This window comes from Amblyomma mixtum, chromosome 10, assembly GCF_055824585.1.
Source record: "Amblyomma mixtum isolate Tamu chromosome 10, ASM5582458v1, whole genome shotgun sequence".
In the NCBI taxonomy this organism is placed as follows: Eukaryota; Metazoa; Arthropoda; class Arachnida; order Ixodida; family Ixodidae; genus Amblyomma; species Amblyomma mixtum.
This window is the reverse complement of record NC_143021.1, coordinates 112,351,126-112,495,304: the sequence shown is the minus strand read 5'-3', so window position 1 is coordinate 112,495,304 and position 144,179 is coordinate 112,351,126. Positions and strand designations below refer to the sequence as shown.

General features: G+C 47.7%; 2 protein-coding genes and 2 pseudogenes across 6 annotated transcripts in view; 3 read left to right on the top strand and 1 right to left on the bottom strand.

Moving 5' to 3' along the window:
- The first annotated feature begins 35,487 nt into the window (after window positions 1-35,487).
- On the top strand, window positions 35,488-80,982 carry LOC149326696 (neprilysin-1-like). The gene is made up of 8 exons (XM_089562506.1): window positions 35,488-35,720; window positions 38,315-38,449; window positions 39,915-40,155; window positions 44,749-45,003; window positions 64,557-64,676; window positions 74,871-75,041; window positions 79,805-80,189; window positions 80,564-80,982. Exons 1-8 carry the CDS (start codon window positions 35,488-35,490, stop codon window positions 80,980-80,982), a joined length of 1,959 nt encoding a protein of 652 aa, XP_089418632.1.
- Window positions 80,983-87,281: 6,299 nt separating this feature from the next.
- LOC149326695 (uncharacterized) lies at window positions 87,282-90,200 on the top strand (annotated as a pseudogene).
- A 3,012-nt stretch (window positions 90,201-93,212) lies between these two features.
- LOC149326694 (uncharacterized) lies at window positions 93,213-94,655 on the bottom strand (annotated as a pseudogene).
- A 22,535-nt stretch (window positions 94,656-117,190) lies between these two features.
- Window positions 117,191-144,179, top strand: part of LOC149326691 (ryanodine receptor-like) — a 539,764-nt gene continuing 512,775 nt past the window's right edge. For all 5 annotated transcript variants that reach the window (XM_089562900.1, XM_089562898.1, XM_089562899.1 and 2 more), the window contains exon 1: window positions 117,191-117,572. In XM_089562900.1, coding sequence (XP_089419026.1) covers window positions 117,519-117,572 — 54 coding nt within the window. In that variant the 5' untranslated portion in view covers window positions 117,191-117,518. The remainder of the gene's footprint in view (window positions 117,573-144,179) is intronic.

Genomic DNA, 144,179 nt, shown 5'->3' with positions numbered 1-144,179 from the left:
CCGGTCGTGAACTCGGGTCCTCATCTCCAACGCAAGGGGTGGGTTGACTCGCAGCCCTTCCGAAAATTATGCCTAACCCTCTTCACTCTCCTGGAAAGCATTTTTCTGCAGCGAAGAACAGAAGCGCGGTGCCGATGCGCGCCGCGATAGTTGACTCGTACGTTCATATCGAGTTCATGTAAACAGAAAGTCGTCGAGATGGGCTGACCTTGCTCAGGTCGATTCTCTGACTCAAACCACCGCTTTCAGGAAATATCACTTAAATAGGTTGACGTAAGAAAGCCTATATCGAGCCGCTGATACTGAAGCCACCGAGGATGGAGAGCAGAACCGAAACCGAAACTGGTCCGAGGTCGGTGATTGATGTATTACCACGCACCGCAGCTTAACGAAGTACAATTGACGATATGCGAAATTGCTTGGCGATCTGGCAACACCGCGCCCACAACTTCCGGTTTCCATCTTGGCTCGGTCGAGCTCGTCGAGCTGGTGCATCGTTTGCTGTGCGTACTTTCTCCTTGCGAGTGGAATTTCAACAGGCAAGCTTCACCTCCTGCGTTTTTTTCACAGCTGATCTTTGACCAGATGTAGGTGCTTTCAATAAGCGCCAGCTTGCTCCTACCGCGTCCTCAGCTTCGCTTGAAGTCTGGCACTGATGATCGCAATAATCGGCACTCGAAAGTGGGTTGGAAAGTCGAACTGTGACCGTGTACTGTTGTCGTTTTAATGCTCGAATTAAAGCACCAGTTCAAACATCACGCATTATCATGACTATTTTATTCCCAAGTAAACGCGAATTCATCTAGTAGGGTAGCGAGCGGTTATTTTGCGGTGAGCGCGCACGTGTGTTGGCAAACTTCTGTGACAGTGCGAACTTTCGTTCCCGCCGACGCCAGGAGCTTCGTGCATTGCAGTATAATCACACAAGACCCTCGACCAGCTGCGTAATTCGATTCCTTTACTGTAATGTGCAATGCGCATTCGCGGTTTTCAACGTCGCAGTTTCAGAGCCCGGTGCCGGTTGACTTTCGGCACAATTCGTTGAAACCGCGTCCTGCTTAAGACGCAGTCAGTCAGTCGACATCAACAAGAGGAAAGTAGGCATGCACATATAATTCAAAATATTGTAAGCAAAGACGCAGATCTTTTTTTTTCAGATAAGCACTGAGCCACCGCGGCGGCTTGATTAGAGAAAGATGCTACAGCTGTAGGTGCATGCACGGACTTGATACGCTGGTCAAGCTGTATGTGCAGGGGCGAAATTAGCATGTTCGGTTGCTTCCGAAACTTAATTAGCTTACTCCCAAACTTGAACAAATGGCTTTGTTGCGAAGCAAGCTTTTGGAGCTTGAGCTTGCCACAACGATAATAAAATCTGATGGCCTGAAGCGTTTTCAGAACAATGTTGCACGTACTTTCTAGCTTAGAAATGCGTCCCTCCTTCATAATAAAGTAGCTATATTGTTCGCTTCTTTTTTTTTAGATTTTCGTCGCCACAGATATCGAAAGTATAGGAATCCTCAAGAAATAAAGCATTCGCACCTCAGTTTTTATACGTAGGGTGTATTGCTTCACAAAGACTCCTTAACGCGCATAACATATGCGTATGGTCCAGAGAGTTTCATCGCCCTTCTAAAACTAATTGAACACGGGAAAAACTTAACTGAACACGTAGCAAACTAAGCAGTACTTGGCATATGGTTCTTCGAGTGAACTTATTTCGCCACGGCACGAGCGATTGGCCCGCTCAAAAAAATTACCTTCTCTATTACGTTGTTCAAGTATGCGTCTATATATATTCACGCCCGACCGGAGAGTGGATAAATGCACGAAATCGGCTTCTAATTTTGAACAGAGACAACAAACGCTGTGGTCCCTATCCTAATTTAAACGAAAATCACCTCGAGAGATTTGTCAAAAATCAGCGCAGAAAGCGAAAGATGCGCACTGATCCGCCTGCTGACACCTCGCATGGCGTTTTAATAATAATAATAATAATAATAATAATAATAATAATAATAATAATAATAAATGCTTTATTCAAATCAAAGAAACAATACAAGACGCGGACGCGCCAAAGCCTCAGTTGGGCTTGTAGGGCGCCGTCCGGCAGCAGCAACAACCTCTGTTACCAAATCAATTCTTTGTTTTGTGTACATTAAAACATATGCACTAGAGCTGTTCAAGCTCGGCAATAGCATCACGTAACTGTCTGCGAGTGTTCAAGTTGAAAACATTATCAGGCATCTCATTGAATATACATGGGATATAATATGACCTCATAGACATACCAAAATGAGTTCGCACTGCAGGGACAATATATCGAGAAACTTTTCTTAATGGGATTGGTTTAACGTTGTGGAACCGAAATTCAGGGTTCCAGAAATATCTGAGTACAGTGATTTGTTTGAACACAATGTCAAAGGAAGGCAGACCTGAAGAAAGGAATACACTTTGCTGTTTATGGGGTATTGAATAGATGACACTCTTAGCCATATTCTTGAGAATACGGTTTATCCTATTTTTCCATGTTGCAGAACATTTCAAGAAACAGCACATGCCATATCTCAGCAGAGAATACCCCAAAGACTTCAATTAAACGTCTTATGGCAAATGGCAGGTAGGCCCTTAGAGCATAGAGCAAGCATGCGACGCTTCTAAGCTTCTAACTGAGGTGTGCCATGTGCGTGTTCCAGGATAAATCACTGTCAAAGTAAATGCCAAGGTATTTCACGGACGGAACACATGTAATGGGGTAGCAAGAGCATGCAGTGCAACTGGAGCTGTGCAAAAAAACCGCAGCGTTTTTCGGGATTGGCTTGTGTGCATTTCTAAAGCACAATAGATGAGTTTTTTGGGGGTTTATAACAATCAGGTTACATTGAAACCAATCATATAGATTTGTGTCACTAAAACGTTTGGACGGAGTAAAAAAATAGAAAAGCGAAAAGCTGGAACGCACCTAGTTCTGGCACTCATCGTAGAGTCTTTTTACAGTGGAGAGGGTAGCGCAACACTGCATCGGCATTTTACTTTTCAAACGAAGCGCAGCCCTTTGAAGCGCAGCCGAAGGCGCTCGTCCTGTTGTATTCCTTCCTTGTCTCCGTTCTGTCTGCGCCCCCTTTTTCATCATAATTGGTTGCTTGGTTGGTTGGTTGGTTGGTCGGTCGGTCGCGGTCGGTCGGTCGGTCGGTCGGTTAAGGCTATGAGAGACGTCGTAGTGGAGGGCTCCGGAAATTGCGACCACCTGGAGCTCTTCAACGTGCACTGACATCGCACAGTACACGGGCCTCTAGAATTTCTCCTCCAAAGAAATTCAACTGCCGCGGCCGGGATCGAACCCGCGTCTTTCGGGTCAGCAGCCGAGCACCATAACCACTGAGCCACCGCGGCATAATTGCTTTTTGCAGACGTGTTCCTGTTTATGAGTGACAGAGGTTGTATAAATCATATTTTCTTGTACCTGCTCAACGAGTGTCGACACCTAATTTGGTGGCATGTTTTCTTCTCTACAACGATGTGGAAGAGATTTCTCTGCTTGAATCACCAAGTGGTATTCACCTACGACAGCTAAATAAATTATTATCAGATTTTTCTGTCATCCTGTTTCCGTCTCGGCATCAACAGCCGAACGATGGCTAAGACGTCAAAGCGTGGTTTTGTGACACATGAGGCATGGAAAAACGACGATATAATCGATTCAGCGGGATGCGATGTTGGGCAAGTGTGTTCATATTGCATTAGAAAGATGGAATGCGCACACGGAACAATCACAAGAAAGAAGACGGGATGGGCGTAACATAGTCCCGTCCCGTCTTCTTTCCGGTGATTGTTCCGTGTGCGCATCCCATCTTTCCAATGATATAATCGATGCTTCATCGTTTTAATTGACCCCGGTACTGAAGCTAGCCTTGCTCAGGAACCGGAATGACAACGAATCTAGAATCAGCGATTATATTGCAGTTTTTTCATGCCTCACAAGACATATAACCACACTTTGACGGCACAATTATTGTTCGGCTGTTGAAACCCAAATAGCGCGATAAGGTTATTCGATTATAAAATATTTAGCTATCGTAGGTGAATACCACGTACTCATTCATCTATAATAATGGGTCACGAATTATTACAAACCAGAAAAGACGAACCCAAAAGTTAGGTGTATATACTTTTTTTAACTAAGCGCGCGGATGCCGACAGAGGAGGCCAAAAGTAGTCTTCGCAATGCAGTACGTGCACAAAGCTGCTGCGCTTAAAGTGTGTGCCTGTTGTTGGCAACGCTTCTAATTTGGTGATGCACGCTGCCAAATATACCATGAACAACAACTGAAGTTTGCTACGCGATGAAGCGTACCAACGTGGGACTGTTATGGGCCTCATTAACATAAACACTTGAGTGCAGTGGGGTCGTGCGGGGACCCTGGGGCGTGTCCCGAATTCCTGCGTAAATAAAGTTTTTTCTCTCTCTCCTTTGTATACTAGAACGCAGAATGGAAGGATACTATGTCATCGTTGTTGCTGTAGTCACCATATTCGGCCTAGTTACGCGCAATGAAGGAAACAGTTTCTCCTGCGGAGCTTCAATTATCACTTTCCTGTACCAGCCGCGCCCACAGTGCTGCCTGCAAGTTCCTAAAGTCTTCGGCCCACCCGACTCTTTTGCCTGCAGCAACGTCCTCGTTTCAGTGGAGCCGAGCAGTGTTGGACGCCCGTGTGCTTCCTGGTGTAAAAACAACTGAAAAAAAAAGTTAATTCGGACCCTTCACGCGTTCGTCAAGACCAAGTGCAGAAGCATTCCCATTGATTGCGGTCACATTTGAGTTTTGAAGCGAAAAGCTTCACTAGGCTCGTCAACACCGGGTCTGGCGTGCGCCGTGATCAATTTTAGCCACAGCTGCGCATGCGCGAAACCGAGTGACGTCACGCGGAGCGCAGGTGTCTGCTTCTGCCGCAGCCGTCGTCGCCGCCGCGCGCTGACTCCGTCGTCGGAGCGTCGCCGCTTCTCCTCCTCGCCACCGTTTTACCCTTCACCGCTGCCGCGTGGTCGCCGCCGCCGTCCCAAGAGGAGAAGGTTCTTTCGCAAGGCGTTGCGAGAACGCGTGAGCGGCGGCGGCCATATGAGAGGCGGCCATCCTCGCCACCATTTGACCTTTCGCCGCACCCGTGCGCAGAGCACATTTGAAAGGAGGGGTATATAAGGCGCGCTTGCCCAGAGAACAGGCACAGACACTCGATCGCCGTGGAAGGAGAAGGAAAAGCAACAGTCGGACGGCGCAGAAACACCGATCCAGAGGTGGTAGCTTGGGAGTTGGCTGAAGCACTGCCGCTCATGTTTTTCCTGTTGCTTTTGCAGACACAAGGGGTCTCAGCTTTGAAGGAATGTTGCGGTTGTGCCGTTTCGTGTTCATCGCCTACGAGTTCACCCTTTTCGTCTGGGATATGCGCCGACGGATCAAGGAACGCAACTTCGTCTGCTGCTGCCAGGGACGATTCGACGTGCGTCGCCGCTGACTTCGACAGATGTGCCGTACCGGTCTATGAACACTGGTGCAGTGATTCCCTTATCGACAGCCTACAAATACCGAGATCTGGCAGCCAACCAGGGGGGCGTGGAGCCGGCATGGCTGAAGCACTGCCGCTCACGTTTTTCCTGTTGCTTTTGCAGGTTAGTAACACAAACTTGCACTGTTTTCGCGCGCATTTCGTTTTGCCGGTTCCACCCCATGTGTTATTTGCTTGTCTCAAAACTCACTCGCAACCGAAAGGTTACTCGCGTCGTCGTTTTCGGTTATTGCGTCGTATTTCCTTTTATCTGTTGCTGCTACTTCTATGTGGTGATGTTGAGCCTAACCCAGGTCCGTCTACCGAAGAAACTCTGCAGATGCTCCTAGATGGCCAAGATACGATTAAGGCCAAGTTGAGTGCAATAGAACTGACCCAAGTTGAAAGTAAGAGAGCCATGCATGATCTCGGCAGCCGTATTGCATCGATAGAGTCAAGAATAGCGAGCCTTGATGAAATGAACTGTGCAGTTGATGAATGGAAAAAACGATTTGAAGATCAGCAGCGGATGTTGAGTTCAGTAATGGCAAAGGTTGAGCATCTGGAGAACCAGAGGAGGCGTTGCAATTTGCTTTTCTTTGGTGTCGAGGATACAAAACCAAACGAGTCAAATGAGGACTCAGTAGAATGCGTAATTGACGTCTGTAATTCGAAATTAGGAGTTCAATCCGTAAAACTAGAAATTGCCCACAGGTTAGGCAGATTCAAGTCTGGTAGCAACCGTCCTTTAAAAGCAATTTTCGCCTCATCCGCTGACAAGCAGAAGGTTTTAAAGAGGGCTTATAAATTAAAAGGAAGTGATGTCAGTATTTCAGAGGACTTTTCTGAGGAAGTACGTAGAAAGAGAAAGTTTCTATGGCAGTTCGCAAAATCACGTGAACAAAGTGGCGACAAGATCAGCCTCAGGTATGACACTCTTATTATAAACGGCGAGAAGTGCTTGTTTGATGATAATACAAATGAGGTCGTACCGATAGTAGGTGATAAGGCCAGTGCTACAAAGGAGGTAGGACCGGTTGAGTGACGGTGTCGGCGTAATGCAACGCTTATTTCCTGTCTCGTAATTAACTGCCGTAGCATTAAAAACAAGGTTGATGAATTTGCAGCTCTAATTGATATGGTGAAGCCGTCCGTTATTCTCGGCACTGAATCATGGTTAGCAAATGAAATTGCAGATGGTGAAGTATTCCCAGATCGTTTTAAATGTTATAGAAAGGACAGACACTTGCATGGAGGAGGTGTATTTATTCTTCTGGATGCTTCAATTTCTTCTTACCAAATAAATGTTGCCGATGAATGTGAAGCTGTATGGTGTAAACTGATGCTTAATAACAACAAAGTTATAACTGTGTGTTCGTTCTACCGCCCGCCTGATTCATCAGTTGATGTGTTTGCGCAGCTGGCGGGGACAGTTGACGCAATTCAAACAGATTTTATGGTAATCGGAGGTGATTTCAATCTGCCTAGCATTAACTGGACTCATCAACCTCACTTCCAGTCCTTTACGAGTCGCTCCTGCCAAGAACTGATCAACTTGGTTGAACTTTATGCATTGCGTCAAACGGTTCTGGAACCGACACGTAGGGATCACATCCTAGGTTTGTTGTTCACAAATCAACCTGAATTCGTCAATTCCACTAAGGTGCTACCTGGAATAAGCGATCACAGTGCTGTGCTTTGTGAAATGAAAGTTGAACATGTAAGGAGCGCTGGTACAGCACATAGGCGAGTATATAACTATGAAAAAGCAAACGTAAGGGAGATAAACGAATAGTTGAATAAGTACCGAACGATCTTTGAAACGCATGCCGATAACTCTGGAGTGGTTGAACTATGGTCTAGATTTAAGGATAAGATGTTTGAACTCAGGCAGTGCTTTGTTCCGGCATGGATATTAACGAAGAGGAGGAGTAAAAGCAAACCATGGTTTACTCGGGAGCTACGCAGTATTACGCGCAAAAGGCAACGTGTTTACGTTAAATTTAAAGGAAATCCGACGCGTGAGAATTGGTTCAAGCTTCAGGAAATTGCCGGAAGAATGAAAGTTGCTGTGGCAGCTGCAAAGAATTCGTTTGGCATTTCAATGCAGACGAAATTAAAAGAAAATCCAAAGGAATTTTGGAAACATGTAAAGAGAAATGGAAAAGACTCTGTAACTATACCACCTCTTGTTTCTGGTGACACCTTTGTTGATGATGATGCACAAAAAGCTGAGTTCTTTAATAAATATTTCAGCTCTGTTTTCAGCTCTGAAATCGAACATGCTGATATGAATACCCCGAGTTTCCAGCCAGTGGCGAGTGTTATGGATGATGTTGTGATCAGCATCAACGGTATACAGTCTCTGTTGCAGAATCTGAAGATTGCTAAGGCTGGTTTTCCTGATGACTTGCCAAACAAATTCTACAAACTGTGTGCTGAGTCGGTTGCACCCTACTTAAAGATAATTTTTGAAAAATCGCTTGAAGAATCCTGCCTTCCAGATGACTGGAAAATTGCAAGTGTTGTGCCAATCTACAAATCTGGCCCTCGCAACACTGTATCAAATTATAGACCGGTATCTCTAACTTCAGTTGCGTGCAAGACACTCGAACATATTTTGTTCACCAGTATAGCAGCACATATGGACGCACATTCATTATTTAATCCTCGTCAGCATGGTTTTCGAAGGGGCCTATCGTGTACTACGCAGCTGACTGAATTTGCGCACGATTTGGCTGAGGCACTGGACAGGCGACTTAGAGTGGACTGCGTGTTTTTGGACTTTAAAAAGGCCTTTGATACCGTGACGCATTCTTTACTAATTCAAAAAATGTCTTTTTACAATATTAGCCCTCAAGTGATATCATGGGTAAAAGTTTACCTATGTTTACGGCAGCAGTTTGTGGTTATGAATGGCGCCGAGTCTCAAAGAGTGCAGGTTGTGTCTTGTGTTCCCCAGGGCTCCGTGTTAGGACCACTATTGTTCCTGCTCTACGTGAATGACATTGGTGACGGAATAGTATCTCAAATGTGGTTATTTGCGGATGACTGCGTTCTATATAGTGTTGTCACTAGTGATCAAGATGCGGAAATATTCCAAGATTTGAACAGAATCTCAGAGTGGTGCGTTAAATGGAATATGAATTTGAATTTCTCCAAGACTGTCCATATGAAGTTTACAAGAAAGAAAAACCCTGATGTGTATTCATATGTTATTAGGAACACAATGTTAGAACAGGTATTCGAATTTAAATATCTAGGGGTTTATTTTACTCCTGATTTGAGCTGGCGCCGTCACGTCGATTGTATCTCTGCTAAAGCACGCAGAAACTTGGGATTTCTTCGCCGAAATGCAAGCACTTTTCCACTGTCATGTCGTGACATTTTATTCAAGACTTATGTCAGGTCGGTTCTGGACTACGCGTGCACTGTCTGGGACCCGCCTACTGCTAGAGATAAAGATAAGTTGGAGAGGGTGCAGAACATTGCCTCTCGTTTCGTGTCTGGCACACGCGGGGCTCGTTACAGTGCATCGCGTACGAAGGATGCACTCAACTGGGAATTGCTTGACACGCGCCGAAAGAAGTTGCGTCTGAAGCTGTTTCATGCTGTTTATTATTCAACTGTTCGGGTTGAACGCGAAAGGTATGTGCAGGAGCCTTTTTATAGATCCAACCGTGTTGACCATGTTTTTAAAGTCCGCGAATTCGCGGCAAAAACTGAATTATTTAAAATGTCTTTCTTTCCGAAAACCATTAGAGAATGGAACAGACTACCGAGCGATGTTGTGAGTGTGACATCAAATGATGCGTTCTTTCGTTCTTTAATGATGTGATGCGATTGTGATGTGTTCTTTTGAAGTGAGATGTACATGGTGAAAGTTTTATGCTTGTAACTCTGCCTGCGAGCGGAGGTGTCATGTGTGCTTCTTTGTTGTACATTGCCCCCCCCCCCCCCCCACTGTAATGCCAGGGCGCTGTGGGTTCCTTACTAAATAAATAAATAAATAAAAGCAGCGAGAGCTTTTCGCTTATCCAGGCTTAACCTTACCCTTACAAAAATTGCTTATGCGATTCTTTAGAAAGTCTTTCAAATTGACTTATTAAAATGTAATGTATTTCTTTTAGATCTGTATGAAATTTTTGTCCAGAGTTTCAATAACTAATTGGCCACCGCATTGTTATAGGAACACGGCTAACGTCCTTTAAAAGAAAAACTGCAATGAGTTCCTTGAGGAGTCTCTTTAGAAACCCTCTTGTGCGCACTGATTTCATTGTAATATGCTGTTTTTGAATCTGTATAGAATTTGGGTACAGTGTTTCAATAACTTATTGGCCACCGCAATGCTATAGAAATGTGGCTAATGTCCTTTAAAAGAAATACTGTAATGACTTGCTTTAGAAACTCCTTGAGAAATTGTTTTGAAATTATTTTGATTGTACTCATTTCATTGTAATGTGCTGCTTTTGAATTTGTATAGAATTTGGGTACAGTGTTTCAATAACTAATTGGCAACCACATTCCTATAGAAGCCCAGCATGCACAATGTAACATATATGATGTAACCACTGATTGCTGTAAGCATGCAAGAAATCATACAGAGCAACAGCACATGACATACAATCAACTAACTTTATTTCACTTAGCAACTTTTACAGCAGCTTATGGAATTGAATGTTTGCAGCTCCTGGCGAGCCTTAGTAATTAGCAGCATTTATGATGAAGCTGATAGGAGACATGGCACACGAACAGTACGAGCACATTTTATTTTGAGACAATCAAGTAATTTAGATTCATTTTCTGCGCCACATGTGCAACAAAGATCAGACCTCAAAGAGAGTATGTTTTCACGAGAAAACAGTGGAGTAGCGACTCAAACAAATACTGCCAAGCCTTCTGTCTTCAATAGCTCTGAGTATATGCCTGCCTTCATTTTATTCACTTATGCCCTACATAAGGTACACAATTCTAGTCAGAGCCACAGCAAAAGGCTAGCTGCATGTTCCTTCTGTGAGAATTAAAAGTTAGAAAGCACTGTATACCTTTATGTAGTATTCTGAAAGGATATCATTTACAGCTGTCCCAAGGATTGCGTGCAGAATAGAGTGAACATGATGAAGGAGACACAATTGTTTTGGAGAGGACACGTGAGATCTACTCTCCAGAATTAAACTGCCTTTTGTTAAAACAGTACACGCACCTAATTTTGGTGGCATGTTTTCTTCTCCACAGTAATGTGGAAGACACTACTACGCATGGATCACCAGGTGGTATTCATCTGCACACTATAAATAATTTATAATTGTATCTTTCTCTCATGCTGTTTCGGTTTCAACAGCCGAACAACGAATGTAAAGTTAATGTGCCCTTATAGGTCACATGAGGCATGAAAAAACAGCAAATTGCTGCTTCTTCATTTGTTGTCATTCCGGCTGTTGAGGCTGCTTGGCTTTAGCAATGTAGCAAATTACAAGGAAAAAGCAGTGATTATATCACAGTTTCTTCATGTCTCACGAGACCTGTACGCACACTTTGATGTCACAGTCATCGTTCGGCTGTTGAAACCGAAACAGCATGAGAAAGAAATTCAACTGTAAATTATTTAGCGGGCATACTAGAATACCACATAATAATCCATGCCTTGCGAATCATTACAAAGCAGAAAACACGCAGCCAAAAGTTAGGTGTCTGTACTCCTTTGAGCAGGAATAAATTCTTAATTCAAGCAAGACACAAAGTACAAGAATGACAAAACAAAGAGTACATTATTCATTTCTACTCTACATGACTAAAAATCGTCCCATGAGGATGCAAATTTCAAGGAGTACTTTGTCTGATACGGAGCAATAATGAGCCAGATAGCCATCCTGCATATTACCGTTTGCTACAAGGGCGCGCCTTTGTTGGCATTTTAATTCAGACTGGTTTGCACTACCCGCTATTAACCACAAAAAAGCTGTACATCAAATCTCTGACTGTGCCAACAAAAGAGCCGGTTTCTTTCATTACATATATGTAACTTGTGTTTTCCTACATTGCTTCACATGTACAAATTGATCCAACCATAGGGAATAGAGGGCGCCCAAAATAGGATGCTTGACAGTTGGCTGCTCAATAATCCTTGTTAGGTGACAACATAAGCTGTGAATGTCATCTGTTACAGCCCCCTTTCTTCACTCAACTGCTGCTGTCCACAGGCAACTAATATTATACCTATGCATATGCTTTCCTGAGCTGAGTTTAAGTGTTGCCTGGATTCACAATGGTCAGCTTGCCCAACAATTTAAGAGACCATCATAAGCAGGCTGCAAATTTCACTGCTAAAGAAAGCTATGATATGCTGCAGTAATCAAGTGAACAAAAAGAAAAATGAGAAGAAAAGCTATATTCGGTTTAGAGGAGAAACAAAACTAATATTTCGAAAACCAATCTATTTCATTCCTTTGTAGTAAATAGTAAGGAGGATAAATCTGCTGGGATATTAACAACCAACTCAAAAAACACATTTAAGATATGCAAATGCTTGATACAAGATCTGACTTTCTAACTATGCTCGTATAGACATATTTAGTTTAGAATTCATATCATCATCATCATCATTTATTCTCCCTTAAGGGCCCTGGTTTGGGCATTACATAAGGGGGGGGGGGGGCAAGAAAGTATGGCCATGGTCATATTTATACAGACAAGAAAAACACAACGAGGCATGGTGATGATCTTTTAATTGAGTGCATTATTCTGAAAATAAAAATTGGTCAAAAGGAGGCAGCTGTTGGTTCATATCGGCACTTCCATCTATTCTTTGGACGTGATCTTCATTGTGCATATCCCACAGTATAATAATTCAGTTGCATAGATACCAGCATTTCCATTCATAAACTGTGACCACTTGCAGTAAGCCAATGATGTGACATGGCCGGTAGATTATTAGGTGCATCATTCTTGTCTGTGCAGAGACGAGGAGGTGTCAGGTAGGCACCACCCATGCTTGCCAGTCTGAAGTACCCAGATGTCTGCGTATATGCCAAAGAAAAAAAATCAGTCAGTGAGACCTAGCACACAACTGCTTTCACACTAATGCAAACAAAAGCATCAATTAGATCAGAATCTACAAGCAGTAGTACTCTAGTGATCTAGCTTTGAAGAGTACTAACAGCACAATACAGAAAGTATGATTTCAAAATAAATGACATGTACACTTCGAAACGAACTATAAACACCACCCAGCTGTGACTGATACTGCTGCCTGACTACAACATTTCATAAGAATGAATAACTATTACATTAGCCTGTAACAGTATTCATCTAATACATAATATTTATTGCCACTATAATGCAGTGACAATCACAATCACTTCTTTTTAGAGAACTAATTCACCTGTCTTCTGTGTTTTACAAGTGACTGATTAATTGCAGTAAGTAAATTAGGTGCAGTGAAAACTGAGAACAGCTGTCACTCAACCTCAGTAGCTCACAGGCAGCACAAAGCGTCTAATCCGAGTCTCTCGGACTGGCGACTCAAACACAGTAATTGCACTCACTAAACATCTGACAAGATGGTGATGCCGACGACCCCCTCGTTAAGCAAAGGGATGGATTCTGATCCTGCTGCATTTAAAAAACATTTCACTTTCTTGCTCCACTAATGCTGGATTGACACTGCTGAAATAGTTGTAGAAAGATAGTAAGTGCATTAACAATGTCACATAACCATTTTAAACTGCTAGCCAGTAAAATCCATTGCATCCATATAAAGATTCAGTTACATAAATTAAAAACTCACGATATCTCTAGCACTCTGGTAGCGAGATCTATAAAGCTATACTCCAGTTGCTGCAGAAAAGCAGTTAGATTACAGCCAGGCAAACGAATCAGCACCAATACCACAGACATAACAAAACACAATATAAAATAATAAGCTTTTTGCGGCATGACACTACAGTGCAAGTGGGAACATCTCGGCGAAATCCAAGTATCAGTACTTCTCTCTTTGATAAACTCTGGAGAAACCGCATGCGTCACCATAAAGTCGTTCGATATAAAATTATTTCAAAGCATAGTCGAAAACATTATGCGCAGTTTGCGATGGTGCAGCCGAAAGTGTTCAATTCATTTTTGCACCAGTTCGAAGTATGCTTAAAATGCCAAAAAAAAAACCAAAGCCAGTGCCCACAAACACTCTCTATGAGCGAATAACGCCGGAAAGGGATTACCAAAAGGTTTTTTCGCGGCGAAACTCATCGGCAACATTCCTCTTGCATTTGACGTGCGCAAACTCTAGGCAGTTGTAGCTACATCGTCATTCCACTTCTAGGCACTGAACGGCCTGAGTACTGTGAGCATTTGTAACGTGGACTCAGCAGACCATGTTTTGTTCAGCTTGGAATTATACCCTGTACACACGCACACATACAAGCACGAAAAACTAAACGCCGGGAACCACTGCCACTGAGAAGCATACGTCGTTCCAACACAGTGCTTTCCGCTCGTTGGTCCCAATCATCGCAATAATGAGAACAACGATATCATGAGAGTAAAAACATGCAACTGTACTCCATGTCACAACTTCGTCGCAGCGGAGAGGAAGTTATAGGCGCGAAGCGACGGTTTCCGTGGCTGTGTGACAGGTTCGCGGTCACGTGCAAACAGCGCACTTGCGGATGCCGTTGCATCGAACTCAAACTTCTACTGCACTCCGAAGAAGTTGTTAGACAACACCCAGCAGTTACAGCACTTCACGCACCCCAGTACAACATTTTGGAAGATAATTTCAAGAACTGTACTCACATTCGTAAGCAATCACACAAGGTCGTTCGTTCTTCCACGTTGATGCCGGCATTGTCACGGCGTGGTGCAGGGCGCAATACGACGTCCAATATCTTCAGAACAACTTCAGGTGCTTCAGAAGGTCTTTCGAAGCGCGCAGGTAACGCACCAATTTTATAGCACATTCGAAGAACCACAGCACGAAAGCACAATTCAAGGCGCAACAGCAACAAAAAAAAAAACCGGCCGGCAACAAAAAGAACATGGCGCCGCTGCTGACGACTTTTGGATTGGACTGGATTGGCTTTGGTGTGACTTTTTTTTATTTTTTGCCGCTGCTTCTGGAGGGAGTTTCGGTTTCCTTGGGAGAGCCGGTAACTCTGGAGTGCGAAATTCATTCTGTGCGGCAGGACTCATAATTAGAAGTGTTGGCATTTCTACCAACGTGGTTCTAGACGCATCTCCCTCCCTTGAGAAGGCAACGCCTGGTTCAGCGTCCTTGATCGAGGATCGACTATCAGACTGCGCGGTAGGCGTCCGCATGAAGCGCGCGCACATCTGCTCGGACTAGAAAAGCCAGCATTGCACCTAACATAGAGTTAATATGCACCTAACATAGAGTTAATATGCACTCAAGGTGGGGCCATGCCAGCATGGTAAAGGAATTGTCGTCACACAGTGAAGTTGACTTGTAGGCCTTATAGCTGGTCTGTTGTAAAATGTGGAAGCGCTTAAAACAAACAATATTTATTAATTTATGTCTACAGATACTAGCGAAGATAAAAAACAACACGTTAGGAACATAATCTTAATAATGGGCCTGTTTACTGTAGCGGCTGCCCGTCTCAACTACAGGTTTACTCTTTTGCAAAACTCACGATGTCAGCTTCTCTTTACAGCGGAAGGGGTCTTTACCATTGAGGTCATTTTTTTTAAGGGTGGGGGGGGGGGGGAAATCGGGTGCAGCGCTGGAGAAATATATTGTCCGAAAAATGTCGCGCTCCTCTTGTGCACGCTTCTGCCTTGTGTTGTTGCGGCGATAAAAGAATTAGGCGCAACTCTGTCAAGCCATTTCTTCGCTGGTGAAATGAACCGTCACCTTGCTGCAGTCGTGACGGAACGGTGAAACGCAGCTTTTCCAGACCTTAGTGCTGCACCCAATTCCCGACCCTCGCGAGCCGCAACGCCATGGTAAAAGTGTTTTTGCGATGCTGGAAAGGTGACTTACGAAGTTTTGGAAAGGTTCTGCTAATACTGCACCGAATTACTTCCCCACAGTGCGTCGTGTGCTTGGTCGGCAAACATTGCTCGTGGTAGAGCACGTGCGCAGCGTTTATGCTATAGACAGGACGTTACGGGAAGAAAGCCCATTTTTTCGCCAAAGAAAAAAAATAGGAAACGACTGGTGCAGACACAAATCAACAAGAACTCCAAAAAAGGCGAATGCAATGACAACGATGTACAAGGCTACCCCTATTCATGCTCATTAGTCAGTAGTGAGAGCTGATCATCAGTGAGGAAAAAAATATTCGTTACAGATATTTGTATGCTTTGTTGATCCAGTTTCCGGAGATTTCAAGTGATCGTAACGGCGGTGAGGTTGTTTTTTACTCAAGAAAGCAAACGAATACATTGCCACTGTGTTCTGCCAAATTTTCCTTGAGATCGGTCGTCGATTCAGAGGTGCCTTTCAAAAATTTAATGTTATGTGCTTGCGTTTAATTATTTCTAGCTTGCTGATGTACAGTTTGATTTAAAATTTTACCGCCTTTTAGAGCGAATTGATATAGTGAAAACTGCGAACAATATCTATAAAATTTGGCTCAAGACGTCTTACCGAGAGAATGCGACAGATTCTGTTTGACTGCGAAAGGAGCGAATTCATTTAGCGAAGGCACGAAACAAGCTCTATAAAATTTGACTCATTTTGAAGCGATACCGAGCCATTTCTATAGAAGTTGTTTTGACTGCCAATGAAGCGAGTTCATATAGCGAAGGCACAAAACAAGCTCTGTAAAATTCGACTCATTATGAAGTCTTACGGAGTAAATTCTATTTAATTTGTTTTGACTTAGAAAGGAGCGAGTTCATATAGCGAAGGCACAAAACAAGATCTAAAAAATTCAACTCATTATAAAGTCTTACGGAGGAAATTCTATTGAATTTGTTTTGAACGCGAACGGTGCGACTTCATATAGACAAGGCACGAAAGAAGTTCTATAAAATTTGGCTCATTACGAAGTCTTACGGAGGAAATTCTATTGAATTTGTTTTGACTGTGAACGGAGCGAGTTCATATAGCGCAGGCACAAAACAAGATCTATAAAATTCGACTCATTATAAAGTCTTACGTAGGAAATTCTATTGAATTTGTTTTGACTGCGAACGGAGCGATTTCATATAGTGAAGGCACGAAAGAAATTCTATAAAATTTGGCTTATTATGAACTCTTATAGAACCCATTCTAAAGAATCTCTGTTGACTGCGTACAGAGAAAAATTTTATAGTTAGGTCTCGTTAAAGAGTAAATAGACTACTTCATAAGCTGACTCGATAGGCAGCGAGTTTCTATAGAGATCCTTTAGAATCATTAGGCTCCCCATACATGTTCAAAAGAAACTCGACATCCATTTTTGTAAGGGTAGCTAAGCCACAGCCAATTTTTTGGTTGCTACACGCGCTGCCGAGTGCAGCTGCTGATGTGAAAATAGGCCTAGCGACAAAAATTGGCTCTGAATCGCAGAGCGCTTTCCCCGTTTTGAGAGCTAGGTACGAAGGAGGGTAAAAGCCGAAAACAATAGCACACGTGATAGATTAAGATCTTTGCAGGGTATTTGGGTGTACCAGATTAAGCTTTGCAAACCACTTGGTGTCGACGTGTTATTCGCTGCGCAATACAGGCTTAATAAGCCAGCTGGAGACATTTACTATTTTTAGAACTGTCAGTACACTGGACTATCAGAGTAACCAGATTTTTAGGCTCTCTGGAGAACGCAGGAGAGCTTAGTCCTTAACGTTTTCTACTGCTATGACCACGGCTGTGCGGCCAATATGGCGGCGCACTTCGTAAAATGTTTGCATCGTGAATCCAGCTGCCGGAACGCCGGACGGATTGGAATCCTGGCTTCGTCTTCTTCCTGTACGAGTGAACGGTCGTACGTGCTGGTGTCGACGTGTTATTCGCTGCGCAATACAGGCTTAATACGCCAGCTGTAGACATTTACTATTTTTAGAACTGTCAGGACACTGGACTAACAGAGTAACCAGACTTTTAGGCTCTCTGCAAAAAGCAGGAGAGCTTAGTCCTTAACGTTTTCTACTGCTATGACCACGGCTGTGCGGCCAATATGGCGGCGCACTTCGTAAAATGTTTGCATCGTGAATCCAGCTGCCGGAACGACGGACGGATTGCAATCCTGGCTTCGTCTTCTTCCTGTACGAGTGAACGGTCGTACGTGCTGGTGTCGACGTTTTATTCGCTGCGCAATACAGCCTTAATACGCCAGCTGTAGACATTTACTATTTTTAGAACTGTCAGGACACTGGACTATCAGAGTAACCAGATTCTTAGGCTCTCTGGAGAACGCAGGAGAGCTTAGTCCTTAACGTTTTCTACTGCTATGACCACGGCTGTGCGGCCAATATGGCGGCGCACTTCGTAAAATGTTTGCATCGTGAATCCAGCTGCCGGAACGACGGACGGATTGCAATCCTGGCTTCGTCTTCTTCCTTTACGAGTGAACGGTCGTACGTGCTGGTGTCGACGTGTTATTCGCTGCGCAATACAGGCTTAATACGCCAGCTGTAGACATTTACTATATTTAGAACTGTCAGGACACTGGACTAACAGAGTAACCAGATTTTTAGGCTCTCTGGAGAACGCAGGAGAGCTTAGTCCTTAACGTTTTCTACTGCTATGACCACGGCTGTGCGGCCAATATGGCGGCGCACTTCGTAAAATGTTTGCATCGTGAATCCAGCTGCCGGAACGACGGACGGATTGCAATCGTGGCTTCGTCTTCTTCCTGTACGAGTGAACGGTCGTACGTGCTGGTGTCGACGTTTTATTCGCTGCGCAATACAGCCTTAATACGCCAGCTGTAGACATTTACTATTTTTAGAACTGTCAGGACACTGGACTATCAGAGTAACCAGATTCTTAGGCTCTCTGGAGAACGCAGGAGAGCTTAGTCCTTAACGTTTTCTACTGCTATGACCACGGCTGTGCGGCCAATATGGCGGCGCACTTCGTAAAATGTTTGCATCGTGAATCCAGCTGCCGGAACGACGGACGGATTGCAATCCTGGCTTCGTCTTCTTCCTGTACGAGTGAACGGTCGTACGTGCTGGTGTCGACGTGTTATTCGCTGCGCAATACAGGCTTAATACGCCAGCTGTAGACATTTACTATTTTTAGAACTGTCAGGACACTGGACTAACAGAGTAACCAGATTTTTAGGCTCTCTGGAGAACGCAGGAGAGCTTAGTCCTTAACGTTTTCTACTGCTATGACCACGGCTGTGCGGCCAATATGGCGGCGCACTTCGTAAAATGTTTGCATCGTGAATCCAGCTGCCGGAACGACGGACGGATTGCAATCCTGGCTTCGTCTTCTTCCTGTACGAGTGAACGGTCGTACGTGCTGGTGTCGACGTTTTATTCGCTGCGCAATACAGCCTTAATACGCCAGCTGTAGACATTTACTATTTTTAGAACTGTCAGGACACTGGACTATCAGAGTAACCAGATTCTTAGGCTCTCTGGAGAACGCAGGAGAGCTTAGTCCTTAACGTTTTCTACTGCTATGACCACGGCTGTGCGGCCAATATGGCGGCGCACTTCGTAAAATGTTTGCATCGTGAATCCAGCTGCCGGAACGACGGACGGATTGCAATCCTGGCTTCGTCTTCTTCCTGTACGAGTGAACGGTCGTACGTGCTGGTGTCGACGTTTTATTCGCTGCGCAATACAGCCTTAATACGCCAGCTGTAGACATTTACTATTTTTAGAACTGTCAGGACACTGGACTCTCAGAGTAACCAGATTCTTAGGCTCTCTGGAGAACGCAGGAGAGCTTAGTCCTTAACGTTTTCTACTGCTATGACCACGGCTGTGCGGCCAATATGGCGGCGCACTTCGTAAAATGTTTGCATCATGAATCCAGCTGCCGGAACGACGGACGGATTGCAATCCTGGCTTCGTCTTCTTCCTGTACGAGTGAACGGTCGTACGTGCTGGTGTCGACGTTTTATTCGCTGCGCAATACAGCCTTAATACGCCAGCTGTAGACATTTACTATTTTTAGAACTGTCAGGACACTGGACTATCAGAGTAACCAGATTCTTAGGCTCTCTGGAGAACGCAGGAGAGCTTAGTCCTTAACGTTTTCTACTGCTATGACCACGGCTGTGCGGCCAATATGGCGGCGCACTTCGTAAAATGTTTGCATCGTGAATCCAGCTGCCGTAACGACGGACGGATTGCAATCCTGGCTTCGTCTTCTTCCTGTACGAGAGAACGGTCGTACGTGCTGGTGTCGACGTTTTATTCGCTGCGCAATACAGCCTTAATACGCCAGCTGTAGACATTTACTATTTTTAGAACTGTCAGGACACTGGACTATCAGAGTAACCAGATTCTTAGGCTCTCTGGAGAACGCAGGAGAGCTTAGTCCTTAACGTTTTCTACTGCTATGACCACGGCTGTGCGGCCCATATGGCGGCGCACTTCGTCCTCTTTTTGAAAACGTTTATAGCAGGATGAAATACTGAAGGAGACAACAAAAAGAAAAGCCCTGCCTGTGAAAGAGAAAACCAGAGAAGTCTCCACGAATTTATATTCAAAGCGCAAAAAAAAACCAACAAAGACGCATATCATCAGCAGTGGACAGTGCAATGCGCTGCATGCTTACGGGGATCACATGCGCCGGCTTCTCCGGCACCACATGCAACAATGTACTCAGGTGATGATGGAAAAAAATTTTTCTCGTTGAAGAGCTTTGTGAACCCAAAACAGGGAGGGGCCTTAAGTCAAATCAAATCAAATCAGTTTATTCTGCCACCTACAAATTTCCAGATGGAGGGGAGCTGCAAGAAAAAGCTGCCCATTTACAGCTTGACTGGCCCGCAGCACCATTTTGGCACAGCGGCAGCATTCGTTACCAGGACACACACATCCGTTACCAGGACGTGTACAGTACAGCATACAAAATAATGTCAGTCATCATTGGTAACTGGAAGCGAGAACAATCATATTTAAATAATATTGCAAACAGAGTAAAACACCAAAAAAAAGCAAATAAACGCAGAAATACACGCTGACCAGGAAAACATTCAAGTATAACAAATGAAATAAAACAAAACATTTTATGTATTCATGGATATGTTACAGCACTCATGGAGTTCTCAGGTAGGTAGCAATGCTCAAAATATTATGTTACAATGTGTTCGTACAAAGCCCGAAGCTACGTGCACGTGAAATACAGGCAGCTACGTGCATACGTGCACGAAAATAAATCCATGTCATTCAATTCGTACTCGTTTAGTAAAGATGGAAGCAGATAACAGAGCCCTTTTTTTAACAATTTTAGGCAAGGAGTGGGCACAAGCCAGCTTTGTTTTATAAGCGCCGTCTCTTGCTTGCATTTTGGCGATCCTATGCAAGTTGTCGATATTGTTTCTTGTTTCTTTTTTAACTCTGAAGATGAACCGATATTTACAAAGGTTGAAGATTTTAATTATTTTTGAAGCAGGGAAAAGGTTCACACTGGGAGCTGCAGAAGGGGCATTGTATATATGACGTGTGTATTTCTTTTGCAGTAGGTGAATCGTCTGTAGGGTAGAACGTGGGGCCGTTCCCCAGGCCAAATGGCAGTAGTTAAGATGAGAGCAAAACAGTGCGTTGTATAATAACAGTTTCACCTGTACAGGTAGTAGGGATCGCATGCGACCTATAACTCCAGTAAACTGAGCTAGCTTTTGTGATAATGGATTTATATGACCATCCTTCGACATATTGAATGAAAATATCGCCCCAAGACATTTAAACTGTTCGACAATTTGAATTGTATGATTATTGAGCAGAATATTTAGGTTTGGAGGCACATACTTATTTTTCGCTCGAAAGATTACTGCTTTTGTTTTCTCTTCATTAACCCGAATGGAGTTAACAGTGGCCCAGTCATGTAATGATTTCAATGTAATATCGCATAACTTAACTATTTCTTGCAAATCGGAACCTGAAAAGAGGAGGCTTATATTACATATTTTGGAGTCGTGGATATATTAACAACATCGTTGAGATATATATTGAACAGCAACGGCCCTAAAATGCTCCCCTGTAGCACTCCGCGATCTAGAGACTTAATTTCAGAAGTTTCGTTGCCTATCCGAACAACTTGTTGTCGATGGGAGAGGTATGGGCGAAGTAGTTGCAGTGGCAGTCCATGTACACCATATTGTTGAAGCTTTTGGAGCAAGATATTGTGGCTGACAAGATCAAAAGCCTTCGAGAAATCTACAAACAAACCAACCACAAATGCCTTATTCTGAAATTGAGGCAGAATGTATTATTGTTGCTCAAGAAGTGCCAGTTCTGTTTATTTATTTTACGAAAGCCATATTCGAATGGCGTCAGCAAGTTACAAGCATCAAAGAATGCTGATAGCCTCAAATGTAAGATTTTCCGAACGCCTTTGAAAAAATCGGCAGAATGGACACAGGCCTGTAATTGCCAAAGTCGTTCCTGTCACCTTTTTTTATACAAGACACTAACTTTCGCTATCTGCATTTTATCTGAAAAGACTCCGGCAATCAAAAACATGTTAAAAAGATCCGCAAGAATCGGTGCAGTGACATCGGCTGCGTACTTGACAGGCCGTATCTGGATGCCATCGATATCACAGCTGGCAGAATTGTTCATATTTTTTAATAGGTCTGTCACTTCCTCTGCGCTAGTAGGATGCAAGAAAAGCGACCGGTCGTTCATAGTATGCACATATTTGACCCCTTACAAAAATGCTTCTTGAGACAGCGTTGAAGTTCTCATGAGCAGACTCAACACTCCATGTTGAATTTTTGTTGTGACAAGGATGGGCTAGTGTTGGTGAATTATTGAGGCCGAGTTGAAACTCATTGGAAAAGTGGCCACTGTGCTAGAGTTGAGTGAGTGAGTGAAAAACATTTATTGTCCAACAGAATGAGACTACCTCATCCAGACCTCCCCTGTCCTGTACACTCAGTTGAGGGAGGAGGATCAGGAGAGATCCGGCCGCATGGGGTAGTCGCGTCAGATGCTGGCCAGGATCTCTTGTATCCCGGCGGTCTCTTCAGCCAGTCGGACGGCGGTGAGCTGGAGCTCAGGGTCCGAGCTCCGGAGCTAGGTCTCCCAGGCGTCTCTACTATTAATGTTGTTTGCCCGGCCTGGGGATCGGCTACACTCCCATATTATGTGGTCGAGGGACCCTCTCGCTCCGCACTTCTTGCATTTATCGTCATCTATTTCTGGAATTATATTACCACGCGCCTAACGTGCCGCGCGGCCTCCGCGCTGAATCGAGGACGACGACGTGAAACACGCACCAAACTCCCGCAAGAGGTCCTGGAGTTGCCTCTTTTCAGTGGGTGGAAGGCCTGGATTTATGTCTACGTTGGTGACCGCTTCGGCGTCAGCTCCAGGTGTGTCCTCCGCACAAGCAAAGCATTCGGCCACTTCCTGAACATGGTCGACGTAAGCGATGGCTGTGCCACGGAACAGATGTCGATGCTCATTGCAGAAGTTGGTGACAAGGACCTCTGTACAACCGTCATGAAGGGATCGAAGGCCCCGTGCCACCGCAACACCCTTAGTGAGTACGAGGGAGACATTAGGCTCGACAACCCGGAGTCCCCTATGTGGCTCGTCGCAGGTAACTCTAGCGAGAATGCTGGCACGTGGTGGCACCGTAACGTTATCGTCGGTGACTCGCAGGGCGGACCGAGAACCCTGGTGCGCAGGTTTTTCTGTAGCCATTGCGGTAGAAAACGTCACCAAGCGATTTGGGAGGTCTATTATAGCAGCGTGCTCGCGAAGAAAGTCGATGCCAAGGATGACATCGCGAGAACATTCGCGGAGAACGAGAAAAGTGGCAACGAATGTGCAGCCTCGAACCGTAACCCGGGCCGCACACATGCCGAGTGGTGCGACAAGATGTCCGCCTGCCGTGCGTATGTCGGGGCCGTCCCTGGGTGTCATCACTTTTTTCAGGGCCGCCGCAAGCCGTCCGCTAAGGATAGAGTAATCTGCGCCCGTATCGACCAACGCGCTGACCTCCTTTGTGTCGACGAGAACAGGGATATCCAAGGACACCCTGCCTTCAGCACGGCCCGTCGATGGCTGCTGTGGAGGACTCAGTCGGTGCGGCGGCGGAACCTGGTCGGCGACTGGGGTTGCGCTGTCGGAGCGATTCAAGCGGCGCGTTGGGGGAAACTCTTCGGCGATGCGGCGTTCGGCGTCGGGGCGATTCAGTTGCTGCGGCGGTGGAAGCTTTGCGTCGGAACGGCGTTCGGCGGCCTCGCCTCCAAAGGCCGCCGGAGCTTGTTTTCCCGACGAGGGCTCGAGGAACCACGTTGTCCTGAGGCGAAACGGGACCCAGAGGGCGAAGACCGGCGTGGAGAGGGCGATCGCGACTCGCGGCGCGGAGGAGACGGTGAACTACGCTGGCGGGTGACATACTCAGCGATGTCTTGAGGGCGCTCTCCAGGGCGTGGACGGGGGCTGTCAATAGAAAACCGCGTAGTCCCATTTCGCGATAGGGGCACCGCCGGTAGAGATGGCCGGCCTCACCACAGTGGTAGCAGAGCGGGCGTTGATCCGGAGTCCGCCAGAGGTCAGTCTTCCGCGGTGCCTGGCGCCGATCCGCCCAGTAAGGAGTCGGCCGGGCAGAGTGCACCGCGACCAATGGTGCGGTGTAAGGCGAAGGCCCAGGAGGTGGGGCCGCGCGGCGCACGACGTCCGCGTACGTGACTGGCTAGACAGGACTCGGGTACGGCGCGGGATCGTGTGGGGTCGGTTGCGGCGCCGACACAGCTGCAGCGTCTTGTGCCCTGAGTGCCTGCCGGACTTCCTCGCGGATGACGCTGGTGACGGAATCGACGCGAGGGGCAAAGGCGGCTTGAAGGTGCTGCAGCTCCTCGCGGACCACCGAACGGATAAGTTCGCGAAGGGAGTCCGGATTCGTCCTGGGTTCATGGTCGAACCGGTCCAACGTTGATAGAGTCAAAGTTTGACGCAGTTGCCGGTCGTACTGATGGGTCGTACTGATGGGACCCGCTACGCTGAAACAAAGGCCCTTGCTCGAGGTACTGCCGCCGAAGTTGCCCACTTCTTTATACACGACATCGTGCTTAGACACGGCGCCCCATCGCCCATCATTACTGACCGAGGCAAGGCGTTTACAGCCCGACTCCTACGAGACGTCTTAACGCTTAGCCATACTGCGCATCGACCAACAACCGCGTATCATCCCCAAACCAATGGTCTAACGGAACGGCTCAACAAAACATTGGCGGACATGATCTCTATGTACGTCCACGTTGAACACAAAACCTGGGATGAGGTCTTGCCGTACGTCACCTTCGCATATAATACCGCGACGAAGGAAACCACCCAGTTCACCCCGTTCCGTCTCGTGTATGGCAGAGAGGTCCGCATGATGCTAGACGCCATGCTGCCGTATGGCGACGCAGAGCTCCCCCCTGAAGCAGGCCACTTCGTGGAACAAGCAGAGCAGGCCCGTCAGCTGGCCCGCTTACACATCAAGGACCAACAATCCGCCGAGGCCCGACACTATAACCTTCAGCACAGGGACGTGCACTACGAGCCCGGGGACCACGTGTGGGTGTGGGCACCCGTGCGCCGCAAGGGATTATGCGAAAAGTTTATAAATAGGTATTTTGGCCCGTACAGAGTCCTGCGCCGCCTGAACAGCGTCAACTACGAAGTTGTCCCCCATGGAACTGTGATCTTCGGCCCTCAGCGTCAACGGCCTGAAATTGTGCATGTAGTGCGCTTAAAGCCGTACTTTTCGCGTGACTGAGCGCTGTGTTCACGCTGTGTTTCTTATCTTTATCCCCTTACCCCACGTGTGACCTTGACTCTCGCCGCATCTCATCTAGCTCACATTGTATACTTCACCTCACCCCTATTCTTCTTGTTTTTGCTCCTCCTCCTCTCACTGTACATACCCCATTCCACATCGAGACGATGTTTGCTTTCGCGGGGGGGAATAATGCCACGCGCCTAACGCGCCGCGCGGCCTCCGCGCTGAATTGAAGACGACGACGAAGCGGCGGTTCACTCTCGCGGCGCGCTTGTTCTGTTTGGTGTCGTGGAACCTGGCTCTATAATTAAAAGAAGGCTCCCAGTCTTGGGTTCTTCCCGGCGTCTACCTTCACGGCTCCTCTGGTCGTGACAATATGTTTGCATAGAATTGGGTGTGGGTAGACATCTGTTTGTAGACGCCTCCACGCCACCGCCTGTTGATTGTTCAGTGTTATGCTAGGCGGGGGAAAGTACCTGCGATGTTGTCTGTAATATTCTGTAACTTCCTGAGGAAATTAGTCGCCCTTCTCTCCCGTGATCTGCGAGCGGTGGACCGTCGTGTGCAGCTCGGTGGTAGAGATATCGAGCCACCTCGTGGGCCGCCTCGTTGCCACGGACAGATTCGTGTGCGGGGGTCAAGATTATATTGATTGTTCTATTCAATGTCGCTTGTCTTAAAATTTTGGCAGCGAGGGGAGAGACTCTCCCTCTACTAAAATTTTGGACTGCAGCTTTGCTGTCGCTTGTGACGTATTTAGCTTTGGAACCGACGAAATCTAGTGCTACTGCGACCTCCTCCGCCGTCTCATTGTTTGTCCCTAGGAAAGTTGCGGCCGTAATGAGGCTACCCGCTCCGTTCACTACCGCGACGGTCGTGTACTGACTATGTATATCACCCGCTGCGTCTACGTAGGCGACCTCCTCCTGAGGCTTGTCACCGTAGATGCGGTCTATCACCTGTGCCCGTTTTTGTCTTCTTTCCTTGTTTATTTCTGTGTGCATGTTCTTGGTGGAGGGGGGAATCCTGAGATTGCTGAGCGCAAAGGCCTCCCCCATGTCTCTCCAATTAACCCTGTCCTTTGTCAGTTGCCACCACTGTATCCCCGCAAACTTCTTGATCTCATCCGCCCAACTAACGTTCTGCCGTCCCCTACTACATTTGCTTTCTCTTGGAATCCACTCCGTTACCCTTAAGGACCAGTGGTTATCTTGCCTTCGCATTACATGCCCTGCCCAGGCCCATTTCTTCCTCTTCATTTCAACTAGGATGTCATTAACCCGCATTTGTTCCCTCACCCACTCCGCCCGCTTCCTATCTCTTAATGTTACACCTATCATTTTCCTTTCCATAGCTCGCTGCGTTGTCCTTAACTTAAGCTGTACCCTCTTTGTTAGCCTCCACGTTTATGCCCCATAGGTGAGTACCGGTAAGATACAGCTGTTGTATACTTTTCTCTTCAGGGATATTGGTAAGCTACCATTCATGATCTGAGAGAATCTGCCATATGCGCTTCACCCCATTCTTATTCTTCTAGTTATTTCCCTCTCATGATCCTGATCTGCGGTCACTACCTGCCGTAAGTAGACATATTTTCCTACTACTTCCAGCACCTCGCTACCAATGGCGAACTGCTGTTCCCTTGCTAGGCTGTTGAACATTACTTTGGTTTTCTGCATGTTAATTCTTAGCCCAACCGTTCTGCTCTGCCTGTCTAACTGATTGATCATGCTTTGCAGTTCTTGTCCTGAGTGGCTTAGCAAGGCAATGTTATCAGCGAATTGCAAATTACTCAGGTATTCTCCAATAACTCTTATCTCCAACTGCTCCCAACCATGACAACCATCAAAAAGCTTGAGAGCCACGTGATGCAGACCCTCATTCACATCAAACGTTTCTCGAGGAAAAGAGGCGGTCTTAAAGAAAAAAACCTACTTAGGCTCATGCAAGCTTTCATAATGAGTAGAGTCAGCTACGCCATGCCGTACCTAAATCGCAAAGCAGAAGAGAGGAACAAGATCGACGCACTCATAAGGAAGTGCGTCAAGAAAGCTCTAGGCCTGCCCATGTGCACATCCTCGGAAAAACTACTATCACTGGGCATACATAACACGCTTACAGAGCTCGCAGAAGCAGTCCATACATCACAGCTAGAGAGACTCAGCATAACACATGCGGGAAGAGCCACACTAGCCAAAGTCGGACTCAAAACAGATAGGGGAGCTAGACAGAGGGAGGATATCGACATGGAGATTAGGAGCAATCTCAGGATTCCCCCCTTCACCAAGAACATGCACACAGAAAAAAACAAGGAAAGAAGACATAAACGGGCACAGTTGATAGACCGCATCTACGGAGACAAGCCTCAGGAGGAGGTCGCCTACGTAGACGCAGCGGGTGATATACATAGTCATTACACGACCGTCGCGGTAGTGAACGGAGCGGGTAGCCTCATTACGGCCGCAACTTTCCTAGGGACAAACACTGAGACGGCGGAGGAGGTCGCAGTAGCACTAGATTTCGTCGGTTCCAAAGCTAAATACGTCACAAGCGACAGCAAAGCTGCAGTCCAAAATTTTAGTAGAGGGAGAGTATCTCCCCTCGCTGCCAAAATTTTAAGACAAGCGACATTGAATAGAACAATCAATATAATCTGGACCTCCGCGCACGAATCTGTCCGTGACAACGAGGCGGCCCACGAGGTGGCTCGAGATCTCTACCACCGAGCTGCACACGACGGTCCACCGCTCGCAGATCACGGGAGAGAAGGGCGACTAATTTCCTCAGGAAGTTACAGAATATTACAGACAACATCGCAGGTACTTTCCCCCGCCTAGCATAACGCTGAACAATCAAAAGGCGATGGCGTGAAGGCGTCTACAAACAGATGTCTACCCACACCCAATTCTATGCAAACATAAATTCCAGAAATAGAGGACGATAAATGCAAGAAGTGCGGAGCGAGAGGGTCCCTCGACCACATAATATGGGAGTGTAGCCAATCCCCAGGCAGGGCAAACAACATTAATAGTAGAGACGCCTGGGAGACCTTGCTCCGGAGCTCGGACCCTGAGCTTCAGCTCACCGCCGTCCGACTGGCTGAAGAGGCCGCCGGGATACAAGAGATCCTGGCCAGCATCTGACGCGACTACCCCATGCGGCCGTATCTCTCCTGATCCTCCTCCCTCAACTGAGGTTATAGGACAGGGGAGGTCTGGATGAGGTAGTCTCATTCTGTTGGACAATAAATGTTTTTCACTCACTCACTCAACTCGAGCACAGTGGCCACTTTTCCAATGAGTTTCAACTCGGCCTCAATAATTCACCAACACTAGCCCATCCTTGTCACAACAAAAATTCAACATGGCGTGTTGAGTCTGCTCATGAGAACTTCAACACTGTCTCAAGAAGCATTTTTGTAAGGGGTCAAATATGTGCATACTATGAACGACCGGTCGCTTTTCTTGCATCCTACTAGCGCAGAGGAAGTGACAGACCTATTAAAAAATATGAACAATTCTGCCAGCTGTGATATCGATGGCATCCAGATACGGCCCGTCAAGTACGCAGCCGATGTCACTGCACCGATTCTTGCGGATCTTTTTAACATGTTTTTGATTGCCGGAGTCTTTTCAGATAAAATGCAGATAGCGAAAGTTAGTGTCTTGTATAAAAAAAGGTGACAGGAACGACTTTGGCATTTACAGGCCTGTGTCCATTCTGCCGATTTTTTCAAAGGCGTTCGGAAAATCTTACATTTGAGGCTATCAGTATTCTTTGATGCTTGTAACTTGCTGACGCCATTCGAATATGGCTTTCGTAAAATAAATAAACAGAACTGGCACTCCTTGAGCAACAATAATACATTCTGCCTCAATTTGAGAATAAGGCATTTGTGGTTGGTGTGTTTGTAGATTTCTCGAAGGCTTTTGATCTTGTCAGCCCCAATATCTTGCTCCAAAAGCTTCAACAATATGGTGTACATGGACTTCCACTTCAACTACTTCGCCCATACCTCTCCCATCGACAACAAGTTGTTCGGATAGGCAACGAAACTTCTGAAATGAAGTCTCTAGATCGCGGAGTGCCACAGGGGAGCATTTTAGGGCCGTTGCTGTTCAATATATATCTCAACGATGTTGTTAATATATCCACGACTCCAAAATATGTAATATAAGCCTCCTCTTTTCAGGTTCCGATTTGCAAGAAATAGGTAAGTTATCCGATATTACATTGAAATCATTACATGACTGGGCCACTGTTAACTCCATTCGGGTTAATGAAAAGAAAACAAAAGCAGTAATCTTTCGAGCGAAAAATAAGTATGTGCCTCCAAACCTAAATATTCTGCTCAATAATCATACAATTCATATTGTCGAACAGTTTCAATGTCTTGGGGCGGTATTTTCATTCAATATGTCGAAGGATGGTCATATAAATCCATTATCACAAAAGCTAGCTCAGTTTACTGGAATTATAGGTCGCATGCGATCCCTACTACCTGTACAGGTGAAACTGTTATTATACAACGCACTGTTTTGCTCTCATCTTAACTACTGCCATTTGGTCTGGGGAACGGCCCCACGTTCTACCCTACAGACGATTCACCTACTGCAAAAGAAATACACACGTCATATACACAATGCCCCTTCTGCAGCTCCCAGTGCGGACCTTTTCCCTGCTTCAAAAATAATTAAAATCTTCAACCTTTGTAAATATCGGTTCATCTTCAGAGTTAAAAGAGAAACAAGAAACAATATCGACTACTTGCATAGGATCGCCAAAATGCAGGCAAGAGACTGCGCTTATAAAACAAGGCATAAAGAAACCTGGCTTGTGCCCACTCCTCGCCTAAAATTGTTCATCATCATCATCATTTATTTTACCCTTAAAGGCCTCTGTTGAGGCATTACATAAGGGGGAGGGGGGGACAAAGCAAATGCAACTTAGAATAATACGTTAATACAACAAAACAATGCAATACAATAAAATGAAAAACGATACATCACAATACAACGTTGGTCAATAATGAAGGGCGCAAGGCTGAATTAGGCGGTAACAACAACAACAACAACAAGAAAAAGAATAAGTGTAACTGGGTGAAGTTTGAGCAGTGTCTTTTATTCAGTACAGTGATTAATTAATGCTTGTCGAAATTTAGTAGCGTCGCGCTCGTTAACAAAGTAGTCGGGTAGCAGGTTCCAATTTTCTATTGCAGTTGGAAGAAAAGATTTATTAAATGCCAAGGTCGATCCATGTATACGTTGAATGCTCAGGAGGTTAAACAGGCGGCGCGATGTTCTGATGGGAGCTAGTAATAATGTGTCACGAGGATCAGGAAAATTGTAATATAACTTATGAAAGAGGCAGAGTCGTGCGATTTTCCGTCGGAGCTCTAGTGGCGGGATGTTAAGTGAAGATTTAATACTGGTGATACTGCTGTGTCTATTGTAATTTGAGGATATAAAACGGGCTGCTCGGTTTTGAACGGCTTCTAAGGTGTTAATTAAGTATGCTTGGTGAGGATTCCATATAGCCGCTGCATAATCAAGTATGGTACGGGTGAATGTTTCGTATGCTAATTTTCGAACAGAAGGAGGGGCTAGGTACAGGGATCTTCGGATGAGGCCAAGTGAATTTGATGCTCTAGATGCTAGATATAAGATGTGTTCCGACCAGGTTAATTTGCTGGATATAGTGATTCCAAGGTACCGATATGATTGGACTTGGGTTACCGTGTTTGACAGGAGTGAATATGCAGATCTGATGTTGGAACGTTTTCGCGATACTTGCATGAATTGGCACTTTGAGACATTCAGCTGCATAAGCCAGTCGGAAAATAAGGGCTCTGTTATCTGCTTCCATCTTTACTAAAGGAGTATGAATTGAATGACATGGATTTATTTTCGTGCACGTATGCACGTAGCTGCGTTTATTTCACGTTTTGCGTTTATTTCACAGCTTCGGGCGCTGTACGAACACATTGTAACATAATATTTTGAGCATTGCTACCTACCTCAGAACTCCATGAATGCTGTAACATATCCATGAATACATAAAATGTTTTGTTTTATTTCATTTGTTATACTTGAATGTTTTCCTGATCAGCGTGTATTTCTGCGTTTATTTGCTTTTTTTGGTGTTTTACTCTGTTTGCAATATTATTTAAATATGATTGTTCTCGCTTCCAGTTACCATTGATGACTGACATTATTTTGTATGCTGTACTGTACACGTCCTGGTAACGGATTTGTGTGTCCTGGTAACGGATGCTGCCGCTGTGCCAAAATGGTGCTGCGGGCCAGTCAAGCTGTCAATGGGCAGCTTTTTCTTGCAGCTCCCCTCCATCTGGAAATTTCTAGGTGGCAAAATAAACTGATTTGATTTGATTTGACTTAGGGCCCGTCCCTGTTTTGCGTTCACAATGCTCTTCAACGAGAAAAATGTTTTTCCATCATCACCTGAGTACACTGTTGCATGTGGTGCCGGAGAAGCCGGCGCATGTGATCCCCGTAAGCATGCAGCGCGTTGCACTGTCCACTGCTGATGATATGCGTCTTTTTTGTTGTTTTTTTTGCGCTGTGAATATAAATTCGTGGAGACTTCTCTGGTTTTCTGTTTTACAGGCAGGGCTTTCCTTTTGTTGTCTGCTTCAGTATTTCATCCTGCTATAAACCTTTTCAAAAAGAGGACGAAGTGCGCCGCCATATTGGCCGCACAGCCGTAGTCATAGCAGTAGAAAACGTTAAGGACTAAGCTCTCCTGCGCTCTCCAGAGAGCCTAAAAATCTGGTTACTCTGGTAGTCCAGTGACCTGACAGTTCTAAAAATAGTAAATGTCTACAGCTGGCGTATTAAGCCTGTATTGCTCAGCGAATAAGACGTCGACACCAGCACGTACGACCGTTCACTCGTACAGGAAGAAGAGGAAGCCAGGATTGCCATCGGTCCGGCGTTCCGGCAGCTGGATTCACGATGCAAACATTTTACGTAAGTCGTTTGTCCAGTGGTTTGCAAAGCTTAATCTGGTACACCTAAATACCCTGCAAAGATCTTAATCTATCACGTGTGCTATTGTTTTTGTGCTTTTACCCTCCTTCGTACCAAGCTCTCAAAACGGGGAAAGCGCTCTGCGATTCAGAGCCAACTTTTGTCGCTAGGCCTATTTTCACATCAGCAGCTGCACGCGGCAGCGCGTGTAGGAACCAAAAAATTGGCTGTGGCTTAGCTAAGGTTAAGCCTGGATAAGCGAAAAGCTCTGGCTGCTTTTCAGCCAACTCCCAAGCTACCACTTCTGGATCGGTGTTTCTGCGCCGTCCGACTGTTGCTTTTTCTTCTCCTTCCACGGCGATCGAGTGTCCGCGCCTGTTCTATGGGCAAGCGCGCCTTATATACCCCTCCTTTCAAATGTGCTTTGCGCACGGCTGCGGCGAAACGTCAAATGGTGGTGAGGATGGCCTCCTCTCCTATGGCTGCCGCCGCTCACGCGTTCTCGCAACGCCTTGCGAAAGAACGTTCTCCTCTTGGGACGGCGGCGGCGACCGCGCGGCAGCGGCGAAGGGTAAAACGGTGGCGAGGAGGAGAAGCGGCGACGCTCCGACGACGGAGCAGCGCGCGGCGGCGACGACGGCTGCGGCAGAAGCAGACACCTGCGCTCCGCGTGACGTCACTCGGTTTCGCGCATGCGCAGCTGTGGCTAAAATTGATCACGGCGCACGCCAGACCCGGTGTTGACGAGCCTAGTGAAGCTTTTCGCTTCAAAACTCAAATGTGCCCGCAATCAATGGGAATGCTTCTGCTCTTGGTCATGACAAACGCGTGAAGGGGTCCGAGTTAACTTTTTTTTCAGTTGTTTTTGCTCCAGAAAGCACACGGGCGTCCAACACTGCTCGGCTGCACTGAAACGAGGACGTTGCTGCAGGCAAAAGAGTCGGGTGGGCCGAAGACTTTAGGAACTTGCAGGCAGCACTGTGGGCGCGGCTGGTTCAGGAAAGTGATAATTGAAGTTCCGCCAGAGAAACTGTTTCCTTCATTGCGCGTAATTAGGCCGAAGATGATGACTACAGCAACAACGATGCCATAGTATCCTTGCATTCTGCGTCCTAGTATACAAAGGAGAGAGAGAAAAAACTTTATTTACGCAGGAATTCGGGACACGCCCCAGGGTCCCCGCACAACCCCACTGCACTCAAGTGTTTATGTTCCTGAGGTCCATAACAGTCCCACGTTGGTACGCTTCATCGCGTAGCAAACTTCAGTTGTTGTTCATGGTATATTTGGCAGCGTGCATCACTAAATTAGAAGCGTTGCCAACAACAGGCACACACTTTAAGCGCCGCAGCTTTGTGCACGTACTGCATTGCGAGGACTACTTTTGGCCTCCTCTGTCGGCATCCGCGCGCTTAGTTAAAAAAAGTATATACACCTAACTTTTGGGTTCGTCTTTTCTCGTTTGTAATAATTCGTGACCCATTATTATAGATGAATGAGTACGTGGTATTCACCTACGATAGCTAAATATTTTATAATCGAATAACTTTATCGCGCTCTTTGGGTTTCAACAGCCGAACAATTATTGTGCCGTCAAAGTGTGGTTATATGTCTTGTGAGGCATGAAAAAACTGCAATATAATCGCTGATTCTAGATTCGTTGTCATTCCGGTTCCTGAGCAAGGCTAGCTTCAGTACCGGGGTCAATTAAAACGATGAAGCATCGATTATATCATTGGAAAGATGGGATGCGCACACGGAACAATCACCGGAAAGAAGACGGACGGGACGATGTTGCGCCCATCCCGTCTTCTTTCTTGTGATTTTTCCGTGTGCGCATTCCATCTTTCTAATGCAATATGAACCAACTTGCCCAACATCGCATCCCGCTGAATCGATTATATCGTCGTTTTTCCATGCCTCATGTATCACAAAACCACGCTTTGACGTCTTAGCCATCGTTCGGCTGTTGATGCCGAGACGGAAACAGGATGACAGAAAAATCTGATAATAATTTATTTAGCTGTCGTAGGTGAATACCACTTGGTGATTCAAGCAGAGAAATCTCTTCCACATCGTTGTAGAGAAGAAAACATGCCACCAAATTAGGTGTCTACACTCGTTGAGCAGGTACAAGAAAATATGATTTATACAACCTGTCACCCATAAAGAGCAACACGTCTGCAAAAAGCAATTATGCCGCGATTGCTCAGTGGTTATGGTGCTCGGCTGCTGACCCGAAAGACGCGGGTTCGATCCCGGCCGCGGCGGTTGAATTTCTTTGGAGGAGAAATTCTAGAGACCCGTGTACTGTGCGATGTCAGTGCACGTTAAAGAACTCCAGGGGGTCGAAATTTCCGCAGCCCTCCACTACGGCGTCTCTCATAGCCTTAGTCGCTTTGGGACAGTAAACCCCATAAACCAGCCAACCAACGAATTATGATGAAAAAGGGGGCGCAGACAGAACGGAGACAAGGAAGGAATACAACAGGACGAGCGCCTTGTCTCCGTTCTGTTTGCGCCCCCTTTTTCAACATGAACAGCTTCCAACTCGCCCAACTTTCCATTCTGCAAAATGCAAGTACTACCCAAGATAGCAACATCTTTGGCGCTCACTTAACCTCCTGACTACTACTTCACCGTGTGACCGCAGCAGACGTGCGCTTCCAGCACGATTTATTTCTTCCACGTTCACTCAAACGACGATGACCCCAACTGCACATTTCTGAATTCTCTGAAAAGGGTTGTTAAGCTGGGCACATTCCATCTCTGCAATGACTGCACAAAGCTACGGCTTGAGCCAAGGTAACGTCGTCAGTCAGTATTTTTCGCTAGGCTATACAGCTCAATGTAACATTAAGTTGCAGGCGACAGAGCGCCATAAGACACGATTCATGAGTGTAGGCGTGCATCATGTTTTAGTAGAAGCGAAGCTAAGGAAACTACCTCAAGCGAGCCTTCTCCCTAATTGACCGGCAGGCGGGCCTCCAGCTGAACAACGATCTGCGCAACCTTTCCAAGGAGTCAGGCTCAGAGTCGTTCCTGGCGCGCTTCCGGTTCCGGGCGGTGGCCTGCTTCCTGGTGTGCGCCGTGGTCGCCGGCGTGGCCGCCATGACGCTGGTGCTAGTGGTGCTGCCGCGGAGCCGGCGCGACGGCCTCAGGGCACGCGCTCTGCTCTGCGTACGCGACGAGTGCTTCCTGGGCGCCAGCGTCATGAGCCGCGCGCTGGACCGCAGCCGGGACCCCTGCGACGACTTCTACGCTTACACGTGCGGACGCTGGAGATCCACCGCGCCCGGGGCGCGCTCCACCGTCGACGACGTGCGCCTCAGGACGCTCTCCAGGTTAGCTTTCCAGACTGGTAATCAACCGGTAGTCGCGAAGGCATTTTTCTTTTTTATTTAATATGATGCGAAGATAGCAGTAAATACCAATTGTGATGAGGATTCGTCTGCGCCCGGGTAATTTATTTCTACTCACGTGCAGCTCCGCTTTTGGCATCAACAGCCGAAAGGTGGTTACGAAGGCGCAAGTCTGTTTCCTACATGAAACCTGCTAATTAACTGTCTCTCATTCATACTTAAAGGGCAGGCTACAGTAAGAGTCCAAGCGAATTACGTAGCAGCAATTATGTCTCAGTTCTTGTGTGCCTCAAGTCATGTCAAACTGACTTGTGCTGGCACAGTTAATGTTTATCTCCTCATACCCAAACTGAAACTTCAAAGGCGAGTTCCACGTGATGATTCATGTTAACTAGCGTCTTAGTTATCACTACAAAGCCAAATAACACTGCACAACACAAAATGCGCAACACAATCCTGCGTACACAAAATGCGCACACATTCCGACAGTGACGACCAAGCATTCACAGGTACTGCTCACCGTAAACAATTTAATTGGTTAACAAATTATGGTATCCTATCTAGTCATCTAGGACGTGGCAGCATACGCATAAAATGAAAAACGAGCGCACGCGTAACGCCAAATAAATACAAAGTTATAGACGTGTGCTTGTTCCTTTCCGATTTATACACATATATTTTCTGTAATTAAATGCATATTCATACACAGGGGGTCTATAACCGGCTCCTCGTCGCTCCGAGCACCTCATTACACTGGAGCGGAAAAAGGCGGTTACCTCGTTAATGATTTCTAAGTTAACAAAAGATCAGTAAAACAGCGAGTTGAGCGAGCTGGCACATGAAGAAAACAGCGCAGCAACAGGGACACGAGAGAAGAAGACGGGACAGGCGCTGTCCCGTCTTCTTCCCTCTTGTCCCTCTGGCTGCGCTGCTTTCTTCAAATAACGAAACATGGAGCGCTCTGATTGCAGCTAGGAACACTTTATAGGAGGAGCGTCCTAAAATTTGGTTCCTAACATTCCTTGATGCTTTCAAGAGGTCTCGAGATCACTTGCAAATACCCATACCGCTGCGATAAAGCAGCGTACACTGGCAAGGCAAGAAATTTCAAGAATCGTGTAATACAACATGAAAATGGCGTCACTAAAACAGCGCACCAATGTTTTGGCAGAACTTCACGAAAATGAGGGCCCCATCGAATGGAACGCCGTTGCAATCATAGCCAACGCGAAAGCATCATCTTCAGGCTTACTCTTGACTGGTTTCACACGGAAGCAAGAAAGCATTTTCTTTGCCGCACACGTCGCACATGTAAATGCGTTCGTTCTGTCATTTGTTGCAAATATGAACAAGGGTTTCGTATTGATTCTGGAATATCACCTGGAGCCGTACTTTGTAACGATTCACTTCGTTTTAATTTCACGCGGTCGTGACCTCTATCGTTACGAAAGCGGGAAGCCAAACAATCCCAGACGCACCTCGTCTGGCCGCACCTCTGCCGCTATACAGCCCGCCGCATTCAGTTATCCAGCCCGTCCGAGTCACAAGTGCTTGCTTCGACACTTCGTCGCACAACCACAGGCCACTTGTTTTCCACCGGTGGGATTAGCGCCGATAAATTCAGTGAGCCAAGTCAAACGCTCCCGTCCTCCTCCGTCGTTCGTCGGCGCGCGCCTGCAAATGCGACACGGGCTCCGTGTATGTGAGGGGCATCACGGGAATGTTTCTCCCACTACAGGTAGCGTCAAATGCTTCAGAATCTTCATGAAATGCTGTCCCATGCTTGCACCCCACACTTCCTGTATGTGTGGCCTCTTTTTGCTTAACCATAACATCTGGCGATAAGTGTCAGTGAAGTATATATTCGGTCGCGCGTCAGAAATTACTGTAACAAAGGTGATCCTCTGTGTCTAAAAATAGAATAGACAATATTGTTTATTGCACTCCACTGCATAGCCCTATTCTCTACGTAGCAGGAGTGGCGTGCATGAATACTACGTACACGCAAGAAAATGAAGATAGCTTATCATCCGGGAAACTAACAAACTGAGGAAATGCAATGTTACGAATTAACTTTGTGTTATCAGTACACCAAATAACCACTACATATATAAAAAATAGTGCAAACACAAAAAAATCAATTCGTCATGCTGGCAACAAAATAGATAATCTTTCAGTGGGTGATCGAAGTGCCAGGATTCAACAGCGCATTCAGGAAGAGAATTGAAGTCATGCTGTCCATGGGTATGAACGGCGCATAAATTATTTTGTTTTTGCGAACGTTGGCTCTTGCGAGGCGTTTCGGTAATGAAATATTTACGTCGTGTTTAGAACTTTCAGGCGCGGCTGAGAACTGAAGTTTAGTGAGTAGCCTAAATTTTTATATAAAAAGTAAGCTGGTCATCGTCCTTCGAATTCTGGGGGCTGTATTGTTGGCAATCATGAGGTTACATCATAATCATGAGGTTAGCAGGAAAGTTTGTTTTTATATATTTGCAAAAGGTGAACATCATCGCTTTTCTCTGCATCTGCTCGAGCCCGCAGTATCTCTGTAGAATCTGAAGCCTCCCCTGCAGAGCGGCACTCCTCCTGGACCAGCAGTACGGCAAGGACTTCATCGGTCGAGCTGCGACGCTCTACAGGAGCTGCCTGGAAGCCATACGTGGACACCAGGACCACACGGCCAAACTGAGAGCGTTCTTGCAAGGAAGGTAGGCAGAGTCCACACTTAACCGCGGTCTCACGACGTCTGTTTCTGGGCGGCGACGTGTAGGACTCTCCAGATCGGTAGATTACTGTCTTCAGAAAACAGCGGGCAGTTGAGTGTTAGACATAACTTCACCAGCGAAAGAACGAGACACGAGGAGAAGAAGAGCACAGGACAACGCTGGTTGTCCTGTGCAAGATTGATAGACACATTATCTGTATTTTGTTGTTTGCCAGTGTTGGAGCGTGTATCCACTCCTCGGTGATCTGCCACTTATGTATTTGTCTGTTTTGTTTAGTGTGTCTGATACGCATGCGTCTTCTGGTGACCTAGGTTGGCAGTTTCTCGATTAAACTTCAGTCGTTTTCCAGCGTTGTCCTGTGTTCTTCTTCTCATCGTGTCTCGTTCCTTCGCTGGTGAAGTTATGTCTGATGTACACCAACTAGCCCACATGGGTAGCTTGTTACAGTTGAGGGTTACATTGGATGTAGCACCGCAAACCACTTCTCAGTCCCTGTGCGCATCCCTTGATGCAGGGGGTGTGAAGAGCGCATCGACACGCAAGATATCCGCACGCCGGAGAGGAAATCATTTGTGTTTTTCCGATAAAATTCAACACCTCTCTATATATATCCCACATCTCCGAAGCTGCGTAATGGCGGAGCTACCATCACCAATTCCACGACTGTCGTGCGAAGAATAAAGATGTTTGATGTGAATAGACGCCCTGATTGCGCTGACAAACGCATCGGGACATTACAGCTGGCTGGGGCATGAAACACACCCTAGTATGAGTGAGGGATATTTTCATGACACCTGATTTTTGACATTTACTGCAATCTCAGTGCCCGAACCTGGCCAGCGCGTTTTGCCTTCGCCTCTTTGCTTTAAGCGCAACCTTACGTGGGGTCCGGCGATACTAACGCCACATTTTGGCCTTCAAGATTGTGTATATCAAGCCCTGTTGTAAGAGACTTGGGCAGAATGTAGCATTTAGGCAGCGGTGTGAAAATAATTTTTCTACTACAATGACCGAAGCAGCTCTAAAATCTGAAAGTGTGATGCTTTAGGAGGCCTACACAAGTGCTACAAAGCCCGGGCCGAACTATAATATGCATTTGTGCTTGTGTGGGCTTCTGCGGGCTTCTCCGGGCTACATCATGTTCTAAGAAATGACAGCGTTAAATCCTATGACATGGAAAGCGAACAGCGTTGGTTAGGTTACTCACAAGAATTATTGGTATCCCAAATGAAGTCAGGAAGAGGCAGTGAACAAGAAATATATTCAAATAGAGCGTAAAGACGTAAAGGTTCATTAAGTTTGCAGAGTGTATGACTGAGTCATTTGTGAGGATAGGATGGCCGAATCTTAAGCAGGGAGCGGCCACATTGCATATCAGTAATACAAGACTTGGTACTGGACTGAAACTAGCTGATGGTGAGGATAAAGCCCATCTCCACCGTGCCAGGGGCTTGTTCTGGCCTCGCCCCACGCCGGCCAACACTACCATGGACCCGCTTCAAATCCTTGTCGACCTGTCCCTCAACTGGCGCCTGGACCTCTGGTTTCATCTGGCCATAGTGGCACAGACATCCGGTGGAAAATCACTGCACGTGCGGCTCCAACCGGGCATGGTGAACCAGGACTGGGCGCGCTTCCTCTGGCTGGTGCACCACGACGGTCAGATGACGCACCTGGCGTACCAGCAGGTGAGCGGTGGCCCTCGGTCTCTTTTTGAGGAAGGGTTAAATTGGGCGGTGCTCTGGATATCTGATCATGAGACACGTCAAACTAAAGCACGAATCAGCCACTCCGCGATGCTAAAACGCCACTGTACTGACATTTAGATCCACTGTAAGAAGTAACAGTGTTTCAAATTTATCCAGGCTCCATGGCCTACCTATTAGCCTACAGGGTTGGTGTCGTTCATAACAATCGATTTCTGGTTCTTTGCAGAAAAAAAAAAACAAGGCCAATTGTGAATATGACAAACGCGGTGGTGGCTCACGATGGCGTTTTGACTCGGCTGCTGAGCCCAAAGTCGCGCGATTGATTCCCGGCCGTGGCAGCCGCATTTGGATGCAGGTGAAATGCAAACACTTTGGGGACGCTTAAGCTTCGCATTTAAGATTGGAACACGACAACTTTACCGGACCGCCACCAGTAGTCGGTAGCCGCAGACGAACGGGATTGCAGCGTCCCTCAGCAGACTCCGCGACGGATGGAAACTTTCTGTCAGTCCTTATGTCAGTGTGGTATAGCATCGCCACGTTGCGGTGGCCCAGAGGACCTCTCTCTTTCCACGATTAGTGACGCCCCAACCACACCTTACACATCGATACATCACACATACACATACGAGGTCTGTTAGAAAAGTATCCGACTTTATTTTTTTTTTGCGAATACCTGATGGATATGAGACAAGCGCGCTTTCATCAGGCGACCTTGAACCTTCATGCGCATGCATGAATTTTTTCCCGCCTGCCGACAGCGTCAGTCGTTGGGAAGCAGCGTTTGAGTGAGGCAGTGTGCAGTGCTCTCGTCGGTTTTTTATTGCAAGGAAAATGGCGGAGTGAAAGGAGCAGCGCTACTGCAACAAATTTTGCCATAAACTTGGCGACAGCCGAGTGGAAACCATTCGAAATATTCAGACGCTTTCGGTGAAGATGCTATGAGCAGCACACAGTTTAAGCAATGTTACAATTGTTTTAAAGATGGCCGCACATCGGTGGAGAACGAGCCACGCTCCAATCGGCCATCAACATGCCAAAATGACCATGTCATTGCCGAACTGAACGCTATGGTGATGCGGGACTGTCGCGTGACTATCCGAGAAATTGAGGAAGAGGTGGACATGAGCAATTTCTCCGCATATTCCCTTATCACCGAAGATTTGGCCATGGAGAGAGTTGCGGCGAAATTCGTGCCGAAGCTGCTCACGGTGGAGCAAAAGCAGCTTCGTGTTGAAGTCTCACAAGACATGCTGGATTCCGCAAACAGTGACCCCGACTTCATAAACATCATAATCACTAGTGACGAGTCTTGGGTGTACAGGTACGACCCGGAAACCAGATCCCAGTCGTCAGAGTGGAAGCATTCCACGTCACCAAGACTTAAGAAGGCCCGCCAATTGCGCAGCAATGTGAAAGTGATGCTGACTGCTTTCTTTGACACCCTCTGTGTGGCATACCACGAGTACGCACTCTACAGGGTCAAACAATGACCAAAGAGTACTACAGGGATGTCCTCCGTTCCCTACGTGATGCTGTGAGGCGCAAGAACCCGGATCTGAGGTCAACAGGAAATTGGCGCACCCATCGCGCCAATGCTCCTGCACATTCCTCGCACTCGAATCAGATTTTTTTGGTGAAAAACCAGACTCCTGTAGTTAAACAGACTCCTTACTGTCCTGATATGGCCCCTGCAATTTCTGGCTGGTTCCTTTTCGGAACACTTCCCACAATGGCAGCACCGCTGGGAGAAGTGTATGGAGTCCCAAGTAGACAACTTTAAAGATGACTAGGTTTTCAACGCTCCAGTTATGCAAGTTTTTTTCAACGGCCAAAGGTCGGATACTTTTCTAACAGACCTCGTACATCAAACCATTCAAGTACAATAATAAAAATCGATTTAATCAAAAAGGGTTGAAATGCGGGCCAGTTGGTACATTGTAAAAGGAAAAAAACCAGTCACACAAGACGAGGGACAAGAGGAGCGTACACACCACAACTCAGTTGATAGTCCAGTCGTTGTGGCGTGTACACGCCTCTTGTCCCTCGTCTTGTGTGACCGTATTTGTTTTCCTTCTGCGATTTAATCTGGTTGAATTGCCTAATCACTGATCCCGCTGATGACACTAACGCCTTTTTTTCTGGTGCGAATATTGTAGATATTGAGAGGCAGGCGAATGTCTGGCTGTGTAACCTATCGGTGTGGCTTGACGTAAATAAACTAGCCCTAAACACGAACAAAACAAAATATATTGTATTTCGACCAAAAAATAAATGTATGTCAGACATTCTTCTGCGCTTCGGCAATGAGCAAATTGAACGCGTTGCATCACATAAATTTCTAGGTGTAATCTTTCAGGAACACCTAAACTGGTCTACACATATCTCAAAAGTTCGAACAGATATATCAAGAACGATTGGGCTCACCCATAAACTAAAGGATTTGCTACCACCATGGTTAAAAAAGCAATTGTATTATGCTCTAATACACTCCCGTCTGCACTACTGTCTTCTTGTATGGGGTACGACCACAAAAACAAATTTAGAGAACCTACATGTACTACAAAAACATTTTCTGCGCCAAATAGAAAATGTCCCACGCCGAACTCATTCAGCACCGTTATTCCAAAAACACCGAATCCTGACTATCACAAACATCCTATGTAAAAAACTAGCACTAGCTATATACACTCAAATCAAACAGAATGCATCATCGTTCACTGAGAAATGTCTTCATAAAGAACACATGTACAATCTCCGGCATACCATTTATAACAGAGACAGGATTCGTACAAACTACGGAACACAAAAGTTAACATATCAGATTCCTGACTTATTGAATAAGCACGCCATGGTTATGAATATCATTACTGACAGTTCTTCAGCTCTAGCCTTTAAAAGAAACATTAACACATTTTTTTTGAGCACACAATTTTGACTATTTCCTTTTTTTTTCTGGGTTCCAAGTAGACACCAGATGGTTTTTGTTGTGAATGTTTTATTGTTCCCGCTTGTTTATTTTCTCTGCCTATTACTACATGCGATTTATTTTGGCTGTTTGTTTCCTCGCAGTATGAATTAGCCCTGTATGCTATGCTGTATTAATGTGTTCCTTTTATGTTGATCGAAACTTTGTTTAACGATCTGATTGTACCTGCTGTTGAGTGATGTGTTTGGGAAGGGGGGAAGGGGGCCGACACTGAGTCAGGCATTAATTTGCCTTTATGTCTGCCTCCTAGGCACCTATTACTGCTGCCTGAATAAAATGACTTTGACTTTGACTTTGACTCAGTAGCAAAGTCATAATTAACTGTACACGCATCGGTACATGTCCTTAAGACACCATGCAAAGACCGCAACGCATTCACCACGTCTACATCTATCCCGCTTAAGCCGAGTGGTTGTGGCCTATGGGTGTAGTGCCCGTCTCAGGTTCCAATGGCTCTTAAGTACGAATCCCCCCTATGCTCCGCAATTTGCTTTACATTGCTCATATAAACGTTTGCTACCCGAGCTCGCTAACACAAGAGTGTGATTGCACGGGTATTTTTGAATCACCCGCGCGACGTCATGTGGTTGTCACGTCACGAACCAGTCGGTAGGGCTTAATTTTTTGGCCACGCCGGTCAACGCCGACACCGGTTTTTCTCCGACACGGGACCTTTAACGCTAGCGCATTAGAAAGGCACCCGTGCTGCGCCATTTAAGCAAGTGAAAAACCAGTGGGAAGGACGCGTGCACAAGCAGAAGTACACAGAACAACGTTCATGTGGTCCAGCGTTGTCCTCTGTACTTCTCCTGCTTGTGAACGCGTCCTTCCCGCTGGTTTTCCACTTACCATTCACCAACTGAACCAACAAGCTACGCGCCGCCGCGGTGGCTCAGTGGTTATGGTGCTCGGCTGCTGACCCGAAAGACGCGGGTTCGACCCCGGCCGCGGCGGATGAATTTCTTTGGAGGAGAAATTCTAGAGGCCCGTGTACTGTGCGAAGTCAGTGCGCGTTAAAGAACCCCAGGTGGTCGAAATTTCCGGAGCCCTTCACTACGGCGTCTCTCATAGCCTAAGTCGCTTTGGGGCGTTAAACCCCATAAATCAAACCAAACCAACAAGCTACGCTTCTTCAATACTGCTCCATTTAAGCACACTTTAAAGAACATTAGGTAGTTTAGGTTAGACCGCAGCCATTCACTATTGGCATGCTCATAGGCCGTGTGCCGTTCCGGCACGTTAAACCCTCTATACCATACCATACCATACCATGTCATGCCGTACCTTACCACGTGGCTATGCAAGTACCGCAATAAGCGCAAGATGGTGGAAGGATACAGAGCACTTCAGTCTGTATTGTCATCTATAACGCTGCTTCACAATGTAATTACCTCTACGCTGTTTCCTTTTACTGCTAAGCACTGAGCTAGTCTGAGATCGCAGAAATGTGGCGGCTGGCATCAAGACGATCAAGACAGCATTACTTTGAGCCTCTCAGCAGAACAGATTGGCAAAGATCATCCATGGCACACGGCCTGAGCTTCAACTGCGTCTGTAACCGTGCTCACATGCGCCGCTCGCAGGAAACCGCCAAACTATTCGTCATCGACGGCTCCGAGACTATGGCAGCGGACGTGATGGAACAGCTGTCGTCGCTTGAGCTCCGGGTCGCCCAAGAGCTCTCCACCGGCAACCTGACGGCGCACTGGTCGGCGGCTCGGAGCCGCAGCGGCAATCGGCCGTGCGACTCGGTCACGTGGCAGAACGTCGACTGCCTGACGCCTGGTGTGCAGCCTACGCGGTGGCTGTTGGCTCTCTCGCGACACGTCGACCCAGCGGTACGTGCCGCTCTCGCATTGAAGCTTGCCTGCACCGGTACCGTAACGCATTGTAATCAAGATGTCGCTATCCTCAGGAAAACAGACCTTTTGTAAGCTAAAAAAGGTAAAAAAGAATAATCGCAAGTATCGACACCACCAGCACCGTTCACTTCCGAGCTGTGATCCCCGAGTCCATTTCAATCGACGCTACGAACCTGAACGGAATTTTGGAAAAGATGTAAGATTATAGGAAAACTTTTCCGCAATGAATGAGTTACTGAAACAATATCCCCTTTAACGCGATACTCACCGTTACGCAGAAAATCCGGTGGCGGCGGCGTTGTAAGCGCAAAATAGTGTGGCGTAGGGTGGCCATTCTCTGGGGAAGCAACCCAGGTGGGGCGCCTGGGTCGCATGAACTTGTTGCCTCACCACATCGGGTTGTGAGCAAACTGACCACCGTGGCAGATGCACGCGACCTTCTGTCAAGCCTCTTCCTGGTTGGCGGAAAGACTCTCGGGAAAGCTGGAGAAAACGGCTGCACGTTCCCCTCAGGGGCACCAGGAAGAGACACGAAAGAAGGTGACGTGCATTCCTTACCTGCATGGTGTCTCCCATTGTCTAAAAAGTTGAATTGGCCTTTGTTTATTAAATATATAAATTTCAACCGGGCCATTTGTCGTCGCTGTGATAGTTGTGATAAATTTAGTTTAGCAAGAAGTTCTGTGACCGAGCTTGTTGATCTGTACTTTGACAGTATAAACCTTGCTGCGCGTCTCTGTACCTTATCAATTTTATCTATTTGGTTTTTCCTGAATGGATTCCATACTGCGCTTCCGTACAGTACAACAATAACTGATGGGCACGTTCGTCGCACATGATTTCTTGTGCAACAGGGCAACGGCACAAGGCCAGAGGGATTGTTTGAACGATAGGCTGAGGGAGCACAAAAACGATGTCAAGAATGCTGCCCGCCGCATCGGCGCTCACTGCTGTGATTGTTCCTGCCAGCCTTTATATGGCAAAAGCAGGATTGTTGATAAACACAAAGATCAGCTGACTAGAGAAGTTATCGAAGCGTCTGAGATCATGAAGCTGGGTCAGAGGTGTGTAAGCACCCCTTCTGTCGCTATCTTGCAGAAATAACATGAATTTTTGCACACGTGTTAACCTTGTGGTTTCAGAAACGTGCTTGTGTGGAGGGATATCTGTCACGGTTCTTTGTGTATTTCTGTTTTTCAGTGTCGCTGGTGCCTTTATAAGCATGGCTTACTGAACAAACTACTGTTGTTAGTCAGCGCTGTGTATCGTCCCTTTGCATCCTCTGGCCTTGTGCCATTGCACAAGAAATCGCTTCCGTACTCTTGCTTAGGGCGCACTAGGATCATATAGGCAGTAAGCCTGACATTCGCGGGTGCAAGTCTAAGTTTGCGTTTCAAATACTAAAGTTTTCGGCTGATACGCATATAATATTTACGTGAAGTTTTCAATTCAAATCGTCACATATGGTTACGCCTACATATCTGAAGTGCCTGACACGTGCTATAGGCTTCCCGCCGAACTCTTAGTCAAAAGGTAAAATACCTTTAGTTTTCCTAGTAATCTTCGCAAAAACTGTTTTCACACGATTTATTTTCATTTTCCATGTGGAACACCGTTCATAGATAGTGTTTAAGGCTGCATTAAACAAGACCTGATCTTCACGACTTGAAACTATTGAATAAATGAGACAATCATCCGCAAATAGGCAAAAAGTAATTTCAGTGTCGAGTCTTTCAGCGATGTCATTAATGTAACTTAAAAATGAAACTGGGCCCATTACGGAGCCCTGGGGAACTCCTGAGGTTACTGGGAGCATTTCAGATTTTGCGCCGCGCACTTCGATGAACTGCATTCTATCTTTTAGGTATGACTAAATCCATAAGACAATTTTTTTGTTAAAACCAAGATAAGCAAGTTTTGTGATAGCTCAGAATGCGCAACCCGCTAGAACGCTTTCGACAAGTCTGGACTCAAACATCATAATTATTCAATCTAAAAATACGAGGTCCAACAATGACTGTGTACTTGATCCACACTGGGTGGCTTCATGTACTACTTGCTTGAGGTCACGACTGGATGCAATGTCCACCAATACCTCGGCATGTTTAACGCCTGTAAAACCCACATCATGATCATCCGAACGTATATTTCGGAGATTAAAATCCCCCGCGATAATCATATGCGTGTTCGATGAGACTCTATTGCAGTGAAAATCTTTAATCGATTGCAGAAACTGTAATGTGGAACGGGGGGCCCTGTACACTGCACCAAGAATACAAGGCACCTCACAAAGCGTTAATCTGCACCAGGTGCTTTCATCACCGGGGCTCCCTTCTATCACTACGAGTTCAATTTCTTCCCTGAAAATAACAGCGACGCCCCCGCCGCGTGCGTCACGGTCTTTGCGGACTATTTTGTTACAGGGTGGTATTATCTCGCAGTCTTGGATTTCCGGCCGCAACCAGGTTTCTGTCACGGCAGCTATGTTAGGTCTGTATTGGATCAACGAAAGTTCAAGCTCACCGGTTTCATTTAGGAGGCTTCGCGCATTGACTGTAATCAAAGTAAAGTCAGCAGTTTTATTTTTCGTTTGTCATTCAGGCTTCCGGTTTCCCTGCTGTTGCTTCTTTCCCAGTGTAATTCGGCATGCTCTAATCCATCCCCTTTAACTCTACAGTTTTACTTCATATGCAAAGCCAGGAACCTAACCCCGCGATCCCTCCGCTTGATTCGATCGGTCGATACGTCCTTCGGTCATAACGTGGTGTCAAGAGCAGAACGACAGTTGGTTCAAGCCAGAATCCTGGAGTGCAAGGTATCAATCAGGCACCTTCAGAACCAAACCTTTTTTGCCCGTCGCCATCTCGAACATCAGTGTCCGAAAGGGTTCGCCAGCATCCAGTTGCACGCGAACTTCGTAGCTAGCCTACAGTCCCGCCAGCGTGAGCGCACACACAGAGAAGCTAACCAGACTGCGGCCGAGCCGTCTATCTATGTCTATGAAAAACATGATTTGCTACGTTTTGTTGTTGTAGCAGTACGCCGATGCACATCCTCATCAATTTCAAATGCCATTTTGTGTACCGATGCAGATCGGGAACGTCAGATCGCAATGACATTCCGTGTGATTGTCGTTGTCTGCGAATGACATGCAACGGTCCATGTGATAGAAGTATAAGTGCATCTTCTTGTGAAGTATACCACCTTTCTGTAACCATGATTATGTCATATCTGACAGTGAAACAGTTAAAAAAAGGTTGTGTGTTCGTCATTATTATTTTTTGTAGACTGGGAATTGCAGTGTAAGAAACAGAGTTAACCATTTTTCTTCGGTAATGAGTCATCACTTGTGGCGGTCATCACGAAAAGCGGTAAGACGAGTTATCGTTTCATTGGCAGACCTTCAAGATATTTTTGCTAGGTCACCTTCCCGTGTGATTGAAAGGACAGTGGAAGTTTCAGTTTTCCGCGCAAAAATCTTTCCGCCCTTCGTCCAAACAAATTTCCAGCCCATTTTCTTCTTTCTTATAGTTCCTCCGAGATGTTTTTTTCAGTTGCGGCCACAAGTGCTGTCACAAACATTGACTGAGATGGGGGAAAATCCCAGGTCTTCCTTGGTGAACCATGCCCTTTTGCCTTCTCGATAACCGCATCCCGTTTTGCTCTGCAGTTGAAACCCAAACAATTTTCTGGCCCTCAGAAGGACTACATGCGCGTACGCGATGGCAGATCTCAACATCCTCCTGTGGTATTGGCTCACCTAGAGTGTAGCCAACTTTGCCGCGACTGCCAAGTGAAAGACGCGGTGCTGCACTTGCAGCTTGCGCGCCTTGAAACGCCTCGAAGCAGGCGCAGATGAAGCAACTGGTAGCAGGCGCAGACGTCGATTACGCCTCCTCTGGTGCCTGTGCGTGCGTATGACCAGATGAATTCTAGTTACAGCTTCGTAGTAGCTACCCTGCGGGGAAGCAGAAGACTTTAGCGAGAAGCTTACGTGCTTCGCCGTTTCAGTTAATTCTTAAGAGCGACTTTTAAGAAAAAATAAATGCACTAGCAACATTATATTGCATTCAATTTTTTACACATCCTTGTCATCCTTTGTCACAATGAGCATCGGGAACAGCGATATCAGTGCTAAATGCCCGGCAGCAATGTTTTGGAATCATTAGTAACATCGCACTACACGTCGAGGTACTCACGCATGATCTTGTCCTAAACAAATCCCACTTACTCTTCGGAACCCTTAGAAGAAATGTAGTCCGACGCGGCTCATTGGCGAAGTTTCATTTGTGGTCAGAAAAAAAAAGCTGTATGAGAAGAAAACAAAATATAGCTGAAATCTAAGCTTAGGTACCTCAGTTATGCGGTTATCGTGCCTCTATAAATGTCAAGAGCCGCCGCGGTGGCTTAGTGCTGATGGTGCTCGGATGCTGACCCGAAACACGCGGGCACGATCCCGATCACGGCGGTCGCATTTCTATGGAGGCGAAATGCTGAAGGCCCGTGTGCGGTGTGAGAGAACGTTAAAGAACCGCATGTCATTGAAATAATCCGGAGCCCTCCACTACGGCGTCCCTCATAGCCTGAGTCGCTTTGGGACATTAAACCCCATAAACCAAACCAAACCTATAGATGAGAAGAGTGGCAAGATGGTTTCTTGAGTAATGACTGTGTTAGCGTGTAAAAAATTAAAACTTCACCATCGTTGACAAAATAGAGCGCTGCCGTCATTCTTTATGCGCTTTCCATTAATTGTTGTTTCCCTGCGGTGCATTTACTATATACGATTGGTTTCGAGAGATTTTAATGAGACTATTTGTTTTGCAAAGTGCACATAGTTGAGTGAGATATTCAAAAAAACTTTGCGCAGAATAACACAAGACGGAGGGAGAAACACGTACACACACAAACGAGCGCAAACTTGCAACTGTGTTTTCGGAAACGATGCATCGCCTTAAAAAGCAGAAAGGGCGCAAGCGTACAATAGCCAGTGCAACACCTGTGGGAGCACATTGGTACAGCAAATATAGCATCAGTGATAGGCACAAGACAATTAAAACTCAGCAGAAATGCGAAGAAAGCAGGGACACGAAAGCGGGTTATCGGTCGAGATGAAATTCAAGTTCTTTTTTGAGAAGGGCTACCGATACCTTACTCACGCAGCCTTCCGTAGTAGATACCTCGAGGGCCTCCACAATTTTCCGGGCCACCCTATCGGAAGCTCTCCCGATAACCACCGTAGAACGGAGGAGAGGGCGGCGCTGCTGTTTCTTCTTCTTATTTCTGTCTATGTAGTGTTTGCAGTTAAGGCAATGCAGTGACAGGTTGGAGCCTCCATTTGAGCCCAGGTAATTGACATGCTCTCTGAGCCTGTCATTTATCCAGCGCCCTGTCTGGCCTATGTACACAGACCCACAGCTGAGTGGAACCTAGCTTATACACCACTCCAACAGTGCAGGGCACAAACTGAGTTTGGTGTTTCGTGACACATTTGTTCTTCATTGCTCTCTTACCCTGGCACCTGCTGGTCATGGCGCACAGGCGGTACAATTTCTAAGGAGCTGTAAAAACAACATCAACTCCGAACTTGTTGGCCACCCTTTTGACATTGTGCGATAGCTTGTGCACATATGAAAGGACTTGAAAAGTCCTTTTTCTTTTGCCAGCGTGAGGTGAGGAACATCGACAGCCCTCTGAAGCCTTCTCAATTGTGTAAGCAATTGAAACTAATACTACAGAAACTAATAGAAACTATACTGAACTCGGGAATCCAGCTCACTCCAAACGTTCAACCTGGTGGTCAAAACTGGATTTGACCCTGCGCGTGCCTGACTTCGAAAGGGCTGATCTTAGACAAGAAGATACAATGCCACGTTTTACGAGCTTAGAATGAGATGAGTCAAACGGTAACAAAGCTTTTTCGAACGCGGCATGTAAGCCCAACAAAGGTGTTTGTCATTAGTAAAAAACACTAGGGGTGTGCGAATATTCGAAATTTTCGAATATCGAATCGAATATCCTCATGTTCTATTTGTTAAACGAACCAAATAGTGGAAACTGAAAATTATTCGAAACTGCTCGAATATCTTCGCAAATTTTCGAATAATTTTCGAATACTTTTCGAATAACTGGCACGAAACAGCGCCTAGGTTACTGCCGACCATTCTCTCGAAAGCAGCGTCAGCTCTGAGCACGAACAGCTTGCTGCCGCAATAAACCTACGCGAGAAGCAGAGATCACAGTTTTAGGGAGCCTACAGGCTTCAGCGTGGCTGCGACGCGGTACATTCGTATGGAAACATTCATAATGCCAGCCATAAAGATTGGATGTCTCCAATCGCGGAGGCAACTTCTCACAGTCGTGTCATAGCTCACACGTCTCTAATCTGCCGAGAAGTGGCGATACATGTTTATTCCCTGAAATTTTGATTCACTTTCATCATCAGTAGTTGAGGTTAAGTTTATTATGCGAGCAGCGCATGTCAAGGGAGCTACATGGATGTTGTCAGCTCATGCTCAGACATCTTTCCACTATACATCTCCAGTCGCCTAGCGCCAGCTAGCGCGGAACACGCGAGCTGAGTGAGAAAGAACGAAAGCAATGAAAGTCACTGAAACGAAGAGGACGATGAGAAAATCGCGCGCTCGGCGTTAACTGGTGCGATGAGTCATCAGCAAGACAAGCTCCTCGGGTTATGCGGACGCAAGTCGGACGGAAGCGTTGCTGAGCCATTCGTAATATCTGATATATTGCACCATGAAACCTAGTTCACTAAATAAACTCGTTGAAACGTAATTGTTGTAGATAAAAAAAAAGTTGGCTGTCGCTTAGCTAAGGTTAAGCCTGGATAAGCGAAAAACTCTCGCTGCTTCTCAGCCAACTCCCAAGCTACCACTTCTTGATCGGTGTTTCTGCGCCGTCCGGCTGTTGCTTCTTTTCCTTCCATGGCGAGTGTCTGCGCCTGTTCTATGGGCCAGCGCGCCTTATATACTCCTCCTTTCGAATGTGCACTGCGCACGGCTGCGGCGAACGGTCAAACGGTGGCGAGGATGGCCGCCTCTTCTATGGCCGCCGCCGCCGCTCACGCGTTCTCGCAACGCCTTGCGAAAGAACCTTCTCCTCTTGGGACGGCGGCGGCGACCGCGCGGGAGGGGAGAAGAGCAAAACGGTGGCGAGGAGAAGCGGCGACGCCCAGACGACGGAGCACGGTGTAAAAATAGACGGAGTCAGCGCGCGGGGGCGACGACGGCTGCGGCAGCAGTGGCCACCTGTGACGTCGCTAGGTTTCGCGCATGCGCAGCTGTGGCTAAAATTGATCACGGCGCACGCCAGACCCGATGTTGACGAGCCTAGTGAAGCTTTTCGCTTCAAAACAACCAGCAACTGACAATGTGCGTAGAGATCAGTGGTTCCGCCCCCTGGAGGAGATCAGCGTTTCACCTTGTCCCGTCACGTCTATTACTCCACGAGTTATAGCGCCCTACCGCAGCGCCGCCGCTACCGCTCCGCTGCTCCTGCCCGCACGCCGCACTTGTAAAACGGAACTATACGGGTCTTTCCCCTTGCTGCTTTCTGCGCGCCGATCGACGCTGCTACTCCGACGCCTTTTGCTGCCTCGTCATGAATGAAGATGAAACAGCGACTGCGACATGCCCAAAGAAACGCAGTCGTGTTTGGGCGTTTTACGAACGTGTAGAGACAGGCTCGTCCAAGAGCGTCTTGTGAGGAGCGGTTCTCAAAACGCCAGCTAACACAACGACCGCTTTTATCAACCACCTAAGAGGGCATCCAGGAGCCCGCAAACAGTATGAGAGCGGAGTATCTGCTGCTTAGCAGCGTTCTACATCGAAGACAAGACAGGCAAGTGCTACTTCGTTTTTCAAGCCACAGCTGAGCTTCAGAGCCCCCGCGCCAAGGCCCGTACAGATAAAATTGAGTCTTTCATTATAAGTGGCCTGCATAGCTACTCTATTGTCGAAGAGCCAGGGTTTCAAGACCTGATGCGGTATACGGCGCCCGAATACAAGGTCCCCTGTCGCACGACATTGTCGAGGACCGTTGTGCCTGAAATGTACAACGCTGTCAAACGCTCCGTCCATGAGAAGCTGCACAGCGTCATCACCACGGATGTAGGCTCTGTCGTCATCACAACTGACGGCTGGACGTCGCGAGCTGGGGACAGTTTACTTGTCTGTGACTTGCCACGTGTTGAGTGATGACTTCGTGCCTCAAAGTTTTGTTCTTGCGTGCCGTAACCTGTGTGCAAACCGTACTGCAGAGAACCTGCGTTGTTTACTTATGGACGTTTTGAAAGAGTGGGACATACCTGAGGACCTTCCCTGCTATGCAGTCACTGACAATGCTCGGAACTTGTTGTCCGTGACTGGGCCAACGCCCTGGGCGCACGTTGCTTTTTCGCGCGCACTCTACAACTTTGTGTCCAGGACGCGAAGAAATAAAACAACGGATTCGCCAGCGCGTGTGGGAAGGCACGGGCTATCGTTGTGCTCTACAAACGAATCTATTAAGAGAACTTCTTGCTGGGCTAGTTTGTAATTCATTGTAAAAGTAAAGGCGCCAAAAAACCACACACACACACAAGACAAGAGAACGGGACAGAGCGCTCTGTCCCGTTCTCTTGTTTAGTGTGTGTGTGTGGTTTTTTGGCGCCTTTACTTTTACAATCTACAAACGAAGCAGCAGCGCGAGAACAAAACTGCAAGAAATACTAAGGAGAATGGGCATAGAGGAACCACTGGAGGTGATACAAGATGAGCCGACAAGATGGAATAGTGAATATGCCATGCTAGCGCACTTGCAGAAGCTGAAGTCGGCTGTGACAGTAGACTTGGCAGGAATAGATTCTGTTGACAACCTGAACAATCTTGAATGGCGTCAAGTAGCAGCGTTCGTGTCAGTGCTGCAACCGATTGAAGAAGCCACTACTGCTGCTTGTTCAGAGTCCCACCCAACATTGTCTCTTGTTATTCCCCTTGTTCACTGCATTCAGGTGCTGCTTTCTAAAGAGGCCAGTGGAGCTGATGAGGTAGAGTTTTCAATGAACCTCCTGAGGTCTGTGAAAGCAAGATTTCAAGATATAAGCACACAGATGACCCATGCTGTTGCCACTCTGCTTGACCCTCATTTCAAGGATGTCTGCGGTGGCCAACAAGAAAAGGGGCACATGCGGTCCCTCTTGTATTCAGTACTCCAGGAACAGGAAGTGTCAAGGCTGTTACAGTTCGGCTCACAGGAAACTTCTGCATAGGAGCAGACGGATTGAAGAGAACTGTCATCCGTATGGGGAGTGTTTAATACCTTGTTTAATAAAGGCTTAAGTAATAACTGCAGGTTGATCTAGCCTTGTATCTACATTTTCTGGGAGATTTCCCAGCAGTGTTAGTGCCTTAAACTAGTCAAGCATTTTTAAAATTTTTGATGGCTAGTCTGAGAAAGCCTTGTCTTAGTTTATGTGATGTTGCTCGACTGATGCCATGTTGACAGTCCTGAATTTCTAGTTGTGAGTTCTAGTAGTGCCAGGCTAGCCAAGATGCATATAGTAACTTTATTAACCCCTGCCAACTTCACTTGACTGTACTGAGCGCTATTTTCTTTTGCTTATGGCTCTGTGCAATCTTTTTGTTTTTAAAGATTTAGACTTGATCTCGCCTGCACTCAAGGTTCACATATCTATGCATTGTTCTGAACTATATATCAAACAGCATTTTCAATAAAATTGACTTTCAGGCACTTTTTCATGTTTTGTAATCAACGTACAAATTATATGAACATAACTTGCACAGTATTCGATTCGCTGCTTTCACTATTCGATTCATATTCGATTCGATTTTTAGCTGCATTATTCGCATCCGATTCGATAGCAAGAGTGTACTTTTCGTTTTCGATTCGGTTTGGAAAAGTACTATTCGCACACCCCTAAAAAACACTTTTAGGTCTAAAAATTGTGGACAGTTGTCCTGTGGCAGTTCAAAGGTAAAATTCAGTCTTGGAGCAAATAAAAAACTTCCACAAGACTAAGTCAGCAATCGTAGAAATATCATTCTTCAAATATCTCTTGGTCGTCCGTGATTACATAATAGTAGCTGGTGCAGTGGCTTTTCAAAACTCATGTGGTGTTTCAGTGGCTGGTTTTTTAGAGTTATTAAGCATCTATTTGAATTCCATGGTAGTTAGTTTTGAGAATGGGTGCTATGATCACAAACTCGGGATATGTATTGGGTCTTGTGTCACCCCTGCTTTATGCGAGATATTTTTAGCTACATTTGCCCAAGACTTGAAGGCTGATCTTGACAACCGTAGCATTGTGTGTATATTGAGATACTTTGACGAATTTCTAGTCCTTCTACAACTGGATTTGAAGAATGATGTTTCTACGGTTGCTGACTCAGTCTTGGGGAAGTTTATTGCTTGCTCCAAGGCTCTGAATTTTACCTTTAAACTACCACAGGAAAACTGTCTACAATTTTTAGACCTAAAATTGTTTTTTACTAATGACAAATACCTTTGTTGGGCTTACATGCCGCGTTCGAAAAAAGATTTGTTACCATTTGACTCATCTCATTCTAAGCTCGTAAAACGTGGCATGTCATCTTCTTGTCTAAGATCAGCCCTTTCGAAGTCATGCAAGCACTGGGTCAAATCCAGGTTTGCCCACCAGGTAGAACGTTTGTTTAGCGAGCTGGATTCCCGAGTTGAGCATTAGTTTCTGTAGCGGAGTCATTGCTTCTACAATTGAGATGGCTTCAGAGGGCTGTCGATGTTGCTCACCTCACGCTGGCGAAAGAAAAAAGGCCTTTTCAAGTCCTTTCATATGTGCACAAGCTATCGCACAGTGTCAAAAGGGTGGCCAACAAGTTCGAAGTTGGTGTTGTTTTTACAGCTCCTTTGAAATTGTCCCGCCTGTGCGCCATGACCAGCAGGTGCCAGGGTAAGAGAGCAATGAAGAACAAATGTGTCACGAAACACCAAACTCAATTTGTGTCGTGCACTGTTAGAGTGGTGTATAAGGTTCCACTCAGCTGTGGGTCTGCGTACATAGGCCAGACAGGGCGCTGTCTAAATGACAGGCTCAGAGAGCATGCCAATTCCTTGAGCTCAAATGGAGGCTCAAACCTGTCATTACATTGCCTTAAATGCAAACACTACATAAAAAGAAATAAGAAGAAGAAACAGCAGTGCTGCCCTCTCCTGCGTTCTACGGTGGTTATTAGGAGACTTTCCGATTGGGTGGCCCTGGAAATTGTGGAGGCCCTCGAGGTATCTACTAGTGAAGGCTGCGTAAGTAAGATATCGGTATCCCTTCTCAAAAAAGAACTTGAATTTGTTCGCGACCGATAACCCGCTTTCGTGTTCCTGCTTTCTGGGCATTTCTTCTTAGTTGGAATTGTCTTGTGCCTATCACTGATGCTATATTTGCTTTACCAATGTGTTCCTACACGTGTTGAACTGGCTATTGCACGCTTGCACCCTTTATGCTTTTTAAGGTGATGTATCGTTCCCGAAAATGGAGTTGGAAGTTTGCGCTCGTGTGTGTGTACCTGTTTCTGCCTCCGTCTTGTGTTATTCTGCCCAAAGCTTTCTTTAATATGTCGCTACAATAACAGGCCCAACGTTCTGCTCTACTAAAATGAGTGAGTGTTACACCAACCGCTGTTAAGCTCACCAAACAAGCTGTTTCAACGTTAGTCTGTTCAAAGCAAAAGTGCGAACAATAAGCGCAGGACATACAGTTTTACCAGCTGTCAACAAACTCGCGCACTTTTAAGCGTGAAGTTCCCAGACACCCTTAGAATGTGGGGGGGTAGCGGTCTCGGACTCAAAGGAGATGCCCTCGACTGAACGTTTCAAGCTCAGGAGAGACTAGCTACCAAGTGACAAGAGATTTTTGGTCATTTGGTGCCCAGCTTTCGCTGGTTGCAAGCCAGAGAATGGGTCGGAGCCAAAGGTTCACAAACAAAACAAAGTTTATACAGTAATGAGACGGTAGAGAGGATTTCACAATCACTAGTACAAGCGCATACAAAGTGATTAACAAAACAATGCAACTCGCCCAAAGTTACATTTGAGAGGGATTACAGTACAAAAGAATTATCGCACCTAAAGTGAACTAACACAAGAGAGAGGCAAACAAACAAAACACAGTTTGTTCACCGGGCACTGCGAGAGTCCGACGAAGTTTTCCCCTTATCTTCACTACACAATATACCGGCACGATAGGAAAAACAGAATAGATGGTGGCGTCCTCATAGCTATTAAGAAGATATTATCATCGCCTCACATCAGCACCGACGACACCCTCGAACTCATGTGGGTATGCTTGAACGACAACGCAAAGAACATTGTTCTCGGCATTTGCTACAGGCCACCGGATAGCGACTCATTCTATTTGACACTCTTGGCCGTGCCTTAAACAACATCAAAAATAAATTTGCTAACTCCCCTATTTTTTTATTTGGCGATTTCAACTTCTCGAACATTAGCTGGCCCTTACTCTCAGTGCTCAATAGGTCATCTTCCAACGATTCAAAACAATTCCGTGATTTAACAATTAACCTCAACCTACACCAAGTCATTACATGCACAACAAGAGAAAACAACATTCTTGACCTACTCCTGGCAACTTCCCCTGACGACGCAAAAGTTATAACCGTTCTACCAGGCATTAGCGATCACAACCTACTTCACATCCGTCTTTCTTTACCCGTTATGAAACGGTCCTCATCAAAAAAAGTGATCACCGACTACAAAAGAGCTAATTTCGATGCCATCAATCATGCTTTATAGGAATTTTACAGCTCTTTCCAAACTGCTTATCAAACTCGCTCGGTTTATACCAACTGGGAACTTTTTAAGACCACGGTCCTTTTGTTGAAAAATGAGCACATTCCGTCGTTTTGCGTAAAATCTGATTCTAACAACGAATGGTTTAACAGAGAACTGAAATGTCTTGTTAATAGGAAAATACGGCTTTATAGAACTGCTAACTTGCATAACCGGCCAGGAGCGTGGGAACGGTACCACCAATGCCCGAAAGAATATAACGAAAAATTAGCCTCCGCCATAAAGTTTTTTTCTTACCGACCTACATTCTATACTCATTTCATTTTATTCCATATGTTTGTGCCAGTTTTTCGAGCAAAAAGCTCAGGATGGCGAGAAAAAAGCAGTGCTCCACCACTGCTTGACAAGCCTCGCCGCCGCTGAATGTTGGCAGCAGCACATGATGCACGAAAAAAAAAGTACATAAACATTGACTGACGTATGAGCATTAAAGGGTAAAAAATTGAAACAACACTCGGTACAAAATAACTCGGCATGACAGCAACATATAGACGAACACGTCATATATTGATAATACCAGTTACTGTAGAAATAGAGACTATATTTTTATACTATGACAAACAGCATTTCGAGCATGGTGCTTTCCAGCAAAAAAATAAAGCTTTAGTTAGCAGTGTTGTTAGATATACAGGTTGCGAATAGAAGACAGGGACATGGTACTAAGTTCATTAGACAAAGGTGTGTTTAGAAACCGAGGCAAGATAGACCCCAGCATCATAAAACCATAGTTGGTTCTGATTTCTGGGGTTGCATACGAGCCACAGCTTCTAATGTCATAAGAAGAGTGGCGAGGTGTAAGTGCGACAAGATTAGAGAATCCAACCCTAATAAATTCTGGCGCATTCTTTCCCATAAATTACGATCGAATCGAATTGAACTTTTAGACTCTGATCGTGATCCAATAGACAGTAAAAGTGCGCAACATTTCTAAATAAATATTTTTGTTCAGTCTTCTCCTCAGCTGCTTGCAGTCCAAATATTTCCCCAACCACTTCAACAATGCCCATGCCTCAAATCACAGTCACCGCGACGGGAATAGAAAATCTATTCAGTTCTCACAAGACTTCCTCATCATCTGGCTGTGACCACATAAACAGTAAACTCCTGAAAAACACTAGTCTAGCCTCAAGCCAGATACTGCACCGAAAATTTACACAATCATTAGAATCCGGAAAAATCTCCTACGATTGGAAGATAGCCGAAATCATATCTATCTTTAAAAAGATGACCGCACAAATCCTTCTAACTATCGCCCTATTTCTTTAACGAGCATTCCTTTAAAAATTCTTGAACATGTTATATCGTCCAATCTAGTGAACCGCCTGGATTCAGTTAACTTCTTTTAGCCTCACCAACACGGTTTCCGTGAAAACTACTCGTGTGAAACGCAATTGGCTGAATTCACACATGCCATCCTTCCCTTAATGGACGACAACCTTCAAATAGACGCCAACTTTTTAGATTTTTAGAGGCCTTCAACCGTGTTCTGCAATCACACCTCCTCAGAAAACTCTCTTCCCTAGGCATTCCTGACAACCCTATCACCTGGATTGATACATTTCTTAATGGACGCATGCAGTTTACCTTAAAGGTGCACTGAGGAGGAATCTGAACTTGTCTTTTTGCCGCGGGAACTCGATCTACACGTTCCTAGCATTCTTAGAAACTGCGACTTATTGCCCTGTATGGCCGATTTCCCAAATTAAATCGAATCGTACGGTGGGCAAAGTCGACCAACGCGTGGAGTGCCTTTCACCCAGTCCCGTGGCGGCTTGCCGCTCTGCCATCAGCGGAGTAATACGTAGTAGTCCGTAGTAGCAAATAGTCCGCGCGTATTTTTATTTCTGCGGACTTATTTTGCGGCTATATTATCTGCGAATGAAACTATTTATTCATGGAAACCTAAAAAACAAAATAAAGCGAAAGCAAAGCCTCCACGGAGCTGGCTGAAAGGAACTTCACGCGTTGGTCGACTCCGCCCATCGTACGAGGGAGAATTAAAAAAAAAGGGGCGGGAGCCGGGCGTTAAGTCGATTTAATTAGGGAAATCGGCCATACAGGGCAATAAGTCGCAATTTCTAAGAATGCTAGGAACGTGTAGATCGAGTTCCCGCGGCAAAAAGACAAGTTCAGAATCCTCTTCAGTGCACCTTTAAGCAATGGTTACCGCTCCCCTCTCACTAATGTTACATCAGGTGTCCCCCAGGGCGCAGGCTTATCACCACTGCTATTCCTAATTTACAACAGCGATCTTCCAGCTAACATAAACGCCAAGCTGAGACTATTTGCAGACGACTGCGTCACATACAGCCCCATTCGTTATCCCACCGACAGTCACCTCCTGCAAAAAGACATTGATGCAATTGCTACATGGTGCGACCGATGGCTCATGCCTTTAAACTTTGAAAAATGCCAACACTTGTCATTCTCTCGCAAGCGCGCTGTAATCCAGCAGACTTACAGCATTAACCCGGTTCCGATTGCTCCAACAACATCCTCCAAGTACCTTGGTTTACGTCTGACATCGTCACTGGGTAACTCACGCCCAAACGATATGTTCCGATGCCTCACGTGTCTTAGGTTATCTCCGGCGAAACCTGAAATCAGCATCTCCAGATGTTAAAAACTGGCTTATCAAACATTCATCCACCCTAAACTTGAAATCGCATCATCTATCTGGCATCCACCTCAAGCATACCTTTCCGCCGAAATCGAGGCCATCCAAAATCGCGCCGCCAGGTATATCACCTCAAAATATTCCAGGAAGTTAGCATCACTGCACTCAAACGCTATCTTTCCCTCCCATCGCTTGAATCACGCCGCATAATCTCGCGTCTTTGCCTGCTTCACCACTTCTTCCACCATCTAGCTTCAAGACACCAACTTCTAAAATCCCCTATAAGAACTTCAAGTCGCCTTAGCCATAGCCACCCCATAGCCGGTATCATGACCCGTACATTAGCAATGAATAGTTCATTTTTCCCCAATGCTCTGGAATGCCCTACCTAACGACATAGTTTTATGCAACGATTCAAAGTCCTTTCATGCAGAACCTTCAGAATACGTAAATACTTTGTCATTTTTACCATCTTTGCTCAAAGACGTTCATCTGTGCTCGCTGCCGCAAGCGAATTTTTTTCTTTGTATGCTTTCACTGCACATGTAAATCCTTTATCCTTTTCCTTTAATTTTTTTCTCTTTAGGTTTTGAAGTGTGTAGTGTATGTTCATTTTGCGTGCGTTTTTTATGCTTATTTTATATCAGTTGCAGCCCCTCCTTAAGTAATGCCCTAGGGCCTTTAAGGATAAAATAAATGAAATTAAATCAGAGGTTCACGACGATGCTGTCCCGCTGACTGGCGCACGTTGCCTCGTTGGGCCTTGGCTGGGCGAGTGGTGTTGTCCCGGGAGTCGAGCGGGTGCGCTTCTCAAAAGCTTAAACGGTGGCTCGAACTAGTCGACAGCGGTCAATACCCTTCTTATATAAGCTTGTCCATGTCTGTCTGTAGACAGACGTGTCTGTCTGCTTCATAGACAGACACAGTATCGGCTGTGCAGTCTCCTTCTTATCGAGCCGGGTGCGCATCCTCATTGGTCAAAAGCCAGGTGTGGCTTCGAGGAGCATCGAGAAATTTCGGTTGTGGCGCCGCCGCCGACACGCGAGTGAAGAGGTGGAGGGCATGTCATAGCACACGCAAGGCTACGCCCTCTCCGCCCGTTTCGAGTAGAAGCATCTCCGACATTCTAGAACAATCGACGGTGATCCCCCCGCGCGGCGCGTCGGCGAGCTGTGGTGGAGGGGGCAGCCACGCACACAGGGCTAGTCGCTCAGCAGGGTTTCCTTCTCCCCTGTTTTACTACGCTCGCCGGCGAGGGCCTTCTGCGCGGCGCTGTTCTTTTTGTTTCTTTCTTTAAGCTTGCGCCGAATTTTGTGACACCAGCAGTTCATGGACGACTTGCATTGAAAAAATTCAGGGGGCACTTTGACTGTCTAAAGTGGGTAGAGGCGGAAGCGTTTTCCGCACCACCTTCGCTGTTTCTGTGGCACCGGTGGCGTCACATATAATTGAGTACTAATTACTAAGTGATGGCAAATCACTAATTAATGGTTAATTACTGATTAATGCCTGACTACTAATTAACTGCTAATTAATGACGCTTAAGCTTCGCCTTTAGGAGTGGAACGCGACAGCGCGTTGTAGCGCTGCCAGGAAGTCCACGGAACACCACCCGTTCAGCGCGATGCCTTGCCCTTTGAACGCAACGCTTTTTGAGGAAAGGTTTGGTTTATTGGGGTTTAACGTCCCAAAGCGACTGAGGCTATGAGAGACGCCGTAGTGAAGGCCTCCGGAAATTTCGACCACCTGGGGTTCTTTAACGTGCACTGACATCGCACAGCACACGGGCCTCTAGAATTTCGCCTTCAAGAAATTCAGCCGCCGCGGCCTTTTAGGAAAGGAAATCTCGGTGGACACCTGAACCGCACCGTAGAGGAAGGGAGGAAGTGGGAGTGAAAGAGGATAGATAAAGAGGAGCCGTAATGAAGAAAATGAAAATTGTATTTGAGGAAAGGAAATTACGCAGTAACTGTCTCACAAAATTCAGAGGGGCACTTTTTTGACCTAAAGTGTGGTCACTGATTCCCCTCAGAGTGGAACGCGACAGCGTCTTGCAACGCTGCCAAGGAGTCCATAGAACGCCATCGCCCATTCGGTTCTACGCCTCGCTCGTCAGTAAAGTAAATTGGTTTTTGAGGAAAGGAAATGTATCTGTCTCTCATTTGTCGGTGGACACCTAAATCTCGCGGGAAGGGAATGGAGGAGGATGAGAGTGCGTGAAGACACCGTATTCACTAGACGCGCCTTTGTTCATTCCAAACCATCGAGCTGGCATGGCGGAGTGGATAGCATGCTCGTCTCTCACGCCGAAGACCGAGGTTCGATTCCTGAGCTCGACCAATTTCTTAATCGGTTTTATTTATTTATATGGCCTGACTAGTAAAGCTAATTAGGCTAATTGGGTAATTACGCAATTAACTAAGCTCAGTCCCACTTAATTGGAGGATCACTATACGATCCCTTCAATTGGTTGCATGGTTACTAGCCAAAGTGCAATTGGCTCGTTTGAAATTCGCGCACTGTGACGTCACGACCGTTTCCACCAATTGAAAAGCGTGACATTTTCTGTCGACAACTGCTGCTTACAACGATGAGACATTAAAGGCTTCCGCCTTAAAAATTTGTTTTCAGTCCCTGGAATATCAGCCGGAAATCCATGCTAGATTTCCGAGAACACCTAGGCAGGTGATTTCTAACCGAACTTTGTAGCTCCTGTGCTCCTTGCGAATGACTGCATTTGGCTAAAATATAAACCGGAAGAGAAGCTTGTCGAGCGAGAAAAGGGCGTGGTATATACGGGAAATGCGGCAATGTTATGCGAAACCGTAGTTTTGGTGCAGACCTCCTTGTCCACTGCAATTCTATCCGGTCGCCCTTGAAAAGCAAGGCGATGCTCGCGAAGGCCCAAGTCGAAGGTTAAATTCCAGTTTAGGGCAAGAGAAAGGGCTCAATAGAACGCACTTATTTATACTTCAGTCCTGTTTACTATGCTCTCTTAAAATGCATGTATCCTTCCAAAATTTGCAAACGATGAAACACGATTGACTTGACTGTACTCCACATGAACGTTCTTGTTTGAAGGTCTTCGAGCTAAGTTCTAGTTTTGGTTCATTTAGTGGAGCACTTACGGCACGTCTGAAGAACAAAAGGTTTTGAAAACGAAGGCCAAGAGTTCGCTTTCCGGCACAAAAACATATATCCTTGAGGATGGCACGAGCGCCCTGCGACATGGCTGAAAAGCAAACAATGGTGCCAGTCTTGAATAAAGCAGTATTCGTGGTCTGTATTCTTTCATTTTCTCTTGTCTTTGTCACTCAAGATACGCACAATGCACTCAACTTCTCAGCGAGCCCAGGGGAATTCGTTTCGCGAAAAATTCACTCGGGAGGCACTCTGCAACATGAAATCTGCTTCTCGCAAACGCCGAAAGTCACGTTCACGGCCTATTTAAGGGTTATTTCTCTCATTTTCATTGTGTAGTTGTAGTTTGGTTCACAGTTATTGTGAATTTTATAATGTGTACTTTTTTTTCGAGTGACTTTTCTGTAATGACTGCTTTTGAGTGGAATGGACTAGATTTGATTTATGTTCGTCATACTTATTTTTTGTACCTTATTGATTACAAGTTTTTCTCCTGATGGGTTCTGCATTTTTCTGGTGGATTCTTCACAGGGTTCTGTTGAAACAGATTTCATTTTGCTCAAATATTGGCACGAGTGTTGTGCACAAGTTCAAACGTCATGTTGAATTGTTTTCGTTCTAAGTGGTTTGTATGTATTTCTTCCTTAGCTCATGATTTGGCTATTCAGAGTGCATCGCTATCAACTTTGTTATGGGGTCAGGGGACCCAGCCAGGTACCGGTTTTCTACCTTTTGTTCCTGGCCCTTAGTTTCTCAGTACACTGTACTGAGAACTAAATTGTTAATAAACTCAAACTCATTTGCATTCGCGAACAGAGGAGGATCGAAAATTGAGACCGGCAGTGCCTCCCAGCAGCTCACAAAAGTGAATTCCCGTAGTTATACATTTCTTTATGACGCCTGTTTCCAGGACTACGAAAACACAACGGCGTCGGTGTGGAATTCGCGGTTTGGCGAGTCGCTGGGCAAGATTCTCTCCGGCAACCCGAGCAACCAGCTGCTGGACGTCATTGGGTGGACAGTAGTCCAGGTGCGTATTCATTATTCATTCTTTGTCACTAAGAGTGGCACGGGTGCTACTCTATAATTCCAGTTACATAAAGCATGGGTTTGGATGCCCAGGTGAGCTTCACTCACAGTTTCAATTCTGGAAAAATATAATTTTTGCACTCTGAGTGAGTTTATTGCCTCCGCCTTGGTATACGGCCACTGCGAACTAGAGGCCTCCTCGTGCTTCTTAACTCCGAATATCTGTAATAATCGAATACGTTAAGCAACCAGTACTGATGAAGTGGAAGAAAAGTAAAAATTGAATTAAGCTCTCGATGCCATCAGGCTATTTTAGTACGCATGGAGCATAGTGGAAGCGTAGGTTCAGAAATTCGCGTTCGAATTTTCTCTTGTGCCGTTCTCCTGTCTACTCTATTAATACTCTAGTCCTTTCCTGAGCTTCAGCTCATATCGTTGCCCTGCACAGACAATGAATGAGCAATTTCGCTATTTGACAAAGCGACTGACACTATTTGGCGCCAAAGTGCCACTGCCGTCCCGCCTTTCTCCTGCTATGACAAAGCAACGATGTGCGCGGAATATTTAGTGGAACACTGAGAAGAATTTGAATTTACCTCTATCTGCAGTCTACCACATTCTAATCGCGAAGAACTCAAAGAAAACTTAAGATTCTAAATCTACAAAAGACCAAACGCGAAATATATGCGCATCCACAACCTTTTCTGAGTGCGCATCCGGAGGGCTACGCTACCCCAACATTTGTTACAAAACTCCGGCAACCCGTTCTTTTCGGTCATGACGTCATGAGTTTTGATGGAAGGGTGGGATGATTTTTAAATCCAATTTGTTCGCACATAAATGCGTCTTTTGCTGCTGTGCAAACGTCAGAGTACACAGAAAGAGGCAATGAATAAATATTGTAGCGTGCGACGCCAAAAAGAACACCCGCGCAGAGACGAAAAAACCTGCGGCGGTCCCCTAGTGGTTCGAGCGCGCGCGAGAGAGCCAACTAACTTCTTCCTCTTCTAGCGCATGCGCTACTTCTGTCTCTTCTTCGAATGCATGTATCACTGCCCCCCTCTTCTGCAGCATCGACACGATGCGGCTGGGAGTGAAAAGTCAGCGAAAGGGTAGAACACAGCTGCAGTGGACCGCAGTTCAGTCAGCTAGCCGGTCGTGGTAAGGCTTCATGCGAACAACGTGTACGACTTCAGTTCGGTGCGACCGGCGCGATGAACAAGCTGTCGGGGCGGGAGCAACTGCATAAGTCACATCACTGATGCGGCGCACTACTTCGTAAGGGCCGAAGTATCGGCGCAGCAGCTTTTCAGAGAGCCCGCGGCGACGAACAGGTATCCAAATCCACACAAGGTCGCCGGGAGCATAACTGACGAAACGGCGTCCACAGTTGTACTTAGTGGCGTCAGCCTCCTGTTGACGGTGGATGCGCAGGCGGGCCAGTTGACGCGCTTCCTCAGCACGCTGAACGAAGGTATTTACGTCGATGTCAGCGTCAGAGTCGCAGTAAGGGTCGACGGGCAACATAGCATCCAACGGAGTGGTCACCTGGCGACCGAAGACAAGCTGAAAGGGGGTCAGTCGGGTTGTTTCCTGCAGGGCGGTGTTGTACGCAAACGTTACGTACGGCAGAATGGCGTCCCAAGTTCGATGATCGACGTCAACGTACATTGATAGCATGTCGGCTAGTGTGCGGTTGAGTCGCTCTACCAACCCGTTTGTCTGCGGGTGATACGCCGTAGCACGTCGGTGGCTCGTGTGCGTCAGAGTCATCACGGACTGGGTTAAGCGGGCCGTGAAAGCAGTTCCCCGGTCAGTAACAACAACGGCGGGTGCTCCATGACGCAAGACAATGTTGTGGACGAAGAACTGCGCCACTTCAGCAGCAGTGCCTTTGGCAAGAGACGTGGTCTCAGCGTACCGTGTGAGGTAGTCAGTCGCAACGACTATCCAACGCTTTCCAGACGAAGACTTCGGAAATGGGCCAAGGAGGTCCATGCCCACTTGATGGAAAGGGGTCTTCGGTGGATCGACGGGGTGAAGAAATCCGGCCGGTTTCAATGGAGGAGTCTTCCGACGTTGGCATTCACGGCATGTTTTGACGTAGGCCCGCACCGATGGGAGTAACCTGGGCCAATAATACTTTTGTCTAATCCGCGCGAGTGTACGGCTGACTCCAAGGTGGCCGGCGGATGGTGCATCATGACAGGCACTCAAGATCTCAGACCGCAGCTGTGATGGTACGACAAGTAGGAACACTTCTTCGCTGTTGGCAAAGTTGCGCTTGTAGAGAACACCAGACCGTAAAGTGAAGGTGTGAAGCCCTCGAAGAAAAACACGCGGAATGGGAGCTTCACTGCCTTCGAGGTAATCGATGAGCGGCGCCAACTCCGTGTCCGCCCTCTGAAGCTGCGCCATTTGGGTGGTACTAACAGAGCCCAGGAAAGGAAAATCATCGGTGGTTTCTTCGGTATTGATTGGGATAGGCGCGCGCGACAGACAATCCGCATCCTGATGCTTGCGGCCAGACTTGTAAACTACTGTTAAGTCGTATTCTTGCAAGCGTAAGCTCCATCTAGCCAAGCGTCCTGAGGGGTCTTTGAGGCTCGCCAGCCAGCATAAGGAGTGGTGGTCGCTTACCACACGGAAGGGTCGTCCGTAGAGGTACGGTCGGAACTTGCAGATGGCCCATATCACTGCAAGACATTCTTTCTCCGTCGTAGAATAATTGGTCTCGGAGCGCGTAAGTGTCCGACTAGCATAACTGATGACCCGTTCTGCACCGTCTTGCCACTGGATCAGTACTGCACCAAGGCCAACATTGCTGGCGTCAGTGTGGATGTCCGTGGCAGCATGCTCGTCGAAATGGCCGAGTATCGGAGTGCTTTGCAGACGGCTGCGAAGCTCGACAAATGCAGCCTCTTCGTCGGTCCCCCACAGGAAGGGCGTGTCGTCACGGGTCAGTGCGTTCAGCGGTTCTGCGATTTTCGAGAAATCTTGAATAAAGCGCCTATAATAGGAGCACAGGACTAAAAACCGGCGAACGGCCTTCTTGTCAGTTGGGCGTGGAAAACCTGAGACGGCAGCAGTCTTGTCAGGGTCCGGGCGAACACCTTGTGCGCTGACAACGTGACCAAGAAAGCGAAGTTCCTCAAAGCCAAAATGGCATTTCTCGGCTTTGATGGTGAGTTGCGCGGATTTGAGCGCTTGTAGCACAATGCGCAACCGCTCCAAGTGTTGGTCAAAGGTGGGCGAAAATATAACGACATCGTCCAGGTACACCAGGCAGGACTGCCATTTCAAGCCGGAGAGGACAGTGTCCATCATGCGTTGGGAAGTAACCGGTGCTGAGCACAGACCAAATGGGAGCACTTTAAACTCATAGAGGCCGTCAGGCGTCACGAAAGCCGTCTTCTCCCGGTCTCTCTCGTCCACTTCGATTTGCCAGTACCCGCTTTTAAGATCCAATGACGAGAAGTATCTGGCGTTCCGCAATCGGTCGAGCGCGTCATCTATCCTGGGCAGCGGGTAAACGTCCTTTTTGGTCACGCTGTTAAGTTTCCTGTAGTCCACGCAGAAACGCAGAGTATTGTCCTTCTTTTTGACAAGAACCACAGGCGATGCCCACGGACTGGTGGACGGCTGAATGACATCGTCTGCAAGCATCTCGGCAACCTGATTCTGAATGGCTTCTCTCTCCACCGGGGAAACACGATATGGGCGCTGGCAGACGGGTCGCGTAGTCTCGTCAGTGATGATACGATGCTTGGCGAGTGGAGTTCGGCCGACCTTCGAGCACGTAGCGAAACAGTCCGCAAATTCTGCCAAGAGGCCCGACAGAAGATCCCTCTGAACCGACGGCAAGGCAGGATTTATTCTGACTGACTGAAGAACGTGATGTGGGCCAGCATACTCCGGAGAGGGTCTTCCCACGGTGCACAAACCTGGAACCTCAGCAACGTCGTGGAGGAAGGCAATAGCCATGCCTTTGGCCAGGTGCTGATATTCGTTGGCAAAGTTAGTCAGGAGGACGTGGGTGCGGCCGTCACGTAGTTGGACGAGACCTCTTGCAACGGCAAGTCCCCGCTTAAGCAGCAGTGGACTATGGCTGTCCGCTAGGCCCTCGTAGTCATGAAAGAGGTCGTTCCGCACGAGCACCAGAACACTGCACCGCGGCGGCACCGTGACGTCGTTCTCGACAATGCGCAGAGCGTTGCTGCAGGGATCGCGGGAGTCAAAGCGCGCCACGGCCTGTTTGGTCGAGAACGTGACACGTGCCTCCTGAAAGTCAATCACAGCGCCGTTCGACTGCAGGAAGTCGATCCCCAGAATCAAGTCTCTGGAACACTCGGGGAGTACGACAAATTCACCAACGTACGTAAAACCACTAATCCCAACTCTAGCCGTGCACTTGCCCACAGGGGAAATTAGGTGGCCACCAGCGGTGCGAATGGGGGTCCCCGTCCGCGGTGTCAGAACCTTCTTAAGTTCTCCAGCGAAGGCACGGCTCATAACAGAGTAATCAGCACCAGTATCGAGCAGCGCGGTAATGTCAGTGCCATCAATTGTCACACGCAAATCGGATGCAGCGTATCTGATACTGTCGCTGCCTCTCTCTGTCCGGGTATCGTCGGCTCGAGGGTTCCGCGATGGAGGATCTTGACACGTCCCGACGTCAGCGGCCTTGCCTCCAGAGGTCGCTGGTGTTAGTTTTCCCGACGCGGACTCGGCGAGCGACGGCCAGCAGAGCTACTCTGGAGGCCAGGGCTGGAAGAGCGATAACGGAGAGGCGAAGGGGAACGGGACTCGCGCCTTCCAGAGTAGGCAGGGTTCTGGCGTGCCCAGAGATGCTGTGCAATCTCATGCGGTCGTTCGCCGTTCTGAGGGCAGGGTGCGTCGGGATGGAAACCGCGAAGGCCCACTTGGCGGTACGGACAGGCGCGGTAGAGGTGACCAGGCTCCCCACAGTGGTAGCAGAGAGGCCTGCGGTCCGGTGTACGCCACAAATCCGACTTGCGAGGGCGTGGCCCAGCTGTAGCAGATGCGGTTGCAGAATACGTGGCGATGTTACTCGCGGAGGTCGACGGGGTCACACCGTAGCCAGGCACGCTTGCGTGACATGTGCCGATGTTGCTCACGCCAGGCGTTGGGGTAATGGGACCGTAGCCTGTCGTGCGACGTACAACAGATGCGTACGTGGGTCGGTCATCGAACCGGGATGGCGCTTCGGGGACAGGTGGTGCCTGCGCAGCCTGTCGCACCTCGTCCCTGACAACTTCGGACAGCGCTGCCAGCGGCGCAGGTGCAACCTGAGGCAGATGGATCCGTTGCAGTTCCTCCCGGACAACGGAGCGAATTAGTTCACGCAAGGTGTCTGCACTGCCGCCGAGACACGACGAAAAGCCTTCGGGCACCATGCAGTTGATGTCCCGGTTGTACTGGCGGGCCCGTTGTTGCAGCGTCGTCTCCATCGTGGTCGCCTCGGTTAGAAATTCCGCCACCGTGCGGGGTGGGCTGCGCACGAGGCCCGCGAACAGCTCCTGCTTAACCCCACGTATGAGATGGCGCAGCTTCTTCTCCTCTGTCATGTTGGGGTCGGCGCGCTTGAAAAGACGGGTCATGTCTTCGGTGTACATGCGCACGCTTTCGTTCGTGCGCTGATTTCGGGAGTGCAGCGCAGCTTCGGCCTTCTCCCGGCGGTCAGCGTTGGGGAACGTAGCCAGGAGACTCCGGCAAAACGTCTCCCAGGTGGGAAGTGTAGCCTCGTGGTTTTCAAACCACGTCCGAGCAGACTCTTCCAGGGCAAAGTAGACGTTATTCAGCTTGCGCTCGTCGCACCAGCCGTTGTAGCGTGCGACCCGCTCGAACGTCTCCAGCCAATCCTCAGCGTCTTCGAACACGTCACCGTGAAAAGATGGCGGTGTTCGCGGTGGGTGGCAAAGGATCGGCGCCAGGGGCCTGGTGTCAGCGGCCATGGCAGTTGGACTCGACGGTAGAGGCTGGATCGGCGGCTGGGTCCTGGTGTCAGTGGCCATGTCAGTTGGACTCGGCGGTCGAGGCTGCGTCGTCCTTGTTGGCGGGGGAAGGGGCCCAAATTCAGGCGACTCTCCGCGGAGACGGCGGCTGGGTCGCTGGTGAACCGGTGTGAGGTCCGTAGTGACGCTGTACGGAGTTTGCAGGTCGGGAAGCGTACCCAGCACTGCTCCACCAAACTGTAGCGTGCGACGCCAAAAAGAACACCCGCGCAGAGACGAAAAAACCTGCGGCGGTCCCCTAGTGGTTCGAGCGCGCGCGAGAGAGCCAACTAACTTCTTCCTCTTCTAGCGCATGCGCTACTTCTGTCTCTTCTTCGAATGCATGTATCAATATTTACTCAGAGTATTAAAATTCTAGGATGGAAGGGTGTCAGACATGGCGCCACGATCTCGCCGATGCTGTTGACCGCCTGTTTAGAGAAAGTATTCCGAGGCCTGGATTGGGAGCAGTTTGGTATAAGGGTTAAGTAACCCAGGGGATGAAATGCAAAGCATTATAAATGAGTTAGGCATGTAGAGCAGAACGGTGGGTCTAAAAACTAATATGGAGAAAACCGAAGTAATTTTCGACAGCCTCGGAAGCGAACAGCAGTTTACAATTCGCAGCTAGGGGCTGGTAGTGGTAAGGGAATTCGTCTACTTAGGGCAGATAGTGCTCGCACATCCGAATCGCGAGAGCGAAGCAACCAGAAGAATTTGAATGGGGTGGAGCACATATGGCAGAATATTTCAGACCATGAATGGCCGTTTAAAAGCATACAACAGCTGTATCTTACCGGTATTCACATATTTGGCAGAAACGTGGAGGCCAACGAAGAGGGTCCAAATTAAACTGAGGACGAGGACGGGGTCTAGTTGGTTGTACATGATGCATGCGCACAACCAGCCCAAGGAAAATTGTGGGCAGACACGATGTACCAGCCCTGTTCACAGCGCCTAAAAAACTTTCAGCACTGTGTATAAAAGTGAACAGGGAAGATGAGGCCTCCTTTGACCCCTTTTGCAGCATCAAGCACGAGAACCGCTTTGTGGATTCCGATGCCGACGTCGTCTACTGCATACGATTGGCCTGCGGCATGCAGTACGTGAGGCAAAGAAGTAGATGTGTCAACGAAAGGTTGAGGGAGAACGACTGCAAGTGCGGACTAATTAATCACGCGGGGAAGTTGGCTACACATTGTCATAGTTGAAAAGACTGTAGACCTCTATTCGAAAGCAATTTAGTTGTAGCCCACTCAAGTAAGAAAACTGAAAAAAGATAATCGAAGGAGAGCAGAAAGTTGGGCTAGTTGGTTAATATGTATACTGAAAAAATTTCGCACAAACACAAGGACTAAGCAGGGACAAACACAAGGACGAGCACTACTCACAACTGATGTTTTATTCCAAAAACATGCGCATATAAATAGGAAAAACAAAACAAACCACACCAAGCTATCACCAAGAACAGTACCCGAGTGATTTGGCCAAAAAACGAAACTCCCTATCAGAGAAGCGGACGGAAGTCTGGCTGATGCATTTATCTCCACTGATACGCATATAAAAGGCTTCCATGAGCTTCCGCACAAGTTGATCCCTATGCCTGAACAGAATTGTTGTCTTGTCAAAGAGCGGTTTGCATTGCATCTTCTTATCGCTCGCACCACAAGTGCGGCAATGTTTTGGGAGGTTGTCAAGGGAATCTCCCCTGAGTAATATTCGGTGTTCTCCTAATCTTCCGTTGACGCATCGCCCGATTTGGCCGATGTGCACTGCACCACAGGATAGCGGCAACTTATACACAACTCCCATGGCACAAGGAACGAACGGGGCTGTGTGTTTGATACTGCACTCATTTTTTTTCTTCCTTTCCTTCTGCCGCCTTCTTTCTTCCGGCTGCTCATCTGAGAACAGATTGATGAAAACTTTCTAGGGGCGGAAAACACTACAGGAACGTTGTAACCAGCCTTGTCGGTAACGCGTTACAAATAACGGCGTTACCGGTAACGCGTTACTTTTTTCGGTAACTTAGTAACGTACTCATTACCATTTCAGAACTGTAACGGGTAACGTACTTACGTTAACATTTTCCGGTAACGTGAGGTGTCACGTTACTAGTTACTTTTTATTTCAATTGTTCCCCTCCACCTCTTTTTTGAGAATAAAAAACGGCGAAAATGATGTAGCAAATACACAATATCGATAGGTGCTGTCGACGACCCTGGTTGCGGCTCGCATGCATGCTAGAAAACAACTGCCCTTGACGACGCACTCAACTAAAAAAAAGCACGAACACGCATTCACACACTTGTCTTCACCCCCAAACCACTCACACACACACACAACTCTCTAAAGAGTGGACGCATGCCGAGCCACCAATGGGGCATTTGCAGAAATCTGTAAGTCAGTTTCCCCGTAAGCTTGTTTTCCAACCGAAAGGTCTCTTTCACAGGCGACACTCTCACATTCTTGGTGGAAGCAGTTCCCTCTTCTGAGCAAACTCAGGAATGTCGCCAGTTTACTTCAAGATGGCCCCAAGAGAGCCATCGAAAGAGTACAACGGTACAGCACAGAAAAGGAGATTGATGTCAACCAGCTGTAGCACCACCCAGTTTTCGTCTATTGGCGTACAATTCCCTCGTCGGTCCGTTACTACAATATGCATTTGGGACCCTTCCACGTTAACAAACATTCAGAAATTAAAGCGAATACAGCATAAAGTAGCTAGATTTGTTTTTAACTCATATGGCCGTTACCCCGCGTCGTTACCCCGGGTTACCCAGCCGTTACCCCGGGTTACCCCGCGTCGTTGAGCGCAATCGTGTTTGCCGATTAAACATTTTCTTCCAGCTCATAAAACGTCATTATGAAGTTTATAATTTTAATTATCTTTCTTACTCCTCAAGGTATAACACAAGACAAAGGCATGTACTAACAATAACCTCTTTGAACGTGCGAAATAACTGCTTTAAATATTTTTTTTTTCGTGGAAAATTACTGATTGGAACAAACTTAATAGCGAGACTGTTAATCATCATTCTTTACTGTGTGTAGTGGCAAGCGGCTTAATGCGCCGCTTGCCACTAGGCGTGTAATGACGGGAGATGTGAGAATTTAGTGCCCCACCACTGCGCTTAAGAATTAATGGTCATGCTCTGCAAGAGCTTTCTTGAATGTGCTAGCAAGCAGTTTACCACAGTAATGACTGTTTGGCTATTTTTCTAGCTACTGCAGACATCAACCCTCCTTTATTAACTCATAACTTCTGCTCAACCGCCGTCTTGTTGACACCTCGTTATTCTTCTTTTGTGGCTTTTATTCCGAACAGTGGCGTGTTTGAGACACGCCAAGGAAGTTCCCGTTTTGCCTGGTGGCGCGAGGCTGATGTAATTCAGCGACGCGCGAAGGTATAATAGGGGAGCGCACGGCAGCTTTCCATGACGTCAACGGAGCCGGAGTTTGTTTACGTCAACCACCTTCTGTTCGCTCAAGCTATTTAGGATGGCGTCGTGGAAAGACCCACCGCATGAAGGAATGACCGAACTAAGGAGAGGCAGTTACGTCACATTTTCTGAAGCCGGCTCCCCCCCCCCCCTTCCTTACTTGGCCGCCGTCTCAGCGCGCTTGCATATGCTCAGCAGACAATTCAGCTGTGCCCAGCTTTACTATTGGCTGCCCCGGCGGCCAAAGACTTCCAGTAGTCGTTGGGAAAGCGCGTGACTTCCGGTATGCTTTCTGGCGTGCAACTAGAATCTCAAGTAACACTTGTTGCTGGGCTAGTTGGTGCATTATTCTTCGTACAAAAGCTAGTGCAAAACACGACACACACACTAGCGCGTTGTCCTGTCTACCTTTCTTGTGTGTGTCGTGTTTTGCGCTAGCTTTGGTACATAGAATCGCAAGGGCATTTCCCGGGTTCTCCTGCCTCCATGTTCAACCGCCACTATTGCTGCCTTGTCGCACAGACTTCCATCAGGTAACACTGCACTCGTCGTGGCTATGCAATAAAGAAAAAAACATGTCGTGCATATAAGGTTCCTCGCTTCCAAAGAGACATTTCTGGGTTCGAATCGGGCCCGTGGACCTTTTTTTTTTCCTGGGATTTTTCCGCTTGTGTGACGCAGAAAGACCACACACAGTAATGTGGGCAAATTAATCCGGAGTGTTTATTTGCCACACAGATGCTGGGCTGGGCAGCGCATCCGCTCCTCGCCTACCTCCGACTGGGCGGCGAAGTGGACGCCAAGAAGAACGCGCCTCCTTTCTGCCTGGCCGCCACCGAAGCCGTGCTGGGCGAGGCCGCCACGGCCCCCATTCTGGCCACGCACCTGCCCGAGAGGAACCGCTTGCAGGTGGGTGCTCCGCCAACGGCTTAGATTCAAAAATCTATTCACGAAGGCGCTGGAATGTATACAGTTTGGGGTGTTTAGCACTCAGAAAACGAATACTCTCACGCTAAGTGCCAGAAGAAGGCTATGAGGTTTAGAGTCTGGTTGCTGCTTATCAATACCTCACAAGTTATTTGCGCGGGGGCTGGTGCCTGTTTCTATGTTCGGCTAACGCGCAATAACAGCTTAAGAAAGAGGGTTGGGGTTTGATGCCCCAGCAGCTAGCGCCGACGAAGGCGAGAAACAAGTAGGAAGACGAAGCTGACGAAGTTCGGGTTTGCGCTTCCGAACGCCGGCCTGCTGACCAGCACCGCTGGAACAAGGACTGTCGCCGTCCATACTAACTGTGCGAGTACCCACGTTACACTTGGTGGAGGTGCTGCTTGTTCTCCCCTGGACGTACGCCACTATTCCCCGGCTACAAGGCTCTACCACGACGTCCGACACCCCGGCCCAACTTGCCCAGCCTGTCCCCACCGCTGTCATCTGTCCAGTGCCGTCCGTCAACGCGACCCTACGGTCTTTTGCGGCACCGACGACACCGACGCAGAAGGCTGGTTGGCCTCCTACGAACGCGTGAGTGCTTGCAACAAGTCGGATGATGTTAAGCTCACGAACGTCATCTTCTACTTGACTGATGTCGCCAACTTGTGGTTTCCCAACCACGAAGCGGATTTTACTACGTGGGCGGCTCTAAAAACCAGCCTAACTGACGTCTTCAGCCGGGGCGGCTGAAGACGTCAGTCAGGCTGTCCGAAAACTTTGTGCCGAACAACGTCTGCGCAGTCGTGCCCAGCAGAACGGCGAGAATTTCACCAGCTATATCGAGGATGTCGTTGACTTATGTAAGCGGCTCAATCCATCTATGAGTGAGGCTGACAAAATTCGACACATTCTGAAAAGGATTGAGGACGATGTGTTTCAAATGTTGGTGTCTAAAGATCCTCAAACCGTCTCCGACGTCGTCTCTTACTGTCAGAGCTACGACGAGCTCCGCAAACAACGACATGTCACCCGCCGCACCATTTGCCCGGACGACACCCTTTCGAGCTTGGCAGTAGGCGGTCCTGCCCACGATCGTCCGACACTTCTTCAGTACATGAAGCAGCTTGTGCGGGAGGAGGTCGCTCGTCAATTATCGCTGGTTACCTGCCAAACCGCTCCAACGCCATCGTTGTTGCCTTCTATTCAGCGTGTCATCCAGGAGCAGGTAGCTGAGGTCCTGCCGCCCACTAATCCACCCCCTGTGGTCACTGCACCGTTGACATATGCTGAAGCAGTCGCCCAGCCACGACCTCAGCCGGTTGTGCCTGCTTATGAGCAACCTGTCGCCGTTTACCCTCAGTAGCAGCTCGTCCCTGCACTGCCACTCACTTACCATCCTCTGCCTCGAACCGGTCCCCGCCCTATGAATCCGAGGCGCACCCCAGATGACCACCCCATTTTCTATGCCCGCGGTCTCGCTGGTCATGTGGCCCGCTGGTGCCGCACGCGCGGATCCGGTTCTCACGACTACGCGCGCCCGCCGACGTACGACGTTCCGTTGCCTTCCGTCCCTGTCTCTTCTCCTCTGCCTCCTCAGAATCCCTCTCCGTCTCGCTCCGACTCCTACAATCGAAGCCATCGGTCGCCGTCTCCCCGACGCCGTTCGATCTCTCCTATGCGCCGCCGGTCACCACCCCTCCAAGCGGAAAACTAGGCGCCGCAGTTCCGGAGGCAAGAACTGCGCCGTCGACGACCGTCTCAAGCCTTATCACCGCTCCTATGAACGTTACTGAAGTGATCGTTGAAGGTGTTACTGTTGACGCGCTTATTGACACTGTTTTGCCGTGTCCATCATTAGTCGCAACTTGTGTCGCAATAAAAAAAGTAATGACGCCGCTTTCTGACCTTTCGCTTCGCACCGCGAGCGCTGACCCCATTCGCCCTCTGGCAGCGTGCACTGCCCGCCTCGTAATCCAAGGCCTCTCCTACACGATGGAGTTCTTCGTTCTCACCCGTTCCTCTCGTGACATCATCCTCGGGTGGGACGTTCTGTCCGCGCATCACGCCATCACTTTATGTGCACGTGCTCAAATTGATTTGTCACCGCTGTGTGATGCTCTCCTGGACGCCTCCCCTGTTACCGCCGCGCCTATTCTCGACGCTGACGTCGTCGACGTGCCAGCTTTCTCTTCGGTTCTCGTGCCGCTGACTTGTTCTGCCCTCTCTGACGCTACAGTCCTTTATTCACCCTCTCCTTCTTGTGCGCACCGCAAATCTGTCATGCTCCCTCATGCCGTGCTCACACTTTCTGGTGGTTGTGGCGCCCTGTACGTCGCGAACCCGTTGCCTTTCTCCACCACTTTACTTCCGGGAGAGTCGCTTCGCACGGTTGATGTCATCGATCTCGACGACGCTTCTCCTGTCCTTGATGACCCTGACGCCCATGACATCAACGCCCTCACTCCTCCCGCCGACGTCGCCGACCCGTCCTCCCCGGATATGTTTTCCCGTTCTGTCGATGCCGCTCTACCACCTCCCCAACGCGCCCAACTCATCGCTTTGCTGCAGCGCTTCCGCCCGTCCTTCGACTCTCCTCAAGCACCGTTGGGTCGTGCCACAGCGTTCGCCACCATATCGACACTGGCACACATGGACCCTTGCGCCAACGCCCCTACCGCGTCTCTTCCGCCGAGCGCCGCATCATTGTTGAACAGGTGAACGACATGCTACACCGCGGAGTGATCCAGCCATGAATACTGAGCATTCTGCCGCCATGTGAATACCTGGTTCTAGATAGCAGTAAAATGTCAATCTTGGAAGAAAACTGGTCCAGCAGGAGAGCAATTTCATCTTTTTTGCCATTGACAGAGCGTGTATTGATATGGAGAGCCGATTGGCAAGATGCGTATTGAAAATTGAATTCATAAGGTAAAGAAAGCTGAATGGTACGGCAAAACAGCGCTGACGGACAGGACGGGAGAAGACGAGACAGACACATGCGCATGTGTCTGTCTCATCTTGCGTCCCGTCCGTCAGCGCTGTTTTGCCGTACCATTCAACATGAACCAATCAGCCCGACACAGCCCTCTCCTTAAAGAAAGCTCTTGATAATCCATTCTGTACTTGAAGTTATATACATGTATTACTCGTTATCAACGTGCACTACTGCGCTCTCCGCGTTCCCCGAAACAATTTTGTCCACGTCACGCTCATTTGTTGTCTGTACGGCTGGAATGCCATCAGCCTGCTTCGCGAAAATCCTGCCGTTGAGTGACCAAACAGATTTCCAACCATTTTCATGTTTTTTTCTTGACTGACACAGCAAGAAGTCTTCAGTGTGAGACATAAATGCTCGTCAACGTAAACGGGGGCCGAGTTCGAAGAACCGAGGTCATCGTTGGAAAGTCGCATTTTTTTAGCTTTTTGCAAAGCATTATCACGTTTAGCCCGCGACCGGAACTGAACGGCAATGTTCGTTTCCTCGGGATTTCTTGTGGGAAAGCGATCACAGATCACTCAACATTCGCAGATCATACCTAGAGAGCGCAGTGGCGCAGCGGTTAAGCGATGCGCCGCAGCTCTGCTAGTTGGCTGTTTCTGTCACAGCCACCGGCAGGGATTGTGTAATCCATGCTGCTCTTTCCGGCAGCCTCTCGCTACCGATCGATGATTTGACTGCCACCTGCCACTGTGGTAAGTTTGGTCACACTCCGGTGAGCAGGTTGTGGTGACTCCCCAAGGTTACGTGGCACCCTCCTCCCATTGCTTATAGCTGGCGCGAGGCTCCCCCGAATTTACCCGAGCTTCCACCCATTGGCTGCTGCGTGGGCAACGCTCCTCCGAACTAACCCGAGCTTAGCCGAGTAACTCGGGTAAGCTCGGATTAGTTCGGAACACGAGATTTTTGCTTATGATTGGTATGTCTAGATTAATGATTTCGCACCAATAACACCGCTGGTTACACTCTAGACAAACGGCGTCCTGGATTTTGTGGCCAAGGGCAATTCGGGTAAGCTCGGGTTAATTCGGTACACAAAATTCTTGCGAGAGCAAAAAATAACTGCGCAAAAGGACGGGACAAGGGAAAGAGAACCACACGGGACAAACGCAGACTGACAACTGATTTATTCCACCGACTCCTCTTTCCTTCAGCAGCAAAGCACATACGCACCAACCACAAAAAAAAGCCACACTCATCTCGTGGAATCAAGGAACTCCAACTCCTCGCGGTACAGGTGTACTGAAGCATCGCTAACACATTTGTCAGGCCCTAATCTCGCGATTTCCAAGGCTTCGATAATTTCCCGTTCTTTCTTATCCCTCGAGCGTCCGATAACCTTAGTGCTATCAAAAAGCGGATTACAATCTTTGTCATCATGCTAGAAAGTGTGACAATGCTTAGGCAGATCCTGCCCCCTTGAATCATCTAAGGAATTTGCATGCTCTAATAATCTAATGTTGACGCAGCGGCCAGTTTGCCCGATGTAGACCCTACCACACCATCCTTGCCAGCACCCTTCCTTGCTGCTGAAGGAAAGAGGAGTCGGTGGAATAAATCAGTTCTCAGTCTGCGTTTGTCCCGTGTGGTTCTCTTTCTCTTGTCCCGTCCTTTTGCGCAGTTATTTTTTGCTCTCATAATGTCGTACCAACTATCCCCTCACCGCACTCTTGAAAATTCTTGCTCTTGATTGGTACGTCTGGATTAGTGATTCGCTCCAATAAGAGCGCTGGTTACACTGTAGGTAAACGACGTCCTGGATTCCGTGGCCAAGAGCTTCTCCCAGTTGATGAGGGCTTCTACCAGCGCCCTCAGCCTCGGCCATGACAGCGACCTAGATCCCTCGAGAAACGTCACCCTTTCGCTGTGGCCCAAGGTGGCCACCCGAGTGCAGCTGGAGCGCTCGTACTCCGCCATGCCGGGGCTATCGCCCGGCGCCTCCTTCCTGGACAGCTGGCTCACCCTCGCCCCCGCAGCAGCCCACTTGGCCAAGAGAGCGGCGCTCGCCGGTGGCTCACCGATGGGGCCGCTGGGCTTCACACCCTTCGCATGGCATCACCGCTACGAGGCGGGAGACCCCGGGGTCCTTCTGCCAGTCTGGCTCATTTTCCCTCCCATTTATGGCCCCGGTAAGGCAGTCCGATTTCGCTATCATCCATCCTGGGTCGGAGGGCAATCGTTCGCACATATCGCTCATCTGCCGGTCAGGCGATGTCTTTTCAATTACTTTCTTCTATTCCGAAGAAACTGCCGTTTTGGAGTACTCGTAATGTCGTACATTGCTGGTTTCCTCTTCATGTGACGTGGAACCCAAGCGCAAGGAAAGAAACGGAAAGCTCGTCCAGCTTTCGTCCCCCGAAACCTGGTGCTCGCTCTCCACTTCTCGCCGACTGCAGATTTCAGGCTGAACACGTTATGCTTGCACACATCTTATTCGTTATCAGGCACTGCGTTATTGAGCAAGAGTGAAAAAATGTTTTCATCTCAAGTGATCGGCCTGCAGGTCTGCCGCCAGCCGTGGCCTTCGGAGGCGTGGGAGCGCTGTACGCGACTCTTCTGGCCGACGGCCTGGCCGTCGAACTGCTGGACAGCCTGGTCAAGAGCAGTCACTACGCGTCGTCGCCCTCACTCTGCTCCACAAAGCAGGAGCCGTGGCTGCGGCGCGCCATCGGCGTCGAGGCTGCCTGGCGGGCACTTCGCAGGACGCCCGCCCCCGAGGTCGGCGGAAACCTCCTGGGGCTGGAGGAATTCTCGGGCGCAAAGCTCTTCTTCCTCTCCGCTTGCCTGCAGCTGTGCGACGCGCCACTGTCCAGGCGCGCCGAGTGCAATTTCGCGGTGCGCCAGTCGGACGCGTTCGCCAGCGTCTTCGGCTGCGCCGAAGGCACGCGCATGAACCCGAAGGACAAGTGCAGGCCCTGGTGACGGCTCCTTTTGTCGAGCGGATCGATGTTTGGTTTACTCATTGTAATATGTGTGTGTTTATATATTCCTTTATTAAGCAACTTGTGCAACTATACGAATAAATGCGCCACTCCGAGTGTCCTTCCTTGCAACATTGTGATTTTCTTGGCTTGTAGCTTAAGCCCTTATTAAGTTACACGGGGATGGCCGTGCACATACACCACGAAATACCAGATCATAGTATAGTTACCTAAACGTTCAGGAACATAGTTCACCTGGCTGCCTTTTACTACTGAATGAAACGATAAAATCGTGCTCGTAAAAGGCAAAGCAGACCTGAAGTGCACTGCTGAGAAGTACTTGAAGCTGGGTTTGTTGGTGCGTATTCGTGAAAGACATGAGAGCGCAAAACAGCAACACGGACGAGTAAGGGAACAGGACGAGCGCTGCTTTTGCTCCACATGCACTTCTCCAAGTGCACTGCTCCACATGTTGGATTGTGTGACACTAAGCATTGTATGTAAACAGCCACGATAATCATCATAATAAGCCTGACTACGCCCGCTGTAGGGCAAAGGCCGCTTCCATGTCTCTTTAATTAAGGTATGTCGCCACCATTGAAAAATCGTTTTTTTGTAAAAATGACATTTTTTCTTTTTTATATTTCGTGAATCCCCAAACATTCAAAAATCTTTTGCAGCAAGAATGATGTTCGTATCTTATTTTGTTCAAAAGATATAGCCAACTTTCGAACAGGTGGTGAACAGTTCTGAAACCGAAACTGATGTGGTTTGGTAACAGAAAATGATAACTCAGCTTTAATCAGCGGCGTATATTGAAAATTTTCTGTTTTGTTTTACTCTGATATGTAAAAGATTATTGAAAGGGAATTTGTAATGCTTCGGTTTTTTTAAACATTGCTTTAAATTTCCGCAAGGCGGGTGCAAGACGCTACAAGTATGGCTACAAGCGTCTCAGTTGTTTACTTTGCGCGCACTTGACGCTATCGCTTTGAATGCTACCGGATTCGTCCTTCAATTATGGCAGCAGAAGTACAGCAGGTATTTTGAGGGAAGCAGGCATCGAATCTGGCCACCACACTCTCGTAGCATGATGCACCAGTGACCATTACCGTGTGATGAAGGCCCAGGGTCAATCAACGGGCGAGGCAAAATATCTCAGCAAGAAAAGACGGGCAGCAACAAATGCCAAAAGAGAGCTCGTGTCAGCTAAGGAGGGCCCTAGCTATGAACCTGGAGGATTTTAACTTTCTAGGGCATGATGACGTGTTTCTACAAGGATTGAAAAACTTTATTCTTTTTTTTCTCAAAACTTTATTTCTCGCACTTTCGTGTTGCGCAAACAATGATAACTTCCAAATGAATACATATTTTTCAATGAAACTTTGCACGCTAGTTCCTTTGTTACTAGCCTGTGCAATGAACTAGGATAAATGAAATCGAATGGAGAGTTTTGATATAATCATGTTTTATGTCAAGAAATTAAGGTAGGCAAAAATGACACATTTTTTTGTTTTCTTTAGCATTTTTGCTATAACTTTTTTCTCAACTATCGGATGGCAAAGATCCTAGTTGGTTGCACAGTATGGTTAGTTGGCTAACTATGTGCCGAAAAGTTTACAATTCGTGCTCTTCATTCACTAGTTATGACTGTTTGCATAACAGCCATGTTTGGGCAATTTTTTGTGAATAATAATTGCCAGCATGGCTTTTTTCACTCTTATTTGCTTTTGAATATCATATAAAGTGGTGCTTTATAAGGTAAATGTGAAATAAAAATTTACTGGTCAAAATTTTAAAAAATTTTGAAAAAGGTGGCCTCACACTTTTAACCCTGTCCTTTGCCAGTTGCGGCCACCATCTCCCCGCAAACTTCATCTCATCCGCCCACATTCTGCCCCCCCCCCCCCCCCCTGCTACGCTTGCCGTCTCTTGGAATCCAATCCGCTGCTTTTAAGATCAGCGGTTACCTTGCCTTCGTATTTCATGCCTTGCCAAAGCCCATTTTTCTTCCTCTTAATTTCGACTAGGATGTCATTAATTCGCGTTTGTTCCCTCACCCACTCCGCCCGTTTGCGATCTCTTAACGTTACAATTATCATTTTTCTTTCCATAGCTCACTGCGCTGTCCTTAAATTAAGCTATACGCTCGGTGTTAGCCTCCACGTTTCTGTCCCATAGGTGAGTACCGTTAAGATACAGCTTTTGTAAACTTTCCCCTTGAGGGATCTTGGTAAACTGCCATTAATGATCTGAAGAACCTGCCATATGCGCTCCACCCCATTCATATCCTTCTAGTTATTAAGGCGACGGCCTTTAATGTCTCATCGTTGTAAGCAGCAGTTATCGACAGAAACGTCACGCTTTTCAATTGGTCGAAACAGCCATGACGTCACAGTGCGTGAATTTCAAACGGGGCCAATTGTACTTTGGCTAGTAACCATGCAACCAACTGAAGGGATCGTATAGTGATGCTCCAAATCAGTGGGACTGAGCTTAGTTAATTGCTTAATTACCTAATTAGCCTCATTAACTTTCTAGTCAGGCCATATAAATAAATAAAACCGAGTAGGAAATTGGTCGAGCTCGGGTATCAAACCCCGGTCATCGGAGTGCGAGACGAGCATGCTTTCCACTCCGCCGTGCCAGCTCGATGGTTTGGAATGAACAAAGGCGCGTCTAGTGAATACGGTGCCTTTGTTCACTCCCATCCTCCTCCTTTCCCTTCCGGCGAGGTTTAGATGTCCACCTTGAGAGACACATTTCTTTTCCTGAAAAACCAATTTACCGACGAGCGAGGCGTAGAACCGAATGGGCAATGGCGTTCTCTGGACTCCCTGGCAGCGTTGCAAGATGCTGTCCCGTTCCACTCTTAGAGGCGAAGCTTAACATCTTAACCGTACATCAGTGACAACACTTTAAGTCAAAAAATTGCCTCCCCCTGAATTTTGACGGGTGTTCACCGAGATATGTGAGACAGTTACTGCGTAATTTCCTTTCCTCAAATACAAGTTTCATTTTCTTCATTACGGGCACTCTTTGTCTCCTTTCACTCCCACTTCTTCCCTTCCTGTACGGTGCGGTTCAGGTGTCCACCGAGATGACAGAGAATTACTGCGCCATTTCCTTTCCTCAAAAAGCGTTGCGTTCAAAGTAGTAGTAGTAGTAGTAAAAACATTTAGTTATTTTTTTTTCGAAAGGAAGAGTTAGCGAGTAGGGGGATGGGGATAGATAGATGTGGAGCTACAGTGGTCGGTCTTCCCTAGTCCAGGATACCGTTGGCCTCCGCCGCTGCCTTGGCCCTCGTCACCAGCATAAGCTGAGTGCTCGGGTCGGAGTCAGCCAGGAGGGCCTCCCACTGCTCTAGACTAGGGCTATTTACCTTTGGTAGTAAAGGGCTTTTTTCGCAGCCCCAGGTGGCGTGGTACGTTGTGGCGTAGCCTCCACACCACACGCACTCTTTCGCGTATCTGTTCGGCCACATTTTGTGATACATGGCTCTGCTTGGGTAGGTGTCTGTTTGTAGTCGTCTGAGCGTGGTGGCCTGCTCTCTGTCGAGGATATCCGCCGGAGCCGAGTACTTCTTGCGCGCTCCCAACAACGCCTTCATTGCCTCCCCGTAAGATTCTGGCGTGCTAAAGGGTTCCACCGGCAAACCCGCCCTCCGGTTCGTGAACCCTCGGACAACGGTGTCTGCCATGAGATTTCCCTCAACCCCAGTGTCAGGGACCCAAATGATGGTGTGTTGAATGTTTGTGTTGTTTGATCCATGTCTGTGTTGTTTTTGTTCGAAGAGGATACTCGCGGCTTTTCGGCCGATCCTTCCATCTCTGTACGAGCCTGAGAATCCGTGGCTATCCAGTAACTCAGTCCCTGCCGATTGGCTCCAGTCAGGGCTAGAGCTATGGCGATCTCTTCCGCTGCTTGTGTTGTCCTTGTGCGCACTGATGCACCAGTAACTATATTCCCATTGGCGTTCACTACTGCTACCGCCCTAGCGTTTTCCTTCGTTCTGTACTTGGACGCGTCAACATACAGAACCATCTGTTTCTTCTTTAGGAACCTGTCCAACTCCAATGATCTCGCCGCCCGTCTTCCTTCGTGGTTCTTCGGGTCCATGTTTCTGGGCACTGGTTTAACCAAGAAAGTGCTCCTAATTTAAAGTGTTTATTGGATGTGTTCCGTGAAGTTACGAGGACCATCTGGACACCAATTTTATCTCTGTGAGTAGAATATTTTTCCACTTACGGGACATTAAAATCTTGAGGCGGCGAGAGCCACGCTACACCTAACGCCGACGTAGCGTCGGCCGTGGCCGAAGCAGGAGACGCATGGGCTTCGCTGGCCCTACCGGGGCTGAGCAGCCTCGACGGCGGTATGGCATCAGCATCGACTGCGGCACACATTACGGCCCCGGTTATTGAAAATAACCCGGGTACGGACCAGCCCCAAGCCATGGAGCTTGCAAGCACCAACAACGCTGGAGCTACGAGGGGACCGCAAGAACAACCAAGAGTCTACCCAGTCAACGAGACCCCGTGGCGAGTGATGAAGGAATTAGTGGAGCGCAGAGCCCAGAAGGATAGGAAAGCTACCGGTCAGGCAAGTACACCTTCGGAGGCAAACAAGACTCCAGTGAGAACGAGCGAGCCACAGCAGCAGAAACCTGGGACGCCGGGACCGAACGCCATGGTCCCGAACGCGCCACCGGCGTCCGCTGCAAACAACCAACTGAAGACACTCCCTGGTAACAGGCGAGATTTCGTACAGCTCCCGAAAGGAGGATACAAAATCGTATTCCGACCGAAGAGCCACAACCTAAGAGTGGGAGATTTCAAGCCCAGCGATTACATACAAGCCCTGGTGAAAGAATGCAACCTAGTATACATCGGCGACATGCTTGTCGCGGTGAAAGCTATCTCAAACATAATAATAGTCCGGACGCCAGATGGTGCGAAGGCAGAAGCTCTGCAAAAGACGAGGAAGTTGTGCCTCGGAGACAAACAATTCGAGTTCAATGCCTACTGCTCCACGGCGGAGGGAACTATCCGGGGTGTGGTGCATGGAGTGATGGCCGGCACCACGCAAGAGATCCTAATGAACCACATCCAAGTAGCAACGCCGGGAATTCGTGCAGTCTACGCAAGAATGCTCGGGAAGTCAGAGTCAGCGCTCATCGCGTTCGACGGACCGAGGTTGCCCAAGACAGTCGCAGTGATGGGAGGACTTTACAGAGTTTACCCTTACCAACCTACGAAGCAGGTGTGCTTGAGATGCCACCTGCAGGGGCACCGATCAGTCGTCTGCCCGGAACCAGAACCCATTCCGCAGTGTCCTAGATGCAAACGTGCCAACGTCGACGGACACGAGTGTGGGGAGCCCAGGTGTGAGTGGTGCGGCGAAGCTCACGCCACGGGCGATATAGGATGTAAGAGACGTTTCAAAGGGCAAGGCATCGCGCCGAACGGGTGGTGGCGTTCTGTGGACCCCCTGGCAGCGCTACAACACGCTGTCGCGTTCCACTCCTAAAGGTGAAGCTTAAGCGTCATTAATTAGCAGTTAATTAGTATGCAGGCATTAATCACTAATCAACCATTAATTAGTGATTTGTCATATCGCTTAGTAATAGGTACTCAATTATATGTGACGCCACCAGTGCCACAGAAGCAGCGAAAGTGGTTCGGAAAACGCTTTCGCCTCTACACACTTTAGACAGTCAAAGTGCCCCCTGAATTTTTTTCCCTGTCATGATCCGGATCAGCAGTCACTACCTGCCCTAAGTAGACATATTCTCTTACTGCTTCAAGCACCTTATTACCCATTGCTTACTGCTCTTTCGTTGCTGGACTGTTGAACATTGCTTTGCTTTTCTGCGGGTTAATTTTAAGACTTACCTATGAGAAGATATGTGGCAGGTGCGCTGCACTCTCTCGCGCGCACGAGAGAAGAGGAGGACGTAGAGAGAATACAGATCGGCTCGACCGTATTCTGCGTGTACTGCTTCTTAATTTGTAATTAACCCTTCTTACGATACACTCCGGTGACGAGGCGCCCCGCCTTGAAGAATTTGAGGAAGCGATGTCCATCCTGCGGAGCATTACAAATCGTTCAAGTAAAACTCTAGTTTGGGCGAGTTGGTTCATGTTTGCGCCATTACCAGTTTTTCTTTCAAACAAATCGTTCGTGAATGTAATCCTCGCACGTCATCGCTTTCGCCGTCAAGTCCAGGCTCCAGGAGAGACAACCGATGAGTAGTCGCTGTCCGTCACAGCCTTGTCGGCGACCGCTGTGTTTGGGAACATGGCGGACGATATGGTCAGGGACCAGCTGGTGGAGAAGACGTCGAGTTGCCATCTGCGTGAGCGCCTACTCATGGAAGGCTCCTCCTTGACTCTGTCGCGCGCCGTGCTCCTTGCTCGACAGTGCGAGCAAGCTTCCCGTGAAGCCAGGGAATAGACCGATTTCAAAAAGTAAACAACGCATGCGCGAGTACACCTGAAGTTGCCCCACCGCCATGCTTGTTGTAGTGCAGACGGGGCGCCGTGGTATTCTAGCCGCTGTAGCCGTGGCTGCTGCGACGTTTCAACGCATGATTCCACGGCTAAGGCTGATTAGCAGTCTGTTGTGTGGGATGTACGCCGGAGCTTCTAATCATCGGTATCGCTTCTAATGTAAGTATTCAACGTATTAGCATGTTTTGATAAAGCACTTTGGAGAGGAAACTTGCTCCACACCGCCTTGTCTGCTACCGTATTCGCATCTTTTTTCAATGTAATCTTGCTTTTTGTTTCTTCATTAGCCCCTTAGAAAAAAAAAGAAGCTGCCCACCTGGGAGTCTCTGCGAAACATGATAAAAGGGTCGATACAGTATGTTCAGTGAAAACCACCGCGGAAATATTCAAGGGCCCCTCTGTGTCAACACGCTTGAGTAAACTGCACAGGTATCGCACCAGTCAACGGTTGCGGAGCCTGACCGCCTTCATATTGTGGTTGGCCTGCAGTCATTCGATAATAAATAAAATAAGATTGGAGCTGTTTGGAGTTTTAGGTCGGTGACCGAGCACGCGAAGGCTTGCGTTGTTTCCTGTATATTGGCAATGCGGAGTTCGTTTCGAAAACTGTTAACTGCGCGAAATGCAAATTTGAGAACAACAACCACTGTAATATGAGCCTGGGTGACAGTGAATGACTGCTCAAAGAACATTTAGTGTGCACTAGCTGTGCCGTCGTCATGAAACGGCTCGCCAACTGTCAAGCGCGACTGCGAGTTCGCACCTGTGTGTAGATGTGCATGATTTATCTCGGACGTTCATGGCAGCACAGTCTAGCGACTCAGCTGTTTTTATACAACATTCTAAATGTTCTGACAGGGCTCTTGAACTGTGCAGACAGCTTGCGACAGCTTTGTGGGTTCAATCTTTTTTCTGTGCAGGCCAACGTCAAACCAGATATGGCTGGACCCAGCGAGATAAACCAGCAGGAATGGACTCGCGAAATGAGGTCACTGAACCAGATTTTTGCAAAACAGCGCAGGCATGAAATTCAGGGTGCAGACGGCCGAAATGAACTCCTACTTAAATTAATTAACGTAAATTAAATGCACGAAATAACAAAATAAAGCTCCAATTAAGGTTGCCTTTTCGAAACAAACCATAATAAAATCAGAACAAATGGTGCCTTTGTAAATTGCGTTCGGTAGCATTGATCGAAACATAGTGGGCAAAAACCTAATTTTTCAGTGCGTGGCATTTTGCTTTTTTCAATGATGTCTCGTTATCAGGGGCCATAGTTACTTGGGCCACAGTGACTCCCACACTTCTTCATAGCATGTCATCCAAACAACGGCGGTTTGATGCATCCTTGCTTCTGTGTTTATTATGCAGATACATTGAAAAAAAAGGAGCACGGAAACAAAGAGAAGATGGCCTGGGCCTGTTTGCCTGGCCACCTACACAAGCTCGAATTTTCCACCAGCGCATCTCCAGCAACTATTGTGCGTGCTGAAGTGCTGGCATCTATGTCCACACACAAGCATTGTACAAAGTGAGCACTGAAATCTCAAAATTTGACGGTAAAGTGATCACTGGCCATTGCTCATGTGTTGCAGGAAAGGGAGGGGTGAGTAAGCATGTTTCCTGTGTGCTGTATGGCCTCATGCATATTGCACAGCAAGACCTGCGTAGCGTACCAGAAGCGGACTCATGTACAGAGACAGAACGCCAATGGTACCATCCAAGGAACACAAGAGCAATAAGTGGGCAGATCAGCAACCTGGTGTTCAGCAAAAACACAAAATAAAGGATTAGTCCTGCTGTAAGCCACCACAAAAAACCAATGGAGTATTCATCTCTTGGGAGCGAAAATTTAAATGTCCGCACCACACAACTGGTAAATTTGCATGCAAAGCTTAAAGTAAGCGGCCTTCACTGCTTTGCTGATGTGTTAGAGGCGAACGATTTTTTACTTGTCCGACAAGAGAGAACTGTGGAGTCAGACACAGCCACAGCGGTTAAATTGCCCTCCCACTGGTTGGAATGGGTGAAAGAGCCTCCTTCAGCCTTATACACACGCGAGGAGGTGACAGCAATTGAGGTAGCCACCCGGCTGCAAAGTGCAAGTCCCCTGTGGCACTCCAACAGGGAAGGCCTCATCATAGCCTCAATTGCACACAGGGTTTATACATGGGTACACACCTGCAAAACAAATATGGGACCCCATGATGCCCGGTCTGTAACTAGTGCAGTCATGGGTAAAAAACCACGTGTTACCTACGCAATGAAAAGAGGGCTGCTACTTGAAGCTGAGGCACGAACAGCTTTTATCAGCAAGAATAACAACCATGCTGACATCGGTGTCAGAGAATGTGGCCTTTTTCTTTCATGCCACCAGCCATTTCTGGGTGCAAGTCCAGACGGCATTGTTTCCTGTGGCTGCCGCGAAGTTCGCCTCCTTGAGATCAAAATCCCAATGGATGGGGAGGCATTTAGAAAGCGTGAACTGCGTCATGGGCATCCGGAGCCCACAAGCAAGTACTACACGCAAGTGCAAATGCAAATGGATGTGGTTGCCGTTAAGTCATGCGTGCTGTTTGTTTACAGCAAAGAGAAGTGCCTGCAGGTTACACTGCTCTTCAGTGAACACTTTTTCATTGAATTAGTGGACCCTTGCTCATATTTCATTAAGATGTACTTGCTGCAGTTCATTTCAAACACACGCTGAAACAAATCTCTTGAAAGAATTGCATCAGTGCCCATGTGTTGTATGTGCCTGCTACAAACAAAGGCCTAAACTCATCCTAAACTCACATGAAAAAGCAATCTCTCACCGTACAGAAGGGTTGATTTAAACAGAAAAGGACTCATGTTACTATTTATTTGAGTAAAAGAAAAGTTGTAAAGTGCGAGGTTCAATGTCCTAAAGCCATGGCCTCCAGATTGAATTAGTCGTCCTTCAACAGGCTCTGACATTGCATAGCACATGTACATGTCTTGTATGTCTCCATCAATACATGGCCGCAATGGGTTAAACACAGGCTCCCTGGGATCAGTAGCCGAGCACCTTAACCACTGATTTTCTCCTTTATCACATGCAGCAATGAGTGTTGTGAAAGGTATTAAAGTAGCTATGACAGTTTGCATAGTGAGGTTTAGGCTCCTCTGTGTGCTCTAAAAAAAGCTTTTTAGGCGACTCTTGGGAATTACTGAAGTCTGGTGTGCATTTTTAGCTGCTGATAACTACCAGGAGAAATGCATCATATCATTTGCTTTCTGGGGAAACAAATGGTCTGTGCCTTTTGATATTTGTGTTATTTTCATTGCTCTAGTCATGTTTATGAGTTTAGCATTTCGTTTTTCAGTGTATATTGTGATTAACAGGTGCATAAAAAGCAGTGAATTTTGTGGTTTGTTCAAAATCACTCAAGAACTCTTGGTATTCAGGGAACAGTATTGCATAAGAATACCTAGAAGCAGTTGTTATTCGTAACTAAGATGCATAATTTTTTACGCAAATTTGTTTGTGCAATGCATGCTGATACATGTACAGGTGCCGTGAAAAGTAAAGGGAAGGCAATATTTACGAAAAAAGTTTAATTATTGGCCCCTCAATTCATGCATACTTGAATACATATGTGCAGCCTAATTGTGATTTTGTGAATTGCACTGTGCACCAACAAGCATGGACTACTATGCTTTATTTAAAGGAATTAGTTTTTTTGACAAAGTCGCCTTCCATTTACTTTTGACGGCGAGTGTACAAATAGAAAAACTACTGTGAGATGCATGAAACAATTTGTATCACTGGAAAAATGTTAAGTTTGTGGCTGTATTTATGTGCATTTTACTACTTTTTTGTCTTATTCAGAGTTCTATTACATATGCCTAAAAAACTGACGAGTATTGTCTGTTTTGAAGTGTTATAAAATAAAACTGCATGTTCAATGCAGTTGGGTACTGCCCGTGCACTGTGTCTCCAGTGCTTTGTTTTCAAAGCATATGTGCATTGTGTCAGTAGACAACAGTCAGCCAAGATGGTCCATTTGTGAATTAAGTTCCTTGTGTTGTGGTTACTAGAATAGTGAGCAGTAAACTACAAAATGTCCTGAAAAAGTACCAAGAGCTTTCTTCCAGGAAGTGGCCCGTAGACTTTGAGAATAGTGCAATCGAAGTGACTCTTGTGGACACAACAAAAGTAGGCTACAAAAGCAGAAAAGGGCAAATATCAGCAGTTGAGGTACACTGCTACAATTTATTGGCCAAAGCATCCTGGAAAACAAGAGCAGACGTAAACAACTTGCATGAAACTCAGCATATGTGACAAAAAGCAGTTAAAATGCACTTCTAGGGCACTCTGTAAAACAGTACAGAGAGTAGAGGTTATTAATCGTATGCATATATGCTCCAGAGGAATAACAGATGGTTGTTCAACAGCCCTCTGCGTGTCTAAACAGGAACTTGATAGTAGCAAACAGTTAAAAGAATGGGTTAACACCTGCTTCACAGCAGTATACACCACATACTCAATACTCCCATTTTGAGTGTATATCTCTCATGGCAATAATATTCAATAGCAAGGAAATAGGCAAAGTTCTCGTCATATTAAACATGAACATGTGCCTGAGAAAGCTGGTCCCGATAAAAAAACGCAGTGATCAGACTTTCATGCCGCATGCAAAGCGCTTTACAATTACCTACATTAACCGCCATGTAAAAAACTCACGCAACTGCATGCGGAATGGCTACCGACTCGTCTGTCCTATACTCTCGAGGTACTTGCACCACTAAATGTTACTTACTTTAGCAAAAACTGAATGCAAAATTGAAAAGTGTTTAAAAAAATATAATTTTAAGCAGCACAGTCATACCTTGTTAATATGAGCCCTTTGGTCCGATCAAAACTGTCCATAAATTAAGCCATTCATAAAGAATCAATAAAAAATAAAACATTCAGGACTGATTAAGGCCTCCTTCAGTACACTGCAGTGGAGAGTGAAGAGGAAATTAGACAAAATTTTGGGAGCTTCGAGTGCATTACCCTGGGCACCATTATTTTTTAAACAATGCTGTGCAGTTTGAAATGAGTGCTGGTGCAAGAAATGTGTTATCACGCCTTATATCATGATGATGTATCTGCTATTACAATAGTTCATGCCCTTTGAACTACTAGTACACATCTGTATCCAGTAGCCTAAAAGCAGCTTTGAGGCTACTAATTCATTGAATATGGCAAATAGTAAGGCCGCTTGGCAGTGCCAAGCAGGCAACAAGAAGAAAAAGGGCTGTGACAAGGGAATCAGCACTTTAGGACTGCCTTTCACTGATGTCTGTAGTCAATATACAGGAACAGCAACCCCTGATCGGGGCAGGCATGATTTTATTCTCGTCGCTATCTATACTAACACAACAAATATACACGGGTATAAGCATTGCGCACTTTCACTCTGCCCACTTTGGAGAACTTTTCATACGGACAAGGCATAAATATGAAATAGTGTGATCGGCAGAAGAAGTGTTCATATTAATAGTGGTCTCGTTAATTGACTACGGCTAACAGCTCATGCAGGTGGTGTCACCATCTTTAAGTGGGATGCACAGCACTATATTGTGAGCAAAAGTAAGTGATGAGCTGCTCTCGACAATAGGAGTGGTTGGTCAGGTGGCACCAGCATGCAGTTGGGTATATGCTGGCAGGAGTTACTTCGGCTCACAATAATAGCTCGTTACTGTACAGTAGTTAGAGTAAGGGCTCATCAACAAAGTTTGTTAGACGCGCACACACGTGCCAAACCTTAATGAGTTGGTCTGCCATGCTGTTGGGAAAAACTTGCGACAGGATTCGGAAGTTTTTCACCCTTCCAATCACTCTTTCCACACTTATGCGAAGGCTTGCTATGCGTCTTGTCTCTGCTTAATCTTCTTCCGACAGTTGTAGACGCACATTCATGAAGGGGGGGGGGGATGTTCAAGTGTAGCGAGCGCTGCTTGCACTCATCAGCTATCGCAAATCCCCTGTCGGCCATCAGACTGCGCCCAGATACAAACAAGTCAAGAACGCCACATGACTCTGTTAATGCCTTATCTGAGAGCCTTCCAGGTGCAAGATCTGAAACAAACATCACAAACTCATTGGGGCTACATACTATTAGGCCTTTCGCAGTGTTGTGCTTTTCGTAGAGCGAGTATGTTTCACTCTGAACCCTGAAGGATGAAGGGGTCTCTATTAATATCTCCGTGCAGTCCATGATGCCGTCAACTGTGTTGTATCCCTTTTCAGTGAACACTTCAGGCCGGTACTTGTCACAAACGGAGCGTTGCATTCATGTCGGCAGCTGCATTAGAAGTCCCAAAGGGTCATTTTAGCATTTTGGTTAATACATCATTTGACCATCTTCTAGAAATTTCTTGCGGTTTCTTCATACCAGACGCAACCTGTTGTTCAAGAAATCCAGCCAGGTGATCCATATCCGTGACAGTGTAGTCACTGACACTCCAAACCTATTAAAGGATTTCATTTTTCGGAGAATGTTTTCAAGAAGACATTACCACAAGTTGTTGTCTTGTAATATGGCAGCACATAAGCTCAAATTAAATGCACTTTCAATCATTTTTATTCATCCTCCAGCCAAACATGCATAATCACAAAACAACTTTGCGTCTGGCTGAAAATGGCACACATTCATTGAAACAGTACTAGTTGCTTCTTAAGTTCGCTTTTATCCAACATCATAAACAATCTTCCCATATTTCCTTCTTTCCCCCTGCTTTACTAGAGAAAGAATTCTATTCAGCAGTAACATTCCGCTCGGGTTTCATATGTTATACATAGGGGCAGTAAACGTGGCGACAGAGGTCACAAGTGCACTGCTTACCTGTAGGCTAGGTCAGTTTCATCAAGGCCCAGCCGCAGACGCATCGGCACAAGGATCAGCTGGGTCTTCAAAGGCAAAATAAACTTCCTGTTCTCACCTTCTGCATTAGACATTTGCCAGAAGTGTAGTTTCTTGACTTCCGACTCTAGGAAAATCCAAAAGGCATCGAGCCGTTCACTTGATGTGAAGGCTGTGTAGTACCTCAGCATTTTTGGGGCTTGAATCAGGGCTTCGTAAGTAAATTCACTTTTTTTGGCTTCAGCTTTCATGTGTTTAACTTCATTGTACAACATCGATAAGTCAATCTTCAGTAACCTGTTCTTTTGCTGCAATCGACTGTACGTTTTTGTTGCTTGAGCTTGTTCTTTCTGCGCCTTTGCTAGCTCTTTCGCAATTGCCTCAACCTCGTCTTTTAAACTGGCAACTTCATTTTGAAGCATTAATATTATGTCCTTTTGTTCAGCAATCTGGACAAGGGCACTTTGGTCGTCTTCTTGCCGGAAGCCGCAGCTGTGATCTCCACTTGCAGCATGTGAAGTTGTGCCATCGACGGCAGTGTGGCCAGCCTCATCTGTACCGGCAGGCTGCTCCACTTGTACTGCAGAAGTGTTCTGAGTGGGCTGATTGAAGCAAGGAGGGAAATAATATTTATTTGTGAAATAGTGTAGCAGTAAAAGAACAAGCGGGAAGGCTAAGAAAGTGAAATAGTAAACAAAAACTCGCACAAAATGAGTAGAAATGAACCAAAATCATGTGTACCAATGTCTGAGGCAAGATTACCTGACACTGCTGTTTATAAAATAATAACTACTCTTTCAAGAAAGGTCTAGGAGAGCGACACACAGATTCTGCAGCAGTACTTAGCACATTACGGGTTCATTCTGTGACTACTTCGAACTCAGTCCTATACATTTAAGTGTATTAACTTGAAACTAGCAAAAACCAGCGCAATAAACAAATGCAGACACCAAATGCTTCTCGGCTTATAGCTGGCTGCTATACCTTCATTCGCATCGACGGACGTCTCTTCAACACCTTTTGGTGGCTTTAGGGGAAAGACTGTGGACACTCAAATCATATAGGTCTTTTTTCCTGCTTTAAAGTGGGCCCCACAGACTCTGTGGCCTGATGTCGGAACAAACCGCGAAAATCAATGACCATGAAAACAGAATGACCATGCAGTCACAAGCCGTTTAATGTGTTTACTATGAGCCTTTTAAACAATACCAGTCGTGGCATTCATGCAGTAAGTAGGTCCTTTATCTTTAATTTTGAGTTTCCTGCCCCGAAGGTGCCGATCAGCTAGGATGGGCGCTTAACGTAGTGGAGAGCTCCAGAATAATTTAGACCGCCTGCAGTTGTTTATCGTGTGTTTGTATATCGCTTTCAGCGAAAAACAGCTGTTGTGGTCACGATAGACGCCGTGACCTTTTGATCAGCAGCCGAACGCAAACACCACTGAACCACCGCGGCGGTTCGTAAGTAGGTTTTCTCTCGACAGCTCAATATATAAAACAAGTAATCTAGAAATGCATGGTAGTTCCAATTATTATTGTTTGAAGGAACACGTGACTAAAAACACCAGCCCAGTTAGCAGCGCACTACTGTGAAATAACTGAGTATGAAAACGTGACAACGTTTGAGGCATAACATCTCTGTCGGCTGCCTGCGCAACACTGAACTGCCAAGAAGAACCTAAAAGTGAAGAAGAACAGCAAGAGAATGTTTACTACATTCGAATCAGTGCGAAAGCACGGATCTGTTTTACGTAGCAGACGTACGCGATGTCGTACGCGATATCGCTGGGGTAGTCATTTCGTCAGCGACGACTTCATAGTCCAGTTCACCTAGCCGACGAAGAACTACGAACGGGCCGAAATAGCGCACACGCTTTTCACGCAATCCGCGGCGGCGAATGGACCAAACCCAGGCTCTGTCTCCTGGGTTGTATTCCGCGTCGCGTCTTCGTAGGTTGTAGCGTGTGGCGTCGGTCCACTGCTGGTCTTTGATCCTTAATCGGGCAAGTCTTCGGGCTTCTGCGCCTTGAAGATAGGCAGCAACATCGGCGTTATCTTCTTCGGTAACACTGGGCACCATTGCGTCCAGCGTGGTAGTAGCCTCCCTGCCAGAGGCGTCATCTGGGTGGTCTCCTGCACTGCGGTGTTGTAGGCGAAGACGATGCAAGGCGGGATAACGTCCCAGGTCTTGTGTTCGGCACCGGCATACATGGCGAGCATATCGGTGATGGTTTTGTTCAGGCGCTCGGTCAGTCCGTTGGTCTGCGGGTGGCATACAGTTGTCCTCCGGTGGCTGGTTTGGCTGTAATGGAGGATTACTTGTGTCAGTTCCGCCGAGAATGCTGTTCTGTCCGTGATGAGCACATCGGGGGCCCCATGCAGCAGAAGAATGCACTCCACGAAAAATTCGGCCATTTCTGTGGCTGCTCAGTTCGGTAGGGCTGCTGCCTTGGCATAGCAGGTCATGTAGTCGGTCGCTATGATGATCTAGTTATTACAAGACGTTGACTTCGGGAAAGGGCCAAAAAGTGCATGCCGATCTGCTGAAAGGACCTTGAGGCGTGTTGAATGGTTGCTGGTCGGGTGGGAGGGATCTTTCATCGTCGACAATCTCGGCAGATTTTCGCATAATGTGCGACATCGGCAAACAGTCGGAGCCTTTAATAGTTGTCTTGAATGTGGCGGAGGGTGCGAGAACAGCCGAGATGTCCAGCTGTCGGCTCGTCGTGTGAAGAACATTCTTCGCGCAGGCTTGCAGGAAAAACAAGAAGGCAGCTATTTTGTTCGCTGCAACGTTCTTCTTCACGAGGACATCATTCTGTACACAGAATGAAGACAATCCTCGCTTGAAAGAAACGGGGAGGGAAGAAACATTGCCTTCCAAGCACTTGATTAGGCGCTTTAGGTCGAGTATCCGAGCGTTGCTGCTGTGCAAAAGAGCTGGAGCTGATGTTTCCCATGAAGGCGTCCTCCTCGTCGTCCGGCGGCGGTGCATCTACAGGTGCATCACGACCGTGACGTCTAACTCTTGGAGGCGCATGCTCCACCCAGTGAGGCGGCCTGGCAAACCAGCACTGGCAAGTGCGTGGTGATCGCTGACCACCTTGAACGGCCGTCCGTACAGGTATAGGGCGTAATTTTGACGTAGCCCAGATGATGTCAAGGCACTCCTCCGCACGTGTAGAATAGTTAGCCTCGGCCTTGGACAGGGAACGACTAGCGTATGCGATTACCTTCTCCAGTCCGTCAGTTTCTGAAAGAGGACAGCGCCTAGGCTCACGCTGCTTGCGTCGGTATGAATTTCAGTCTCGGCGTTTTCATCAAAATGCGCGAGGATCAGTGGCGACTGTAAACGATGCTGAAATTCCTTGAAGGCTTCTACTTGCGGCGCTTCCCACTTAAATAACACGGCTGCCTTTGTCATGTGTGTTCGAGGTTCGGCGATGCACGAGAAGTTCTTGACAAATCGTCGGAAATAGGCGCACAGTCCAAGGAATCTGCGCACAGCTTTCTTATCCGTCGGCGGTGGAAATAGTGCGACAGCAGCGATTTTTTGCGGGTCTCGGCGCAGCCCCTACGCGCTTACGATGTGTCCTAGAAACAGCAGCTCTTCGTAGGTGAAGACCAACTTCTCTGCTTTCAACGTTAGGCCTGACAACTTGATTGTGTCTATTTCTGTTCGAAGCCGTTCTAGGTGCTCTTCAAAATTCGAGGCGAAGACAATGACGTCATCTAAATATACCAGACCACTTTGCCACTTTTGGCCTGCCAGCACTGTATCGATTACTCGCTGAAATGTCGCTGGCGCGGAACAGAGACCAAACGGCATCGCCTTGAACTCCGGAGTGATGAAAGCGGTCTTCTCGCGTTCTCTTTCATCCACGACAATTTGCCAGTAGCCGCTCTCGAGGTCCGCCGATAGGAAATACTTGGCGTTGCATAGCAGGTTCATGTACGAGTATCATCGATGGGGGCGAGGGGGTAGGCGGCCTTCTTTGTTATGTTGTTCGAGCGGCGGTAATCAAAACAGGGTCGTAGTGCACCGTCTTTCTCACTAGAACCGGTGCCGCCTAGGGACTCCTTGAAGGCTGGATGACGCCGTCGCAAAGCATTTCTTCCACTTTGTCGCGGATACCTTGTCGTTCTCCCGGCGGTACACTGTAGGGGCTTCAGCGGAGAGGTCGGACGTGCTGGTCGCTTATAATGCCATGCGTGGCAATGGCGCTTTGTCGGGCCTTCGGCGATGACGAGAAACACTCGCTGCAGCTTCGAAGAAGATTGAGAATCTGGTATTGTCAGTTCCAGGGCAGGGCTGGGTTAATATGGAACGCGGGCAAGTTCTCTCGGTCAGGTGAATCTTCTGAGGATGGGTCGGAGAGGGCGAAGGAGTCTCGTGCGTCGGATATTTCGCCGAAGAAAGCAAACGCAGTTCCTCTGTTAACGTGCCGGTATTCTTCCCTGAAGTTCGTCAGCGGTGCTTCTGCTTGGCCATTGCGAAAATGTGCGGTGCCTCTTGCGATGCCTATTCCTCGGTCGAGAAGTAAGTGCATGTTCCCCTCAATAATGACTTCAGTGTTATTCGCTTCTGTGGCCCCGACGGTGATAATGACGCTAGAGCGGGGTGGGACACTCACTTGCTCCTCCGGGACACTAAGTGCAACGTGATGTTCCGGAGTTCACATCGAAAGGATGTCCTCGTCCGTCGAAAGCGTGATCAGCTTGGATCGCAGGTCAATGATCGCCTGATGCTCATTGAGCAAATCCGTGCCCAAGATCATTTAGCGGGAACATTGCCGTATCACGACGAAGGTCGCGGGCTATAGGTATGTCCCTTCACAGTCACTAGCGCTGTGCATCGTCCTGATGACGTAATGAGGTGGCCCCTGCGGTTCAAATTTGCTGGCCGTCCCAAGCGGTTGTTGCTTTCCTCAGCTGCGCAGCGAATTAGCCATTCATCACCGAATAATCGGCTCCTGTGTCCACTAGAGCGGTGACTTTCTGGCCGTCGATAACCACTTTTAAGTCGGATGTCCTGGCTCTCGCGTTTCCGTCGTCCTCGGCGTCGGGTAATTGCTTCCTCGGGCATGTGAATCGTGGGTGGGACGTGTGGTCGAAGCTTTTTTAGATAGCTGCATTGTTTTGGAGGCGTTTCGCGTCGTGGTCGAGGTTGTCATTGAATGCGGCGTCGGCGTAATGTGTGCAGTGTCTTCATACGGCGTGGTCGCTGGAGGATCTTCGTCGTTTCCTCGGCAAGCAACCGGACCTCCACAATTTGCTTTGTTTAGTTTTTCCTACGGGGGCAAGAGGACCTTCCACGGGCAGCCGCAGCGTAGCTGCGGCCCGGTGATGCAAAACGTATGGTGAACTGCGATGGGGAGCGGGAGAGACGGCTTGATGACCTGTACTCTCTTCGCGCAGGTAGTCGTCGATTTTCCGGGCTCGCTGGCTGGGGAGCGGTCGTGGGGCGTCGATGGCGAATCCCCGCAAGCCAGTGCGTCTGTACGGGCAGTAGCGAAGTATGTGCCCGGCATAGCCACGATGGAAACGCATTGGGCAGGGTCGGGAGTCCTCCACTGGTCGCATTTGCGAGAGCTGTTGGGTCACTCGTAAGGTGGGCGTGCGGGAGCTAGGGGTCCTGCTTCCCGTAAAGAGATCGTACAACAAGGGAAGTAATCGAAGCCCTCGAAATTTATCGGGCCAAGAACACTGCGTAAGAGAACTTCTTTCTGGGTCAGTTGGTAATTACAGGCTCTCTGTCCCGTTCTCGTGTGTGTGTGGTTTCGGCGCCTTTACTTGACGTCAGTGCGTAAGCACGCCTCTGTTTTATTGCGTTAGCAATACTACTGTAGGTTTCGCCTCGTCGCGTAGCCTGGGTCGGTAGGGATGGATGACCTTGAACAGCGTTGCTTCAGCTGCGCTCCGCCACATGGCAGCGCCGTTGGCGCGCCGTGCGGCAGTGGCGCCGAGCAGTTTGCCCTGTCTACGACAGATGGCGCCACTAGGAGGTCCGCCACTTCTAGCCTTCAAAGCCGGCTTCAGCAGCATTGGCGCGCAGTGCATCGATGGCATTCGAATGATATCGGTTAATCAATTAGCCTAATTTATAGTCAGATCACATAAATAAATCACACCGAGTAGGAAATTGGTCGAGTTGGGGAATCGAACCAGGGTCTCCGGAGTGCGAGACGAGCACGCTAAGCACTCTGCCATGCCAGCTCGACGGCTTGGAATGAACAAAGACGCGTCTAGTAAATACGGTGTCTTCGTTCACTCCCATCTTCCTCCCTTCCCGTTACGGCGAGGTTCAGGTGTCCACCGAGATATGCGAGACAGATACATTTCCTTTCCTCAACAACCAATTTACGACGAGCAAGGCGTACAGCCGAACGGGCGATGGCGTTCTGTGAACTCCCTGGCAGCGTGGCGGAATGGTTACGTGACGAAATATGGCGGAGCCCATGCTCCCGCGCTGTAAAGCGTCTATAAATGCGCGCTTGCCTTGGCGTGAGTGCTTTGCTACGCAGTCCTCTAATGAGAAGTGGCAGCGACAGGAAGAAGCGAGAATCATGGTGATAACACAGCGCAAAAGACGAGGAACCGGAGTTCGAAAGACACAGGACAGGCGCTTACTCGCAACTAAAGGCTTTATTTGCTAAAATCTTCTTATATGAAGGAAACAAAAGTGAGAAAGCGACAACGTGCACAAGAGAGGCCAGAACAGCGTGAAGAACGCTTTGCAAAGCGTCGTGCTAAGGATGCAGCTCGGCGACAACGTTCTACCTTGCAGATTGGTTCCACGTCATCGGTCACCGATGAATCTCAACACCTGACTGCTCAGGAACGCCGCAATGCTAGCAGGCGAAGGCAACGCGCCGAAGAATCGGCAGATGAACGCACTCACCATTGCTAACGGAATTTACCTAATTTAAGCAGAGCTAAACCACTGACTATTTTTTGTCCAATAAAGAACTCAAATTGCTGGGCCGGCTGCGCATGCGTAGTGAATGCGATCACCAACCTCGATATGTTTGACCTTCTCAACAAGTGTTTTATCGCTAACGTTCCGTTTCATCTTTTTTTTTTCTCGGGCAAGGAAGAGTTCGCTAAGAACAGGAGCTGCACTCGAGCATGTATCACCATTTTTCCGAATATTTGCCTGGGCGTCGGACGTAACATAAGAGAATGGTTATAAAACTCCAGAATTTACAGAAGGCGGCAGACGGAGAGACCCGAATTTTGTTTCAGAAACTAATTAAAACGTGTTTGTCAATGACTTCTCCAATGCAACCCATTAGTTCCCGGTGCGGCAATGAATAATTTGCATTTTTTGATATCGCGGAGAAGCCCTTAAGGTCGTTGTCAGAGTTAGTAATTCAAAAACTAATCTGGTCTGCTCCATCCGCCGAAAAAGGGCCTTGTGGAGTTCGGTGTGGAGTTCTGTTTGAGAACGAGGGTCGAAATGACGCAGAATTGGCGGAGTGGTGAGGAGTCGACAGAGTGTAGTAAAGGCTTCATAACAGGCTGGCGACCAGGCATAAAGGTCGTGGGCGGAAAGAAGCTTGGTCAGACGGGCCGATGATAGTGGCGAATTCGCGGACAAAGCGGCGGAAGTAGGAGCAGAGGCCGAAGAAGCTGCGGAGGTCTTTTACAGAAGTGGGTTTCGGAAATTCTGCTACAGCTGGCAACTTACCCTGTCCGGGTGAACGCCATCTTTGGACACGACATGTCCGAGAAGGGTGAGCTGCCCAGCTCCGAAGCGGCACTTCTTTTAAATTGACTTGGAGGCCAGTGTCGGACAGGCAGCGAAGAACAGTCTCAAGGCGCTGGAGGTGAGACAAAAAATCCGGTGAAAAGATCACAACGTTATCAATGTAACAAGGGCATATATGTCATTTAGGTCCGCGGAGTAGGTTGTCCATCATGCGCTCGAATGTGGCAGGGGCATTGCGAAGGCCGAAGGGCATGACATCAAATTCATAGAGCCTGTCGGGTGTGACGAATACAGTTTTTGGGCGATCGGCCTCTGCCATCAATACCTGCCAGTAACCAGAGCGCAAGTCCAAGGAAGAGAAGAACTCAGCGCCCTGCAGGCAGCCGAGGGCGTCGTCGATACGAGGGATAGGGTAAGCGTCCTTGTGTGTAATCTTGTTCAGACAGTAGTCAACGCAGTACCAGATGGAACAGCCTTTTTTTCTTACCAAGGACCACCGGCGATGCCGCGAAGGCTGTATCACGTGGTGCTTGAGCATGTCGGTCACCTGTTCGTCAATGATGCGGCGCTCAGCTGCTGACACGCGGTACAGACGTTGGCGCAAAGGGGCATGTGTGCCAGTTTCAGTACAGTGGTTAGTTTGGTTTGGTTTAAGGGGTTTAAAGTCCCAAAGCAACTGAGGCTATGAGGAAAGCCGTAGTGAAGGGCTCCGGAAATTTCGACCACCTGGGGTTCTTTAACGTGCACTGACATCGCACAGTACACAGGCCTGTAGAATTTCCCCTTCATCGAAATTCAGCCGCCGCAGCCAGGATAGAACCCGCGTCTTTCGGGTCAGCAGCCGAGCGCCGTAACCACTGAGCTACCGCGGCAGGGCGATTTTAAATGCGTCATCGTAGTCCAGAGCGTACATTGATGCACTAGCCGCTGCTTAGGTAAACTGCAATTGCTTTCATTTTATTTTCATTGCTCATACATTTTATCATCTAATTTGGGTTAAACAATTACGTAAACATTAAGGGCCAATAAATGTAATGGCGGCACTGAAAAGGAAGTCGGGTAGGGTGTCTCAAAAGTACACGTTGCGCTCGGAATACGAAGCCAGCCATATTTCTTCAAAGAGAGGTTTATTTATTTCAAGTTCCCACATTCAATTCAATTCAATTTTATTTCCAAGAAGGCTCTGGTCGGCTGCCTGGGCTAAAAGCTGTGCGTAAACAGCTTGACGAGGTCCAGCCATCCGTTACAAGGCATAACAGCACACATTAAAAGAATACTCATATACATCGAGAAGCAAATAGTTGATACATGTATAAAACGAAACAAAAGAGCATCATGGATTCAAGTTAATGCAGTGAACATATAGTTATATTAAAAGGACACCAAAAATATCAATTCAGCCAAGTATCACTAACTGCAAGGAAATATGCGTACAATCAACTCAATAAATGACAGCAAATCTTACACTTTGTTAACGCTTTAAAGGAGAAACTTGTAAAACAAACTGAGAAAAATTAGAAAAAAATTTCCAGCTAAGAGAAAGAATATCAGATTACATCGTTACAAAATAATGACGTAGTGCAGCTTTGGTAGATTTATTCGTGTCTTTGTACTTGCTGAGAATTGTGGGAAGATTGTATTCTAGTGTCTGTAGCCTGTAGTCTGTTCGAAAAAAGGGTACTAGCCATTGGTCTGTGTTGCGTGTGCTTACTGGATGGCTATTTTCTTTTAGCAGTGTGGTACCTTCTACCATTGATCTGAAGCTGGAAGGGAAATAATATGACAACAGAATTCGCAATTCGTACATATTGTAACGGAAAATTGCGAGAGGTACTGGGATCGATGCCTAGCACCTCCACCAAAATATTGCCGCGTCTACAACAATAGCCGCTCGGCGGCTGTTCGGCACGCAGCTCGTGCGCCACGTGGTTCGCTGCTGAAGAAGACGAAGCTCGACGTTCCACCCTGGCCGTCTCGGTGTGCGCTGGCATCATCTCGGTGTTGGCGTTCCTCTGCCGTCTGGACGCGGCGCTACCTGTACCAACTGCTACGTGACACTGGTGGAGGTTGCGGGCTCGACGTCCCATGTCCAACACCTCTTCAGACAGCCGCTCATCGAGTCCCGACCAGCTACCCCTTGTCTGCACGCCCGTTCACCGCAGCAGCCGCCGCCTCCTGGGACTGGTCCGAGAGTTTGGTCTCCTCCCAAAAGAGGCACGCACTCATCGACCTGGTGAGCATACCACCATGGCTCAGGCTAGCGCTTCACACTTGACGCTCCAGCAACCCCGCGTGCCAGCCAGCTTCCATGGCGTCACTTTCGAAGACGTTGAAAACTGGCTTGACTAGTTTGAGCGGGTTGCCGATTTCAACCAATGGAGCCCTGCGCAGAAGCTGCGGAACGTGTATTTCGCCCTCGAAGATGGAGCCAAGATTTGGTTCGAGAACAGGGAGGCCAATCTCCAAAGCTGGGATACCTTCCGCCAGCAGGTCCGGGACACCTTTGCTAGCACGGACCGCCGGGATCGTGCGCGGCGCCTCCTGGACGCTCGCGTCCAAAAGCCTAATGAGACCGTTGCCATGTTCGCCGAGGACGTGACCCGTCTTTGTCGGCGCGCTGACTCAGATACGGCGGAATCCACGAAGCTCCGCCACCTGATGCAAGGTGTGAAGGACCAACTCTTCGCTGGTTTGGTCCGGAATCCCCCGCAGACGGTAGCCGACTTCATCAAAGAGGCGACCGCCATTGAGCGGGCCTTGCATCAGCGCTGCCGCTGAAATGACTCCTTGTGCGGTGAGCCAAGTGCCAGTGCGGCTTCTTTGAGCGTGTCCAGCGACAATGCGTCGCTGCGTGAGCTCATACGCGCGGTGGTCCGTGAAGAGCTGCAGAAACTGACCCTTGCCTCGTCTGATCCGACGGCTGCGGCTCTTACCGAGGTTGTGCGCGGCGAGATTCGCCAAGCATTTTCACCGCCTCCTCCAGTCATGCCGGAGCCACGCCCCATGAGCTACGCCGCGGCTCTCCGTTCCGAATTGCCACCTGTTCAACGCTTGCCGTACCACCCGCCGCCGCCAACCGCTCCGCCACCGTGATTCTACCAGCGGCCTCAGCGAGGACCTGCCATGCGTCCACCGGCCCGGAAGGCGGCTGTTTGGCGCACTTCTGATCAGCAGCCGCTCTGTTACAATTGCGGGGAAGCCGGCCACCTGTATCGCCGTTGCCCATACCGTGAAATCGGCCTCCGGGGTTTCCCACGTGACGCTCCTTGTCCCCGTTTAGGTGAGCGACCCCACGAAATAGAGGAGTACCTTGCTGCCCTTGACACCACCTCTAACCGCCGACCCCGATTTCCGTCTCCCGCACGCGTCCCGTCGCCCAGCCGCCAGGCTTTCTCAGATGGGCTGCGGGGCCGGTCTCCAAGCCCGCGCCGGGGAAACTGAAAGCGGCGACCTCAGGGGGGAAGGTTGCTGACAGCGGATATAACGAAGACCCCCGAACGCCGCCGGAGCGCGATGCCGAGATCCCGATGCCGCCGCAGCTCGATTCTGTGAACCCGAGTTTCCCTGACACCGATGCAGTTAGCGCCGACCTCCGCATTCACGTTGACGGGCACCCAGTGACTGCTTTAGTCGATACAGGCGCGGACTTTTCGATCATAAGCAAGCACCTCGCGGATCGCCTCAGCAAGGTAAAGACAGCCTGGGATGGACCTCAAATTCGTACTGCTGGCGGTCACCTCATGACGCCTGTCGGAAGATGCACTGCTCGAGTCACCATTGCCGATTCTGCTTTTGTTGGCACTTTTGTTGTTCTGCCGCACTGCTGCAAAGACCTGATCCTCGGAATGGACTTCTTGCGTGAGCATGGTGCCATCATAAACCTTCCTGATCGTCTGGTAACATTTTCGACCCCTGGAACGATTTCAGCCGACACCGAACCACGCAGAGTGGCCCTGCGCATAATCGACGCCGATGTGACCGTGCCTCCGCGATCCTGTGCCCTCGTTACCGTCATTTGTGACGACCTGTGCAGTGCTGACGGCGTCGCAGAACAGAACACTGCGCTTGTGCTCTCTCATGGGGTCTGCATCACCAGAGGTATCGTCACGCTACGGAACGGCCTGGCAGATGTCCTTCTAACGAATTTCGGGACCGAACGGCAACACATCGCCAAGGGCACTGCGGTCGCATACTTCGAGGGTATCGCCGAAATTAACGACTGCCTTGCCCTCCAGAGCGAAACGTCCAATTCTTGCTCACCTCAGCTGATCCTCGACGTGAACCCAGGCTTACCCCCAGCCGATAGGGAGAGCCTAGTCGGCCTACCGCATCAGTTCCAAGACTGTTTCTCGTCTACGTCGGCAGTCAAACAGACGCCTTTCGCTAAGCACCGCATCATTACGGACTGCAGTACCCGACCAATTCGGCAAAACCCATACCGTGTCTCACTGCGGGAGCGTGAAGCCATAGCTGAACAAGTCAAAGAGATGCTGCAGGATGGTGTTATTCAGCCTTCGAGGAGCCCGTGGGCTTCGCCTGTGGTTTTGGTTCAGAAGAAGGATGGTAGTCTGCGATTTTGCGTTGACTACCGGAAGCTTAACCAGGTTACCAAGAAAGACGTCTACCCGTTACCACGCATTGACGACTCTCTTGACCGGTTGCGGCACGCGCGCTACTTTTCTTCGCTGGACTTAAAAAGTGGTTACTGGCAGATCGAAGTTGACGAGCGGGATCGCGAGAAGACAGCGTTCGTGACGCCGGATGGCCTTTATGAGTTCAAGGTCCTTCCTTTCGGTTTGTGTTCAGCTCCGGCAACATTTCAGAGAATGATGGACGCTGTTTTGTCGGGCCTGAAATGGCAGACGTGCTTGGTATACCTGGACGACGTTGTTGTATTTTCGCCAACGTTCGAAGAACACCTCCAGCGCCTCTTGACCGTGCTACAGGCTATACGATCTGCCGGCCTGACGTTGAAGCCCGAGAAATGCCACTTTGGTTATGAGGAGCTCCTTTTCCTGGGCCATGTCGTCAGCCATCGTGGAGTCCGGCCGGATTCTGCTAAAACAGCTGCCGTCGCCAACTTTCCCACTCCTTCGGACAAGAAAACGGTCCGGCGTTTTTTGGGCCTTTGCGCGTATTACCGGCGGTTCATTGCCAACTTTTCCTGACTTGCTGCACCGTTGACGCATCTTACAAGAGAGGACGTCCCATTCACGTGGACAGAACAGCAGCAGCAGGCATTTGATGAATTACGGCGACGCTTACAAACCACGCCTGTCCTTGGTCATTTCGATTCTCGTGCGGAGACTCTCGTCCACACAGATGCCAGCAACGTGGGTCTCGGTGCTGTACTCGTCCAGTGGCAGGACGGCGCTGAGCGCGTAATAGCATACGCCAGCCGCACTCTGTCTCGTGCCGAATCTAATTATTCCAAGACCGAAAAAGAATGCCTTGCCGTGGTATGGGCTGTGACAAAATTTCGACCTTACCTGTACGGCTGACATTTCCAAGTTGTAACTGACCACCACTCTCTCTGCTGGTTGACGAACTTACGGGATCCCTCTGGCCGCCTTGCGCGTTGGAGCTTACGCCTTCAGGAGTTTGACATGTCCATCGTCTATAAATCAGGGCGCCAGCACAACGATGCCGACTGCTTGTCCAGATATCCAGTCGAGGCTGCGCGCGACGACGACGAACCGGACTTTCCTCTCATCTTCTGAAGGAACCAGCGCACAAAACACAACGGACAAGAAAAAGGTGGTACACGACGGACAGGAGCGCTGAACTTACAACTTTATTTCGGAAGTAAAGATGCAACGTATATGTACAGCCATGTCAGGGAGGCGTGTCACACAGGGAAAGCAAGAACAAGTGAAATCTACAAGGTCATGATGAGACAAGCGGCACAAGCAAACCAAAAACCTTAACTAATATAACATGTGAAGGTGACCAGTTTCAATGGAGGCAAGAAAAACAACAGGGAAAAAAAAAACAAGGGAAGAACGCCAGACCTCGTGAAGATGAAAATTGATACTGATAACAAAAATCGATAAAAACAAAAAGGCAAAAGCCAATAAAAGCGATAAAAGCAATAAAGTTAACAGGGCAATGGAAATGAAAAAGATAAGAAGCCAACAAGTAACACGGCAAAAAAAACTAACAGCTAAAAGGTAAAACCCACAGAAACATAAGGTTAAGTCTTGTGTAAACAAATAGCGGAATAAAGTTGGCGGGAAAAAGACGGTTGCATAAGGTGGGAAGTTAAAATGCTAGTGCCTCGAATTTTGTGCCAGATAGGCGAGTTCTTTCTCAGATAGCGACACTGAAGGCTGGCTAATGCACTTTTCTTTTAACGACGCTATCGTGATTGCCTCAACTATTTCACGGGGCCTCGTGTTTCTGATTGTGGCTATTACCCGAGTTTTTTCGAACTGTGGCAAACATCCTGTTTCTACATCTTTGCAATCCCGACAATGAATACCAATGTGACGGCACTTTTGAACATTTGCGTTGTAATCATGTTCTTTTAGTCTTTCATTTAAACAACGCCCTGTCTGTCCAATATACTGCTTCCCACAGGACAGGGGGATGGAATAGACAACTGAATCGGTACAGTGCACAAAATTCTTCTGGTGCCTGATATTGCATGTACTCTCTTTTTTACGAGTTTCATTGACCTTTCTGCAAAGCTGGGAAAGTCGCTTTGGGGCACTAAAGACGACTTCAACTCCAACACGTTTCCCAATTTTCTTAATGTTGTGCGAAATGCGATGCAAGTAGGGCATAACAGAGACTTTCTTTCTATTGGTGTTGTCAGTCGGGGCAGTCGAATCAGGTCGTTTTGATTTTTTAAGCACAGAAAGGTGGGCAAGTTGGTTATTACTATCCATGGTAAAACAGCGCGGAAAAAACACGAGGACGGAACAAACACGACAACACGAGCGCTGCTTTCAACTGCGATTTATTACGCACATGTGTACATATATAGCATTCCCGCCAAACATTAAACAGAACAAAAAAAAAACACTGCATCATCACTGAAAATATTAAATCTACATATCTACAAATGCATGCTCCAAAAAGGTGATTTCGCGGTTAGCTAGTGATAATGAGGGCTTACTAATGCATGCTGTACCCCCTTTGTCAATGTGATATGCCTCTACTATTTCCCTTACTATCTGATCCTTATGTTTGAAGATGACGGATGTCTGATGAAGCAATGGGGCGCACGTGTGCTCAGGTTGCCTGCAGTGAAGCGCCAAATTCGAACCGGCTGCCTTGTCCAAAGAATTATGGTGCTCCCTCAGGCGTTCGTTTAGACATCGCCAAGTCTGGCCAACATACCACCCACCGCAAGAAAGGGGAATCTTATAAACAACACCCTCGATGCACTCAACCCTCCTCTCTACGTGTGCTGTGGTACAACCACCACCGATCCTCCTTCCTAGTAGGGCCTCTCGCTTCCGCTGCACAGCTCGGCAAATGTTGCTTAATTTTCTGCGAGACGAAAATACCACATCAATTTGAAATTTTCGCCCCACTTTCTTCAGACGGTGTGAAAATGCGTGGACGTATGGGATGACAGCTATCTTCCGGCGCTTTGAGACTTCATTCGCCTGAGGAACACGCTTATGGTCCGATTTAATTTTGGCCACCAACCTTTCGCATAACCTTCCAATAGTTGCCTCAGGAAAACCAGCGTGCTTAAGCCTGGAAATTTGGCCTTGCACTCCTTCCTCAATACGATGGACACACGACTTGGTCAGAGCGGCGCGAACACAAGACAAGGCGATGCCTTCCTTTACCAGCTTGGAATGCCCGGACTGAAAACTGAGTAAGGGCTTTACGGAGCGAGGCGAATACAACCAGCAAACGTGTCTGGGCTCAAGTCTCAGCTCCACATCCAAGAACTGAATCCTACCTTGTTTAACGTTCTCCATGGTGAAAGCAAGTCCATGACCATTTCTGACAAATGTGTTCACGACATCCTGCGTGCATTCTTCGTTTTTTACAAAAACGAGGTAATCGTCCACGTATCTGTGTACTTTCAGTACGCCGTCCGGTAACTCTCCTGCAATTGCTTTGTCAATTCTACTAAGGAACAAGTCGCTTAGCAGCGGAGCCACGCGAGAACCAATGCATATCCCGGAACGCTGTATAAACACACCTTCATTCCATTCAACAATGGTCGACCGGAGGTACATACACAGCACTTCAAGAAAAGCATCAACAGATACACCGCAAACATTGCGGAAGCGCACTTCATCATTTTCCTCACTTATACATTCTCTTACAAAGCGCAGCAAACACTCATGAGGAATCGAATAATATAGATCCTCGACGTCAACACTGAACACATGACAGTCACCAGGATTATTGTTCTGAAGGTACTCCAAAACGACCTCAGAGTTTCGCGTTCGGAAAGGGTCTTCAAAAGCAAGGGAGGCAAGCGCCTTCTGTAAGTAGCTGGAAACAACCAGCTGCCACGTTCCCCTCTCCGAAATTATGGACCGAAACGGAAAACCTATTTTGTGGGTTTTAACCGTAAAAAATATTTCAAGCGTACTGCGTTCCGACTTCTTTACGGACTCACGCAAACGGTCGAGACTAACCTTTTTAAGAAGGGCGAGGGCACGTCTCTTAACTTTTGCGGCATTCTCTTGCACTTGTCGAAAATTCTTGGAAATGGCAGCAAACGCTTTGTCCGAGAACACGCTCTCCTTCATCACAACAAAGCACCCTTCTTTGTCTGCTATCAGTGGTCTCAGGTCCTTCGCGGCCAGGTGGTTCACCAATGCTCCAAACCCTTTCGAAGCTTTACGCTTGCCAAGGGAGCCTTGAACAGCCGAGAAGCACTCGGAGACGCACTGCTGGCGTTGCACTTCGGGTACTTGCGCAGCGATTCTCCTTGACAAGGCCAACTCTTCAACTGGTAATAGCCGTGGTTCAAAACAGAATTTTGGTCCCAGCTCCAGAGTCTTGCGATGGCGTTCCTCCACAACAGCGTCATCCAAGACCACTACCCTTCCTCGAGTACAGGCAGGCATGCGTTCCTTGCTCGCAGACAATGAGCGGCGGACCTTGTTCCACAGGAAATCAGTGTGCTGGTCAGCTGTCTTGCACCACTCAACGAACAGTCGGCGATGACTTCGTTCACGTCCAATCCCACAACAAACATTCAACCTTTCTTTGAAAAAACGCGCTTGTCTCCACCATTCCGAGGCGAAAATACGGTAGATCCTTCTTGAATGGCCGGGGGAAGGCTGCAACCATCCACACATGCGCTGAACTTCCACGGGGCACGAGTGATGGTTAGCATGCCAGGACATGGTCCTAGCATTACAAATGCAAATGGAAATGATCGAAACTAACATGGCGGGACTGTTATAGTTGACACACGAAGAAAAGACGGAGCCCAGGGAACTAGAAATGACATTTAGAAGTACAGAAAGGTGGGCAAGTTGGTTATTACTATCCATGGTAACACAGCGCTCGTGTTGTCGTGTTTGTTCCGTCCTCGTGTTTTTTTCCGCGCTGTTTTACCATGGATGATTTTTTAAGCATTGCTTCAGCGACTGAGGCTAAAAGCTTAGTGGGGTAGCCAGCATTTTCTAATCTAATTGTTTGCGCTAAAAAACTACTCTCAATTTGGTGTTCACACGATTTTACCAGCGCATTTCTAAAGATTCCTTGAACTACATTCCTTTTAACCACCTTAGAGTGGGCTGAGTCAAAAGGAAGTACCGGCTTCTGGCCCCTTGGCTCATAAGACCAGCATAGGTGATCATACTTGAAATGAAGGCCCAATTCTAAAAATCTCAAGGACCCATTATTTGGAAGTTCATGTGTAAGGGTTAAAGGAGATAAGCATTCTAAGAAAATGGCCAATGTTTCAGAGACATCAATTTGGAAGGTATCCTGATTGCAATCGAGAAAAACGAGAAAGTCGTCTACAAAACGAAAAATCTTTGTTACTTTTGTACCCTCCAACCGACTGCTGACGTTTTTATCAAGTTTGGCTAAATACAGGTCGCTCGATAAAGGGGCAATGACGGAACCAATACAGATTCCTTTCTTCTGAAGAAAAATCTTGTCATCCCATTCTGCAAATGTCGATTTCAGATAGGCTGCTAGAAGTTCCAGGAAACCGCTTACTGCAATACCACATTCATTTTGAAAGGAAACCGGACCAAACTTGTCAATACAGTCGTTAACGCATTCCAGCAGGTCGTCATGTGGGATAGAATAAAATAAATCCTTTACATCAACATCGCAGCCGTATACGCAGCGACTATTTCCAGTCAGCAACGTGAGGACCCGGCGCTGAAACCTCTCATCGACTTCCTGGAAGCACGTACCGAGGAGGTTCCCCAGCCCTTCGCAAGAACCCAGTCCTCCTATTGTCTGCGCAACAACGTCCTGTAGAAAGCCAACTTTTCTCCAACCGGAAGCGACTACCTCCTCGTCGTTCCAGCGAATCTCTGTGAAGAACTCTTGCAGGCGTGTCACGACGAGCCCACCGCAGGTCACCTCGGCTACGCCCGCACTCTGGCTCGGATCAAAAAGAGATATTACTGGCCTAAGCTTGCGGCGACTGTACGACACTATGTGCGCACGTGCCGTAATTGTCAACGACGAAAAACACCCCCTGTCAAGACAGCTGGACTTTTACATCCCGTTCAAGTGCCCAGACTCCCGTTTGAGCAAGTTGGCATGGACCTTCTCGGCCCTTTTCCAACTTCATCTTCGGGAAACCGGTGGATTATCGTCGCTACTGATTACCTTACGCGCTACGCTGAAACCAAGGCCCTCCAGCGCGGCACAGCAACCGAGGCTGCGAAATTTTTCGTGGAACGCATCGTCCTCCGGCATGGCGCTCCAGCACTAATTATCACGGATAGAGGCACCGCTTTCACTGCCAAACTCTTGGAATCCCTCATGCGGCTGAGTGGAACTACTCACAGGAAAACAACCGCCTACCATCCCCAGACGAATGGCCTGACCGAGCGCCTCAACAAAACTCTCGTCGACATGCTGTCCATGTATGTTGACGTTGAGCATCGATCTTGGGACAATATCCTTCCATATATTACTTTCGCGTATAACACGGCTCAACAGGAAACCACGCGGAGGACGCCCTTCTGTCTGTTGTACGGCCGCGAAGTGTCGACAATGTTGGAAGCAATGCTGCCCCATGATGGCCGCGACCCCGACGTTGGCGCCGAGGAGTTCACGCTTCGCGCAGAAGAAGCTCGACAACTTGCAAGAGTGCGCATCCTGAACCAACAAGACCGTGACGCCCGACGTTACAACCGCCGCCACAGACTGATGACGTTCGCCCCGGACGACAAAGTGTGGGTATGGACCCCCATTCGACGCCGTGGCCTTTCCGAAAAACTGCTCAAGCAGTATTTCGGCCCCTACCGAGTTCTCCGTCAGCTAAGCGACGTAACCTATGAAGTCCTCCCTGATGGGGCTTCCCGGACTACTCGCCGTCAGCAGAGACCAGAGATTGTTCATGTAGTGCGGATGAAGCCCTATTTTTCGCGACACATTCAGTGACTAAGTGCTGTGCGTTCCCCTGTTTTTTTTTTTGTTTCTTTCTCTCTATTTTCTTGTTAAAGCATCGGGCCGATGCTCTTTCCGAGAGGGAGGGTAATGCCGCGTCTACAACAATAGCCGCTCGGCGGCTGTTCGGCACGCAGCTCGTGCGCCACGCGGTTCGCTGCTGAAGAAGACGAAACTCGACGTTCCATCCTGGCCGTCTCGGTGTGCGCTGGCATCATCTCGGTGTTGGCGTTCCTCTGCCGTCTGGACGCGGCGCTACCTGTACCAACTGCTACGTGACAATATGTAACGGAAAATAGGGCGACAGGTCGCTAACCAGCAGAATACAGCAGCCAGCCAGCCAGCACGAGACACTTCAACGTCTTCGAAGACACTTCAGCGCCACCTGAGAACACCAGGTGGCAATATTTTGAATCCTTACAACATTATGTGCCTGGAGAGCTTGTCGAGTATGAGCTAAGTAATCAGGATTCGCAATATGACGAATGGCTTTCTTTTGGAGCAGTGAAATTTTCTCTGTTTGTTTTAGTAGTTGTGAGCCAAACTAAGGAACAGTAATTGATGCGTGAAGCAAACAGCGCATTATATATCTGAAGTTTTATTTTACAAGGAAGAAAAGTGCGGCAGCAGCAGATTGCGCCTGTCACTGACGAGAGACTAACTTTTGAACGTGTGAATCCCAAGTAACGTTACACAGAAAATGTTACCCCAAGTATGGTGTGTTCATGAACGATTTCAATGTTCTCACCAGCACAAATACTAACACCTTCAAACCTGATAGCCTTGTTCTTTGGTCGAAATAGCATCACTTTTGGTTTTTTTAGGATTGATTTCGAGTATATTAGCACCACACCATTGATGAAGGGTATCAAGTAATTGGTTACATTTGATCATTAGTTTAGTTACATCTACACCAGAGAGTAGTACTGTGCAGTCATCAGCATATGTAATGAATTTTAAGGTCTTATCAACGTTTACAATACTGTTGATATGCACATTGAATAATAAAGGCCCTAGCACACTTCCCTGCGGTATACCTCTTATGATTGGTAAAAAGGACGATTGATGGTTGGCAAGATATACGCATTGCTACCTATTTGCTAAGTAGGACTGTAATAAGGATAGAGCCTTACCCCTGATACCGTAAACTGAAAGCTTATGAGTTAGAATATCATGGTCCAGATAATCGAAAGCTTTAATGAAATCGATGAAAAGGCTGACAGTTATTAGTTTCTTTTCAAAATTTTTCACTATGTATTCCTTAAGTTCTAATAATGCTAATTCAATAGAGCGTCTTTTTCTGAAGCCAAACTGTGCATTAGAAATTAGGTGGAATTTTTCAAACAATTTGTTAACGCGGTCATATAATATCTTTTCAAATCCTTTGGAAATGTAGGTATTATAGATATTGGGCGGTAATTTTTTGGCGCGTGCAGAGGGCGTTATGCATGCAGGAATTCAGAATGCTTTATTGCGCCGGCGATTCTCGGGTGGCGCAGATGGCCGACTCACAGGTGCCCTCTTGAAAGTTAATAAGATGGATTGTTGGGCTAGTTGGTACATGATCAACTAAAAACAGCATCAGAGTGAAACAAAGACCAATAAGTAACACACACACGACGAGGAGGATGCTGTTGGTCCTACGAAAAATGTTCCCATTGAAAAATGTGTACATATTTCGATGTCAGCATAATGGCACATTTCGCTTAGCTTTGTAGAATGAATGTACCAAAGCGCCTCGGGCTGTGAGGGACGTCGTAGTGGAGGGATGCAGATATTTCGACCGTCCTTGGTTGCTACTGTAAACTGACATCGCTCATTACACGGGCCTCTTGCATTTCGCCTCCATCAAAATGCGACTGCCACAGGCGGGATCATACCCGCGACTATTGAGCACTCTGTGTTGTCAGTGCACATTAAAGAACCTCAGGTAACCTGCTAGCTGCATAGGGAATGATAGTGCAATCAAGGTTATGGAAAACGCATCGGTTGCTTCATAGCAGCCAACGTGTTTACCATAACTAATACTACATAGAAGGAGGGTAATGCTACACACTACAAATATTATACCAGGGTGACCAAATCTGCTCGGATTACGGAGTGCGTTATCGGTTGTGGTCCCCGAGATCAGGCCGCACCCTAGACCTGGTTATGCAACTGCATCGACACGCGGAGTTTTTCTTTCTTCTCCAAACCCGGATTGAAATTGCGCGGCCCCGGGAATCTAACCCCGGTCCTCTTGCACGCGAGGCGGATTCTCTTCGCGCACGAGAGTTTCGCGCACGAGTGGATTCTTTGCGCACGAGAGTTTGTGTCGTCCCTGTTTTGTCCCGTCTTTTCAAAAGCGCAATTATGTTTCACCAGGATTCTCTTCGTCTACCTCATCGATGCGAAGAAGGATAAGAATGGGGTGGAGAGCATATGGCAGGTTCTCTCAGATCATGAATGGCAGTTTACCAATATCCCTTTAGAGAAAAGTATATTACAGCTTTATCTTACCTGTACTCACCTATGGAGCATCAACATGAAGGCTAACGAAAAGCGTTCAGCTTAAATTAAGAAAAACGCAGCGAGCTATGGAAAGAAAAAAATGATAGGTGTAACGTTAAGAGACCGAAAGCGCGCAGAGTGGGTGAGGCAACAAACGCGGGTTAATGACATCCTAGTCGAAATCAAGATGAAGAAATGGGCTTCGGTACGTGTAATGCGAAAGCGAGATAACCGCTGGTCCTTAAGGGTGTCGGAGTGGATTCCGAGAGGAGACAAGCGTAGCAGGGGGTTGCCGAACGTTAGATAGGCGGATGAGATTAATAAGCCTGCCGGGTACGGTGGCCGCAGCTGGCAAAAGACAGGGTTAATTGGCGAGACATGGGAGAGGCCTTTGCCCTGCAGTGGGCATAGTCAGGCTGATGATGATGGTGATGAAACACAATGTTTTCTTTTTCTTTTTTACTTATGGCTGCGGGGGAAACTAAGTTTCATGGTTGGCATTTTTGAAGACACTATATCTGTGTCTCGTAGATTTTAGTAGTGGTAGTCCAGAGTTCGACGTAAACTCGTCTTGTTAGTAGTGGTGCATTTAAAAATTACCTAGTCCACTGAGGCCTTCATACTGTTATTTTGGTAGTGGACAAGAAGGACGGTAGGTCATTGCAAAATCTACATTTGCATCTTTAGTCACTGCATCATTCAGAGAATAGAAGGTCAGTGCTGGCTTCCAACGTTCCTACTGAGCGCAGGCGATGCTCACTTCGGCTTGAATGTGCCACCACGTGCACTAGGCTTTTCACAAGCATCCCGAGCGCAGTACGTGGCGCGCGCCTCTCGCTCCCAGCAAGTGGACTTGGCAAGTTTCCTAGGGTCCAGACCCCTCTCTCGTCATCATCACCTGGCGCCCCCTGCCCCTCAGTCCGCAAACAAATCATCCTCCGGTGCCCGGCTGCCAAAGCTGCATCATTTGGAAGAGCCAGCGCGGTTAAAAAAAGAAGGCCGAGGGGAGAAAGTCGCCGAGCGACCAGGGCGCCGCCGCTCCCGTTACCAGGGCGATCGAAGGCGCCAGAGTCAGCAGCGTGCGCTCGGAGTCAGAGCGCGCCGGACGTGGGCCGCGCCGCCGAACGACGCCGACGAATGGAGCAGCTCGAGGGAGCGTAGCGGCACGCGCAGCAGCAGCAGCACCGTCCCATCGACTGCCACAGGGTTCCGTCGGGAGAGGCGAGCACGCGCCGCACCTTCCCTTTTTTTCCTCGGGAGCAAGAGGAAAAGGGAAGCTGGCTGACCCGGCGTGAAAGAAGTGCGTGCCGTGTTTTGAGTTTGTGTTTTTTTTTTGCGTCGGCAGCGGTGTTTTCGTCCGGACACGTCGCTAGGCCTAACCAGCCATGGGGGACGCTGAAGGGTCGTCCGAGCAGGACGACGTGTCATTCCTGCGAACAGTAAGTGACATTTCCTTAATTAGGGAGTGCGCATGTGTTTCTCTATTGGGAACTGCGCGCAGCAGCCGAATGGCCTGGTTAGTATTCCTGTCTTAACTAGCGGCAGAACGCAGTTTCTCGATAACATCCCGTGAAGTATGGAAAAGACCTGCGTGTCTGCTCCCAACTTTATGCGATTTAGAATGCGATATTCTTATCATAACGTGGTTTTATAAATTCTTCACCGTCCTTTCAGCACATTCAGTTGTCGACGGTGTTAGCATGGAATAAGTCGTTTAGTAAAAACCAGTAATAAGCTCGCAATCGTCGGCGATGGAATTTTTTCCGTCGTCTGCTAACGGCGCAGACAGTAACTGCAGGGTCTTACGTGGAACAACCGACATTCCAGCTAAATTCGCCGCTCTTTACTCGTGGTGTAGTAGTGTAGCATTCGTACTTACTTCAGTTGGAGCGACGAACTGCTCGAATTTACGAGCTCGGGCGCTTACAAACAGTCAGCTCCGTTACGAAAGTACGCACATTTGTAGGCGTGCCGCAAGGGCGTAAATGCACTCCTTTCGCCCAGCGACAACAGGCAGCTCGGAGAGGTGGGCGAAGTGGAGGCGATTTGCAGCTTTCGAGCGTTTGCAGTCGGACATGGCAGACGCCCAACCGGTGGCCAGAATAGCTGCTGGCATTGTATTGTTCTCTTCTTGCTTGTTGACGTTCACGGTACGGGGACTTCGAGAGCAGCATCCAGCGCTCAGTCGCAACTACTGTTTCTCGCAGCCGTATGGCCACAAAACGCTGGGATATTCTCGAGCGTGCACTAACAGCTCCTCGAATGGCAGGAGGTGCTGATATGAGTTTTTAGGACATGTATTCACGCATCAACTCACCCAAAAACCCCTTAGTCTTGTCTTTTTGCGTATTTATTTACGCGCTCAAACTTTCGGTAGGCGCTGCGACCTTGATGCCTTCAAAACACATTCTCCCATGGATGCTGACAAAAGGATTCAACTTTGAGGACAACACAAGTGCGCAGCTTAACAACAGGTGCTATATTTAAAAAAAAATTGACATGGACATATAAGCAGACGATAGTGCCTGATTATGGCACGGGCTCTCCTTTCCGCACAAAAGAAGAAAAACACGAACTGGCGACATAACGCTCAGCAAAGCACAGCTACAGCACACACAATCCACGTGACAAATAATACCATGGACATGCCAGAAATGCTACGATAAAATAGAATAGAAAAATAAGCTATAGGTAATGATATTACCTAGTGACATACAAGGAGGATATACTACAAGCAATGACATGTACTAATCACAGTAAACGGTCTAAAAACCGCAAACTCAAAAAAAGAAAAAAGAAACAATGAGCTGGAACAAAAACGGTATGGCATACATCAGATACATAATAGAAATACATATAAATGATTACCAGGACATTAGAGAGCAACTGTAGCGCTATTAGGTATATGAGATTCATTACAGAAACACGTATCATTGCCGCGATACTCCACAGCTCATGCCGAGGCGACCAATCACACGTTTTACGCAAGTCCTCTAGGAAGGATTTCGGTGCTACGATCGACCGTTTTTGTAGCGCATGCGTCGGCCAAGAACCCAATAACTTTCAAAGGCCTTTCATCAAGTGTGGTCAAGTCCCTCTTTAGTCGTGCTCTAACAATGTCATGTTCTGGACAGTCCAGTCGCAGATGACGTACATCCTAACACTCGTCACCACATGGACATCGTGGGTTGTCTGCACGCCCAATTCTACGCAGAAAGGGATTCGTGCAGGCTGTTCTCAATTGTAAGCGGCTCACGAGGGTTTTTTTACTTCTGCTGAGTAGTAGTGGGATTGTAAACCGTGAGTGGGGGTCAATTTGATAAATGTTAGAAGTTATCAAATTTGGCTGGAACCACATTGTTTCATTCATACACTTTTTCTGCTCCAAAAACCTCGGCGACGCCAAGCACTTTATTGTCTAAAAAGTTTTTGTTACTTCAGCTCATTCGTTGCCTGCCATCGCCATTTCTTATAATTTCGTACTTGCGATGACAGCACAGTTATTCCACCCGCGGAAAAAAACAATTGCCAGGTAATAAACACAGCTGTACGTCTGCTTTCTGCGGGAGTCGAACATCAAGGAGGTTTCTATAGCTGGAAACTAATTTTTGACTAAATGGAGCATATCTTTTGTACAAAATACAGCATGAACGTGCCGGCAGCGCAATCCTTCTCGGAGTATTCTGCATGCCCTGTAGCACACGTGTTCATGCGAGAAGCAGCGGGTTGTTTATTTATCCGATAAGCTCAGTATACTGAGAACAACGATGCTACAGAAAGGTATAGCGTAAAGAGTAACGCCAAGCAAAAATATAATATTTTTATTTATTTTTGATATTTTTGTAACAAATGGTAAGGTCTCGAATTATCTTACGCTTCAAGGGGGAAGGAAAGAAATGAGTGTAGCGGAAATCCATTAATGAGTTACCGGTAAGTTAGAAAGTAGAGGAATTGAAGATATCGCTACAGGAAAGATATTCAGATCTGCCTAAAGAAGGCGATCCTAATGGTCAAACAATAAACGATAATCTCACGGCTATCCTCACGGAGGCGCAGTAGAAGTAGGCGGTAGGATTGTTGGCACCTCAGGAGACGAAAGATCTGATTAAGAAACGCAAAAAAAAATGAAAGCGTCTTATCCCTACGGACAGAATAGTATTTGTAAAGCTATCAAAGTTAATAAATAAGCGCAAGGTAGCCAACATAAAGAAGACTAACATGGGGAAAATCGAGCATGCTGTAAAAACTGAAGTAGCCTAAAAGCAGTGAACAGAAAACTAGGCATAGCTAAAAACCAGATGTATGCGCTAAGAGACAAAGGGCAATGTCGTCAGCAATATGGATAAGATAGTTAAACTACCCGAAGAGTCCTAGATAAATCTATACAGTAGCCAGTGTAACCAGAACGTTAATGAGAGAGACACTAGCGCACAGCAATGGGACATCCCGCCAGTAACGAAAGAGGAAGTAGAGAAAGTTTTAGGGCTTATGCTAAGAGGGAAAGCAGCTGGTGAGGTCCAGGTAACAACAGGTCTCTTAAGCGACGGAGGGAAGATTGTGCTAGGATAACTAGGCACCCTTTACACCCAATGCCTTATGACTTCGAGCGTACCAGAATCTAGGTACAAAGCTAATATTATCTGAATGATAACAAAGGAGACGTCAAGGGCTTGAAACACTACACACCGATCATGCTACTGTCCGTTGCCCACGAGGCATTTGCTGAGATAGTAGCTAATAGAGTAAGGACAACCCTAGATATTAATCGACCAAACGACCTGGCAGGCTTTCATAAAGGATACTACACAATAGACCATAGTCACACTATCAGTCAGGTGTTAGGGAAATGCGCAGAATATATCAAACCCCTATATATATACCCTTCCTTGATTACGAGAAAGCATTTGACTCAGTGAAAACCTCATCAGTCATGCAGGAATTACGGAATCAGGGTGCAGAAGAGCCTTATGTGAAAATACTGTTAGATAGCGATAAGGACTGCAAAGCCGTCATCCGTCCGCCATAAAGTCAGCAATGAAATTCCAATAAGGAAGGGAGTCAGGCAGGGAGACACGATCACGCCGGTGCTATTCGCTGCCTGTTTACCGGAAGTGTTCCCAGGCCTGGATTTGGACCAGTTGTGGGTAAGAGTTAATGGAGAATACTTAAGTAGAATGGTACGACGAAACAGCGCTGACGGACGGGACGGAAAAAGAGACAGACACATGCGCTGATGTCTCTCTCAGCTGATGTCAGCGCATGTGTCTGTCTCTTCTTCCGTCCCGTCCGTCAGCGCTGTTTCGTCGTGAAGTTCAACATGAACCAACCAGCCCGACTCAGCCCTCTCCTTGAATACTTAAGTAATTTGCGATTCGCTGATAGCATTCCCTCGCTAAGTGAAAGCATGATCAGTGAGTTAGACAGGCAGAGAAGAATGGTAGGTCTAAAAATTAACCTGCAGAAAATGAAAGCAATGTTCAACAGTCTCGCAACAGAACGGCAGTTCAGAGTGGGTATCGAGCTGCTGCAAGTGATAAGAGAATATGTGACCGCTGATGCGGATCATGAGAGGGAAATAACTAGAATAGTAAGAATAGGGTGGAGCGCATATGGCAGGTCCTGGGGAGAGAAACCAGCAGAGCAGGGCGCGTGCACAAGAGACGGAATTCACGCGGACGACGCTGGAGGCACAAGTGAAAATTTTTACTTGATCAAGAATCGAGCAGAGCAGGGAGCACACGCACGTGAGCGGACAACGTCGATAAAAAAGAAAGCTAAAAAAAAACTGGAAAAGTGAGTGGTTAAAAATACTGCTATGAATCGGTATTGTTTAGAAGAAAATTTGACTGATGTATCTCTTAAGCTGTCAGTGCGCGACTTTTTTATTTTAAAATCTTCCAGGATTACGCGTTCAGTCTCCGTTTTTCCTAGGCCGATGATTTTCAAAAATCACTGCTGAACAGTGAAGTACAGTTTTGACAATTCTTACAATGCTTTCGGAGGTTGGCCTTGTTACCCGGTTGCAGTGATGTGCGATGCTGTCCTAACCGGTCGTTAATGCATTGGCCAGTCTGGCCGATAAAGGCCTTGCCACATGACAGGGGGAAAGAGTAAACAGCGTTGGTTGCACACTGGGTGAACATTGCTAGATGTTTGACTTTACAATCTTTTTTTGTGCTGTTTACAGAGATACGGGCAAATAGAGAAGAAAGTTTTGTGGGGGCTGAAAACACAACGTCCACACCGTATTTCATTGCTGCCTTGTTGACATTATGCGAAACTTTGGTTTATTCGCTTGTCTAGCATCCCAAAGCTACTCAGGCTATGAGAGACGCCGTAGTGAAGGGCTCCGGAAATGTCGACCACCTGGGGTTCTTTAACGTGCACCCACATCGCACAGTACGCGGGCGTCTAGAATTTCGCCTCCATGGAAATCGGACCGCCGCGGCCGGGATCGAACCCGCGTCTTTCGGGTCAGCAGCCGAGCGCCATAACCACTGAGCCACCGCGATGGCTATGTGAGACTTTGTGCATATAAGGAATAACAGCAGGAACGTGGCTTTGTCGTTCAGTCGTTCTCTTTCTTCAAACCAGTGCACTATTTTATTTATTTATTAACTGGGAATATCTCACAGGCTCCTCTACGGCACTTTGAGTAAAGGAATTTTACAAGAATACAATATGAAAATGATGAAAAATGCAAAAGGACAAAAAACAACTACGCAAAACAATTCGGCGTTATGCGTGCGTAGCTTACGTACGAACGCTCACAAAAAAATTTGAGGCGACACTTAACCTCCGCCTGAAGGGTATGACCCTATAGCGTAATGGGTTAATTCAAAAGTATGCAGAGGGTCATTCTGTACTTTACAGTCATAGATCCCTGGCAGTCCTCGTATCCCTCTTGGCACAGTGGTGCAGCGGTTAAGCAATACACCACTGCCTTGCGATGGAAGGTGCTCCCGGCCGTGGACCTCCCCGAGCGGCCATTCATTAATTTAACTGCTACCTGCCACGGTGGGCAGTTTGCCCCCTACCCGGTGGGCAGGTTGTGTTGACTGCGCAAGCCAACGTGACCTAGGTGGCACACCTGTCTCCTGGGTTGCTTTATGGGGACCACCTGCCAGAGTCATTCTCGTGATTTTTCGCTCACAACGCCGACAACGCCGACGCCAGATTTTCTGGCTAACGAGGCTTTTAACGCTATCGCGTTAATACTGCACCACAGTTTTAGCGTATCATTTGAAGTGCATGTGAATTTGCCTACTCCATGCATAAAAATAAAGTGAGCGATCTTCAGAAAAGCTTTTGACCTAATGTAGCCACACAACAACGTAGCCCTGCAACGACAACTCCACAAAGGCTCGATGACAAAGACGATCGTGGTTGGAAAATATGCACGTATTTCTCCCTTCGCCAGGACGGAGCCACGCGGGGTCGTAATTGCGCTATGAAACCCCTGAGCTGGTTTGCACGCCGGGCCACCACAGGAAGCTGTGTGTTCGGGCATGGATTGAATCACACGCTTCGGTATGCCACTAAAAGATCAAAGAAAGAAGGCGTCTCCGGAGGCGCAGTGTGAGTCAGTCGACGGAACCCACGAGGTGCCACGTTGCGCTCTCCGAATGCAAGTATTCTCAGCAGCTCTGCTCTCCCGCAGACAGCTACGCCACCGAAGAGAGAGCCACCGCCACACAGCTGCGTAGGAAGACCTGAGCAGCCCGGAATAGCACGGCTGCGGCGGTGTGCCTGTGTGGGTCGCGGGAAGATTCCGAGCGGGACGGAGCTGCGAGAGAGCGCGGCTGGGTTATACCTGTACGCCCGAACGAGACGCCAGTGTCCCCGGCGGCGCAGTCAAAATAAGACGCGGAAAGACGGAGCAGTGCAGGGCTTCCCGCCGGCGCCCTTGGGGGATTCCGATCGAGCCACCGTTGCGGAGAGGAGGGGGGGTAGCCCTTTTCCGGCCCTCGGCGCGATTATAAAGAGCCGTGGCGCACTTGCTCGCGCCAGGGGGCACAGGTGGCGGGTTTCGGGATTTTCAAGAGGGAGTCCGTGACGCAACAGCAGAGGCGACGGTATGCCCACATCTGATGGGGCAGCAACCTATTTGCCTGGGGCAATGTGTGATCGTTCTACGGGAAGATATTCAAGCAGAATTTTTAGCTGGGTTAGCTGCTTCATTCTGGCATACGTAAAGCAGTGCTGTCCCATCTTCGTTTCGCCTTCCTGCGGGGAGTTATTCAGCGCAGCAGCTTTAGTCGCCTCAAATATTGTTGCACTGTTGTCGAAAGCGGCTTCTTTGCGGAGCAGGCTATCGCACCAGGTTCCACGTTTAATCTGGTACTTTTCCAAGGCCCAGGAACTGAGAACCACCGATTCGCTTGCGTCTAAACAAGACAGAAGGTAAAAATTAAGTACTCGTTTCTTTTTCTGCGCACAGCGAGAGGGGCGGACGTTCTAAAATATTCTGCGTTCCAGAAAACTGAAGAAACATATGGAGTCAGTGCCCCAGTGTCCTTTATAGGAAACGCGCAAGCAATGTAGAGAAATATTCGACATTGAACTTATTTTGAGTTCACTGCGCGCATTTTCGTTCTGTACTGTACCAAATTTGCATGATGCATGCAATTTCTGCTGCTTTAAAGGATTAACGAAAGCCATTTCTGTGGTCGTATCGAAAGTTTCGTGCACCAGTTTCACGCTCAGATTTTGGCACACAGCTTGTGTACTTTACTCAGGAACTAGCTTCCCATCTGTTGGACACTTGGACTAAATGGCGCGCAAAAGCCAAGCGGAAGTTTTGAAACCTGAGTCAGTACTTTCGCCTTACCACTAATCTTTATTCCAGCCGCCACGGTGGGTCAGTTGTTATGGCGCGCGGCTGCTGACCCGAAAGACGGGTTCGATCCCGGCCGCGGCGGACGAATTTCGATGGAGGCGAAATTCAAGAGGGCAGTGTACTGTGCGATGTCAGTGCACGTAAAGAACCCCAGGTGGTCGAAATTTCTGGTGCCCTTCACTACGGCGTCCCTCATAGCCTGAGTTGCTTTGGGACGTTAAACCCCATAAACCAAACCAAACCAAACCTAATTTTTATTCCGCCTCACGCGTTTTGTGCTGAAAGGCGAGGTCATTCTTGCTACGAGTCTGCTGCGTTCCATAGACAACTTCATGCGTCCACCTAGCATATTCATCGGCAGCGGGTATCAGCACGTATTTCTAATGAAAGTTGCGAAAGACTCCGACATTTGCTCACATAAAAGATGTACGCCGCGAGGCGCAAGCTCTATTGTACTAAAAAAGCTCTCTAAGAAAGCTCTAAGAAAGCTCTATTGTACTAAAGCCCTAAAATATTCGGGGTAATCTATACTGAATATGTATAGAGTTTTTTAACTCGCTTTTTTTCTCAAGTGCAAGAACATCCTCTTTTAGTTTAACAGTTCATTTTAATGGCGCCCTTAAAATCAGATATGAATCAAAACCAAGCATCCCAACAGCAAGTTCTTTTAATTTCACCGCGTGCTCTCGTTATTCCCTCTTCGTCCCCTGTCGCAGCGCTGTTTTTGTATGTGAAGGTGCACTTCCTATCTTAATGACTTTATTTGCGTGGTCATTAATTGTTTATGGCTGATTTTGTATAAACGCGTTGCCAATGCATTGTCAAACGTTGTCAATGCCTGCAGCCCAGCACTCGTCGTCGTGGGCGCATTCCTGTGGGAATTTCGTACTCGCGCGGCAAGTGCCGAATCCCCTAGAATTATCTTGAAGCATTCCTTTAGCGAACACTGTTCGCTAAACCAGCAGCACAAAAAGCGAGCGGCAGATACCGCAATCAGCCCGGACAGTCTCGCGTCGCGGCTAGACGGGCGAAGCCGAGTGAAAGACACGGGCAGTCAGCCATCGTGTCGTTGTGATGTGACCAGGAGATCAGCCGAATGACGCGCTGCCGGGTACGGGCCACCGACGCAGAGCATCGGCGTAGTGTGGCAAATTCCAAACCTAACGCAGAAACCGCTTTGTCATACGCGGTTTGCCAACTCAGATCGGCCCAAGCTAGCACACGGTTGCAGAACTCGATGCCGTCCCTCGTCCCCTCAGTTTTGCTCAGCAAATCGCAGTACCGGCCGGCATTTGCTAAGGCCCTGGTGTGTGCAGCACGTGTACGAGAGCAGACGACGCTCGCTACGTGTCTCTCTACTTTTGGGGCCCACGTGACCAGGGTTGCACCTCTTCCTTGGGAGTGACGTCACAACACAGCCCGGCGCTGAGAAACCGAAATCGCTCAGTATAAATAAGGCGACAAAAATCAGGGGGCACTTTGTTCACCTAAAGTGCGGTGAGGCGAAAGCCTTAAGCGTGGTATTGCTGCCTGTGTCACTAATGTGTGGTTAAGGTTTTAAGCTTCGCCTCTAAGAGCGGAACGCGATAGCGTCTTGCAACGCTGCCAGGGAGTCCATTGAATGCCATCGCCCGTTCGGCTCTACGCCTCGCTCGTCGGTAAATTCGTTTTTGAGGAAAGGAAATGTATCTTTCTCTCATATCTCGGTGGACACCTAAACCTCGTCGTAACGAGAAGGGAGGAAGATGGGAATTAACGAAGACAATTTATTCACTTGACGCGCCTTTGTTCCTTCCGAACCATTGAGCTGGCATGGCGGAGTGGTAGCGTGCTCGCCTCGCACTCCGGAGACCGGGATTCGATTCCTGAGCTCGACCAATTTCCTACTCGGTTTTATTTATTTATCCGGTCTGACTAGAAAGGTTAATTAGGCTACTTGGTCAATTAAGCAATTAACTAAACTCAGTCCCACTTGGAGCATCACTATACGATCCCTTTAATTGGTTGCATGGTTACTAGCCAAAGTACAATTGGCCCCGTTTGAAATTCGCGTGCTCTGATGTCACGACCGTTTCGACCAATTGAAAAGCGTGACATTTCTGTCGACAACCCCTGCTTACAACGTTGAGGCATTAAAGGCGTCCGCCTTAATAAATTGTTTATATGAATCGCCGAGCTCGAATCACGCGTGCTGAGGCAATACCCAACGTGTGAAACAAAGAACACGCCAACCACAATTTTTTTCTCTGCACCCCTTTAAGGGTAACGGAGTGGATTCCAAGAGGAGGCAAGCGTAGCAGGGGGCGGCAGAAAGTTAGGTGGGCGGATAAGATCAAGAAGTTTCCTAGGATACGGTGGCCGCAGCTGGCAAAGGACAGGCTTATTTGGGGAGACATGAGAGATACCTTTGCCCTGCAGTTGGCATAATGAGGCTGACGATGACGATGAATTCATCATGTTAAAGCATTACAGCTTGAGATGTGGTATTTATGTTGGGAAAGTGCCAGTTTAGGAGTATTTTTTTATTTTTTTCGACAAACGCGGCACTGAATGATGGAAACGTAGCCCCAGCTCTATCTGAGGCCACTGAAGAAAAGCGATTGAAACTAGATTGTACAAAAATCGCGTTTTTGTTACCCAGAAGGGATTTACAATTTCGCTGTTCCCATGAAGCTCGTGGTTTAATTTTTTAATTGTGTTGGAACAAAACGGTACGCTGGGCAAAACGTTACACTAGATGACACCACATGTGGCTAAGGCCTATGACAGCGCGGAGCACACGGTCCTTCTTAAAACCTTGCTCAGCTACATCCACCACTCTATGTTTATGCCTGGGTTTGTAAATTTTTAAAAGCCAGATTTTTCTTCTGTACACACGGATCTTTCTGTTCTAATACCCATGTTCAATCAAGGGGTGCGCCGCAAGGATTTGTTCTCTCACCGCTGCTTTTTAACATATTGATTTGGGACATCTCCAGTCATTGCCGCCGCAGTGGCTCAGTGGTTATGGTGCTCGGCTGCTGACCCGGAAGACGCGAGTTCGATCCCGGCCGCGGCGGTTGAATTTCTTTGGAGGAGAAATTCTAGAGGCCCGTGTACTGTGCGATGTCAGTGCACGTTAAAGAACCCCAGGTGGTGGAAATTTCCAGAGCCCTCCACTACGGCGTCTCTCATAGCCTTAGTCGCTTTGGGACGTTAAACCCCATAAACCAACCAAACCAACCAACCATCCCCAGTCATGCCAACATTAGAGTTTTGTATACGCAGACGATATCACTTCTTTCGCCTCAGCAAAGCATATTCATGCTCTTTACCAGTCTCTGCAGGCATACCTGAATGCTCTTGAGGGTTGGTTGGACCAAATTAGTTTGTCACTTAATGTCAGCAACTGTGGCGTGCTGGTATATCCGCCATACACCCCTTTGCACATATCCCTATTCTACTCCTACACCCCAATTCTGTAGGTCGAGTCGGTTAAATACCTCGGCGTTACTTACGACCCAAGTTTGGACTGGCGCCAGCATATTAAGGATAATTTTAGGATGAGAAAAACGTGCTTCGGGTCGGCTGACACGAGTAGGCAATAAAAACTTTCGCATGCGACGCGACACGTAACTGCTTCTCAATAAGGCTTATATGCGACCGATTCTGGAATTCGGTTGCGTCCTCTTCTCTGGTAGCGCAAACTACAAGCTGCAGCCCTTAGCCTTAATGGAAAACCGTGCCCTACAGCTCTGCCTCGGGCTCGTAAAATCAGCTTCAAACGCTCTCCTTTATCGTATCCCCGATCTCTATTCCCGTTTCCAACTTCTCACAGTGGCTACTTTCCTCAGGTGCTTTGACCCGCCCCCTCGGCGTTAATGCTCCCATTTTTCGATCTCAACCACACCTGTATTTGTAGCGAAAGCTACAGCAGGCTAGCAGAAGCGCATTTCGCGGAGCCGCGCAAAGGCCACTACTTCGCTTGCACCGTTACCATGGCAACCAGCTGTGCTGGAGCCACAGGTGTGCGCCCGGCGCCGTCGCTCCGCCGCAGACGCTGCGCGGAGTTCCCTCCGTCACTTTGCTGTGCATCTCACTGCGCATGCGCAGAGTCGCGCCGCGCAGCTCTAAAATAAGCCGGAAGCGATGCTCTCGCTCCTCAAATGCGCACCATGAAAGAAGGAGAGCGGCCGTGCGCGTCACGGCAGCAGTACTGGCTGCGTGAAATTGAGTCTTCCGATCCAGAAGTCGTCGCATGGTACAAGGCCGGCGGACAGCGTGAAACCGGGGCGAGAAAGGCTAAGCGGGCGGCCGAGAAGTCCTAAGAACGAGAGGAAAGTCTCGCGAAGAGACGCCGCCAAGTTTCTGAACGCCAACCACGGCGTGTCGCTATCGAAACGTCAGTAGACAAAACTGATTTCGCTACGTATATCCTGTCCTAGCTGAGCTAAGCCATTGCCAATTTTTTTCTAATCATTGGCCACGTTATCAGCTTCCGCTAGTTAGGTTCACGCACAACCTGTTTGCCCTGCTTCAGGTCGATCAGACCCCCTTGCAACGAGTTCCTGACACACAGGATGTCCACACCTTCTATTACTACCATATTTTTCCGTTCCACGCAAAAAATTATGCCAGAAAATATCCTAAATGGTCTTCTTGCTGAACACCTACATAATTTCCCTCATCATGCTGTTCTCTCGCGGCTCCGGGAGCTGTGAGAAGGCGGAGATTGGGCTATATTCGCGGGATCTGGCTTGGAGCTATTCCTTTTGTATCCTTGATTATACTCCTACATTATTTGCAGAGTTTTCGGCTATTGGTTTGGCTCTTCTCAAAATTCCGAGGCATGTAGTACGGGCTCCTATGCTGCCTTTCAGTTTCAGTCTCTCTCCAAACTTCTAGAAACTCTCTATTGAATCGTTCCCTTAGGTTTTTTTCAGTAGCGTGGCTTTTTGGGCTTGTTGGCACATAGCTCCAATACACTGCAGCGCAGCAAAAGACGAGGACACAAGAGACGAGAGACGAACACCACGAGCGCTAACTTCCAACGAATTTTATTCTCCTGAAACATCACTTTTATACGCCAGAAAACAGGAATCACGTGTGCCAACAGTATCAATTCCTTAGAAAAGCGAGCTTTTTGTCTTATTTCATTTTAATTTCATTTATTTCGTCCTTAAAGGCCCGAGGGCATTTCGTAAGGAGGGGGTTACAAGTTGTTTTGTGTGAACGCACTCATGATGAAAACATAGACAATAAAAGAAACACTGCAACTGCAAACGCTAAAAATAAAGAGTATCAAGTGGTCATAAAATAAGAGAAGCCAAGAAAGTACAGAAAAATACAAGAAAAACTCAGGGAAAATACAGAAAAAAAGTAAAGGCCAACAAACGGTTCACGTGTTCTGAAAATGACTGGTGAGTTTCGCGCGAAATGATTTGCGATCGTTGCATGATACTATGTCGTTGGGCAGGGCATTCCAACGGTTTATTGCGTCAGGAAAAAAGGAACTGCTCATTGCTAAAGTACGGCTCTTGATGCTGGCTATGGGGTGGCTGTGGCTGAGGCGACTGGAAGTTCGGATCGGTGGTTTCAGCAGGGGGTGTTTTGATATCGGATGGTAGAAAAAGCTGTGTAGTAGGCAAAGGCGTGAGATGATGCGGCGTGATTCAAGTGTGGAGACGGAGATAGAATGTTTGAGTGCAGTGATGCTACTTTCTTTTGAGTATTCAGAGGTGATAAAACGGGTCGCGCGGTTTTAGATGGCCTCAAGTTCGGCGCTAAGGTACGCTTGAGAGGGATGCCAGATGGATGATGCAAATTCAAGTTTGGGACGAACAAATGTTAGGTAAGCAAGTTTTTTTACTTCGGGAGATGCTGACTTGAGGTTACGTCGGAGATAACCCAAGACACGGGAGGCATCAGAACATATTCTTTGGACATGGTTCACCCAAGATAGTGAAGATGTCAGATGTAATCCAAGATACTTATATGACGTTTTTGAGGTAATCGGGACTGAGTTAATATTGTATGAATGATGAATAACTGCGCGTTTGCGAGAGAATGACAACAGTTGGCATTTATCTAGGTTTAAAGGCATGAACCATCGGTCGCACCATGTGGCTATTATGTCAATATCTTTTTGTAGTAGGTGACTATCGGTGGTATCACGAATGGGGCTGTATATTACGCAGTCGTCCGCGAACAGTCTTAATTTGGTGTTTGTGTTTACTGAAAGATCGTTGATGTAAATGAGGAATAGCAGTGGTGATAATCCAGCGCCCTGGGGGACACCTGATGATACATCGGTGAGCGGTAACCATTGCATGAAGTGAATTGCATGCGCCCATTTAAGAAATGATCAATCCAGGTTATTAGGTTACCAGGAATGCCTAGGGAGGAGAGTTTTGCGAGCAGGTGCGAGTGAGGAACACGGTCGAATGCTTTCGAAAAATCTAAAAAAACGGCGTCTATTTGAAGGTTATTGTCCATAAAGTGTAGGATGTCATGAGTGAATTCGGCCAATTGGGTTTCACAGGAATAGTGTTTTCGAAAACCGTGTTGGTGGGGATAAAAGAAGTTAATTGAGTCTAGATGGCTCATTAAGTTAGACGATATAACATGTTCGAGTAATTTTGAAGGAATGCTGGTCAACGAAATGGGGCGATAGTTGGACGGATTTGTGCGGTCACCTTTCTTGAATATCGGATTGATTTCAGCTATCTTCCAGTCATCGGGGACTTCGCCTGATTCCAATGATTGGGTAAAAATTAGATGCAGGATTAAGCTTTAGACTGAACTAGTATTTTTCAGGAGTTTACTGTTTATATTGTCGCAGCCAGCCGATGATGAAGTTTTGAGAGAACTGATTAAGGTTGCTATTCCTGCCGGTGTGATTGTGATTTGGGGCATGGGTGTTGCTGAGGTGGCTGGCAAAAAACTTGGACTGCTAGTTGCTGAGGAGAACACTGAACAGAAGTATTTATTTAGAATTTCCGCGCACTCATTGCTGTCTATGGGCTCACGGTCAGCGTCAAGAAGCTCAATTCTAGAGGATCGGAGTTTAGGGGAGATAATACGCCAGAATTTATTAGGGTTTGTTTGAAGGATAGAATGCAAGTCGGAAGAAAAAAACTTCAGTTTAGCGGACGCCAATTTTTCATTATATTCTTTTGCGCATAGATGGTATCGTTCCCATGTTTCAGGCAGGTTATGCAAGTTAGCCTTACGGTAAAGACGCTTTTTCCTATTAAGAAGCCTTTTCAGGCCTCTCTTGAACCGTTCGTAGTTACAATCGGATTTTACAAGGAAGGACGGAATGTGTAGGTTTTTCAGTGTTAGCATTGTAGATTTAAAAAGTTCCCAGTTGGCACTGACCGAGCGAGAATTATAAGATTTCACAAAAGAGTTATAAAATTCTGATAGTGCGTGGTTGATGGCATTGAAATTAGCCCTTTTGCAGTCTGTTATTATCTTTTCGTTGGGGCCGCTTTGTGATGGGCAATGATAGGCGGATGTGAATTAGGTTGTGATCGCTAATGGCTGGTAACATGGTGATGCCTTTAACGTCATCGGGGGAGGTTGTCAGAAGTAGATCAAGAACTTTACTTCCTCTTGTGGGCCATGTAATGACTTGGTGTAGGTTGATGTCAAGTGTTAGATCAAGGAAGCGTTTTGATTCGTGGGAAGGTGATCTATTAAGCACTGAGAGTAAGGGCCAGCTAATGTTAGGGAAGTTGAAATCGGCGAGTAATAGATGGGAGAATTTGGAAATTTATCTTTGATGTTGTTCAAAGCTAGGCACAGCGCGTCGCAGAAGGATGAATCACTATCAGGTGGTCGATAGCAAATACCAAAAACGACTTTCTTTGCCCTGTCATTCACGGATGCCCACGTGAGTTCAAGAGTGTCGTCATTAGAGATGTGAGAAGATGAAAAGGTGTCCTTGATAGCTATGAGGACGCCTCCGCCTTTTTTGTTTTTCCTGTCATGCCGGTATATTGTGAAGTTAAGGGAGGGGGAAAATATTTCACTGTCTCTAATATCTTCGTTCAGCCAGGTTTCAGTAAGTAGCACGACATCCGCTTCAATGTCAGTAATGCAACCTTCAAGTTTATCGCGTTTTGGGATAACGCTTCGGATGTTTGTGAACGCAATATTCAGGTCGAGGTGTAGTGATGGACGCGGTATAATGACGGGTGAAAGTACTTGTTGGCCGGCGCGTCACATATATCGCTTCGCTGAGTGGTTGCAGGGGGTGATTCAGTGTTACTTCGCACGGTAGCTGCTGAGCTTGGGATTTCCAGTACGCAGTCAGCGTCAGCGTTATAGTAATAGCATTTACTACCTACATAAAGTTTGTCGAAAGCAAGTTTAAAGGCACATTTTTTTGGTCTTACGAACTCAAGCAGCTTCGAACGTGTTTTGCGTGTGGGAAATTCAAAGTCTTCTCTTATGGCGAAGTTCGTCCCTTTAAGTTTTCGCCCTTGGGAAAGAATGTTCTCTTTCGTTTTAAACTGTACAAACTTTACGATGATGGGGCGTTTTTTGTCGTCGGAATGACTTCCAATACGGTGGGCACGTTCGATGCTACTCCGGTCGAGTTGAAGGTCAAGGTGATCTGCGCAAAGTTGGACAATTTTGTTCTCTGATTCGGTCCATGTTTCGGTGTTTGTGTGGTCAAGGCCCAAGAAAAGTAAGTTGTTGCGGCGCATACGGTTTTTGGTGCCGATGTTGGCAGCTTTTAAGACTGCGATTTCGCGCTGTATGTGGTCAGTCTCATTATGCGTTTTGACGGTATTCGGTGAGTGTTCCGGCGACTCAAGATTCGCTAGACGTTTGCTTAAATCGGCTATTTGTTTTTCGTGCGAGACTTGAGTCACACCGGGGTTAGCTATTTCTAAGCGGAGTGCTGCAAAACTTTCTTCGAGTCGCTGAATACGGGCTTCAACAGGTAATGGTTCTTTGGTCGTGTCAGGGCCAGGGTTGAGTTCAACGTCACCAGATAATATTAGCATGAGTTTAGACAGGTAGTTGAAAGCTAGAACATCAGTGAGTATGTGAAAAACATCGCGCCACTTCGAGTCGTAGGGGCACGACACCATCACCAAGAAACGGTTGCTACTACGGTATTGTTTGCAATGGTTAAGGTAACTAACCTGAAACATCAGGAGTGCGGTGAGCATTGTGCGGCGACCGATTTCGTGCCCTGTGTGGACCTGGTGGATCTGCTGTTTAAGTAGGGAACCGTCGAGTCCCGTGGTTGATGACGTAATGGATAGGGGTGGTTGCCAGGTGGGGACGGAGATTATCGTCGGGAATGGTGTCTCGAGCGTGGAATAGGCGGCATTAAGTCCAAAGTTCCGGGCAGGTGCGCTGTAATGTTCCGAGGGCGGTATATCAGGGCGGCACCACGTACAAGCAGGTTCCCAGTACGACAGAACCTGAAGCATCAGGAGTGCGGTGAGCATTGTGCGGCGACCGATGTCGTGCCCCCAGTGCAGGAAAACAGGAGAATTGTCGTGCCCCCCGTGCAGGAGAATTGAAGGTGTGCTTACACAAAGTGGCTGCTTGGGCTTGTTGGTCAGTGATCACGGTTAAAGAATGCAGCGCGAAAAGACAAGGACAAACGAAGAATTTCTTGGGATGGCGTTGCGCACACGAACAAACGTACACAGGAAGAGGCAGAAGACAGAAAGACAGAAAGACAGAAGTCTGCCTCTTCCTGTGTACGTTTGTTCGTGTGCGCAACGCCATCCCAAGAAAGCTATGCACCAACTCGCCCAGCAAGAAGTTCTTCTACATTACAAACGAAGAAGTGGACAGGACTGGCGCTGATTACCAACACATTTATTTATTCAAAGAAACGAGCAGCTTTTATAATGCCATCCAAGACCCACGTGGCCAGATAAAGCAGCAGGCGTGGGAAATCTATCTAACACTGATACACATCATCGCACACAACATGAAAGAAACAGCACATCGAGTCGACGCAACGTCACCCCAATACCTAAAAACTGCATGACTAAATTACCATTAAGAGCCAAAATAAACGAGTAACAAAATAATGAATTATCGTCTATTGCTGTCCACTCATCGTGAGGCAATTGACAGAAAAAACGAACAAAAGCCAAAACAAAACAATACCGCAAAACTGTGTAAAAGTCGAAGCAAAGCAGAGTCCAAGAGACAACACAACAAAAAGGAACGCTACGCGAAAGCTGTGTCCAATGCTGAAAGCCATACAGTCTAAGAAAAAGTTAAAAAGTTCTAAAGAACAAAAGCCAAGCAAAACAGAGACGTAGTTATAGCGGACCTAGAAAACTCAACTCCTTGTCTAAAAGTAAAATTGAAGGGGTGCTAACGCACTTGTCTCTTGTCGGCGATCAACCGTGCCTCAATGATGAACCTTTCTATTTCGGTCCTCGCACGCTCACCGCTCGCGGCATCACCGTGCGCTTTAAGAATGGTTCGCACCCTTTGCAAATCTTGCAGTGGTCGTCCAGGTGCCCGCCGTTTTTGTTGCGTACCTTCCGGCGGTTTTGCGGATTTGTCATCCTCCCTGGCCACTTGTGCCCGGAAAAGGCTGTGGTAGCGCTCGGCAAGAACTTCAAGAAGGTCCAATTCAGGCCCAGTAGACAGAAAGAGTTTGCTTTAAGCCTACTGACGAATTTTCATCCCGATAGAATCCGAGCATTGGCTGAGAAGGCACGAAACTCTTTCTTGGAAGTCTTCTTCACAGGCAAAACACATAAGCCCGACTGCCCTCTGAGGACCATCATCTCGGAAAAGGATATGTGGCAAGCTGAAGTCGGTGCATACCTACAACGCCACTTGAACGGCTTGCCTAGATGACCCTTTTCTGGTAAGGAGCTAGTCAGAGGTGATACAGCGACTAAAAGGCAGTACAGACGCTAATACTGGCTTCACTATCGACATAGAAGACCTGTTTTATTCCGTTCCGAACAGTGCTGTGCGCGATGTGATTCAAAAGTCGGGTGAAGTGCGCTTTCAGAACAGCTCGCGTGTGAGCAGTGACAATTTTCATGCATAGCTTGTTCTTGACTTGTTGCATAACTTCATCGCTTTAACTTTTACTTTTGACATCATTGTTTCGTGCTGCCTGCTGACAAAAAAGGTGGTTTTGCGATTCTATCCTGTGAACTTTGCAAGTCCAAGGCTGACGAAGCTGTGTGTTCTGTATTTAACTGCCGCAACGAAACAATGATGTCAAAAGTAAAAGCTAAAGCGAAGAAGCTATGCAACAAGTTAAACCTTACCGATCTGGCTAAAGAAATAGGCGATTCACGAAAACATTTTTAGACGTGTTTTTCAGTGCAAAAACCCATAAACCGGAAAAACTATTCAGGGTGATCACTTCTGAAACTGGCACATGGCAAAAAACAGTTTCAATGTACTTACAAAGCAAACTTAACCTTTTGCCCAGAATTCTTTTTTTGCGCACAGAAAGACGACACAATAAGACAAAGGAGACAGGATGGAGCGCAAACTTTCAACTGTTTTATTCAGGGAAAGTACACGACATTTATACAAAAAAATGGATAATCATAGATGCCACGTGCAAGCCAAATTCTCGGAAAAAGCACATAGGAAGGACACAGGTGACTCACCTCTTATCTAATTTTTCTAAAAAGGCAAAATCTTTGTCATACATTGTCACAGATGGTGTACTAATGCATGAACTACCGCTTTTCCTAATATGGTAGGCCTCCGCCAGTTCTCGCGCAAGCGTGTCAGTGATCCCGCACAAGATGCTAGTGCCTTGGAGCGTTGCATCACATAGTTTTTTTTTTGCTTTCTGTTTTTTGTCGTTATCTTTTCCACACTCGCTGATGTGCGCCGGCAGGTACGAACCGGTACTGATTCCTCAAGGACAAATTGTGTGCCTTTCTTTGATAAAAGTGTGGTAATAAGAAAAAGCGGAGAAACGGTAACACGCGAATTTATTGAAGCTGAAGAGATGCATAGGTCAGGATGCGCGTGTGTAAGCACACCTTCCATTCTCCTCTCAGATAAAGAGCTCGCTTTTCTAAGGAACTGATACTGTTGGAAGTCGTGATTCCCGTTTTCTGGCGTATAAATGTGGTGTTTCAGAAGAATAAAATTTGTTGGAATTTAGCGCTCGTGGTATTCGTCTCTCGTGTTCGACTGTGTTCGCAATGTTCGACTGTGTAGTGGCGCGCACCTTTTGAATTTTAGTGTTAGGCATGTTTGTAACCCGCCTGCAAGCGCGCACGAGTTCGTCCGAAGTGTTTAAAAATATGCTGTTGTGTGTCGGCATGTTAGTTTGTTGGCGGCAGAGTGGAGTGGCTTCCTTAAATGGTCATCCGCAAAGAGCAATGTTTCCAATGCTGCAGCGCCTCCGCACGCGCCTCTTTGAGCAAGCATGCGTGGACGCACTGTCGATGAGCGAGGCTGAGTTCTTGCGCAAATGGTCGACATACTTCATCGTCCCGCGCGGCGGTCGAGTGTCGGTCTCATTACTGCCCTACTGACATGCAAGTGCTGCGTCACTGCGCATGTGCTTGAAAGATCAGAACTTTGAGTTCAACTGTTTTGTTTTCTATTTTTGTTGCTTTCGAAAAAAAATAAACTTCTCTTTCCACGTCTCTTGTGTCCTCATCTTTTGCTGCGCTACAGTGTATTGGTATAGGTTTTTTGTTCCACGCACAGTGCGGGAGGTCCGTTTTGTCCTGGTATCTGGTCATTTGGGTTCCTATTTTGAAGAGGTGGCTGATTTATTGGCAAGGTCAGCTCCCTGTGCCCCCCGTAGTGCCCTGTGCCTCACCTCATTCTGCTGGAGACTTCCCGTTTCCAGCGGTTTCAGCATATCTCAGCCAGCTTGAGTGATTCGTTGCTGAATACAGTGGATCTCCAGCACTTAAAGTACACTTGGAATGTGCGGACGTGTAAATCAAGGCTGTGTGAGGTGTCCATGACGCTTCTGCAATGCAGAATCCCTCACCTAAAGTTGTACTTGTGCAGTTGCGGATTCGCTACGACAAACCTTTCTGACTCATGTTGATGAGTTGAAACGATACAAGATTTTTCCCCTCTATTGTCGTCGGTTCGCATCTCAGAGAAAGCAATATTTAGAGGTCCCTCTTTCGAGGCTCTACCAGTTATTCTCTCGTGCAAGCGCCAATGATTTTCGTTTAGTGGTGCTTGCGGCAACCTTCATGATTAGATTATTGCAACTGGTCGATTACCTTGTTAACTGTACATAGAATTCCGCCGTATGTCCAAAAGGGTGTTTTATTGTATTCCTGGTGCTTTGTTTCGATTTTCATTTAATTTGTTTCGTTTATTTAAATTTTTTAGCAATAAGTTTTTTTTTTCAGTCATTCCACTATTCTTCTTCGCCGCCTCACGCCTTTTCTCCCGCACAAATACTTCCTTGGCCTTCACCACCGTACCATGGCCAATCCCCCCGCGTGGGTATGTGCCATGTTTACCGATCGAGGCAAACAGCAACAACAAATGCGGGCAGCTAAGCCTGAAGAAGGTGCACCTGTTTCCCACGGTGGGGATGCGATAGGGCTACGGAAGGGGATTGGCGAAATGAGGCAGAGACTTGGGCAGGCTAGCAGAGCCTAGAATCCTAGCGAAGCACGCGGGGCTGGAGGTGAAGACGTCTCCAACTCCACTTCCGGTCTTGTGAGCTGCGCTGTGATTTTCATTTCCTGAACAGAGGTCATGTTTAAAATGAACGGTGTCAAGTGAGGAGCTGTCGGTTGCAGAGTCGCAATAAAAGCAACAACTAAGGAGAACGAAGCTGCAGCAGCTGCTGAACAATGTGCTGACGGGCGCGCGTTGCCGCATTTTGTAACTCATGACAGGCGGCTACTGCATCCTGTTCATGTCATAGCACCTTGAAAGAGCCATCAATGCACGCTGGCTGCATGTTTCCGCGCAGGCTTCGGCGTTCCCGCGGAGCGCGAAGCCGCCGCGGGTTTCCCATGGGAGCCGTTAAGCTACACGCGGTGCGCGCCGGACCCACAACAGTGCCGCTTGCACGCTGCTTCCGTGCAGCGGCTGCCGAAACTCGCCTTCTTCCGACGCAGCGCAGCAGCGAGGCATGCGCCGTTATAAAGCATGTATACAAGTTGTATACAAAGCATGTATACAATATTATTATATACAAGTTGCATTCGTCACTAGTGGGCACCCAGAAATTACAAGAAATGATGCGCAGCCACCGCCCGTGCAAAAATGATAAGCGCCTATCTGCGCTATCAGCAGGCTGGTGCGGCGCTCTTCCCCTAGTACACCTGGCCCAGAGTCCCACTCTGAATATAAAGGCACAGGTAGGTGGTTCAGTGCAGAGAATTGCGTGTCAGATGGTTTGGGTGAAACAACGACATATTTATGACTTTATGGTGTCGGGTGTGTCTTTTCACTGCGTGGTGCATTAGAACCGCGCCATGTTGGAAAAAATATGTGTACGTCCGTCTCAAGCCTCGGACGGAAGATAGCAAAGGGAAGAGAGGCAGATTTCTGCAGGGAGAGGAAAACCTGATGGGACAATTACGCTCTGCCTTAAGGGCAGGACACAACAGCGTTGATGGGTCCCTTCAGCGGCCTCACTTCGCAGACACGGATACTGTTCGTGCTGTCACCATCACATAACGCTTAACCTACGCTTAAAGGGATCCTGAAATGAATTGGACGGTCATTTTTCAGTGGAAAAGGATTTCATTCACCCGCGTTTGTTCCTTGACCCACTCCGCCCTCTTACTGTCTCATAACGTTGTATCTATCATTTTTCTTTCCATAGCTCGCTGCGTTGTCCTTAACTTGAGCTGAACACTCTTTGTTAGCCTCCACGTTTCTGCCCCATAGGTGAGTACCGGTAAGATACAGCGGTTGTATACTTTTCTCTGGAGGGATATTGGTAAATATTGGTCGAATATTCCATGCTTACCGCTCAGCTTACGGTGTGCTCTAATGAGTCGGTTGTAGGACCGTTTGATGATGTTCCTACCGCCCTTGCGGCATTCTACAGGGTGAGGACTTCTGACAAGAATAAGCGTGTTCCGGGAAAGTAGCCACACCGAAATCTGTGCTTAAAAGGATGAGAGCTTCATTCCCACACGTAAAGAAGAAACGCATTACAAAACTCGTTTTGCTTTCCTTCTTCGTTCGTTTAGGATTTCCAAATTTCTCGCTGCAGATGTGGTTCCACGCTTGCATCAAACCCGTATCCTATTCTTATCACTTTCTTAGCGCTAACCAAGGGGTATATTATTTATCGACGTTTTCGCACCGTTACCATTCTGTGCTCTTTATTGCAAGTGAAACATTGTTTTAGTGGGTTTCCTGCTACGCATCATGTTCACTCTCTTCTTTTTTTTCAATGGTAAGGACGGGCACAAGAAACCTCCACACAGAAGACAGTCGTATGTGAGGCCTAGCATCCCTCCTGGATATCAGGCTAAGAGATGCCGCAGGGCTTGTGTCGAGCATCCCTTACAGAGATGTTTAACATGCTGCTGTGAAAGGGACTGCGATTTTATGGTGGAGTATTATGATATGCACTCGCGATCAGAAAGTACTTTGAGCCATTGTTGCATAATTTTTACGTATTTAATTTGAGAATCGCATAAAAGAAGTAGTTCTGATGTTGTCATGTTCTGCGCCCTCGGTTTAGAGCATGCAAAGCGAGCAGACGGCAGAGCAATTCACAACCGGGTCTGTTCAGTGGTATGCGTGCATAAACAACAAAGATGACCCTTCTTCCAGTTGACACGCAAATTTGCCGAGAAATATTCAGCAGCAAGTAGGCGATTCACTGCTTCGTGCTTTGGCCCCTACGTTTGAAATGACTAGGCTGCGGTGAAATCGAGACTTCTTTGAGCCAGAGCGAGTGCAGCCGCCACAATAAGTTTTCCTTCCCATCCTCGAAATCTGAGCTCTTAATCAGTGAGAACACTCAAATTCCCTCATAAGCTTCCAGTTCGACGGCGCATTCTGCCGTTCCGAGTGGAGTCACTCTTAGCGCATGCTGCACTCAACTGAGGTACGCCACTTCCCGTTAGCCAGCATCGCTATTCCATACTAAGCGGTTCGCAAATGGCGCCACGTCGTTGGAAGCGGCAACCTGTTCCCCGGAACGGCGCCTTCGTATGCCTGACTGCAGAGGTGTTTGCAGCACGGCACTGGTTGCCGCGCCCCGTAAAGTCGATAACGTGCCTTCGGCCGGCGGCTGAGCAGAGCGAACTTTCAGGCATCTGCCTCACAAACCTGTGGGTCGAAAAGCAGTAACGAAGACGAGACGATAAGAGGCTCAGTGGTTCTAAGCATTGCGCGCCATATGGAAGGCTCGTGCAGGAGTCTTTTTCGTATCTCGCGATAAATTTGGGCACGGAAATTCCAAAACAAGTATTTTACTATGTGCGAAGCCTTAAGTCGGGAGGAGCCTATCAGGGAACACACCGAAGATTATCATTCGCGATATCGTCAATGCTTGAAGTGGACACTCCCTTTTTTTCACTCTTGTTCGTAAAATTTTTCCTGTTCTACTTTTTAAATGCATGCTTGATTTGGAGAATGTTCCGAGAAAATCACAGAAAGACTGCACATCAACTAACACTAAAGCCGGCTTAAAGACCGATGCCGTCCTTTCGATAGCGGAAAGCCGGTTAGTCGTTGCTTATTTTGCCATTCGATAGCACGCTCCTGCCGGGAAATTTAATCGCTGAAACAATGCGGTTGACAGCCAGCAGTATCATTCTCCATGAGCTGTCTTTTTGAACACTGCGCTTCACTGCATGCTTGCCGCACCGAGGCACGTGCCTTGCGACATGAGCCTTGAAATGCGAAACCTCTTGGCAATGTCCAGCTTGGAAAAGGGTCTTCAGCTAGAGATATAACATTACTGAACAGGAAACCGGACGTGCACGAAGCCCATCTGTAGACATTAAGAAAGGAGCAAGAGGATAAAGCATAGGACTTGCAGGGAAAAACGTCGTTCTCCGTACTTTCAGTTGAAGAAGAAAGCACGCTGTCTCCGTTAGCGGCACTTATTAGGCTCGTTTACGGGTAGCCAGAGTCCTGCGGTACATAACATGATCGGCTCAATTAGCTCGGAGAAGAACCTCATCAGCCTCCGCTAGCTTTAGCTCTTATCTAGTTTGGTTTTCTCGCGAAACCGTATTTGTTTCAAAACGCGGCAGTATGCCGGGATGTACTGGTTTGTCCACATCCCTCAGGCGTTGCTTTACAAGTGCAAAATGAGAGGAAATTTTCGCGCGCAATACAGCGCCGCCACATAGGTGCGCAAGCGACTGACAGACATATTCATTAGACAGTGCATGTCAGGAACGTGGGCGAAAAGACGAAAGCACTGTGCGGCTGAAAGAACGAAGATTTCTTTGAATTTACTCCGCAGGTCACCCGTGGAAGACTGCTCTCGTCGTGCGTTGCAGGAGTTAGCTTACCCGGGAGTTAACGTCCCCTGTCGGCCGAGGAGAATGCCGAAGCAGCTCTTCTCTGGGCCATTGCAAATCCGTTTCGCTGCCGCTTCCACTCTGCTTACGTCACGTGCACACAACAGCCCAACGAGCAATTAGGCCATGCCCCGGCAGCCCTTATTGGAAAGACATATTTGGCGTCACAGCAACGGTTATTTATTACTGCAACAGCATTAAAATCATCATCGCAGAAAAAATGGCTGACGGTCCAGCATCACTAAGCACGAAATATTGTGTGAGAGCACGGTGTTTTGCAGGTAGAACCCACCGCCACGAGCCACAAAACGCGATTGAGGTGTCCACTGACCTGTGGAATCAGTTATACGTCTTTCCTTTCCTCAAAATCAACGGAGTATAAACGTTCCGCGGGTTTTGAGAAAAGGCGCGCCGCATAACACCCTTAGTTTGTTGGCAGACGCCACATCCTACACACAGCGCTATTGACGTGTCCACTGACCTAGAGAGGTGTTACACTTGCTGCTCATAGCCTTGAAACAGACACGCACCGCTGAAACTCGGGGAGTGCGGCCTTTTGCGGCGTCCGGCGTCGTCTGTCATAAAATTCGCTGATTGGTAGAAGGGTGTGTGATGTCATCAGGCCACGTGACAGGGCCAATCTGGCACGTGCGCTCGCAGGGGGAAGTTCACTGATGCGTTGATTACGGGTCATGGCCGAGCTGGTAGGTGCGCTTGGTTGTATGCAGACGTGTCCGTACAGCTCAGTGTGTCCGGTTGGAATGGAACCGGAATCGACGTCACGTGCGCCTGTCGCAGGTTTGCGTAGTGCATTGCTATGGAATGCACAGGTACAGTGACGAGTGAAAGGACATCAGTGCCACTGACCGACGACGGGAATGGCGGAAAAAGAGAAAAAATAACTGCTTCCAGGTGATGACTGTCTACTGAATCACCCCTAAGGCTGAAGAGTCGGAACGCCCTGGCGCTTTCGTTATCAGCGGGCTGGTTAACCACAGCGCTGTTCGCGTCCATTCCACCGCCAAAGAAGAGGCATTAACGTACTATGGAAACATTTCAAATACAGCAATTAATGAAATCAGGTTAAAAGTGAAATGGGATCTGCTCGAAGCAGTGTGACCTTGCAGAGCGACAACTTTTTTTCGAGTGCATGATTCTCGTTAGGGCACTTCCCTAACAGTTGGCTGCGTGGTTTCGAACCCGCCACGGTCTTCCGTGGGTCTAATTTTATATTCAGAAAAGTCTATACTCTCAGGCGATTCACTCTCAGGGTGCATCGTTTCTCTGAGAAATAAATTCGCCTGTGCGCAGAAGCAAACATAAACACAAATCAAGAAGCTGATGATTCTCACCTGGAGGGGCGCACCGCCGGCCGGCTTTGAAAAGGAAAAGGCAGGTGAACGCTTCAGCTTTATTCCACAATTAAAAGACCTCATTCATAGGGTTTTTCCCGGTGTTCCTAACTTCTTTTTTTGCATCTGAACGATTCGAGAGAATTCATCTCAAACGGCGTAAATCAGGCACATTTATCAGTATTCGCAGTGTAAATTAATAGTTGTGTAAAATCAATTCCTGCCTTAATCTTGGGAATGCATTCATAGCTGTGTAAATGCATCGACCACTTATGACACATGTAGACTGTTGTATGCGACATCACATGAGAGCGTTTTTGCGCTTACAGGACAACTAGTTTTTTCTTCTCGATCTTTTTCGATAGAACCTGACTATTTCTAGGTTAAAACAATGCGTTGTACGAA

What these genes read in the sequence shown, in the direction of transcription:
- LOC149326696 (XM_089562506.1), top strand. Translation starts at nt 35,488, where the DNA reads ATGACGCTGGTGCTAGTGGTGCTGCCGCGGAGCCGGCGCGACGGCCTC. An exon ending in CGCCTCAGGACGCTCTCCAG is followed by an intron (nt 35,721 to 38,314) that starts GTTAGCTTTCCA and finishes CCTCCCCTGCAG; the next exon opens with AGCGGCACTCCTCCTGGACC. An exon ending in AGAGCGTTCTTGCAAGGAAG is followed by an intron (nt 38,450 to 39,914) that starts GTAGGCAGAGTC and finishes CCACCGTGCCAG; the next exon opens with GGGCTTGTTCTGGCCTCGCC.